At 43.8% G+C, this 102,346-nt stretch overlaps 1 protein-coding gene across 1 annotated transcript; it reads left to right on the forward strand.

Moving 5' to 3' along the window:
- Positions 1-9,689: 9,689 nt before the first annotated feature.
- Positions 9,690-81,693, forward strand: LOC135548231 (zinc finger SWIM domain-containing protein 6-like). Its single transcript, XM_064977605.1, has 14 exons — positions 9,690-10,144; positions 50,749-51,105; positions 54,489-54,637; positions 54,764-54,914; positions 63,435-63,605; positions 64,142-64,333; positions 64,474-64,620; positions 66,409-66,555; positions 71,056-71,316; positions 71,432-71,567; positions 74,111-74,268; positions 74,402-74,565; positions 78,293-78,374; positions 80,506-81,693. Exons 1-14 carry the CDS (start codon positions 9,718-9,720, stop codon positions 81,366-81,368), a joined length of 3,405 nt encoding a protein of 1,134 aa, XP_064833677.1. The 5' UTR covers positions 9,690-9,717; the 3' UTR covers positions 81,369-81,693.
- The last annotated feature ends 20,653 nt before the right edge of the window (positions 81,694-102,346 follow it).

Genomic DNA, 102,346 nt, shown 5'->3' on the forward strand with positions numbered 1-102,346 from the left:
CAGCAGCCACTCAATGTTAGTGGTGGCTGTTTAACAGTCTGATGGCCTTGAGATAGAAGCTGTTTATCAGTCTCTCGGTCCCAGCTTTGATGCACCTGTATTGACCTCGCCTTCTGGATGATAGCGGGGTGAACAGGCAGTGGCTCGGGTGGTTGTTGTCCTTGATGATCTTTATGGCCTTCCTGTAACATCGGGTGGTGTAGGTGTCCTGGAGGGCAGGTAGTTTGCCCCCGGTGATGCGTTGTGCAGACCTCACTAGCCTCTGGAGAGCCTTGCGGTTGTGGGCGGAGCAGTTGCCGTACCAGGCGGTGATACAGCCCGCCAGGATGCTCTCGATTGTGCATCTGTAGAAGTTTGTGAGTTTGTGTTCTGGGCCAGCTGAAGCTGCAGCTTAACTAGGTCTTTCCTTGCAGCACTCGACCACACAACTGGACAATAATCAAGATAAGATAAAACTAGAGCCTCCAGGACTTGCTTTGTGGAGTGTGGTGACAAAAAAGCAGAGCATCTCTTTATTACGGACAGATCTCTTCCCATCTTTACAACCATTGAATCTATATGTTTTGACCATGACAGTTTACAATCTAAGGTAACACCAAGTATTTTAGTCTTCTCAACTTGTTCAACTACCACACCATTTATTACCAGAACTTAGGGAATGATTTGTACCAAATACATTACTCATAGTTTTAGAGATGTTCAGGACCAGTTTATTACTGGCCACCAATTCCAAAATAGACTGCAAGTCTTTGTTAAGGGTTTAGTGACTTCATTAGCTGTGGTTGCTGATGCGTTTATGGTTGAATCATCAGCATACATGGACACACATGTTTTGTTTATTGCCAGTGGCAGACCATTGGTAAAAATAGAAAAGAGTAAAGAGTCTAGAGAGCTGTCCTGCGGTACACCACACTTTACATGTTTGACATTAGAGAAGCTTACATTAAAGATAACCCTTTGAGTTCTATTAGATAGATATCTCTGAATCCATGATGTGGCAGAGGATGAAAAGCCATAACACATATGTTTTTTCAACAAGAGGTTATGGTCAATAATATCAAAGACTGCACTGAAATCTAACAGCACAGCTCCCACAATCTTCTTATGATCAATTTCTTTCAACCAATCATCAGTCATCTGTGTCAGTGCAGTACATGCTGAGTCCCCTTCTCTATAAGCATGCTGAAAGTCTGTTATTAATTTGTTTACAGAGAAATAGCATTGTATTTGGTCAAACACAATTTTTTTCCAACAGTTTGCTAAGAGCTGGCAGCAAGCTTATAGATCTGCTGTTAGAACCTTAAAGGCCGCTTTACCACAAAGTAGCAGAATTACTTTGGCTTTCCTCCAGGCTAAGATTAAAGATATGACAGATAGGAGTGGCTATAGAGTCAGCTACCATCCTCAGTAGCTTTCTATCTAAGTTCTCAATGCCAGGAGGTTTATCATTATTGATCAATAACAATACTTTTTCCACCTCTCCCACACTAACATGCTGACTAGACCAGACACGTAGCGTGCGCGATCATTGCAATAAAAATGTACACATACCTTTTATTCAATCATTGCATCCACACTGCTCGCGAGCGTCTATGTAGCCAGGCGCTAAAATAGAACTTGGTGCTATTTGCGACCCTCAACGCATTGCAAGTCCTGCCTCACCCATCTCCTTATTGGTTTTTAGGAGCATATACCCATCTTCCATCTCCTCATTGGTATATTGGAGCATATACCCACGTGGGTAATTGAAAGATGAACTGAGGTCCACACTCCAGTCGGTTGCAGTAATGCACCTTAAAGTTGGTTGCCAACTGGAATATAAAGTCCAAAGAAAAAGAAGAAGCCTGATGGAAAGAGGAGAGAGTACTAGAAAGAAACTTGGTTGACCGTTTTATCTGTCGATTAATTGTCGGAGTAGAGGACCTTGTGCATTTCAGGTAAAATAACAACCCAATGTTTATATCCCAGGACAAATTAGCTAGCAACAGCAAGCTAGCTAGCTAAATTGCCAAAAATATTTAATGCTTTTCAACTTGTCCCCAAATTAATATAATTGGTTCAGATTTTGCTTTGATATTCCAACCTGCGTGTCCTGATCGCATCTGGTGTGGATGGACAAAATCAACCTGCGCTCGTGCAGTCTGGTCAGCATGTTACTTTACGAAATTCAAACTTGCAATGCTTTTCTTCATTATTGTTTTTTATGCATGAACACGATGGTTTACTGTTCATTGTTGGCATTTCCTGCCCAAGTTTGCCCACTTTGCAAATTAAGTAATCATTGAAGTAATTGGCAACATCAACTGGTTTTGTGATGAATAAGCCATCTGATTCAATAAAAGATGGAGTTGAATTTGTCTTTCTGCCCATAATTTCATTTAAAGTACTCTGAAGTTGTTTCCATCATTATTTATATCATTGATATTGGCTTCATTATACAGTTTCTTTTTTGTTGTTGTTGAGTTTAGTCACATAATTTCTCAATTTGCAGTAAGTCAGCCAGTCAGATGTGCAGCCAGACTTATTAGCCACTCTCTTTCAACCATACAGTTGTTCAATTCCTCATCAATCCATTGAGCCTCAACAGATCTAACAGTCAGTTTCTTAACAGGTGCATGTGTATCAATAATTGGAAGAAGCAATTCCATAAAGTCATCAAGTGCAATAAAAATGGATGGATGCTCCAACAGACCAACAAATATGTTTTACATTATCCACATAAGAGTCACAGCAAAATCTTTTGTATGTAAAAACACTATTTTATGCCCTGATGTTGGAACTCTGGCCTTCCTAGATGTAGCCACAATAATGTGATCACTGCATCCAATGGGTATGGATACAGGGATGCAGCTTAAGCCCCAGCCTCTTCAACATACAGTTTCTTCAGAAAGTATTCAGACCCCTAGATTTTTTCCATGTTTTGTTAGGTTACAGCCTTACTCTAAAATTGATCAAATGTTTTTTCCCCCTCATTAATCTACACACAATAACCTATTATGACAAAGAAAACATATTTTTTTTTGCTAATTTATTAAAATATCGCATTTTGGAGCAGGTTTTCATGAAGGATCTCTGTACTTTGCTACGATCATCTTTGCCTCTATTCTGACTAGTCTCCCAGTCCCTGCCGCTGAAAAACATCCCCACAGCATGATGCTACCACCACAATGCTTCACCGTAGGGATGGTGCAATGTTTCCTCCAGATGTGATGCTTGGCATTCATGACAAAGAGTTCAATCTTGGTTTCATCAGACCAGAGAGTGTTGTTAAAGAGTCTTGATGTGCCTTTTGGCAACCCCAAGCAGGCTGTCGTGTGCCTTTTACTGAGGAGTGGCTTCCGTCTGGCCACTCTACCATAAAGGCCTATTTGGTGGAGTTCTGCAGAGGTGGTTGTCCTTCTGGAAAGTTGTCCCATCTCCGCAGAAGATCTCTAGAGCTCTGTCAGAGTAACGAATTAACGAATTGGCAAGGGCACTTGAACAGTCTGCAGCACCCAGCCTCACCCTAATAGAATCTGAAGTCAAATGTCTACTGTTTGCTGATAATCTGTTGCATCTGTCCCCTAGATCTTCGGTACAGATTCTGTCAGACCTGGGCCCTGACTGTAAGTCTCAGTAAGACAAAAACAATGGTGTTCCAAAAACGGTCCGGTTGCCAGGACCACAAATATGAATTCCATCTAGACACCATTGCCCTAGAGCACAGAAAAAATTATACATACCTCGGCCTAAACATCAGTGCCACAGGTAACTTCCACAAAGCTGTAAACGATCTGAGAGGCAAGGCAAGAAGGGCCTTCTATGCCATCAAAAGGAACATAAAAATCAACATACCAATTAGGATCTGAATAAAAATACTTGAATCGGTTATAGAACCCATTGCCCTTAATGGCTGTGAGGTCTCGGGTCCGCTCACCAACCAAGAGTTCACAAAATGGGACAAACTGTCACGTTCGTTGTATACATAATAAGCGGACCAAGGCGCAACGTGAGTAGAGTTCCACATATTTATTAAAGTGAACCTTCAAAAAACAACAAAGAATAAACTAACGTGAAGTTCGTAGCGCACATAGCACTAAACCAAAATGGCACAATATCCCACAAACGCAGGTGGGAAAAGGACCACACTAAGTATGATCCCCAATTAGAGGCAACGATCATCAGCTGCCTCTAGCGTCGGTGGCGTAGCACCTGCTCAGACCGCGCATCTGACCCTGAAGCCGGGCTGAACGCTGTGCCCAGACTGGGCACCGGAGCAGAGGAATGGAGCGGGACTGGATGCCGTGCCCGGACTGGACACCGGCTCCGTACCGTTGGAAGCTCCGGACTGTGAACCGTCGCTGGAAGCTCCGGACCGTTAACCGCTGCTGGAAGCTCCGGACTGTGAACCGTCGCTGGAAGCTCCGGACCGTTGACCGCTGCTGGAAGCAAGTCAGTTAAGAACAAATTCTTATTTTCAATGATGGCCTAGGAACAGTGGGTTAACTGCCTGTTCAGGGGCAGAACGACAGATTTGTACCTTGTCAGCTCGGGGGTTTGAACTTGCAACCTTCCGGTTACTAGTCCAACAATCTAACCACTAGGCTACCCTGCCGCCCCACAAGTGATGATCCATGGCCCGGAGCCTGCAGTGATGATCCAGGGAAAGGAGCCTCCATCGACGGTCCCCAGTCCGGAGCCTCCAGCGACGGTCCCCAGTCCGGAGCCTCCAACGACGGTCCCCAGTCCGGAGTCTCCAGCGACTGTCCCCAGTCCAGAGGCTTCAGCGAGGGTTCCCAGTCCCGACGATGATCCCTGCACCAGAGGTGCCACCGAAGTGGGGGGAGCCTCAAGCGGAGCGGGGTCTGCGTCTCGCACCGGAGCCCTGACCAAGAGTTGATGCCCACCCGGACCCTCCCCTATCGGTTCAGGTTAGCGGCTGTAGTCCGCACCTTTGGGAGGGGCACTGTCACGCCCTGACCTTAGAGATCCTTATTATTCTCTATGTTTGGTTAGGTCAGGGTGTGACTCGGCTGGGAAAGTCTATGTTTTCTATTTCTTTGTTTTTGGCCGTGTGTGGTTCCCAATCAGAGGCAGCTATCTATCGTTGTCTCTGATTGGAAATCACATATAAGTTGTCATTTTCCTTTTGGGTTTTGTGGGATCTTGTTTTCTGTTTAGTGTATGTACCTGACAGAACTGTGCACTTTCGTTTTCACGTTTGTTATTTTGTTTGAGTGTTTAAAAAAATAATAATAATCATGAACACTTTCCACGCTGCGCTTTGGTCCACTCCTTTCGACGAGAGCCGTTACAACTAGAACACCCCCTAGTCACGCTCTGACCTATTGCACCATAGAGAACCCCAAGGGCTCTCTATGGTCAGGGCTTGACACACACAACAAATTGAGACTTTTTGCAGAATCGTGCAAAAGATATCCTCTGTGTACAACGTAAAACACCAAATAATGCATCCAGAGCAAAATTAGGCCGAAACCCGCTAATTATCCAAATCCATAAAAGAGACGTTAAATTCTACAACCACCCAAAACGAAGCGATTCCCACACCCTCCATAACAAAACCATCATCTACAGAGAGATGAACCTGGAGAAGAGTCCCCTAAGCAAGCTGGTCCTGGGGCTCTGTTCACAAACACAAACAGACCCCACAGAGTCCCAGGACAGCAACACAATTAGACCCAACCAAATCAGGAGAAACAAAAAGATAATTACTTAACAAATTGGAAAGATTTAACTAAAAAACTGAGCAAACTAGAATGTTTGTTGGCCATAAACAGAGAATACCTAAGCAGAATACCTGACCACTGTGTCTGGCCCAAACTTAGGGAAAGTTATGACTATGTACAGACTCAGTGAGCATATCCTTGCTATTGAGAAAGTCCCTTGTAGGCAGACCTGGCTCTCAAGAGAAGACAGGCTATGTGCACACTACCCACAAAAAGAGGTGGAAACTGAGCTGCACTTCCTAACCTCCTGCCCAATGTATGACCACATTAGAGACACACATTTCCCTTAGTTTACACGGACCCACAAAGAATTTGAAAACAAACCCAATTTTGATAAACTCCCGTATCTACTGGGTGAAATACCACACAGTGTGTCATCACAGCAGCAAGATTTGTGACCTGTTGCAACAAGAAAAGGGCAACCAGTGAAGAACAAACACCATTGAAAATACAACCAATATTTATGTTAATTTGTTTTCCCTTTTGTACTTTAACTATTTGCACATAATATGACATTTGAAATGTCTTTATTCTTTTGAAACTTTTGTGAGTAAAATGTTTACTGTAAAAAAAGAGGAACTTTATTTCACTTTTGTTTATTGTCTATTTCACTTGCTTTGGCAGTGTAAACATATGTTTCCCATGCCAATAAAGCCCTTAAATTGAATTGAGAGAGAGAGAACATGGTTTATTCAATGCGATTTCAGCCTGGTGAAAAGATACAGGGCGGAAAATAGATGATAAGAACCACATTACTATAATTAGTTATAAAATATAAATTCAGAGACTTACAATGACATGGAAATACAGAATCATATTTAAAACATGAATGGCAGTATTTCTTCTCCAGCTGCAGTATAAACTGTCATTTTGCCTGCATTTATGTGACTCATGAAAGGACCAATATTTTGCGATCAATGTTGGGTTCTATTATTTTATTTCACAAATCAATACAACTAAAGAGATTTGATTTGTGTCACTATACGTTTACAACATATACATTAGACAACACATGTGTACTGTACTGTTTGTGCATATGACGTGTGTGTGTTTGTATGTGTGTGTGTTTGCATGTATCTCTGTGTGTGTGTGTATCAGTGTATATATCTCCCCAGACCCCCGCTGCTCCTCCCAAGCTGAGAGAATAGGCTCAGTTATCCCAGAGGCTGCCTGACTGTATCTGCCTGTCACTGCATGGTGAGATGAGACAATGGAAAACATATTCAGCCACCAGGCTCATATCACTCACCCAGCGTGGAACAACTACTGTTCATTAGAATGGGGAAGCATCGGCAGGTGGTAATGTAAGTGTAAATGGATATATGCGGGAAATTGTAGCCTACGGTAGAAAGAGAAACAACTAAGTTGATCAGAGGAGAAAGAGAAACATACAAAGATATACCAGAGGTATGCCAACACCAACATTGATGATAATAACTATTGCAAAAGCATCACTATGGACCATATTGTGCCAGGTATACTTCAGTCAAATAAAATTATTTTAAGTAAGTATCAGTAAGACAGTAAAGTCAAAAAGAATGTCAAAATGGCAGATGACACAGAAAAACCGAGAGGTAGGGTCTGTAAACAAACATGGCTGCCTTTCTAACAATGAAGAAATCAAACACACTTAGCACATCAGTGGCCAGCTCAGAGGATGTTGCCAGATGCTTCATTTAAATGCTGCCAGGACTTGTCAGATCATACGGGTTTGTTTTAGCCAACGCTGCTCAGATTATTTGATCAATTACCTGATTAGGGCAGCAGTAACCTGTGGAGGTGTTTCAGAGCCACCAGCAGTAACCTGTGAAGGTGTTTCAGAGCCACCAGCAGTAACCCGTGAAGGTGTTTCAGAGCCACCAGCAGTAACCCGTGGAGGTGTTTCAGAGTCACCAGCAGTAACCCGTGGAGGTGTTTCAGAGCCACCAGCATTAACCCGTGGAGGTGTTTCAGAGCCACCAGCAGTAACCCGTGGAGGTGTTTCAGAGCCACCAGCAGTAACCCGTGAAGGTGTTTCAGAGCCACCAGCAGTAACCCGTGAAGGTGTTTCAGAGCCACCAGCAGTAACCCGTGGAGATGTTTCAGAGCCAACAGCAGTAACCCGTGGAGGTGTTTCAGAGCCACCAGCAGTAACCCGTGGAGGTGTTTTAGAGCCACCAGCAGTAACCCGTGGAGGTGTTTCAGAGCCACCAGCAGTAACCCGTGGAGGTGTTTCAGAACCACCAGCAGTAACCCGTGAAAGTGTTTCAGAGCCACCAGCAGTAACCTGTGGAGGTGTTTTAAAGCCACCAGCAGTAACCTGTGGAGGTGTTTTAGAGCCACCAGCAGTAACCCGTGGAGGTGTTTCAGAGCCACCAGCAGTAACCTGTGGAGGTGTTTCAGAGCCACCAGCAGTAACCTGTGGAGGTATTTAAGAGCCACCAGCAGTAACCTGTGGAGGTGTTTTAGAGCCACCAGCAGTAACCCGTGGAGGTGTTTCAGAGCCACCAGCAGTAACCCGTGGAGGTGTTTCAGAGCCACCAGCAGTAACCCGTGGAGGTGTTTCAGAGCCACCAGCAGTAACCCGTGGAGGTGTTTCAGAGCCACCAGCAGTAACCCGTGGTGGTGTTTCAGAGCCACCAGCAGTAACCCGTGGTGGTGTTTTAGAGGCCGAGTTGGACCCAAACACAATTATGCTCTAACACTTTTTTAAATATCAAAAAAACCACACACGCTTTCCCCCTTTTTAAATGCTTTTGCTGTATGGCTTACCATTTGGCTGAGACCCGTGTCACCAACACCTAAACAATTCAACACAACTTTATTTATCCCCTGGGGACAAAACAGGACACTTCTGCGTTTCCCCGGGCTCTCTCTCCACTCTATCGAGACATGAATCACACTGAGAAATGACCTCTTTGGCACAGTGGATTCCTGCCTGCCTTCAGGGGAGCATTGAGGCAGGGCAGTCCGTTAAGGCCCATTGACAGCAACTGGGCTGGGGGACTTGGTCTGTCTTGTTCCTGTGTAATTAATCCTCTCAAAAAGGGGAGAACATGTGACATGAGGGGATCTGTCCTAGTGTAATAACAATGTTGTGGATAGGAATAATATTCTTAAAATAACTAAAATTATGAAAATAAATCAAAGAGAATCAAATCTAAGATAGAGGGGGAACGAGCTGACTTGTCTGAATCTGTTGCAATGAATGACATTGCATTGATTGTCCAAAGATTACAGCACTCTCCATTTTAGATGCAATAATACATCACATTTTCCAATCAATTAAGCCTGCCTCCAGGCTGCAGGGTTTTACTGAACACCACTGAGACTCCCACATCAGATTAAATTAACCTCCACTCTGCATATTTCTCTCTACCCTTCTCTTTCTTTCTCTCTCTACCTTTACCCCATTTTCATGACTCTCTCTCTCCCCTCTTTTTCCTTCTCACTCCTTCTCTCTCCATGCCCACCACATTCCTTTGGAACTGTACGTCACATAGGGCGTCTCTGTATTCCAGCACGCCCGTCCCCCTCTCCCCGAGCCACGAGGCCCGGCCAACTGACAGTTACAATCACCACCCAACGGATCCAAACCCCCCCCTTTACCCCCGTTTTTCGCCCACGACTGCCTTCTCAGTCCGTCAAGAGAAATGTCAATGGTCGCCCATCATTTTCATTACAAAGCCTGTACATCCTGAAAAACATATATACAAGTTCCCCGGCACCTTCCCAACTTGTCCTGTTCAAACGAGCTGCCTCACAAAGGATTTGCCGACGTTCGGGAATTCCGCCTTTCATTCCCTTTTTAGAACCGGATAGGCCCCGCCCCTTTTCCAATTTGTCAACACAAAGGGATTTGACAACATTGTAAACGGACCGCCCACCATGCCCAAATAAGGTCCATTTGCCCATACACGGCACACAATCGATTCTCGCGTAACCTTTTCCCTTCCTTATCCAGTTTATATGGTACGTTGACTTCCGCCGTCGATGTTAAAGCAGTGCTATCATGGCGGAGCGCGTTCAGCAGCCCCCAGCCAAACGGCTCTGCTGTAGACCGGGTTATAACACGAATTGTAGACAGGGACAACGGGCCGGGGGTACGTTATGTGGCGGTTCGGGTGCGGCCCAAGGCGGGTCGAGCAAAACCCAGACCCCGGAGTCTCTGTTGGACATCTCGGCCCGGAAAGTGGCTGAGAAGTGGCCGTTTCAACGGGTAGAGGAGCGCTTCGAACGGATCCCGGAGCCCGTACAGAGACGGATCGTTTACTGGTCTTTCCCAAGGAGTGAACGGGAGATCTGCATGTATTCTTCGTTCAGTACAGGGGGAGAGGAGAGTGGAACTAGCGGGGAAAATATTGATGAGACGCGGCTGCCTTTCAGACGAGGCATCGCTCTGTTGGAGAGCGGCTGTGTGGACAACGTATTGCAAGTCGGTGAGTAGAAGGACCCAAGTGGATGAAAAATAACATTTTATTTTATTTATGGTCAAAACTAGAACACGAAACAACATAGGTTGAAATATATTACTAAAGCAGCGAGAAACGAAAAAGGAAGTGTGTTGAATTAGGTTTGAACAAAGGGGATTGAGGCGACAAAAGGGGGAGGGTTAAATCGCCGAGCTGCGTTGGCGCTATGTGTGTTGGCTATATGATGGTCCTTTTTTACAAAAATCCTAATTCTATTTTTCTATCAATATATTGGTTATTATAATACAGTTGGCTATGTCTATGTACCATAATACATGTGCTATGCGTGAAGTGATTTTTTGTTTGTTTGCTTGGTTGAAAAATAGCGTAACCATTACGGAAGTAGATGGGGGATTTAATAAATGTGACCATATACTTGACTCGCATTCTAACATGTTCATATTTTCATTTAGCCTGCCACAATTAGGCTAATAGTCTATTTTCATACTTTGAACTGAAAAAGGCGATGCTTTTCTGGGCAGTAAGTGTGTCGCGTAATACGGTTCAGGGCTGAACCTTGTCGACTGTGTTTATTTTCCGAAGTGAAAGGCATGGGGGAGGTTTTCTGGTTTAACCAGCTAGAACATAGCTCTCAGCTGAATTGACAGTTATTTCGACGTACGTGCCATCCTATTTCTTCACTAGAAATATGTAGACTAAAACGATTACAGACGATTATGTTATGCAATCAAATCATGTTATATTTGAGTAACTGAGAAATAGCCGTTTTGGTAACACAGCTTTGACCAAGGATCGTATTTTAGCCTACACAGTGCGCATATTGAACAGCCGTGAGGCATTCCCATTGAAAGCCTTGGTACTTTGTTCCCATTTTCATGTTCATTTGTCTTTTCAGCTTTCTGTCACCCTCCAAAAGGAAGGCAAACAAATGCGTATTTTTTATTTATTTTCACTGCTTGTTGGAAAGGAGTGAAAGTAATCGCGATTTAAAGCCACATTGATTTTTTTTTTAAATGGACCTTGAGATGCACCAAATTGCTGCTAATTGGGTCAAGTGTGCTTATTTCCGTCATTGTAATAATCATTAGCAGGCCTACCAAAATGTAGCCTTACATACTAATGAACGCACGGTCACGTAATTTACCCCCCTGTCGACCCTGAGATACCTGCGGGGCTCCCTCCATATTCGAACTCATATGCCACCTTTGTTGTGAGTTCATTAGAGCTCTCCATCCCCCACCTTTAGAAAACGTTCAGCGTTCTAATCCCATTACTCTGCGTGGTTAATCTGAATTGTAATACAATATGCAAAAGTAATTTTCTGCATGGCAATCCATTCCTCCCTGTCCCCTCCTCCCTCTACACGCAGTGGATCGGCTGGGCTTTGTGCCCTAGCCACAGTGCCAACAGAGCTCCAGGCTGCTGACTATCTAACACATTATACTATAGACCCAGGCCTGTGTCTTTATCTAGTCTGTAGGCAGAGCACCGTTACAGCGGGTCTGAAATGGTCACCCTTGATAAAGATGAGCAAATGACTGTATAATATAAATAATTCAAATATTGAGCTCTATTGTCTGCTCAAAATAATTTTTTTATTTTATTTTTTACTAATACAATTGCTCAGAGAAATATTTGTTGTAATATTTAGTAAAAAGTCATATTTTTATTGACTCCCCTGTTTTCAATACATTTTCAATAACACACCTTGAGAGGATAATGGTACTTGCCCTTTTTCTAAAAGAGTTGGAAAACACATCCATACAGAATCCTTCCAGATCCTTCATATCCTTCGTCTGCTCTTATGAACTGCCCTCTTTCAGCCAAAAATCCACCACCATCTTTCACAGTAGGTATGTGGCTCTTTTCTGCTTATGCATTCCAATTTCTACGCCAAACCCAACACAGGTGTGTGTGGCCAAAGAGCTCTATTTTCATCTAATCTGACCAAAGCACTGGTTCCAATCTGTGCAAAATGCCATTTTAGCGAAATATCCAGGCGTTTACATTTGTTAGATGACATGAAAATAGAGCTCTTTGGCCAATCACACCAGTGTTGGGTTTGATGTTGAAATTAGAATGCATAAGCAGAAAAGAGCCACATATCTACTGTGAAATATGGTGGTGGATCTTTGATGTTATGGGGCTATTTTGCTTCCACTGGTCCTGGGGGCTCTTGTTAAGGTCAACGACATCATGAACTTGACCTAGTAACAAGACATTTTAACCGGAGACCTGGTTGCCTCTGCCTGGAGGCTGAAAGTTGTCCACAAGTGGATTTTCCAGCAAGGCAATAACTGCCAAGCACTCATCAAAATCCACAAAAATGGTTAATTGGTCTCAACATTTTGCAATGGCCATCTCAGTCTCCAGACTGGAAACTCATTGAAAACCTGTGGTTTGAATTAAAGAGGGTCGTCCATAAGGCCAGATGGAGGATTTCAAGGGTCTGGAAGGGTTCTGTATGGAGGAATAATCTCTCCCAATGTGTTCGTCAACTCCTCAAACATTTTAGAAAAAGGCTCAGTGCCGTTCTCCTCACAAGGGGAGGTATTGAAAGGTATTGGAAACAGAGGTGTCAATCTTTTTAACCCCTACCTTTTTTTGGATAAATGTTTTTGTTTGTTGACTTGTTAAGTAAAATCTCTTTCTCTGAGAAATTGTATTAGTATACAATATAATTTCTCCCTTTGTGCATACATTATAGCTCAGTATTTAAATAATTTATTTTAGTCATTTTTGCTCATCTTTATCAAGGGTATCAATTATTTCCGACCCTGCTGCATATCCTCTAGTCTTTCTGCTCATATTGGGAAAGAAAGAAGATAAATGGTTCCTCCTCTATCAAGAGGCTCTCCTTTCTCCTTATTTTCCACAGGGTTTGCTGCCGATTTTCCAATATTTTTTTATATTTTAAATCCTGTCAGAGATGAGCATGCCTCTCTCCTTTGTGTGTGTGTAAGAGTGTGCATAGGGCTCAATCTGCATGCTAGCAATGGGGAATGACAGCAGAAAAAACCCAGGGAGGGTTTCTTGGCTGCTTGCACCACAGCCTGGAATTTCTGGAAGAATGGAGCCAAGAATTGATAAATAAAACATGCAATCTTCCCACACGTGCTTCAGCAAGAGGGGGAAGAATAGGGGAGGGGGGTTCGTTGTGAACAGACCTGGGGGAGAGGATCCGTTACAGATCTGTTTGGCACACATGCATATGTACAGTGTGGTATACAGTACACACCCTCTCGACACAGGAAGTACACATACACACACAGTATATGTGACGTGTAGGTTAACTGCCTGCTTAACAACCAAATTATTATTACCTTATTGAAGGTCAAAATCATATGATAATTTTCTTGACACACAACACGTGATGACATGGTCATAACCGTGTCATAATATGTCATAACAGCTGACATAACCTGTTTTTATAATATGTCATAACAGCTGACATAACCTGTTTTTATAATATGGTCATAACACTGACATATAGTTAGACCTGTTGTGATATATATATTGTTTTATTTTATGGCTGGTTATGACATCTACATAAGTGTCAACCTACTACATACGTGTCAACCTACCACACAAGACAAAACATTCAATTACACCGTAGCCTACGTGTCAACAGTATGTTTCTGATATATTTCTATACACAGAACCAATCAAAAGTTTGCTCACACCTACTCATTACATTTTTAAAATATATATATATTTTACTATTTTCTACATTGTAGAATAATAGTGAAGACATCAACTATGAAATAACTCATGGAGTCATGTAGTAACCAAAAAAGTGTTAAACAATTCAAAATATCTTATATATTTATTTGAGATTCTTCAAAGTGGCCACCCGTTGCCTTGAGGACAGCTTTTCTTCACTCGGTGGTCCAACTCATCCCAAAACATCTCATTTGGTTTGAGGTCGGGTGATTGTGGAGGCCAGGTCATCTGATGCAGCACTCCATCACTCTCCTTCTTGGTCAAATAGCCCTTACACAGCCTGGGTGTGTGTTGGGTCATTGTCCTGTTGAAAAACAAATGATAGTCCCATTAAGCGCAAACCAGATGGGAAGGTATATCGCTACAGAATGCTGTGGTAGCCATGCTGGTTAGGTGTGCCTTGAATTCTAAATGAATCAGACAGTCTCACCAGCAAAGCACCATCACACCACCACCTCCAAGCTTCACTGTGGGAACCAAGCATGCAGGGATCATCCGTTTACCTACTCTGCGTCTCACAAATACACAGCGGTTGTAATAAAAAATCTCAAATTTGGACTCATCAGACCAAAGGACAGATTTCCACCGGTCTAATATCCGTTACTCGTGTTTCTTGCCCCAAGCAAGTCTCTTCTTATTATTGATGTCCTTTAGTATTGGTTTCTTTGCAGCAATTCACCCACAAAAGCCTGACTCATGCAGTCTCCTCTGAACAGTTTATGTTGATGTGTCTTTTACTTGAATTCTGAAGCATTTATTTGCGTTGCAGTCTGAGGTGCAGTTAACTCTAATGATCTTATCATCTGCAGCAGAGGTAACTTGATTCCATGTGTTATTTCATAGTGTTGATGTCTTCACTATTATTCTACAATGTAGAAAATAGTACAAATAAAGAAAAACCCTTGAATGAGTAAGTGTGTCCAAACTTCTGACTGGTACTGTGTGTATAAATATATCAGAAATATACTGTTGACATGTAGGCTAATTTGAATAAATGTCAGTTTTTACTTTAGGTGTCATAATTAGTCAAAATAGCGCAATATATGTCACAGCAGGTGTAAAAATGTGTCATTACAGTGTTATGACCATGTTGTGTTTGCTGTTATGACATGGTTATGACTGTGATGACACTGGGTATTAAGTAAAGTGTTACATATCATATTCCTCAATGTTGTTTTGGATGAAAAGCATACAGTTGTTAATGTCTCTACTGAATTGTCTGTCACTGGCAGGTGTCCCAGTCTGTTTTATCCCAAGGCCAAATTAGAGGCCCTACCTATCTAGCCTGCTCAGGTCCTGCTGATTGTAAAGCTACTTATCTGATAGCCAGCTCATAGTAAACATGTCATGGACATGACTGCCTGGATGAGAGAAACACAGGGCGGGCTATGGCTAGCGCCCCTCTCTCTCACAGGGATCTATCACACACACGCAGGACGGGCTATGGCTAGCGCCCCTCTCTCTCACAGGGATCTATCACACACACGCAGGACGGGCTATGGCTAGCGCCCCTCTCTCTCACAGGGATCTATCACACACACGCAGGACGGGCTATGGCTTGCGCTCCTCTCTCTCACAGGGATCTATCACACACACACACAGGACGGGCTATGGCTAGCGCTCCTCTCTCTCACAGGGATCTATCACACACACACACACAGGATGGGCTATGGCTAGCGCTCCTCTCTCTCACAGGGATCTATCACACACACACACACAGGATGGGCTATGGCTAGCGCTCCTCTCTCTCACAGGGATCTATCACACACACGCAGGACGGGCTATGGCTTGCGCTCCTCTCTCTCACAGGGATCTATCACACACACACACAGGACGGGCTATGGCTAGCGCTCCTCTCTCTCACAGGGATCTATCACACACACACACAGGACGGGCTATGGCTAGCGCTCCTCTCTCTCACAGGGATCTATCACACACACACACACAGGATGGGCTATGGCTAGCGCTCCTCTCTCTCACAGGGATCTATCACTGCTGTTAGCGGTCTATAAACACTGACACGTTGCAGTGTGTGTGTCTTTCTGTGTGGATAAATACATGTTTCACTGTGCAAGCAGGTGCAGGCAAGGCAGAGTCCTTTTCCATTTGGGCATGTGGAATACAGAACCGTGATAAGGCAAACGTAGGAAAGTGAAGGGAAATAAATATTAGCCTTTTTTTCTAACCAATGTCTTAATACGTGCCTACGGTTGTTATTGTTATGCAATGTGTTGTCATCCTCCAATAACTGGTTATAAATGGTGTAGGCCTATTACACGTTTATAACCATGTCTTTCTATTCACAGACGTTATTAATGTAGTGTCTTATGTATCATGCATTCATTACCTCATAGTTAGACGTTAATATTCATTATCCCCTTTTATAAATGCATTATCCTGTCCTCTAGCAGCGCGTGTCGTGTCAACATTGATCCAGCTTGTAAAGCAGCTCCTAAACCCCTCCCACGGCACCCCAACGAGGTCAAGTTCAACCCCTCCCTCTCTCCTTTACCTCAGTGACCCCCCCCTTGTCTGTCTGTTTCCATCTGTCTCTGTTCTATGAGGTCAGAGTTCGTCAACACGGATCCTATTTGCTGTGAGTGTCTTATTGCTGAGACAGGACTTTGGAGGATTTGAGTGAGCTGTTATGGTGTGTGCGCGTGGATCCATGCATGCGTGTCTGCCTGTACGTGTTGTTTTGGGGGATGGGAGAGATGATATCTTTAATAATCATAACCAGAAGACAGCAAAGGTTTTACTCTCTCTACTGAGGGAAGTCGGTGTGTATTTGTGTTGACCAGAATGTAGGCTGGTGTGAACTGTCGTGCTCTCAGTCATTCACTGACCAGTATCTAGTGTTGACAGGACAGTTTGGCCATTTAACATGACATAACAGATTAATATGCTGCTAGATAAAGATGCAAGTACCCCAGTATAACCTGGGCCGTGCTGCTGCTCCAGTTTCAACTGTTCTGCCTTGTTATTATTCGACCATGCTGGTCATTTATGAACATTTGAACATTTTGGCCATGTTCTGTTATAATCTCTACCCGGCACAGCCAGAAGAGGACTGGCCACCCCACATAGCCTGGTTTCTTCCTAGGTTTTGGCCTTTCTATGGAGTTTTTCCTAACCACCGTGCTTCTACACCTGCATTGCTTGCTGTTTGGGGTTTTAGGCTGGGTTTCTGTACAGCACTTTGAGATATCAGCTGATGTACGAAGGGCTATATAAATACATTTGATTTGATGTCATGTTTGTACAACAACGTTGCCTCTGACCATATGACACTGGCCCAGGAAGGAGCATATTGTGGTTGCAACTTAATCCAGAAATGATTGGCATTAAGACTGTCTGCCATAAGATATGTGAGCGACGTAGACCCAGTCTGTCATCAGACAGGGAGCTGGGCATGTTTATTTTCTTAGTGTAAAAGCCCTAGCAGTGTTTAGTGGGCTGAGTTCATTATAACCATGCAGGCCATACACACTGCTAGTCATGCATGACAGAATAGCACACTGCCATTTTAGGCCCAGAAATGGCAGAATATGCATATCAGGGCCAAGGTCTACAGAACCTAGGCTTCACTGCCTAACTCCCTCACTGTTTCTCTGGTCCTCTGAAGAGACTTCATTCCTCTCTCTTCTCCTCGTTCTGTACTGATATGAGAGAGTTGAGCAGAGGGAAGACAGCCACGACGGCCTTCCGCCATGTTACTTTCACTTTCTTCCAACTCTTTTCAGATCATTACAGATTAAGTAGAGGACATGATGCAATGGGTTTGTGTGTCAAGTGTTTCTGGAGGCTACTTCTGTATTTAGAGCTTCTGTCACCATTATTCTGGATTTTACAGCCGTTTACCTCTATTTACAGCCGTTTACCTCCATTTACAGCCATTTACATCTATTTACAGCAATTTACCTCTATTTACAGCCATTTACCTCTATTTACAGCCATTTACAGCCATTTACCTCCATTTACAGCCATTTACCTCCATTTACAGCCATTTACCTCCATTTACAGCCATTTACCTCTATTTACAGCCATGTACCTCTATTTACAGCCATGTACCTCTATTTACAGCCGTTTACCTCTATTTACAGCCATTTACCTCTATTTACAGCCATTTACATCTATTTACAGCCATTACAGCCGTTTACCTCCATTACCTCTATTTACAGCTATTTACATTTACCTCCATTTACAGCCGTTTACCTCTATTTACAGCCGTTTACCTCTATTTACAGCCATTTGCCTCTATTTACAGCCATTTACCTCTATTTACAGCCATTTACCTCCATTTACAGCCATGTACCTCTATTTACAGCCATGTACCTCTATTTACAGCCATGTACCTCTATTTACAGCCATGTACCTCCTTTTAAAGCTATTTCTTTTTAACTTAGGCTAACTTCATTACAACATCACTGAGATTAGTGTTACTGGGGTTTTCACCATCAGAATGCAGAGTGCAGCATTGAATACTTGGCATGGGGCTGCTGTTGTAGAGACTCCAGGGGCAATGGGCTGAGGGGAGGAAGACGGTCAGTATCAAAGCCTGAGCTCTTATAGCTGGTCGCCTACTCATGTTTTAGAGACATGAAGGAGGAGGTGCGCAGGAGAGTGATAGAGCAAGTCTTCTTCCTCATTACAGGTGCATCCTGCTGGTCAGTGGTTGGAGCTGAGGGCTGTGGTCTGGTCCTGGCGTGGGGATGGCAGAGTGTCACCACACAGTCAAATCTCACCCTGCCTCAGATCAGACTCTCACACAGGGCTTTGATGTCCCTTCCTCTGCTACAAGCATTTACAACCAGACCACTGCACAGGACACTACTCCTGGCTACGTTCACTATAGTGTACCAGAAGGCCGGCGTTTTGTTCCAGACAAAGCAAGTGTAAAGGTTGCGTGAAGGACGGCAGAACAGGCCTGACATGATCTCCAGCTACCAGATGGGTGTTCGGGGTAATAATGGTAGGATAATGACACATTGTGTAATAATAACACATTCATAATCTCCATTGTCGCTCAGTAAGACCAATGTTGGCCTTTCCCCTCCTATCATCATTGTCTCAGTTAGACACACACACATTATTTATTCTATTTATATATCTATATCTATATTTACACACACCTTGACCCGTGTGCTTTGAATTGTCAGATGGTGAAGGTTCATATGTATTCTCTATAAAACATAGGGTCTGTACATATAGTACAGCCGGTTAGGGTTTACACACCAGACAATGCCTTATGGGGAGGCTGGCTAGGCTTTATAGACTCATGTCTGTTATGTGAGAGATGTGGCCCAGCCTGTTGGTGAATTCCACTGTGGTAGAGGGGGGAGTTTGATTTTGAAGTGATGATGTTGAACACGAACAATAGAGTTGTACCGAACAGAATGCAAATAGAATGTTTGTTTACTGACGCTATTGTACCACTCACTCACTGCAGTGCACGTGAAATCCCAAGGCCCTAGTAGATTTAGGCACTGATTTTAATGCTGGCTATCTCATCTGCAATCCTCAATCCAATCAATGTTCCGGCGTTCTCCTGAACGATCGCGTGCACTCACTCACTCACACTCTGTCTCTCTACTGGGCTCAATGTTGTTTATCAGTATAAAGGTGAGAGCAACTGGCGACTTTTTTCTGCCTCACATTATCCATTTTTATTGGAGCTGCAGTATGGTTAGGCAGTGAACCAAGGCAGAACTGCACCACACAGAGGGCATCATACACATTATAGCAGAGAAGTCCAGATCTGTACAGCCTACATGAATATGAAGCGTTTTTGAGATTTCAGAGTTAGTCTGACATACTTTATCAATAGGCAGAGGTGGGAATGTAAGCCTATTTAGACTTTTCTTAGTATGATGTACAGATTGGTAAATATTTCATAAGATTGTAAAATGTATTGTAGTATTGTAGTGGTTCTGCAGTAGTGGTAGTTGGAGAGGGAGGTTGAAAACTGAAGAGGTATGGTGAAGGGTGGGAAGAGGGGTATCTGTGGTAGAGGTGAAATGTTTCCTCTGGTGCCATTTCTCATGTCCCGTGTGTAAATCCTGTGTTGTTTTCCTGCTGTTATAAGTCCTGGAGTTCTGCCTGGGTATTTCTCATGTCTTGTGTGTAAATCCTGTGTAGTTTTCCTGCTGTTATAAGTCCTGGAGTTCTGCCTGGGTATTTCTCATGTCCCGTGTGTAAATCCTGTGTAGTTTTCCTGCTGTTATAAGTCCTGGAGTTCTGCCTAGGTATTTCTCATGTCTCGTGTGTAAATCCTGTTTTGTTTTCCTGTTCTAGGTCCTGGAGTTCTGCCTGGGTATTTCTCATGTCCCGTGTGTAAATCCTGTGTAGATTTCCTGTTCTAAGTCCTGGAGTTCTGCCTGGGTATTTCTCATGTCCCGAAGCATTTTGTTGGACGATGTACACCATGTATATCCCGTACATACGACTAATGAAACTTGAAACACAAACAGCCACATACCCCAATTTGGCTTTATCTTTCTTCTTATCAGCCGTACAGACCACACACACACACACACACACACACACACACACACACACACACACACACACACACACACACACACACACACACACACACACACACACACACACACACACACAGTGGCCTCCCTTAAAGGGGATGTGTCGGTAGAGGATTATTTATACCCATAGAGCTCTGATCATGTCAAAGCCTGCTGCTCCCAAAGCATCATGGGATTTCTGTTGCTCAGCGCAACAACCAACAAAACTCTGGCAGCATGGAACTATTAGGCTACGGAACCAGTCCCCTGAGCCAACAACTACCTGCCTGCCTGTAACATTCCAAACACACCATGCTTGACACTTCTAGAACATTCTAACACCCAAAACACACTGCTTTGCTACTTGCCATGTTTCCTAAATCTTCTTTTCTCCAGTGGGTCAGATAAAGGCAGCGGAGAGGCCTAGCTAGTCCAAGGGTCTTTAGAAGACGGAGAATACCTCGTCTACAGATTTGCTGTACGTGCCTTTCTTAATGAGATGTCAGACAGACCCACACATTTCCCCCACCTCTTCTCCTCGCCTATCCCATCTCTGAATAGAAATAGTGTTGGCATGTTGAGGTGCCAGAGCTCAACCTCACTGTGTGTATCTGTGCCACACTGGTTGTGCGTCACACACGTCAGGGTGTTAGCCGTTTGCTCTGCGTGTTGAGCCAGCATCCTGGGGAAGGGACAGGGATGGCCAGACAGGATGGTAGGTACTAGGTAGGCGCCCAGGGTAATACCCTGCGTTTGGACCTTGGCCTGCTCTCTGTTTTATAGAACACTTGTACTGAACCTGTAGAGAGACGTAATGGGCTGTGTGTTCTCACTGACCTTCTGAACCCCCAGTCACCTATTATCAGGCATGTGCTGCTTCCTGCTTCCTACATTCCCTCTCTCCCCTATCCAGCCCTCTCTCCCCTATCCAGCCCTCTCTCCCCTATCCAGCCCTCTCTCCCCTATCCAGCCCTCTCTCCCCTATCCAGCCCTCTCTTTCCTGTTCTCTCTCCCCTATCCAGCCCTCTCTCCCCTATCCAGCCCTCTCTTTCCTGTTCTCTCTCCCCTATCCAGCCCTCTCTCCCCTATCCAGCCCTCTCTCCCCTATCCAGCCCTCTCTCCCCTATCCAGCCCTCTCTCCCCTATCCAGCCCTCTCTCCCCTATCCAGCCCTCTCTCCCCTATCCAGCCCTCTCTCCCCTATCCAGCCCTCTCTCCCCTATCCAGCCCTCTCTCCCCTATCCAGCCCTCCCCTCTTCTCCCCTATCCAGCCCCTCTCTCCCCTATCCAGCCCTCTCTCCCCTATCCAGCCCTCTCCCTTTCCTGTTCCCCTATCCAGCCCTCTCTCCCCTATCCAGCCCTCTCTTATCCCTCTCTCCCCTATCCAGCCCCTCTTTCCTGTTCCCCTATCCAGCCCTCTTTCCTGTTTCTCTCTCCCCTATCCAGCCCTCTCTTTCCCTCTCTCCCCTATCCAGCCCTCTCTTTCCCCTCTCCCCTATCCAGCCCTCTCTTTCCCCTCTCTCCCCTATCCAGCCCCTATCCAGCCCTCTCTCCCCTATCCAGCCCTCTCTTTCCTGTTCTCTCTCTCCCCTATCCAGCCCTCTCTCCCCTATCCAGCCCTCTCTTTCCTGTTCTCTCTCCCCTATCCAGCCCTCTCTTTCCTGTTCTCTCTCTCCCCTATCCAGCCCTCTCTCCCCTATCCAGCCCTCTCTCCCCTATCCAGCCCTCTCTCCCCTATCCAGCCCTCTCTTTCCTGTTCTCTCTCCCTCTCTCCCTATCCAGCCCTCTCTTTCCCTCTCTCCCCTATCCAGCCCTCTCTTTCCTGTTCTCTCTCTCCCCTATCCAGCCCTCTCTTTCCTGTTCTCTCTCTCCCCTATCCAGCCCTCTCTCCCCTATCCAGCCCTCTCTTTCCTGTTCTCTCTCCCCTATCCAGCCCTCTCTCCCCTATCCAGCCCCCTCTTTCCTCTCTCCCTATCCAGCCCCTCTTTCTGTTCCTCTCTCCCCTATCCAGCCCTCTCTCCCCTATCCAGCCCTCTCTCCCCTATCCAGCCCTCTCTCCCCCTCTCTTTCCTGTTCTCTCTCCCCTATCCAGCCCTCTCTCCCCTATCTTTCCCCTATCCAGTTCTTTCCTGTTCTCTCCCCTATCCAGCCCTCCTCCCCTATCCAGCCCTCTCCCCTATCCAGCCCTCTCTCCCCTATCCAGCCCTCTCTCCCCTATCCAGCCCTCTCTTTCCTGTTCTCTCTCTCCCCTATCCAGCCCTCTCTCCCCTATCCAGCCCCCTTTCCTGTTCTTTCCCTATCCAGTTCTCCTGTTCCCTCTCCCCTATCCAGCCCTCTCTCCCCCTATCCAGCCCTCTCTTTCCTGTTCTCTCCAGCCCTCTCCCCTATCCAGCCCTCTCTTTCCCTCTCTCCCCTATCCAGCCCTCTCTTTCCTGTTCTCTCTCTCCCTATCCAGCCCTTTCTCTCTCCCCTATCCAGCTTTCCTGTTCTCTCCCCTATCCAGCCCTCTCTTTCCCCTCTCTCCCCTATCCAGCCCTCTCTTTCCTGTTCTCTCTCTCCCCTATCCAGCCCTCTCTTTCCTGTTTCTCTCCCCTATCCCCTATCCTGTTCTCTCTCTCCCCTATCCATCTTTCCTGTTCTCTCTCTCCCCTATCCAGCCCTCTCTTTCCTGTTCTCTCTCTCCCCTATCCAGCCCTCTCTTTCCTGTTCTCTCTCTCCCCTATCCAGCCCTCTCTTTCCTGTTCTCTCTCCCCTATCCAGCCCTCTCTTTCCTGTTCTCTCTCTCCCTATCCAGCCCTCCTTTCCTGCTCTCTCCCCTATCCACTCTTTCCTGTTCTCTCTCTCCCTATCCAGCCCTCTCTCCCTATCCATCTTTCCGTTCCCTCTCTCCCCTATCCCATATCCCGCCCTCTCTCCCCTATCAGCCCCATATCCCAGCCCTCTCTTTCCCTATCCCAGCCCTCTCTTTCCTGTTCTCTCCCCTATCCAGCCCTCTCTCCCCCAGCCCTCTCTCTCCTTCCCCTATCTCTCTTTCCTGTTCTCTCTCTCCCTATCCAGCCCTCTTTCCTCTCTCCCCTATCCTCTCTCCCCTATCCAGCCCTCTCTCCTGTTCTCTTCCCATATCTCCTGCCCTCTCTCTCCTGTTCTCTCTCTCCCTATCCAGCCCTCCCTCCTTCCCTATAGCCCCTCTTCCCTCCCGCCCTCTCTCCCCTCTCTTCCCTATCCCGCTCTCTTCCCATATCCCGCTCTCTTCCCATATCCCGCTCTCTTCCCTATCCCGCTCTCTTCCCATATCCCGCTCTCTTCCCATATCCCGCTCTCTTCCCTATCCCGCTCTCTTCCCTATCCCGCTCTCTTCCCATATCCCGCTCTCTTCCCATATCCCGCTCTCTTCCCATATCCCGCTCTCTTCCATATCCCGCTCTCTTCCCATATCCCGCTCTCTTCCCATATCCCGCTCTCTTCCCATATCCCGCTCTCTTCCCTATCCCGCTCTCTTCCCTATCCCGCTCTCTTCCCTATCCCATATCCCGCTCTCTTCCCATATCCCTCTCTTCCCATATCCCGCTTCTTCCCATATCCCGCTCTCTTCCCATATCCCGCTCTCTTCCCATATCCCGCTCTCTTCCCATATCCCGCTCTCTTCCCTATCCCGCTCTCTTCCCTATCCCGCTCTCTTCCCTATCCCGCTCTCTTCCCTATCCCGCTCTCTCCCCTATCCCGCTCTCTTCCCTATCCCGCTCTCTTCCATATCCCGCTCTCTTCCCATATCCCGCTCTCTTCCCATATCCCGCTCTCTTCCCTATCCCGCTCTCTTCCCTCTCTTCCCATATCCCGCTCTCTTCCCATATCCCGCTCTCTTCCCTATCCCGCTCTCTTCCCTCTCTTCCCTATCCCGCTCTCTTCCCTATCCCATATCCCGCTCTCTTCCCATATCCCGCTTCTATCTTCCCTATCCCGCTCTCTTCCCTATCCCGCTCTCTTCCCTATCCCGCTCTCTTCCCATATCCCGCTCTCTTCCCATATATCCCCGCTCTCTTCCCTATCCCCGCTTCCCTATATCCCGCTCTCTTCCCTATCCCGCTCTTCCCATATCCCGCTCTCTTCCCATATCCCGCTCTCTTCCCTATCCCGCTCTTCCCTATCTCCCCTATCCCGCTCTCTTCCCATATCCCGTCTCTTCCCTATCCCGCTCTCTTCCCTATCTCTCTTCCCTATCCCGCTCTTCCCTATCCCCATTCCCATATCGCTCTCTTCCCTATCCTCTCTTCCCATATCCCGCTCTCTTCCCATATCCCGCTCTCTTCCCATATCTCTTCCCTATCCCGCTCTCTTCCCTATCCCGCTCTCTTCCCTATCTCCTTCCCTATCCCGCTCTCTTCCCCCGCTCTCTTCCCATATCCCGCTCTCTTCCCATATCCTGCTCTCCCATATCCCGCTTTCTCTCTCCCATATCTCTCTTCCCTATCCCGCTCTCCCGTTCTCTCTCTCCCCTATCCCGCTCTCTCTCCTATCCCGTTCTTCTCTCCCTCTCTCCTCTCTCTCCCCTATCCTGCTCTCTCTCTCCTGTTCTCTCTCCCCTCTCTCTCCCCCTATCCCCTATCCGCTCTCTCCCCTCTCCCGCTCTCTCTCCTCGCTCTCTCCCCTATCCTGTTCTCTCTCCCGCTCTCTCTCCTCGCTCTCTCCCCTATCCTGCTCTCTCCCCTATCCTGCTCTCTCTCTCCTGTTCTCTCTCCCGCTCTCTCTCCTCCGCCTCTCTCTCCCGCTCTCTCCCCTCTCTCCCCCCTCTCCTCGCTCTCTCCCCTATCCTGCTCTCTCTCTCCTGTTCTCTCTCCCACTCTCTCCTCTCTCTCCCACTCTCTCTCCCCTATCCTGCGCTCTCTCTCTCCCCTATCCCGCTCTCTCCCCTATCCTAAGCTCTCCCATATCCCGCTCTCTCCTGTTCTCTCTCCCGCTCTCTCCTCTCTCTCCCACTCTCTCTCCCCTATTCTGCTCTCTCTCTCTCATGTTCTCTCTCCTGCTCTCTCTCCTGTTCTCTCTCTCCCCTATCCTGCCCTCTCTCTCTCTCCTGCCCTCTCTCTCTCCCCTATCCCGCTCTCTCTCCTGCCCTCTCTCTCTCCCCTATCCTGCTCTCTCTCCTGCCCTCTCTCTCTCCCCTATCCCGCTCTCTCTCCTGCCCTCTCTCTCTCCCCTATCCTGCTCTCTCTCCTGCCCTCTCTCTCTCCCCTATCCCGCTCTCTCCCCTATCCTAATCTCTCCCATATCCCGCTCTCTCCTGTTCTCTCTCCCGCTCTCTCTCCTGTTCTCTCTCCTATCCTGCTCTCTCTCCTATCCTGCTCTCTCTCCTGTTCTCTCTCTCTCTCCCTCTCCCCTATCCTGCTCTCTCCTGTTCTCTCCCCCCTCTCTGTGTCTGACTAATGACGGACAAATTAGAGATTAGGGGCTTTAGTGGGCCCCTCTGGTTACCATAGCAGCCAGACTACTAACACACACACCCCCTCTGGGTTCTACACAGGCTCACACATGCCCTACCTGGCTTTCATGTGTGCTTTATGTGAACGCGTACTCTGTGTGTGTGATGGCCAAATTCAACGAAACAAACTAAGCAGAGAAAACCAGACCAGCCTGAAGGGAAACTGGTTCACTGGTACATGGTGAGGGGGAGGGAAATGGAGAGTAGGGGAAAGTTCAGAGAGTCAGGGAGGGGCAAGCAGAGGGGCAAGCGTATCAGTAGGTGTGTGTGCTGAGTAAAGCAGCGAGTTGCTGCTGATTTTACAGAACAGACAAGCAGGGCTGCAGCCTATGGCCCTGACAAACACACACAGTTGAAGCGGTTATTCTTAGTCACACTCAAAAGCCACAGAGGATTTCCACGTCTGCTGTGTGTTAAGTCATCTAACTAACTGGCAGTTATTGTTCCACTGAACATTACTGTACATGAACTCCCTCAGTTATCAGTAACGCCCACCCTCACACTAAGACTCAACTTCACACACACACACACACACCAGCAGTCTGAGTCACAGAAGGAGTGTTACTACCTCTCTCTGTCTTGTACCATGGCATAAGGTGTGTGTGTGTGTGTGTGTGTGTGTGATGTTTGTGGGTAAGAGTGTGTCATTGCCATAAATCAGTTACTCATTAATTTCCTGCTCTGTAAGTTAGGGTTGGGGGTTTCTGCTACACCAGTCAGAACCAGGAAGTTGGTGTAATGTTGGACAAAGAGGAGGAAGAGGCTAGACCCTAACCCTGAAGCATGTGTGAGCTTGCATGGTAGAAGTACGTGATGGGGCAAGGGAAAGGTGCTGTCTCAACTGGTAGGTGGAAGGAGACATCGTGCTGCCCTCGTCACGTACACTGGGATGGATTCTCCAGGCTGGTTATGTGCAACTGTTGGAGTTGAAACGTTAAAGATCATGTGGGTGACCCCCCCCCCCCAAATGCAGCTCAGCAGGTGTGTGTGTGTTTTGTGTGTTACTCTTTTTAAACATTAGGACGGAACCAGAGGTTATGGACGGTAACACACACCTCTCTGCAGCTGGCCATTATAACAGCTGACCAAACTTGGCTCACTGGAAGTCTGCTCTGCTGTGAGAGGCTGTGGGAGCTCCATCATGTTCCACAGCTCAACACTGGAGGGGTTTAGCAAGCACATATCTGTAATAGAACCCAGAGCTGCATCCTTTTCCCATATCCCTCTCTTTGTCTCCTCTCTCTTTGTCTCCTCTCTCTCTGTCTCCTCTCTCTGTCTCCTCTCAATTCAATTAAACTCAAGGGCTTTATTGGCATGGGAAACATGTGTTAACATTGCCAAAGCAAGTGAGGTAGATAATATATAAAGTGAAATAAACAATAAAAATTAACAGTAAACATTACACATACAGAAGTTTCAAAACAATAAAGACATTACAAATGTCATATATATATTGTACATTGTTAAAACACTATATATGTATGTATATATGTATGTGTATATATATATGTATGTATATATGTATGTATGTATATATATATGTATGTATGTATATATACATACATATATATATATATATATATATATATATATATATATATATATATATATTGTACATTGTTAAAACACTATATATATGTATGTATATGTATATATGTATGTGTGTATGTATATATATATGTATGTATATATGTATGTATATATACATATATATGTATATATACATACATACATACATACATATATATATATATAGTGTTTTAACAATGTGTGTGTATATATATATATATATATATATATGACATTTGTAATGTCTTTATTGTTTTGAAACTTCTGTATGTGTAATGTTTACTGTTAATTGTTATTGTTTATTTCACTTTATATATTATCTACCTCACTTGCTTTGGCAATGTTAACACATGTTTCCCATGCCAATAAAGCCCTTGAGTTTAATTGAATTGAATTGAGAAGGGAAATATGGGAAATAGGGAAATATGTCTCTCTAATATGGTCATACATTTTGGGCAGGAGGTTAGGAAGTGCAGCTCAGTTTCCACCTCATTTTGTGGGCAGTGAGCACATAGCGTGTCTTCTCTTGAGAGCCATGTCTGCCTACGGCGGCCTTTCTCAATAGCAAGGCTATGCTCGCTAAGTCTGTACATAGTCAAAGCTTTCCTTAATTTTGGGTCAGTCACAGTGGTCAGGTATTCTGCCGCTGTGTACTCTCTGTGTAGGGCCAAATTGCATTCTAGTTTGCTCTGTTTTTTTGTTAATTCTTTCCAATGTGTCAAGTAAATATATTTTTGTTTTCTCATGATTTGGTTGGGTCTAATTGTGCTGCTGTCCTGGGGCTCTGTAGGGTGTGTTTGTGTTTGTGAACAGAGCCCCAGGACCAGCTTGCTTAGGGGACTCTTCTCCAGGTTCATCTCTCTGTAGGTGATGGCTTTGTTATGGAAAGTTTGGGAATCGCTTCCTTTTAGGTGGTTATAGAATTTAACGACTCTTTTCTGGATTTTGATAATTAGTGGGTATCGGCCTAATTCTGCTCTGCATGCATTATTTGGTGTTCTACGTTGTACACTGAGGATATTTTTGCAGAATTCTGCGTGCAGAGTCTCAATTTGGTGTTTGTCCCATTTTGTGAAGTCTTGGTTGGTGAGCGGACCCCAGACCTCACAACCATAAAGGGCAATGGGCTCTATGACTGATTCAAGTATTTTTAGCCAAATCCTAATTGGTATGTTGAAATTTGTTCCTTTTGATGGCATAGAATGCCCTTCTTGCCTTGTCTCTCAGATCGTTCACAGCTTTGTGGAAGTTACCTGTGGCCCTGATGTTTAGGCCAAGGTATGTATAGTTTTTGTGTGCTCTAGGGCAACAGTGTCTAGATAGAATTTGTGGTCCTGGTGACTGGACCTTTTTTGGAACACCATTATTTTGGTGTTCCTGAGATTTACTGTCAGGGCCCAGGTCTGACAGAATCTGTGCTAGGTGCTGCTGTAGGCCCTCCTTGGCTGGTGACAGAAGCACCAGATCATCAGCATACAGCAGACATTTGACTTCGGATTCTAGTAGGGTGAGGCCGGGTGCTGCAGACTTTTCTAGTGCCCGCGCCAATTCGTTGATATATATGTTGAAGAGGGTGGGGCTTAAGCTGCATCCCTGTCTCACCCCACGACCCTGTGTGAAGAAATTTGTTTTTTTGCCGATTTTAACCACACTAGTTGTGTGTGTACATGGATTTTATAATGTCGTATGTTTTACCCCCAACACCACTTTCCATCAGTTTGTATAGCAGACCCTCATGCCAAATTGAGTCGAAGGCTTTTTTTAAATCAACAAAGCATGAGAAGACTTTGCCTTTGTTTTGGTTTGTTTGGTTGTCAATTAGGGTGTGCAGGGTGAATACATGGTCTGTTGTACGGTAATGTGGTAAAAAGCCAATTTGACATTTGCTCAGTACATTGTTTTCACTGAGGAAATGTACGAGTCTGCTGTTAATGATAATGCAGAGGACTTCCCCAAGGTTACTGTTGACGCATATTCCACGGTAGTTATTGGGGTCTATTTTGTCTCCACTTTTGTGGATTGGGGTGATCAGTTCTTGGTTCCAAATATTGGGGAAGATGCCAGAGCTAAGGATGATGTTAACGAGTTTTAGTATAGCCAATTGCAATTTGTTGTCTGTATATTTGATCATTTCATTGAGGATACCATCAACACCACAGGCCTTTTTGGGTTGGAGGGTTTTTATTTTGTCCTGTAACTCATTCAATGTAATTGGAGAATCCAGTGGGTTCTGGAAGTCTTTAATAGTTGATTCTAAGACCTGTATTTGATCATGTATATATTTTTGCTCTTTATTCTTTGTTATAGAGCCAAAAAAATTGGGAAGTGGTTTACCCATACATCTCCATTTTGGATAGATACTTCTTTGTGTTGTTGTTTGTTTAGTGTTTTCCAATTTTCACAGAAGTGGTTAGTCTATGGATTCTTCAATTACATTGAGCTGATTTCTGACATGCTGTTCCTTCTTTTTCCGTAGCGTATTTCTGTATTGTTTTAGTGATTCACCATAGTGAAGGCGTAGACTCAGGTTTTCCTAATCTCTGTTTTTGGTTGGACAGGTTTCTCAATTTCTTTCTTAGATTTTTGCATTCTTCATCAAACCATTTGTCATTGTTGTTAATTTTCTTCGGTTTTCTATTTGAGATTTTTAGATTTGATAGGGAAGCTGAGAGGTCAAATATACTGTTGAGATTTTCTACTGCCAAGTTTACAACTTCACTATTACAGGTACACACATAGCTCATCTCTTGGCAGTAGTACTGTAGACTACTTTATCACTGACCTCAACCCAGAGTCTCTCAGAGCGTTCAGTCAGCCCACTGACACCCCTATCAGACTACCTCTCTCTCTCTCTCTCTCTCTCTCTGTCTCTCTGTCTCTGTCCTCTCTCTCTGTCTCTCTGTCGTCTCTCTCTGTCGCTCTCTCTCTGTCGCTCTCTCTCTGTCTCTCTCTCTCTCTCTCTCTGTCTCTCTGTCTCTCTGTCTTATCTCTCTGTCTCTGTCTTCTCTCTCTGTCTCTCTGTCTCTCTCTGTCTCTCTCTGTCTCCTCTCTCTCTCTCTCTCTCTGTCTCTCTGTCTTATCTCTCTGTCTCTGTCTTCTCTCTCTGTCTCTCTCTGTCTCTCTCTCTCTCTCTCTCTGTCTCCTCTCTCAGTCTTCTCTCTCTCTCTCTCCTCTGTGTCTCTCTCTGTGTCTCCCACCTTTATGTAATTCCTTCATTTTCAGTAATGAATGGTGTCTATCCTTGTTGAGTAAATGTTTCCCAGCCTCATGGAAACCTCCTGGCTGTGTAGCACAGTTTGGTCACACTGTTGTTCTGAGGTGCCATTCATCTGTTATAGTTTGAAACTGTGTAGCTAGTTTAGTTTCTTTAACTTGCTCCCTCTGCCAACACCAGCAGAATGGATCTTTTGTCTGGAGTTGTTTATCCGAGTGGTGGGAACGAGAGACCTTTGGGAAAGATAACTATTTGTGCTCCCAGCAGTGTGTGTGTGTGTGTGAGGCTAAAGAAATGATTTGGGACAGTATACGTCAGGGAACGCTACTGAAATGAAAAAGAAAACAAATGTAATGCCAGCCATTTTTATTTTCCCTCCTCCACCTGATACTCTGACAGTTTAATTTTTCAGCAGGTCTTTGTTTCCAGGAGTTGGACTGGTAATCAGTGCAGTCAGTGTGTGACAGATCTGGGTTACAGTGTAGTGCTGTTCTTAGAAGAGGGAATGTGTTAGTTAGCTGTGGATCATAATGAACTTTTCATCTCTCCTCCTTACCCTCTCTGTCCTTCTCTGTGTACTATGCTTGTCTGTGCGTCCCCTCTCACTTAAAAGCAGCCAGATTCACTCTTTCTGTACTGGCTGTAAAATCTGTTCACCCCTTTCCGTCTGTCCCTCTCTCCCTCCCATAAGTGTCTTTTTAAACGCCACCCCCTTCCCTCTGTTTTCAGTGAGCACAGGAAAGGGGTGATTGCTGTTTGCAATGCAGTGATTGCTCTGAATACTTCAACTGAAATACAAGATGTAGAAAAATAGAGGAGGAGAAGAATATCAAAAACTGGTAAAACAAGAAAGAAACTAAATAAGTAGAAGTGCTCCAATGCATGGTACATGTTTGTGTATTGGTGGATCAGTGCGTGTGACTGTGTGTCACTGTTGGAGGCCATAAACAGAGAAAAAGAGAGCGGCCTACACCAGCTAACTTACCGCGTGACGGCACACACACACCGGTCCCTTTTGTGGCCAGTGAAATGGACGCCATAAAAAACACAGCTACAATAGTGTCCAGTCTGAGTTGCCAGACTCTTTACACCTCCTCCACTGTTGTTAAGGACCTTTCTTTCTCTCCTTTTTCCAAGGTCTCTCTCCTTTTCCGAGGTGGTTTTAAACCATTTCTGTGTGGGTTTGAGTCTCTTGTTGTATAGGGTGTCTCTCCTCCTTTTTCCTGAGGTCAATTCATGTTGTTTTCAGACAGAGCTGCAGGGTGTCTGGTTGGAAAGAATCTCTTCCTCTGAGGTATACAGTCTGCTACTGGCTTTAGTGGTGTAAAGGAAAACCTATACATTGAAGTTCAAGAAGAAATTATCCTTATAGTTTGTTTTTCTAAGTCAGTTAAGAACAAATTCTAATTTTCAATGAATACTTAGGAACAGTGGGTTAACTGCCTGTTCAGGGGCAGAATGACAGATTTGTACCGTGTCAGCTCGGGGATTTGAACTTGCAACCTTCCGGTTACTAGTCCAACCACTAGGCTACCCTGCTTATTGAATAGGCCAATGAATTGTAGTCAGTAACGCCTTACATTTACATTTGAGTCATTTAGCAGACACTCTTATCCAGAGCCACTGACAGTAGTGAGTGTATATATTTTTGTACTGATCTCTGGGGGAATCGAACCCACAACCCTGGCGTTGCAAGTGCCATGCTTTACCAACTGAGCCACATGGGAACCTCTTACAGTGTGGAAATGGCCAAATTGAAATGTTTCTAACAGAAGAACTATACAAATCATATCCATGACCGCGATAGCAATTAAAAGAGAACACTTTGGACATTATGGGGAAATGATCAGACCACAACAGGTCACCTGACACAAGAATGAATCCAAACATTACACTGTTGATTTGATATGCATTTTACATTTACTGTACTTTTCACAGCATGTATTGATAATGAAATCTGAGAATACTCTGGAAACATTCAGGAACATGATAAGAATATTTGGAGTAGGTGCAAGATGAGGGGGAAACTATTAGAAGGGACTGAGTGTGAGATCTAACTGGTGTCTCCAAGTGGTCACACACTTCTTCCAACTGTCTACGTCATGTTACTGCACATTTATGACTCAAGGAAAGAGCCTTCAATGATTTGTTTGAGCTCTTAGCTTTGCCATTGAGGAACTGAAACAAACACACTTGTAGTTTTTGGTTTGAGCTTTTAGCTTTGCCATTGAGGAACTGAAACAAACACACTTGTATTTTTTTTGTTTGGAACACAGCCTTGTGTCCCCAGAATCACACAATTACTGTTGCTGTTTACGCAATCCAAAAAAGTTCCATTATAAATCGCAATCTGTGTCAGGTGGGCATCATTTGAAAGCTTTATTCTACTGCCAATGTGGAGATCATAAACTGGAAATGTGAAGTGCACGTTTAGACTCGTGGGTGTGGTTTGCTTGTATGACATCAACGCCATATTTATTATACTCCTCAACATCAGATCTGTCTGTTTGAACTACTGGCACACAGCTCAGACACCCATGTATACCCTACAAGACATGCCACGAGGTCTCTTCACAGTCCAGAACAGACTATGCGAGGCACACAGTACTACATGGAGCCATGACGACATGGAACTCTATTCCATATCAAGTAACTGACGCAAGCAGTAAAATTACATTTAAAAAACAGATTAAAAGACACTATGGAACAGCGGGGACTGTGAAGCAACACTAACATTGGCACATACACACACACACACACACACACACACACACAGGATAACATACACACTATACATACACATGGATTTTGTACTGTAGATGTGTGGTAGTGGTGGAGTCGGGGCCTGAGGGCACACAGTGTATTGTGAAATCTGTGAATGCATTGTAGTGTTTTAAAATGATATAAACTGCCTTCATTTTGCTGGACCCCAGGAAGAGTAGCTGCTGCTTTGGCAGGAACTAATGGGGATCCATAATAAATACAAATCTCATCTTTCAGAACACACCGACTCATGATTTAAAGCATTGTTCTCACTCCGACAACAACAAATGTGCAAAAGTGGCCCAATTAGCTGGAGGGATGGGGGCATCTTCTTGTGGTGCGCGGTCCTCAAGTTCAGAATGACTGTCAGTCAAAACCAATAGCACTGTATAGCGCAGAACCTGAGCTCTGACATAACGTATAGCATGTTACTGTACAGCCACTGCATTAAGCACGCATCAATGACAAAATCTGCCTTTTTCATAGCGTATAAGGGATGACAAAAGCGCTGAGTTGAAAGGTTTAACTTGTCAGTTCATGCACCTTGGTTTTACTGCACCACACATAGCGACAGCAGCAGTGTTGTCAGATATAACCTTCTGTTAATTGGTGAGTGTGTGTTGGTACAGTGAGGAGACGCTCTGAGGAGACGTCTTCAGAGGGACACAGATTGGCCTACTTTACGCAAATCCTCATCGACCCAATTCAGAGCTTTGTGGAGCATCCTCCTCCACACACACACAGACCCTCGCCCCCCACAAGACACCCTGTTCCCCCCCTCATGCACTCCCTCTCACACCCTCCCCACACCTCTTGTTGTTGTCTACAGAGCATGCTCTATTCCTATTGGCTGTGTGGCAGAGGTAAGGAATGGGAGGGTAGCTAGCCATTGTCTAATAACTACACAGTTAAAGGCGGTCTTTGTCACAGTGCTGTGAGAACCAGAATGGCCCCTCTAGCCAGCCGTCTCGACGGGCAACCAACTGGACAGCCTCTGGCATGACAGGGTCCTTACAGACAGCCCCATAGGGTGCCACTGCTCTCTCACAGGCCATGATGGGCTGACCCTTGTTATGCCCCACTAAAAGCCCTTCTCAGTTTTCCATTTACTGGACCTATAGTTAATCATCCATTGACTCCATTGTATGTGGAGTGATAACATTGATTCCTCTAATTCAGAGCAGAAGCGCAGATATTGAGATGAGTGAGATGCAAGCCTTCGCTCTCACACAGCATGTGCACGGGTTCGCTTTATGCTCTTCCAGGGTGGTAGTCATGGGACCAAAACAGAGAAGTTGAGCCTCACGCTTCAATGCTCTTAGTTGTTGCGGAAATTGACCCACTATGCTGATTACTTTCTGAATCTACGTCATATCACAGTCTACCCTTTAAAATGGTAGTCTAGTTGCTGTGGTAGGCAGTTAAGGGTTAATGCATCTCTAGATAGTGTGTATGTGTATATAGTCTGTAGTGGTAGTTGAGGGTTAAGTCTGGTTGCCGTGCACTGCTAGGCAGTATTATGTTCTGTAATGGTAGTTAGTATTTTTTTGTATTTTATTAGGATCCCCATTAGCTGTTGCAATAGCAGAGGCTACTCTCCTGGGGCCGGATTCACAAAACCTTAACAACCTCTTAAGGATCCGCCCCTTTTTTTAAATTTTCGCCTGAAATGACCCAAATCTAACAGCTCAGGTCCCGAAGCAAGGATATGCATATTCTTGGTACCATTTGAATGGAAACACTTTGAAATTTGTGAAAATGTGAAAGGAATGTAGGAGAATATAACACAATAAATCTGGTAAAAGATAATACAAAGAAAAAAACAACCGTTCCCTTTATTTTATTTTGTATCATCTTTGAAATACAAGCAATGTATGTGAAACGTTTTAGACTGATCAAACTATTGCATTTCTGTTCAAAGTTTTGTATCACGACTGGCCAAATATGCCTAATTTGTTTATTAATAACTTTCTATGTTCAAAATTGTGCACTTGTTTTTGCACTCCTCAAACAATAGCATGGTATTATTTCACTGTAATAGCTACTGTAAATTGGACACTGCAGTTAGATTAACAAGAATTTAAGCTTTCTGCCAATATCAGATATGTCTATGTCCTGGGAAATGTTCTTGTTACTTACAACCTCATGCTAATCGCATTAACCTACGTTAGTTCAACCGTCCCGTGGAAGGGACAATGACCCCGAAGAAGTTTTAAGAAGACATTTCTTCTTAACTGCCATTTTTCCTTAAATATAGACATAAGAAGAAAGTTAAGCAAAGTTGCTATTCCTCAATAAAGTTCTTGGAAAAGTTCTTAAGGGTTTTCCTAATTTTTTTAATTTATTTCACCTTTATGTAACCAGGTAGGCTAGTTGAGAACAAGTTCTCATTTACAACTGCGACCTGGCCAAGTTTCTTCCTAAGAAAAAATTTAAGAATAAATGTGATTCTTGAAAATAATGCTTTAACTTTAGACAGCTAAACTCTTGTCTTGAGATAAATTAATACTTTTGTAACCATGAATATTTTATTGCGCTACAGACACAGTTGGCTACCGGATATTTAAATACAGCAAAAATACAAATTATACACGCATTATCTAGCTAGCTAGTAATTAACAATATATTACAATATTCTAGAAGTGTTAAACAGCTAGTGCTATCTCGTCAATTTGCAAAGAAGAACTTGGCTGAGTTAGCTATTGTTGGCTATAATGCCTTTACATGTTAGCTAGTTAACGTAGCTAACTAACTTACTGGTCTCTCAGCTCCCTTCTTAGCAGCCGACTTGATGTCGAACCACTTTTTTTTTTATGGCGTCACTGTCCCTTGCCATACCCCCGACGGCAGAGACAGACTTGGCCACTCTCGCCCAGCCTTTCTTTTTGGTCTCTGCAGTGACCCCGCATCAAGTCTCCCCAACATCAACCTTTTCCTGGCTGTTATTTCCTCCACCATGACTTCAATCTCTTTTTATATATTTTTTGATTTTGATATCGCTAGTCAGATGCTTATAATGAAATAACCCCCCAAAATGTTTACCTTCCCTGTCACAGGTTTATTTATTGGTTTCAAGCACGTCACTAATGTCAATGCCACATAAGAAGATATTTACAAATTCCTAAGAGCATTTTGAGGAATTACATTTATGAACACTTATGAACTTCCTATTTTTTTCCTTAAGAAACTTCTTACGTTTTTTTAATAAGTAATGTTTCGTGAATCCGAATCATGACATAATACAGAACATTAATAGATGAGCTCAAGGACAGAACAACATAAAACATTTTTTTTAAAGGCACACGTAAGCTACATATCAATGAATACACACAAACTGTCTAGGTCAAATAGGGGAGGCGCTGTGCCACGAGGTGTTGCTTTATCTGTTTTTTGAAACCAGGTTTGATGTTCACTTGAGCAATATGAGATGGTAGGAAGTTCCATGCAATAATGGCTCTATATAATACTGTACACTTTCTTGACTTTGTTCTGGATTTGGGGACTGAAAAGACCCCTGGTGGCATGTCTGGTGGGTGTGTGTGTTAGAACTGTGTGTTGACCATACAAACAATTTGGGATTTTCAACACATCAATGTTTCTTATGAAAAGAAGTGTTGCAGTCAGTCTCTCCTCAACTCTTAGCAAAGAGAGACTGGCATGCCAAGTATTAATATCAGCCCTCTGATTACAAATCAAAATCAAATCACGTTTTATTGGTCACATACACGTGTTTAGTAGATGTTATTGCGGGTGGAGCGAAATGCTTGTGCTTCTACCTCCGACAGTGCAGTAATGACTAAGAAGAAATATCTAACAGTTCCACAACATATACAGTTGAAGTTGGAAGTTTATATACACCTTGGCTAAATACATTTAAACTCAGTTTTTCACAATTCCTGACATTTAATCATAGTAAATATTCCCTGTCTTTAGGTCCGTTAGGATCACCACTTTATTTTAAGAATGTGAAATGTCAGAATAATAGTGGGGAGAATGATTTATTTAAGCTTTTATTTCTTTCATCACATTCCCAGTGGGTCCGAAGTTTACATACAGTCAATTAGTATTTTGTAGCATTGCTTTTAAATTGTTTAACTTGGGTCAAATGTTTTGGGTAGCCTTCCACAAGCTTCCCACAATACATTTTGTGAATATTTGGCCCATTCCTCCTGACAGAGCTGGTGTAACTGAGTCAGGTTTGTAGGCCTCCTTGCTCGCACATGCTTTTTCAGTTCTGCACACATTTTCTATAGGATTGAGGTCAGGCCTTTGTGATGGCCACTCCAATACCTTGACTTTATTGTCCTTAAGCAATTTTTCCAGAACTTTGTAAGTATGCTTGGGGTCATTGTCCATTTGGAATAGCCATTTGTGACCAAGCCTGAACTTCCTGACTGATGTCTTGAGATGTTGCTTAATATATCCACATAATTTTCCATCCTCATGATGCCATCTATTTTGTGAAGTGCACCAGTCCCTCCTGCAGCAAAGCACCCTCAAAACTTCTTCTTCTTCCTTGTTGAGCGGCCTTTCAAGGTAATGTTGATATAGGACTTGTTTTACTGTGGATATAGATACTTCTGTACCTGTTTCCTCCAGCATCTTCACACAGTCCTTTGCAGTTGTTCTGGGAAACTCATAGTGGAGTTTGGAGAGTGACTGTTTGAGGTTGTGGACAGGTGTCTTTTTATACTGATAACAATTTGTATGGTCTCTTATACACTATTTCAGGCCCAACTGTTGGAACTTTGGCATTCATGGGTATAGCCACAATATTGGGATCACTGCACCCAATGGGTATGGCTTTAGAACAAAGTTTTACATTATTAGTTAAAAAAATGTGATCGATACATGTGGATGATCTTGTTCCTGTAGTTTTTGTAACCACCATGGTAGGTTGATTAATAACCTGAACCAGATTACAGGCACTGGTTACAGTGAGAATCTTCCTCTTGATTGGACAGCTTGATGAAAACCAGTCAATATTCAGGTCCCCAAGAAAGTAGACATCTATTTACATCACATACACTATCAAGTATTTCACACATATTATTTAGATACTGACTGTTAGCACTTGGTGCCTATAGCAACACCCCAAAAGAAAAGGCTTTAGATGAGGCAGGTGAACCTGCAACCACAACACTTCAATAACACTTGACATAAGATCTTCTCTAAGCATTACAGGGATAAGGTTCTGAAAATACACACACACACACACGTGCGCAGCAACACCTCCCCATATGTATTGCTCTCTCTTTTATGGATGTAATATCCTTGTATTGCTAGTGCTGTAAGATCAAATGCAGTAGCAAGTTATTGATTTCATGAACCTTATTTCTAAGGCTACATATATTAATATGGGCTGTTTTCAGCCCTTTCCTGGATAGCTTATCAGAGATAGACATGATACTGAAAAGAGCAAACCAAGCAAGAGAAGAAAAATATATACATTCAGCAGTCCATTAATCAATTGGGGTGTGTGTGTGTGTGTGTGTGCGTGCGTGCGCGTGTGTGTGTGTGTGTGTGTGTGTGTGTGTGTGTGTGTGTGTGTGTGTGTGTGTGTGTGTGTGTGTGTGTGTGTGTGTGTGTGTGTGTGTGTGTGTGTGTGTGTGTGTGTGTGTGTGTGTGCGCGCGCGCGCGCGCTGTGGGGAAGAAGCTACAAACCCATAGGCTTGGCGCTCTCATCCCTTCCAGGCTTATGGGAGGGAGGGTGGACAATGAGCCTGTCATAGCAGATGTAAGTAATGTCCCCACGCGCTCTGGCAGCTTTCATGACTGGGATCAGTTCTTTCCTCTTCTGGCGCACAGCTTCAGGATCCTCCTCAATCACCCTGTGGTCCATCTTCAATTTTTCAGAGATAATTTCCCCCACTTTGTCCTCAGACTCCGTCCAGGTCTCACGTTGAGATTCTGCAATTCCTTCCACAAACGTGTTGTTCCGCCTTGATTGTCTCTTGAGATAACAATGCCGGATAAATCAGACTTCATGGATTCACACACAACTGATGTCCTCTCTCAATGACTTACAGATTGTTGTCCTCTTGCCGTTCTCCTGTTTCAACTCATCGAGCTGACCCTGGGAGAATGGCATACTGTTCTCCGGGTCCTGGACCTCTTTGGTCAGGTCGTCCATTATTTTATTAGTTGAATCTACCAGTATTTGGAAAAAACACTTGAAGCTATTTTCTTGTTGTTGTAACAACTGCTTGTAGAACTCTTTTGTTCTTTTAAAATAATAATAATAATAAATCCCATTTAGCAGACGCTTTTGTCCAAAGCGACTTACAAGTCGGCTGGGGCCACTAATTTTACATATGGGGGCCCCATCAGCGGGAATCGAACCCACGACGCTTGGCGTTGCAAGTACAATATGTGCCATGTAAGAAAGCTAACGTTTAAATTCCTTGCTCAGAACATGAGAACATATGAAAGCTGGTGGTTCCTTTTAACATGAGTCTTCAATATTCTCAGGTAAGAAGTTTTAAGTTGTAGTTATTATAGGAATAATATGACTATTTCTCTCTATACAATTTGTATTTCATATACCTTTGATGTTCTTATAGGCACTTTAGTATTGCCAGTGTAATAGTATAGCTTCCAACCCTCTTCTCGCTCCTACCTGGGCTCGAACCCGGAACACATTGACAACAGCCACCCTCGAAGCAGCGTTACCCATGCAGAGCAAGGGGAACAACTATTCCAAGTCTCAGAGTGAGTGACGTTTGAAACGCTATTAGCGCACACCCCGTTAACTCGCTAGCCATTTCACATCGGTTACACCAGCCTAATCTCGAGAGTTGATAGCGTTGAAGTCATAAACAGCGCAATGCTTGAAGCACAGCGACGAGCTTCTGGCAAAACGCAGGAAAGTGCTGTTTGAATGAATGCTTGATTGAGCCTGCTGGTGCCTACCATCGCTCAGTCAGACTGCTTTATCAAATCATAGCCTTAATTATAACATAACACACAAATACGAGCCTTAGGTCATTAATATGGTCAAATCTGGAAACTATCATCTCGAAAACAAAACGTTTATTCTTTCAGTGAAATGTCCGTATTTTATCTAACGGGTGGCATCCATAAGTCTAAATATTCCTGTTACATTGCACAACCTTCAGTGTTATGTCACAATTACGTAAAATTCTGGCACATTAGTTCGCAAAGAGCCAGGCGGCCCAAATTGTTGCATATACAGTGGGGAGAACAAATATTTGATAACCTGCAAAATCGGCAGTGTTTCCTACTTACAAAGCATGTAGAGGTCTGTCATTTTTATCATAGGTACACTTCAACTGAGATAGATGGAATTTAAAAGAAAAATCACATTGTATGATTTTTAAATAATTAATTTGCATTTTATTGCCACTGTACCCTCCCCCACTGTACCCCGACTCTGCGGGCAATGAACGCAAGAGAAGTGACACAATTTCACCTGGTTAATATTGCCTGCTAACCTGGATTTCTTTTAGCTAAATATGCAGGTTTAAAAATATATACTTCTGTGTATTGATTTTAAGAAAGGCATTGGTGTCTATGGTTAGGTACACGTTGGAGCAAAGCCAGTCCTTTTTGCAAATGCGCACTGCATCGATTATATGCAACGCAGGACACGCTAGATAAACTAGTAATATCATCAACCATGTGTAGTTATAACTAGTGATTATGATTGTTTTTTATAAGATAAGTTTAATGCTAGCTAGCAACTTACCTTGGCTTCTTACTGCATTAGCGTAACAGGCAGGTTCTTCATGAGGCAGGTGGTTAGAGCGTTGGACTAGTTTTTACATTTTATTTTTATTTCACCTTTATTTAACCAGGTAGGCTAGTTGAGAACAAGTTCTCATTTACAACTGCGACCTGGCCAATATAAAGCATAGCAGTGTGAACAGACAGCAACACATGGAGTAAACAACAAACAAGTCAATAACACAGTAGAACATTTTTTAATAAAAAGAGTCTATATACATTGTGTGCAAAAGGCATGAGGAGGTAGGCGAATAATTACAATTTAGCAGATTAACACGAGAGTGATAAATGATCAGATGGTCATGTACAGGTAGAGATACTGGTGTGCAAAAGAGCAGAAAAGTAAATAAATAAAAACAGTATGGGGATGAGGTAGGTAAATTGGGTGGGCTATTTACCGATGTACTATGTACAGCTGTAGCGATCGGTTAGCTGCTCAGATATCAGATGTTTAAAGTTGGTGAGGGAGATAAAGTCTCCAACTTCAGCGATTTTTGCAATTCGTTAACCGTAAGGTTGCAAGATTGAATTCCCGAGCTGACAAGGTAAAAATCTGTCGTTCTGCCCCTGAACAAGGCAGTTAACTCACCGTTCCTAGGCCGTCATTGAAAATAAGAACGTGTTCTTAACTGACTTGCCTAGTTAAATAAAGGTGCAAAAAAATAAATTGGCAAAATTGGCATCCAAAAATATTGATTTCCGATTGTTATGAAAACTTGAAATCGGCCCTAATTAATCTAAACTATTTCGTATTATCTGATGATGTATCACTTATCACTATACTTACATTTGTATCACTATACTTCCGGCGCCGACAGAGATGGCCGCCTCGCTTCGCGTTCCTAGGAAACTATGCAGTTTTTTTTTTACATGTTATTTCTTACATTGGTACCCCAGGTCATCTTAGGTTTCATTACATACAGTCGAGAAGAACTACGGAATATAAGAGCAGCGTCAACTCACCATCAGTACGACCAAGAATATGACTTTTTGCGAAGCGGATCCTGTGTTCTGCCTTTCACCCAGGACAACGGAATTGATCCCAGCCGGCGACCCAAAAACGACTTCGTAAAAGGGGGAAACGAGCGGTCTTCTGGTCAGACTCCGGAGACGGGCACATCGTGCACCACTCCCTAGCATTCTTCTCGCCAATGTCCAGTCTCTTGACAACAAGGTTGATGAAATCCGAGCAAGGGTAGCATTCCAGAGGGACATCAGCGACTGTAACATTCTTTGCTTCACGGAAACATGGCTCACTGGAGAGACGCTATCGGAGTCGGTGCAGCCAGCTGGTTTCTCCACGCATCGCGCCAACAGAAACAAACATCTTTCTGGTAAGAAGAGGGGCGGGGGCGTATGCTTCATGGTTAACGAGACATGGTGTAGCCACAACAACATACAGGAACTCAAATCCTTCTGTTCACCTGATTTAGAATTCCTCACAATCAAATGTCGACCGCATTATCTACCAAGGGAATTCTCTTCGATTATAATCACAGCCGTATCTATTCCCCCCAAGCAGACACATCGATGGCTCTGAACGAACTTTATTTGACTCTTTGCAAACTGGAATCCATATATCCTGATGCTGCATTCATTGTAGCTGGGGATTTTAACAAGGCTAATCTGAAAACAAGACTCCCTAAATTGTATCAGCATATCGATTGCGCAACCTGGACAGGAAAAACCTTGGATCATTGCTATTCTAACTTCCGTGACGCATATAAGGCCCTGCCCCGCTCTCCTTCCGGAAAAGCTGACCACGACTCCATTTTGTTGATCACTGCCTACAGACAGAAACTAAAACAAGAAGCTCCCGCGCTGAGGTCTGTTCAACGCTGGTCCGACCAAGCTGATTCCACACTCCAAGACTGCTTCCATCACGTGGAGTGGGATATGTTTCGTATTGCATCAAACAACATTGACGAATACGCTGATTCGGTGAGCGAGTTCATTAGAACGTGCGTTTAAGATGTCATTCCCATAGCAACGATTAAAACATTCCCAAACCAGAAACAGTGGAATGATGGCAGCATTTGCGTGAAACTGAAAGCGCGAACCACTGCTTTTAATCAGGGCAAGGTGACCGGAAACATGACCGAATACAAACAGTGTAGCTATTCCCTCCGCAAGGCAATCAAACAAGCTAAGCGTCAGTATAGAGACAAAGTAGAATCTCATTTCAACGGCTCGGACACAAGAGGTACTCTCCTTCACTGCAGCCGACGTGAGGAAAACATTTAAACGTGTCAACCCTCGCAAGGCTGCAGGCCCAGACGGCATCCCCGCCGCGCCCTCGGAGCATGCGCAGACCAGCTGGCAGGTGTGTTTACGGACATATTCAATCAATCCCTATCCCAGTCTGTTGTTCCCAAATGCTTCAAGAGGGCCACCATTGTTCCTGTTCCCAAGAAAGCTAAGGTAACTGAGCTAAACGACTACCGCCCCGTAGCACTCACTTCCGTCATCATGAAGTGCTTTGAGAGACTAGTCAAGGACCATATCACCTCCACCCTACCTGACACCCTAGACCCACTCCAATTTGCTTACCGCCCAAATAGGTCCACAGACGATGCAATCTCAACCACACTGCACACTGCCCTAACCCATCTGGACAAGAGGAATACCTATGTGAGAATGCTGTTCATCGACTACAGCTCGGCATTTAACACCATAGTACCCTCCTGGGTCTCGACCCCGCCCTGTGCAACTGGGTACTGGACTTCCTGACGGGCCGCCCCCAGGTGGTGAGGATAGGCAACAACATCTCCACCCCGCTGATCCTCAACAGTGGCGCCCCACAAGGGTGCGTTCTGAGCCCTCTCCTGTACTCCCTGTTCACCCACGACTGTGTGGCCTGTTCACCCCGCTATCATCCAGAAGGCGAGGTCAGTACAGGTGCATCAAAGCTGGGACCGAGAGACAGAAGCTGTTTTTCAATCTCAAGGCCATCAGACTGTTAAACAGCCACCACTAACATTGAGTAGCTGCTGCCAACACACTGACTCAACTCCAGCCACTTTAATAATGGGAATTGATGGGAAATTTATGTAAAATATATCACTAGCCACTTTAAACAATGCTACCTAATATAATGTTTACATACCCTACATTATTCATCTCATATGTATACGTATATACTGTACTCTATAACATCTACTGCATCTTTATGTAATACATGTATCACTAGCCACTTTGTTTACATACTCATCTCATATGTATATACTGTACTCAATACCATCTACTGTATCTTGCCTATGCCGCTCTGTACCATCACTCATTCATATATCTTTATGTACATATTCTTTATCCCCTTACACTTGTGTCTATAAGGTAGTAGTTTTGGAATTGTTAGCTAGATTACTTGTTGGTTATTACTGCATTGTGGGAACTAGAAGCACAAGCATTTCGCTACACTCGCATTAACATCTGCTAACCATGTGTATGTGACAAATAAAATTTGATTTGATTTAATGGCAACATTGAATGTCCACCAAAAGACCTTTGCACATGAAAAATATGATGAAAACACTTGGATATCCCTGTATGTCACCCAACACCACCACAATGTTTGAGAGAGGTTGGTGTTGTTGAAAATTTAGTTTTTATTGTGAACAATAACTTTTAGGCATATCCAGTGTAATTACCACATTCAGACACATTAGAGCGTTTGAAAGGACACTTGAATGTACACTGGATTCCCCATAACACCAGCACGATGTTTGAGTGTGTTTGATATGTAGAAATGGTGTTTTTATAATGAACAAATACATTTAGGGATTGCAGATATGTACAGTTGAAGTCTGAAGTTTACATAAACTGAGTTTAAATATATTTGGCTAAGGTGTTTCACAATTCTTGACATTTTAATCCTAGTAAAAATTCCCTCTTAGGTCAGTTAAAATCACCACTTTATTTTAAGAATGTGAAATGTCAGAATAATAGAGTGATTTTTATTTAAGCTTTTCTTTCATCACAATCCCTGTGGGTCAGAAGTTTACATACACTCAATTAGTATTAGGTAGCATTGTTTAACTTGGGTCAAACGTTTCGGTAGCCTTACATAAGCTTCCAACAATAAGTTGGGTGGATTTTGGCCCATTCCTCCTGACAGAGCTGGTGTAACTGAGTCAGGTTTGTAGGCCTCCTTGCTCGCATATGCTTTTTCAGTCCTGCTCACATATTTTCTATGGGATTGAGGTCAGGGCTTTGTGATGGCCAATCCAATACCTTGACTTTGTTGTCCTTAAGCCATTTTGCCACAAATTTTGAAGTATGCTTGGGGTCATTGTCCATTTGGAAGACCCATTTGCTACCAAGCTTTAACTTCCTGACTGTTGTCTTGCGATGTTGCTTCAATATATCCACATAATTGTCCTGCCTCATGATGCCATCTATTTTGTGAAGTTCACCAGTAGCTCCTGCAGCAAAAAAAACACAACATGATGCTGCCACCCTGTGCTTCACAGTTGGGATGGTGTTCTTCGGCTTGCACGCCTCCCCCTTTTCCACCAAACATAATTATGGTCATTATGGCCAAACAGTTCTATTTTTGTTTCATCAGACCAGAGGACATTTCTCCAAAAAGTATGATCTTTGTCCCCATGTGCAGTTGCGAATTGTGATTCGGTGAATTATAAGTGAAATAATCCAACAATTGTTGGAAAAATTACTTGTGTCATGCACAAATTAGATGTCCTAACCGACTTGCCTAAACTATAGTTTATTAACAAGAAATTTGTGGAGTGGTCGAAAAACAAGTTAATGACTCCAACCTAAGTGTATGTAAACTTCCGACTTCAACTGTAATAGCACTGGATATATCTAATTTACAGACATTATGCCACTTTGGAGAAGTTTAGGGACACTTGGAAACATCCCGAGACCACACCTGACACCGTTTACTAAAACATCTGCCCATTTCTAAACTCAGCAAAAGAAAGAGACGTCCATTTTTCAGGACCCTGTCTTTGAAAGAGAATTCATACAAATAACTTCACAGATCTTTATTGTAAAGGGTTTAAACACTGTTTCCCATACTTGTTCATTGAACCATAAACAATGAATGAACATGCACCTGTGGAACGGTCGTTAAGACACTAACAGCTTACAGACGGTAAGCAATTAAAGTCATAGTTATGAAAACTTAAGACACTAAAAAGGCCTTTCTACTGACTCTGAAAAACACCAAAGAAAGATGCCCAGGGTCCCTGCTTATCTGTGTGAACGTGCCTTGGTCATGCTGCAAGGAGGCATGAGGACTGCAGATCTAGCAAGGGCAATGAATTGCAATATCCGTACTGTGTAAGACAGCTTACAAGGGAGACAGGACGGACAGCTGATTGTCCTCGCAGTGGTAGAACACGTATAATAACAACTGCACAGGATCAGTACATCCGAACATCACACCTGCAGGACAGGTACAGGAAGGCAACAACTGCCCCATTTACACCAGGAATACACAATCCCTCCATCAGTGCTCAGACTGTCCGCAATAGGCTGAGAGAGGCTGGACTGAGGGCTTGTAGGCCTGTTGTAAGGCAGGTCCAGACATCACTGGCAACAACGTTGCCTATGGACACAAAACCCACCGTCGCAGGACCAGACAGGACTGGCAACAAGTGCTCTTCACTGATGAGTCGCGGTTTTGTCTCACCAGGGGTGATGGTCGGATTCGTGCTTATCGTCGATTGAATGAGCGTTACACCGAGGCCTGTACTCTGGATCGATTTGGAGGTGGAGGGTCCATCATGGTCTGAGGCGGTGTGTCACAGCATCGTCGTACTGAGCTTGTTGTCATTGCAGGCAATCTCAACACTGCGTTACAGGGAAGACATCTCCCTCGTGGTAAGGCTCAGATGACTGACAATGACACCAGCCATACCTCTGTGCGGTGCAAGACAGGAATGTCAGTATTCTGCCATGAGCCCGGATCGCAATCCCATTGAGCACGTCTGGGACCTGTTGGATCGGAGGGTAAGGGCTAGGGACATTCCCCCCAGAAATGTCCGGGAACTTGCAGGTGTCTTGGTGGAAGAGTGGAGTAACATCTCACAGAAAGAACTGGCAAATCTGGTGCTGTCCATGAGCAGATGCACTGCAGTACTTAATGCAGCTGTTGGCCACACCAGATACTTTTACTTTTGACCCCCTGTTCAGGGACACATTATTCCATTTCTGTTAGTCACATGTCTGTGGAACTTGTTCAGTTTGTCTCAGTTGTTGAATCTTGTTATGTTCTTACAAATATTTACATATGGCAAGTTTGCTGAAAATATACACAGTCGACAGTGAGAGGACGTTTCTTTTTTTGCTGAGTTTAGTTAGGTGTATCAATCCCATTTTTATTTTCTGATGTTGTTCACATGTTGTGGAAACCATCTGATGTGTTTCCAGCTCTGGGCTTCAATAATTCACTTTTAACTTGTCAGTTAAAGATTTCTTTCAAAATAAAAAAAACAAAGAGTTGTTTTGTGTGTGCTTGATCTTGTGTTTTCTGAACTATGCAACCCCTATCTATCTTCTGATCATTTTCTCATCGTCTCCCATACCATCTTTCCAAATATACCACGTTTTGAAAAGTCAGAATCTTGCAATTACACATGAATAGCATTTACTTTTGGGTATGTCTATTTAGGCAGCAATCTCAATTTTGCTATTACATCTAAGAGGTTAAGGGTTAAGTCTGGTAGCCGCTCAGCGCTTGGCAGTATTATGTTCTGTAGTGGTAGTTAAGGGTTGTCTCGTTGTTTTGGTAAGTAAGTAAGGGTTAAGTCTGATTGTCGTGCAGCGCTAAGCAGTATTATGCAAGCTACAGAGCAGAAGAGGGGAAGTGCATTACAGAATGCTGAGCTCAGGGCTCTGGCACGTCGCCAAATATCTCTTCTCACACTCAGCTGAGGGCTTTCCAAGCTTCCCACCAGCCCAGCGGTCTCCTCCCCTGTTTTGGAATTCTCTCTGCCTCTCCCTTCTCTTTCTCCCTCCTCCCTCTCTCTCTCCCTTCCTCTTCTCTGACGTCAGTAGTTCAGCTGTGGGCCATGCATGACCCGGGTTGGGCCATATAAAACAGGGGAGTGCCCTCAGTGTTAGTGTGTGTGCGAACTAGTACAAGCAACTGCCAACCGGGGGATGTACTTACGCAAGCGTGTGTGTGTAAAAGGTGATCCCCTGTGTCGTTGTCAGCTGACTGCTAGGAAGGAAATGGAGGAGTAACAGGAGGGGGTTCTCCCTCTTTCTCTCTCCTCTCGTCTACCTCTGTCTCTTTGCTCGCTGCTCTCTTTGTCACTCACGTTCTCTCTCCCCCGTCTTCTGTTAGTCATGTCTGAGTGTGAGTTTCCTGTATTCTGATTGAGCAAAAGCCTGTTGCGAAGCGAAACGTGTGTGTGTGTATGCTGTCTCCCAAACCTCCCCTGTGACAGTTATTGAATTGTTATAAAATCAATCTCAGACCAAAGGACTATTTGTCCCCTGCTTATTAATAAGCACTGATTTTAGGATCAGCGTAGCCAGATCCAGGCCTTACGTCAACCCTTAAAAGATTTAGGGCAAAGTTGACCTTTGACCCACACTCTAGGACATCTGAGGCTTTCAGACTAAGCTATGGATGTTCGGTCTTATCATTTTGTATGGGCAGTGTATGTAGACACCACTGCTTCAAATTAGTGGATTTGGCTATTTCATCCACACCGTTTCTGACAGGTGTATAAAATCGAGTACACAGCCATTAATCTCCATAGACAAACATTGGCAGTAGAATGGCCTTACTTTCAACGTGGCACCGTCATAGGATGCCACCTTTCCAACAAGTCAGTTCGTCAAGTTTCTGCCCTGTTAGAGCTGCCCCGATCCACTAAGTGCTGTTATTGTGAAGTGGAATTGTCTAGGAGCAATAACAGCTCAGCCACGAAGTGGTAGGCCACACAAGCTCACAGAACGGGACAGCTGAAGCGTGTAGCGCGTAAAAAAACAACTCACTACCGAGTTCCAAATTGTCTCTGAAAGCAAGATCAGCACACGAACAGTTAGTTGGGAGCTTCATGAAATGGGTTTCCGTGGCCAAGCAGCTGCACACAAGCCTAAGATCACCAAATGCAATACCAAGTGTTGACTGGAGTGGCGTGAAGCTCGCCGCCATTGGACTCTGGAGTGGTGGAAACGTGTTCTCTGGAGTGATGATTCACACTTCACCACCTGGCAGTCTGAAGGACGAACCTGGGATTGGCGGATGCCAGGAGAACGCTACCCGCACGAATGCATATTGCCAACTGTAAAGTTTGGTGGGGGAGGAATAATGGTTTGGGGCTATTTTTCATGGTTCAGGCTAGGCCCCTTAGTGCCAGTGAAGGGGAATCTCAACTCTACATCAAACAATGACATTCTAGACGATTCTGTGCTTCCAACTTTCTGGCCCAACTTTGGGGAAGGTCCTTTCCTGTTTCAATAAAGCAATGCCCCCGTGCACAAAGCGAGGTCCATACTGGAATGGTTTGTCGTGATCGGTGTGGAATAACTTGACTGGCCCACACAGACCCCTGACCTCAACCCCATCAAACACCTTTGGGATTAATTGGAACGCTGACAGCGAGCCAGGCCTAATCGCCCAACATCAGTGCCCGACCTCACTAATGCTCTTGTGGCTGAACGGAAGCAAGTCCCTGCAGCAATGTTCCAGCATCTAGTGGAAAGCCTTCCCAGAAGAGTGGAGGCTGTTATAGCAGAAAAGGGGGGACCAACTCCATATTAATGCCCATAATAATGTTTGACAAGCAGGTGTCCATATACTCCTGGTCATGTTGTGTAGATACACCATTTCAGCCCATCAATATCAGGCTCACAGAGGATTCTTCGTAGACAGTCAGGAAAAGTAGCAATGTGATACATTAGCATATCATAGTGGGGAGAGCCTGATCCAGAGCTTCCAGTACTGGGTAGTAGAACCTCTCCTCCTGGTGTCTGTGTGTGTACTTTGAGAAAGCCCCAAATAAAATGGATACCTTTGTTTGGACTTCCCCTTTCTCCTCAAGCCAAAAGACTGCTAAATAGTTAGCCGGGTAGCTATTTCGGGGACTGGGTAGTGCAGTGCCAGAGGTGTCCCTACAGACCCGGGCTTGATCCCGGGCTGTATCTCCAATGAGTGACCTCTTAGCCAGAGAATGTCAGGTTTATAGAAAATAGGTGTGGGTGGGGGGGGATTATGAGTGCGTGAGTGACAGCTGAGCTCTACTGCATTAGGAGGGCATCACTTGTCACACCGAGGGACTCTAGAGATCATCAGTTTGACCTTTTCCCCAGAGAGAGAGAGACTAGAGCGATGTTCCCCTCTCTTCGCTTCAGGGACTGCTCTTTCTCTTCCCCCCCTTACCATTATAATCTGACTAGTAGCTAGCTGGTACAGTGGATCTACTGCACTTATAGGATGCTGAGCCACACACCCACAGGTTAATGACAACAACATGAATGCCATTGGGGTGTTCAAATATTCCGAACATGACTTTGTTACGCACTTCTGTGTAAAACTATTAGGCTACATGAATACAATTTGATTGACTACTTGATTGATTGACTGACTGATCGTCTAATGGTTCTCCTCTTTTATTTCTCAGGGTTCCACCTCAGCGGAACGGTAACAGAACCGGCCACGCCGTCGGAATCCGAGCTCGTCTGCAGCGTGAGTGTCAGCTTCGACCGCTGCAAGATCACCGCGGTCACGTGCAGCTGTGGCAATAAGGACATCTTCTACTGCGCGCACGTGGTAGCGCTGGCCCTGTACCGCGTACGGAAGCCCGAGCAGGTCAAACTGCACCTGCCCATCTCAGAGACACTGTTCCAGATGAACAGAGACCAGCTGCAGAAGTTTGTCCAGTACCTGATAACAGTACACCACACGGAGGTGCTGCCCACTGCTCAGAAACTAGCTGATGAGATTCTGTCAACAAACTCTGAGATCAACCAGGTCCATGGTGAGTGGGGTTGTGTGTGTGTGTGTGTGTGTGTGTTTTTCTGGAATAGATTTCCCCCTGGCTGATATAATTGGCTGGCTCCAGTGAATCCCTACCGGATATGATTGGCTGACTCCAGTGAATCCCTACCGGATATGATTGGCTGACTCCAGTGAATCCCTACCGGATATGATTGGCTGGCTCCAGTGAATCCCTACCGGATATGATTGGCTGGCTCCAGTGAATCCCTACCGGATATGATTGGCTGACTCCAGTGAATCCCTACCGGATATGATTGGCTGACTCCAGTGAATCCCTACCGGATATGATTGCAAACTAGACTTTCATTGAAATGAAGCTGCAGCAATGTGGTGCTTTCAGAGCAGGGCAGGGAAGAGAAAAAGAAAGATGTAAAAGTAACAGAAAAATTACCTAAGTTAGACAGGTGCTGCCGATTTAACACTGCAATCGTCAAGGCAGAGATCATGTACACTATGTGGACACCTGCTCGTTGAACATCATGGGCATTAATATGGATTTGCCCCCCCCCCCCCCGTTGCTGCAATAACAGCTTGCACTCTTCTGGGAAGGCTTTCCACTAGATGTTAGAACATTGCTGCAGGGACTTGCTTCCATTCCGCCACAAGCATTAGTGAGGTCGGGCACTGATGTTGGGTGATTAGGCCTGGCTCGCAGTCCGAGATACAAATCATCCCAAGGTGTTTGATGGGGTTGAGGTCAGGGCACTGATGTTGGGTGATTAGGCCTGGCTCGCAGTCCGAGATACAAATCATCCCAAGGTGTTTGATGGGGTTGAGGTCAGGGCACTGATGTTGGGTGATTAGGCCTGGCTCGCAGTCCGAGATACAAATCATCCCAAGGTGTTTGATGGGGTTGAGGTCAGGGCACTGATGTTGGGTGATTAGGTTTCCGAGATGTTTGATGGGGTTGAGGTCAGGGCACTGATGTTGGGGGATTAGGCCTGGCTCGCAGTCCGAGATCCAAAGCATCCCAAGGTGTTTGATGGGGTTGAGGTCAGGGCACTGATGTTGGGTGATTAGGCCTGGCTCGCAGTCCGAGATACAAATCATCCCAAGGTGTTTGATGGGGTTGAGGTCAGGGCACTGATGTTGGGTGATTAGGCCTGGCTCATCCCAAAGCATCCCAAGGTGTTTGATGGGGTTGAGGTCAGGGCACTGATGTTGGGGGATTAGGCCTGGCTCGCAGTCCGAGATTCAAAGCATCCCAAGGTGTTTGATGGGGTTGAGGTCAGGGTACTGATGTTGGGTGATTAGGCCTGGCTCGCAGTCCGAGATACAAAGCATCCCAAGGTGTTTGATGGGGTTGAGGTCGGGCACTGATGTTGGGTGATTAGGCCTGGCTCGCAGTCCGAGATCCAAAGCATCCCAAGGTGTTTGATGGGGTTGAGGTCAGGGCACTGATGTTGGGGGATTAGGCCTGGCTCGCAGTCCGAGATGTTTGATGGGGTTGAGGTCGGGCACTGATGTTGGGTGATTAGGCCTGGCTCGCAGTCCGAGATGTTTGATGGGGTTGAGGTCAGGGCACTGATGTTGGGGGATTAGGCCTGGCTCGCAGTCCGAGATCCAAAGCATCCCAAGGTGTTTGATGGGGTTGAGGTCAGGGCACTGATGTTGGGTGATTAGGCCTGGCTCGCAGTCCGAGATGTTTGATGGGGTTGAGGTCAGGGCACTGATGTTGGGGGATTAGGCCTGGCTCGCAGTCCGAGATCCAAAGCATCCCAATGTGTTTGATGGGGTTGAGGTCAAGGCACTGATGTTGGGGGATTAGGCCTGGCTCGCAGTCCGAGATCCAAATCATCCCAAGGTGTTTGATGGGGTTGAGGTCAGGGCACTGATGTTGGGTGATTAGGCCTGGCTCGCAGTCCGAGATCCAAATCATCCCAAGGTGTTTGATGGGGTTGAGGTCAGGGCACTGATGTTGGGTGATTAGGCCTGGCTCGCAGTCCGAGATACAAATCATCCCAAGGTGTTTGATGGGGTTGAGGTCGGGGCTCTGTGCAGGCTAATCAATCAAGTTCAGGAACGGGCCTTCCCCAAACTGTTGCCACAAAGTTGGAAGCACAGAATTGTCTAGAATGCCAGACCAGTATTCCTCCTCCACCAAACTTTACAGTTGGCAATATGCATTCGGGCAGGTAGCGTTCTCCTGGCATCCGCCAAACCCAGATTTGTCCGTCGGACTGCCAGATGATTAAGCACGATTCATCACTCCAGAGAACGCGTTTCCACTGCTCCAGAATCAAATGGCGGCGAGCTTTACACCACTCCAGCTGACTCTTTGTATTACGCATAGTGATCATAGGCTTGTGTGGCTGCTCGGCCATGGAAACTCATTCCATGTAGCTCCCGACAAACAGTTCTTGCACTGACATTGTTTCCAGAGGCAGTTTGGAATTTGGTAGTGGGTGTAGCAGCCAAGGACAGACGATTTTGACCCCCTTCAGCACTCGGTGATCCCGTTCTGTGAGCTTACTTCTACACCACTAACATCACATCCTTTTGTATTTATAGTCCTGGGTAGCTCAGTTCGTAGAGCATGGCGCTTGCAACGCCAGAGTTGTGGGTTCGATTTCCACGGGGGAATTCCCCAAAGTATGAAAACTCACTACTTTAAGGCGCTTGTCTGCTAAATTACTAAAATGTTAATGTAAATATATAGTTTATGTGTAGCCCATGTATCTGATGCTGTCTGGACTCTTTTTGGCAAGACAGCATCAGATACATGACCTACATATAGTAAGACAGAGGTGCACTGTTTTGCTGGCTTGGATTCTTTCTCTGGTGAGATGGTTTCAGCCACACACAAGGACCGACATCACTTGGAAGAACTAGGTGCTGAAGAGAATACACATGCACACATATGAGTGTTGTTGTGAGCCAGGTTAAAGTTGGCGGCTGCCCATTGCACTGTTCTGGATGCTGGAATTGTTTCGGATGAACGTGCGAATGTAACCTACTTTTTGAAGTGAATTGTTTGACATTCTGATAAAGACATGACTGGTTGTGTTCATGGCACATTAAAAGAGGGGGGTGGGGCTCAGACTGGCCTCTGCCTGGGGCCTTCAAATCACCTCCCTGTCCATATGAGCAACACTAATGTAGTGTGTGTGTGTGTGTGTGTGTGTGTGTGTGTGTGTGTGTGTGTGTGTGTGTGTGTGTGTGTGTGTGTGTGTGTGTGTGTGTGTGTGTGTGTGTGTGTGTGTGTGTGTGTGATGATACTTTACTTAAGCTGGTGTCATATGAGGTCTATTTTCATCTTGCTTGGTTTTTGTTTGTGTCTGAGAGAGCCCAATGGAAAATCATTCAATCTAAATAATGAGCTGTGTGTGTGATACTAACCTCTCTTTGTGTCCATGTGTGTAGGGGCCCCAGACCCCACGGCAGGGGCCAGTGTGGATGATGAGAACTGTTGGCACCTGGATGAGGAGCAGGTCCAGGAGCAGGTGAAACTCTTTCTCTCACAGGGAGGATACCACGGCTCTGGGAAACAACTCAACCTGCTGTTCAGCAAGGTAACATATACAAAACACACACACACACACACACACACACACACACACACACACACACAGCCCTTGTCTCTTTGCTGAACTCTCTCCCTCCCGCTCTCTCCCCCTCTCCCTCCCTCTCTCCTCTAGGTGAGAGAGATGTTGAAGATGCGTGACTCCAATGGTGCCAGGATGTTAACGCTGATCACAGAACAGTTTATGGGCGACCCTCGTCTGGCACTGTGGAGACAACAGGGAACCACCATGACCGACAAATACAGACAGCTGTGGGATGAGCTAGGTAAGAGGCAAGGCACACACACACGCACACACACACACACACACAAAGGACCGACATCACTTGGAAGAACTAGGTGCTGAAGAGAATACACATGCACACACATGAGTGTTGTGAGCCTGGTTAATGTTTGATTTTGTGTGTTAGTCAGTGGTGTTAGACCTACAGTGCCTTAATTAAGAATACACCTTCACTTACTCCACATTTAGTTGTGTTACAGCCTGAATTCAAGTGATTTAAAAAATAAATTACAATTTTTTAAAAATTGCACTCATCTACACACACTACCTAATGACAAAGTGAAAACATGTTCATAGAAATTAGTGCGCGTTTCTTGAAAATTAAATGCAGAAATATCTAATTTACATATAGTAAGTATACACACCCCTGAGTCAATACCCTGTAGAAGCACCTTTGGCGGCGATTACAGCAGTGAGTCATCTTGGGTATGTCTGTATCAGCATTGCTGGGTTCTACTAAGCTAACATATGGAATTGTTTTAAGATTGTCATACCAGGGATACATTAGCTATTTGATTTAGAGTTTTTACCCCTTTAGGTATAAAAAAAGATATATATACATACAATTATTTGATGAAACATTGAATTTGGCCCTACTGCTATTGCCCCATAGAAACTCATTGAATAACAGTTCATATTGAGATGTGTCTGTTACTTGAACTCCGTGAAGTATTAATTTGGGCTCCAATCTGAGGTGCAGTTAAGCTGTCTAACCCCTCGCCAACAGCCAATGAAATTGCAGGGCGCCAAATACAAATAAACAGAAATCTCATAAATCTAATTTCTCAAACATACAAGTATTAGGCACCATTTTAAAGATACAATTCTCGTTAATCCAGCCACTGTGTCTGATTTCAAAAATTCTTTACAGCGAAAGCTCCACCAACGATTATATTAGGTCACCACCAACTCACAGAAAAACCCAGCCATTTTTCCAGCCAAAGAGAGGAGTCACAAAAAGCACAAACAGAGATAAAATTAATCACTAACCTTTGATGATCTTCATCAGATGACACTCATAGGACTTCATGTTACACAATACGTTTTGTTTTGTTCGATAAAGTGCATATTTATATCAAAAAATCAAATTTTACAATGGCACGTTACGTTCAGTAGTTCTAAAACCTGCGGTGATTGTGCAGAGAGCCACATGAATTCACAGAAATAAAAATGTTAGTGTTATGCATGGAACTTTAGATACACTTCTCCTTAATGTAACCGCTGTGTCAGATTTCAAAAAACTTTACAGAAAAAGCATAATCTGAGAACGGCAGAGAAATATCCGCCATGTTGGGTAGTCAACATTATTTATAAATAGCGTTATAAATATTAACTTACCTTTGATGATCTTCATCAGAATGCACTCCCAGGAATCGCAGTTCCACAATAAATGCATTTTTTGTTCGATAATGTCCATTTATGTCCAATAGCTTCTTTTGTTAGGGCGTTTGATAAACAAATCCAAAAGTGCGACCTGGTCCAGTCGGACGAAACGTTCAAAAATTTATATTACATGTCGAAGAAACTTGTCAAACTAAGTATAGAATCAATCTTTAGGATGTTTTTATCATAAAAGTTCAATAATGTTCCAACCGGAGAATTCCATTATCTGTAGAAAAGCCATGAGAGAGCTACCTCTCTCGTGACCGCGCGTCATAAGGCTGTGGCACTGCCAGACCACTGACTCAAAGAGCTCTGGGCTATCTTCAGACTAGTCTTGTGAGGCTTGTGGGTGTACTAGAGCAAAACAATTTTAATGTGGCGCCCAAACTGTTCGGGCACTACAGACGCAGATCGGCGGTACCGACTTCAGACGCGTCCCGTGACGCCATTGGAAGACTTGGGGGATTGAGACGCAGCCCATGCAAAATAAATGACATCTCTAGTTGAACCTCTCTAGGGTGTGGCCAACATCCAGTGAGATTGCAGAGCACCAAATTCAAGTACAGAAATACTCATTATAAAAATTCAGAAAATATACAACTACTTTACATTGTTTTAAAGATGAACTTCTTGTGAATCCAACCACGGTGCCAGATTTAAAAAATGCAGACAAATCCTTACAAACAGTAACCAGTCAAGTAGAAGAGTTTACACAAGTCATAAATAGAGATAAAATTAATCACTTACCTTTGATGATCTTCATATGTTTGCACTCGGAAAACATTTATTTATCCAATAAATGTTCCTTTTGTTCAATAAAGTCTCTTTATATCCGAAAACGCGAACAAAATTGAGATTTTCTTCAGTAATCCACAGGCTCAAACGCAGTCACAACAGGCAGACAAAAAATCCAAATTGTATCCGTAAAGTTCATAGAAACATGTCAAATGATGTTTATATTGAATCCTCTGGTTGTTTTTAGCCTAAATAATTGATAATATTTAAACCGGGCAATAACGTTGTCAATATAAAAGGTAAACAAGAAAGGCACTCTCTGGGTCGTGCGCATGAAAAAGCTCTGTGACACGGCAGGGCCCACTCATTCAGACTGCTCTTACTCCCTCACTTTTCAGAATACAAGCCTGAAACCATTTCTAAAGACTGACATCTAGTGGAAGGCATAGGAACTGCAATTTGAGTCCTAAGTCAATGGATACTGTAATGGCATTGAATTGAAAACTACAACAACAACAAAAAATCCTACTTCCTGAATGGATTTTTCTCACGTTTTTGCCTGCCAAATAAGTTCTGTTATACATTATTTTAACAGTTTTGGAAACTTTAGAGTTTTCTATTCAAATCTACTAATTATATGCATCCAAAATTCCAAATGCTGCCCCCCACCCTAGAGAAGTTAAACATATGGATTTTAATGGGGATGTTTTTATTATACTATTTAGATTTCCACGGAGGCGCGGACCTTGACTCTAGGGGGTGAAGTTGGATGGGGAGCGGTGGTGAACAGCAAGCTTAGTCTTTCCACAGATTTTTCAATGGGATTCAAGTCTGGGCTTTGGCTGGGCCACTCAATGACTTTCACATTCTAGTTCTGAAGACATTCCAGCATTGCTTTTGCTGCATGCTTGGGGTCATTGCCCTGTTGGAACGTAAATCTTTGCACCAGTCTAAGGTTGTTTGCACTCTGAAGCAGGTTCTCATCAAGGATTTGCCTGTATTTGGCTCCATCCATTGTTCCCTCTATCCGTACCAGTCTCCCAGTCCCTGCCGCTGATAAGCATCCCCATAGCATGATGGTGTGATGAGCTGTGCCTGGTTTTCTCCAGACATAGCACTTTGGTTTCAGGCCAAAGAGTTACATTTTCATCTCATCAGACCACAGAATCTTTTGCCTGAGTCTTTCATGTGCCTTTTTATAAACTCCAGGTGTGCTGTCATGTGCCTTTTTTATAAACTCCAGGTGTGCTGTCATGTGCATTTTTATAAACTACAGGTGTGCTGTCATGTGCCTTTTTATAAACTACATGTGTGCTGTCATGTGCCTTTTTATAAACTACAGGTGTGCTGTCATGTGCCTTTTTATCGTGTTCACGCTACACATTCCCCAAGGGCATCCCCCCCACCCCCTCAACTCAAAAAGTGGCGCACAGAATGCAAAAATATTCTTAGAAATATTTAACCTCCACACATTAACAAGTCCAATAGCTCAAATGAAAGATACAGTGCCTTGCGAAAGTATTCGGCCCCCTTGAACTTTGCGACCTTTTGCCACATTTCAGGCTTCAAACATAAAGATATAAGACTTTATTTTTTTATGAAGAATCATCATTAGTCATTTAGGTCAACATTGGATCATTCAGAGATCCTCACTGAACTTCTGGAGAGAGTTTGCTGCACTGAAAGTAAAGGGGCTGAATAATTTTGCACGCCCAATTTTTCAGTTTTTGATTTGTTAAAAAAGTTTGAAATATCCAATAAATGTCGTTCCACTTCATGATTGTGTCCCACTTGTTGTTGATTCTTCACAAAAAAATAAAGTTTTATATCTTTATGTTTGAAGCCTGAAATGTGGCAAAAGGTCGCAAAGTTCAAGGGGGCCGAATACTTTCGCAAGGCACTGTAAACACCTTGTTCATCTACCCAGCGAGTCAGATTTCAAAAATGTTTTACGGCGAAAACATAGCACATATGTATTTCAAACCACCACAAAGACAGACGATATGTAGCCATTTTGTCGAAAAAAAGATGCAATCACAAACGCAGGATTAAAAGAAAAATAATTCACTAACCTTTTGAAAATCTTCATCAGATGACAGTAATAGGACATGTTACACAGTACATTTGTTTTTTTCAATAATATGCAATTTATATCCATAAATCTCCGTTTACATTGACGCCATGTTCAGAAAATGCTAAAAAATGTCCAGAGAAATTATAGATAGCTCCGCCAGATAACGCCAGATAACAGCAATACACATCATAAACTTTGACTAAATATACATGTTCTACATATAGTTCGAAAGATACACTGCTTCTTAATGCAATCGCTTTGTCACATATTTTTAACATTACGGAAATCTTTCACTATTCAATAATCTGAGACGGCGCTCAGACATAAGCAATATTTCTCCGCTATGTTGGAGTCAACAGAAACACAAAATTACAACATAAATATTCCCTTACCTTTGATGGTCTTCGATCAGAATGTAGTGGAAGGAGTCATACTTACCCAATACATTGTTTGGTTTCAAGTCGTGTGTCTTTGTATTAGCATATACTACAAGTTCTAGCTGAAATGCATCCAGAATGACTAAACTGGTCAAACTAAGTGCAGAATCAAGCTTTTAGGATGTTATTAACGTACAAAACAATTGGCGATTCAACCGGACAAAAGCAATTCCTCTCAGACAATCTGGAACGGAGGAATGACTGTGTACAATTCGCGCCCGAACGCGCATCTATTTTCTCGCGACACCCACTATTTTGCCTGCCAAAGGGTCAAAGCTCGTGCGATTTGCATAATTAAACGCTCTACTGATAGAAGACATCTCGCGGAAGACATAGAAACTGTTCCCATATCCATAGCTGGTTGGGAAGGGTGGGGGCGATGACGTCAAAGTTGGTCCAACTTTCTGAATGAGAAAACTAGTTTGGGAGATTGGCTGCCCTGTGAGTTCTGCTATACATACAGACATAATTCAAACGGTTTTAGAAGCTTTAGAGTGTTTTCTATTCAATAATTATTATTATATGCATATATTAGCAATTTTGGACAGATTTTTTTTCAGTTTACTATGGGCACGCAATTCATCCAAAGGGGACAGTATTGTCCCGAGCCTTAACCTCTTGAAACTCCCCATCCCGGATCCGGGATTGTGACTAAGCCTCAGGCTCATTAGCATAACGCAACGTTAACGATTTCTGAAAATCGCAAATAAAATTAAAATAATGCGTTTGCTCTCAAGCTTAGCCTTTTCTTAACAACACTGTCATCTCAGATTTTCAAAATATGCTTTTGAACCATAGAAATTGACTAATTTGTGTAAGAGTATGCAAAGCTAGCATAGCATTTTGTGTAGCATGTAGCACGCAACATTTTCACAAAAGCCAGATAACCAAATAAATAAAATCATTTACCTTTGAAGAGCTTCTGATGTTTTCAATGAGGAGACTCCCAGCCACATACCAAATGCGCAGTGTTTCCTGAAAGCGTCTGTGTGTAGGAGAAATCGTTCCGTTTTCTACATTGCGCCTGGCTACCGAAACGAACCGAAAATGCAGTCACCTACAACGTGAAACTTTTTCCGGATTAACTACATAATATCGACCGAAACATGGCAAACGTTGTTTGGAATCAATCCTCAAGGTGTTTTTTCACATATCTCTTCATTGACATGCAGTTCGTGGAAGCTTGCTTCTCTCTGTGCCCCATGGAAAAATACTGGCAGGTGACTTTTGCGCACCAATTTCGGCGCAGGACACCGGGCGGACACGTGGTAAATGTGGTCTCTTATGGTCAATCTTCCAACGATCTGCCTACAAATACGTCACAATGCTGCAGACACCTTGGGGAAACGACAGAAAGGGCAGACTTACTCCTCTCGCGTTCACAGCCATATAAGGAGACCATGGAAAACAGAGCCTCAAAAATCCTTGTCATTTCCTGGATGCCATCTCATCTTGGTTTTGCCTGAAGCTCACGTTAAAGGGCACGCACAGAGAAGATATTTGTATTTCTGGACACGTCAGAGTGTTTTCTTTCGAACAGTAGCAATTATATGCATAGTCGAGCATCTTTTTGTGACAAAATATCTTGTTTAAAACGGGAACGTTTTTCTTCCAAAAATGAAATAGCGCCACCATAAGTGTAAGAGGTTAACAGGATTTATAAACTCCAGGTGTGCTGTCATGTGCCTTTTTATAAACTACAGGTGTGCTGTCATGTGCCTTTTTATAAATTACAGGTGTGCTGTCATGTGCCTTTTTTTATAAACTACAGGTGTGCTGTCGTGCCTTTTTTATAAACTACAGGTGTGCTGTCGTGCCTTTTTATAAACTACAGGTGTGCTGTCATGTGCCTTTTTTTATAAACTACAGGTGTGCTGTCGTGCCTTTTTTTATAAACTACAGGTGTGCTGTCATGTGCCTTTTTTTATAAACTACAGGTGTGCTGTCATGTGCCTTTTTATAAACTACAGGTGTGCTGTCATGTGCCTTTTTATAAACTACAGGTGTGCTGTCATGTGCCTTTATTATAAACTACAGGTGTGCTGTCATGTGCCTTTATTATAAACTACAGGTGTGCTGTCGTGCCTTTTTCTCAGATATGTAATCCGTCTGGCCACTCTCCCATAAAGGCCAGATTGGTGTGCTGCAGAGATGGTTGTTCTCCCATCTCAGCCAGTTAACTTTTTAGTTCTGTCAGTGGTCATTGGGTGCAAGAAAATCTAAACATTTTCCCACTTTGTCATTTCGGGTTATTGTGTGTAGATGGTGAGAAAAAAATTGCCTGAAGGCACTATCTCTCTGCACATTGTGATATGACGACTGATTGCATGATGGGTAGTGTTTGGCTTGTATCAGGAGTGTATTGTCAGTCTGTTATGTATTTGTAGGGTGTGAGCTAGGTGTTTTGTGAAATATGCTTTTTACAACCTAAAATGTGTTCTGATATTGTGAGCTGGGTATTTCGCTCTCTCTCTTTCTGTCTCCCTCTATTTTTCCTTCTTTCTCTCTTTCCCTCTTTTGACAGATGAATTGATGAATTGTGGGCTGAATGTTCAAATTAGACCCATCCATGGAAATAAAGGGGGATGGGAGGGGGGGGTGAAGTGATGGCTTGTGTTTGTGTCTGTGCATGTGTGTGTCAGGAGATAAATCCATCTTGCTGAGCCCAATATTGTTTTAATGAATGTGTGTGTTGGATCATTTGGAGTCTGAGACGCTGGTTCTCATCTGGCTTAGGTTGGTGAGGAGGGAGAAATAGAAGCCATGATTTCTCACTGCGGACGTGTGTGTGGGTGCCAGCCAGCTGAAGGAGACCACTGGATGTACAGTGTTGAATGTGTTTCTGTAGTCCCTCTCGCTTCCTTTCCTCTTGTCATAATGAACCACAGCTGAAGTAGCTGTGCGTGAACACTGAACTGCACACTGTCCATATTCACGATAAGCAGGAAGGCTTTAGGAATTATTCCTTGTTAGTGTCTAATCGGGGGAGAGTCTAGATAGACCCTAGTCTAGTAACCAGATCCAGTAGAACTTAGCCCTAGCCTCGTAACGACATCCAATAGTAACCTGCCCAAGCAACATCCCATAACCACAACCCTGTTGTCATGGTAGTTGGTTGTTGGAAGTATATTATTTATCCCCCCTTTCTGTCTCTGTTTTGGTTTCTTTCTCTCTTTCTGTTCTAAGGGTAGTTCATCCCTTATTTCTGGATCATTTCAATGCATCATCATGCTTTTAATGTTTTGGAGATTCCTCCTGCTTGATGGATGCACATTCTCCTCTTCCCTTTGTCTTCTTTCCTTCTCTCCCTTTCTGCAATCTTGCCTCCTCTTCATTCTTTCTCTTACATTTCTTCACTCCCGACTTTTCCTTCCCATCTCATCCACTCTGTTTTCTCCCCTCTCCTCTCTCTTCTTTCTGTTGTCCTTGATGCCGCGCAGACAGAGGATAAAGTGACTCCTCCCCCCCTTCCTTCCCACCTTCCTATCTCATCCCCCTCTCCTGTTCTTTAGCTTCACCTCTCACTCCTCGTGTCTCATTCTGTCATCTGTCCTCTTTTTCTGTTCATTTCTCATAATAGTCACTGTTTTTTCATACTTATTTTTGATGCCTTCGGTTTACTCTCTAAATCTCTATTCTTTCCTCTGCCTCTATCCTTCCCTCCCTCCCTTCATCCATAACCCATCCCCTTTTCAGCTCATGCTTCAGGTAATCAAAGTGTGTGTGTGTGGCAGGCATGTAGGCATGTGTTTATTGAAAAGATAAATGCAAGGTCCAAAACCTTTTAATGGTATCTAGTGTTCCCTTTTCATAGAATGAAATGACATGATTCAAGGATGAATAATAATGACAGAAACATCCTTTGTGTGTGCAGGTACCCTGTGGATGTGTATTGTGCTGAACCCCCACTGTAAGTCGGAGCAGAAGTGTGTGTGGCTGAGACAGCTTAGACGGTGGAACAGCATCGATGTGTGTCCATGGGAGGACGGAAACCATGGCAACGAACTACCCAACCTCACACATGCACTACCGCACGGCAACCCAGGTGAGAAAACGCACACGTAGACAGACAAACATGCACACATCTCACACACACCTGACCAACACACTGCCTCAGGGTGCCCCTGCCACCCAGGTGGGACAACCACACTGAGCGTGTGCGAGAAAAGCCTCCTCCTTTTAATCATGTTCTCTCTGTCGATCCCTCGCTCGGTCTCCATGTCTCTTTTAATCAACTCTCTCCATCTCTCCATCTCTCCATGTCTCTGCCCTGTTCTTATTCGTTTCTCTGTCTGATGGAATAAGCCCAATAACCCAAGCTGGGTCTTATAGCTACAGCTGCCCCTGTCCCAGTCTGAGCTAAATTAGAGAAAATACCCTTTAAAAATGTATCTGAGGCTTCTGAGTAGGAACAGTGCAGTGAATGAGCATTTCACCCAGGAAGCTTTAGCTTTAGGTGGCTGATCAAAGCAATGTTTTTTAATGAATATTTTCACATTGTTCTCTTCTCACATTGTCCTCTTCTTTCACTCCTCTTTTCTACCCACCCTCACCCCTCTCCCTAATCGCCCTCTCTCCCAGACTTGTCGTCTCGTCCTCATAGGACAGTGTTTACGAGGGCCATTGAGGCCTGCGACCTGCACTGGCAGGACACACATCTGCAGCGCGTCATCACACATGACCTCTGCACACACACACACACACACTGTCCCCACGACAACCACGGCAGTGGAGGGGCACTGTTTGACGCCCGCGGATGGCCCCTCTGGCATGGTGAGTGTGTATTTGTGTTGACAATGACGAAAGGAGGGGAGGGATTTAGAAGGCAATTTTGGGGATTTTTTGTTTTATTTAGTTGAAGTAGCTTTGGTTTTGGTAGTCTATTGAAATCCCCCCTCCCATCCCTCTTGCAGAGCACGTCCCAACAGCGTGTGCGAGGGTTGACGCGCTGCGGTCACATGGTTATCCCAGGGAAGCCTTGCGATTGGCCATTGCTATTGTCAACACACTCAAACGGCAGCAACAGAAACAACTACAGCTCCTCCGCAACCACAAAAAAGGTCAGTTCTTCATCGTTTCATTTCTACTGTTTCACTAAAGGACGGCCTCACTCTCACTCCTGTCTTTGTTTGTACCTGTATGTTAACCATATAATACCAGTGTACTAACTGTAGGGACAGTATATAAACTGTAATGTCAATGTACTAACAGTGTATTAGCTGTGTATAAACCATGTAATAATAGTGTACCGCACCTGCTGTCTCGAACTCTGAATGATCGGCTATGAAAAGTCAACTGACATTTAATAATGAGGTACTGACCTGTTGCACCCTCTACAACCACTGTGATTATTATTATCTGACCCTGCACGTCATCTATGAACGTTTGAACATCTTGGCCATTTTCTGTTATAATCTCCACCCGGCGCAGCCAGAAGAGGACTGGCCACCCCTCAGAGCCTGGTTCCTCTCTAGGTTTCTTCCTAGGTTCTTGCCTTTTTAGGGAGTTTTTCCTAGCCACTGTGCTTCTACACCTGCGTTGCTTGCTGTTTGGGGTTTTAGGCTGGGTTCCTGTACAGCACTTTGTGACATCGGCTGACGTAAAAAGGGCTTTATAAATACATTTGGTTGTATTAACTGTGGTAATAGTTAATAGTGTATTAACTGTAACTTGAGTAATAACAGTGTAAACAGAGTAATAACAGTGTATTAGCTGTGTAAATAGGGTAATACCAGTGTATTACCTGTGTAACTAGGGTAATAACAGTGTATTACCTGTGTAACTAGGGTAATAACAGTGTATTAACTGTCTAACTAGGGTAATAACATTGTATTACCTGTCTAACTAGGGTAATAACATTGTATTACCTGTGTAACTAGGGTAATAACAGTGTATTACCTGTGTAACTAGGGTAATAACAGTGTATTACCTGTGTAACTAGGGTAATAGCAGTGTATTACCTGTGTAACTAGGGTAATAGCAGTGTATTACCTGTGTAACTAGGGTAATAGCAGTGTATTACCTGTGTAACTAGGGTAATAGCAGTGTATTACCTGTGTAACTAGGGTAATAGCAGTGTATTACCTGTGTAACTAGGGTAATAGCAGTGTATTACCTGTGTAACTAGGGTAATAGCAGTGTATTACCTGCGTAACTAGGGTAATAGCAGTGTATTACCTGCGTAACTAGGGTAATAGCAGTGTATTAACTGCGTAACTAGGGTAATAGCAGTGTATTACCTGTGTAACTAGGGTAATAACAGTGTATTAACCGTAACTAGAGTAATACGTGTATTAACTGTGTAACTAGAGTATTGACTGTGTAACTAGAGTATTAACTGTGTAACTAGAGTAATACTTGTGACTGCATAACTAGAGTAATGCGTGTGACTGCGTAACTAGAGTAATGACTGTGTAACTTGAGTATTGTGTGTATTGACTGTAACTAGCGTATTAACCGTAACTAGAGTAGTACGTGTATTAACTGTGTAACTAGAGTACTACGTGTATTAACTGTGTAACTAGGGTAATATGTGTATTAACTGTGTAACTAGGGTAATACGTGTATTAACTGTGTAACTAGGGTAATACGTGTATTAACTGTGTAACTAGGGTAATACGTGTATTAACTGTGTAACTAGGGTAATACGTGTATTAACTGTGTAACTAGGGTAATACGTGTATTAACTGTGTAACTAGGGTAATACGTGTATTAACTGTGTAACTAGGGTAATACGTGTATTAACTGTGTAACTAGGGTAATACGTGTGTTAACTGTGTAACTAGGGTAATACGTGTGTTAACTGTGTAACTAGGGTAATAACAGTATGTGGTCTGTGTCCTCTCCAGAGCTGCTCCATAAAGGCATGACGTCAGTCACTAACATGGAGGGCTGGGTGGGCCACCCCTTGGACCCTATTGGCACTCTGTTCAGCACCCTACTGGACACGGGACGGGGAGACGAGGAGGGGGGCAACGCCTTCCTAGACTTCTCAGGTACACGTAGGCCCACACTTTCTCACTCTCTTTCCTTCATATTTAATGCATTGTAATTCGACAGTTTTTATTCTGATCCATCTCTTATTCATGAGCTGTGATTGGAGGATGGCTGAGGAAGAAATTAGTGATGTCATCAGTGATGATTGGGTGTGATTGGTTCTGTCAGACGGGTCCTAGTGTTCCTGTTCTTCTAGGCCAGACACTGTGTGTGTGTGTCATTAAATAGTACCAGCAAAACACCAGTCTCAACGTCAACAGTGAAGAGGCGACTCCTGGATGCTGGCCTTCTAGGCAGAGTTGCAAAGAAAAAGCCATATCTCAGACTGGCCAATAAAAATAAAAGATTAAGATGGGCAAAAAGAACAGATACTGGACAGAGGAACTCTGCCAAGAAGGCCAGCATCCCGGAGTCGCCTCTTCACTGTTGACGTTGAGACTGGAGTTTTGCGGGTACTATTTAATGAAGCTGCCAGTTGAGGACTTGTGAGGCGTCTGTTTCTCAAACTAGACACTTTAATTCACTTGTCCTCTTGCTCAGTTGTGCACCCGGGGCCTCTCACTCCTCTTTCTTTTCGAGTTAGAGCCAGTTTGCACTATTCTGTGAAGGGAGTAGTACACAGCGTTGGTCAAGATCTTCAGTTTCTTGGCAATTTCTCACATGGATTAGCCTTAATTTCTCAGAACAAGAATAGATTGAGTTTCAGAAGAAAGTTCTTTGTTTCTGGCCATTTTGAGCCTGTAATCGAACCCACAAATGCTGATGCTCCAAATACTCAACTAATCTAAAAAAGGCCAGTTTTATTGCTTCTTTAATCCGAACAGCAGTTTTCAGCTGTGCTAACATAATTGCAAAAGGGTTTTCTAATGATCAATTAGCCTTTTAAAATTATAAAGTTGGGTTAGCTAACACAACGTGCCATTGGAACACAAGAGTGATGGTTGCTGATAATGGGCCTCTGTATGCCTATGTAGATCTCCCGTTTCCAGCTACAATAGTCATTTACAACATTAACAATGTCTACACTGTATTTCTGATAAATATTATGTTATTTTAATGGACAAAAATGCGCTTTTCTTTCACAAACGAGGACATTTCTAAGTGACCTACACTTCTGAATGGTAGTGTTCAGTATATACACATACACACACACACACACACACCCACAGTATCAGTCAAAAGTTTGGACATAACTACTCATTCCAGGGTTTTTCCTTATTTGTACTATTTTCTACATTGTAGAATAATAGAGAAGACATCGAAACTATGCAATAACACATATAGAAAAGTAAAGCACCCCAAACCATCACACCGCCTCCTCCATGCTTCACAGTGGGAACCACACATGCTGAGATCATCGGTTCACCTACTCTGCGTCTCACAAAGACACGGCAGTTGGAACCTAAAATCTCAAATTTGGAATCATCAGACCAAGGACAGATTTCCACCGGTCTAATGTCCATTGCTCGTGTTTCTTGGCCCAAGCAAGTCTCTTCTTATTATTGGTGTCCGTGCTTCTACACCTGCATTGCCTGCTGTTTGGGGTTTTAGGCTGGGTTTCAGTACAGCACTTTGTGACATCAGCTGATGTAAGATGGGCTTTATAAATACATTTGATTTGACAGTACTGGTTTCTTTGCAGCAATTTGTCCATGAAGTCCTGATTCAACCAGTCTCCTCTGAACAGTTGATGTTGAGATGTGTCTGTTACTTGAACTCTGTGAAGCATTTATTTGGGCTGCAATTTCTGAGGCTGGTAACTCTAATGAACTTACCCTCTGCAGCAGAGGAAACTCTGGGTCTTCTTTTCCTGTGCCGGTCCTCATGTGAGCCAGTTTCATCATAGCGCTTGATGGTTTTTGCGACTGAACTTGAAGAAACTTTCAAAGTTCTTGACATTTTCCGAATTGGCTGACCTTCATGCCTGAAAGTAATGATGTACTGTTGTTTCTCTTTGCTTATTTGAACTGTTCTTGCTATAATATGGACTTAGCCCTATTTGGTAAAAGACCATCTTCTGTATATCACCCCTACCTTGTCACAACACGAGGTGTGTGTATACAGTGGGGCAAAAAAGTATTTAGTCAGCCACCAATTGTGCAAGTTCTCCCACTTAAAAAGATGAGAGGCCTTTCATCATAGGTACACTTCAACTATGACAGACAAAATGAGGGGGGAAAAAACAACAGAAAATCACATCACCTGTTTGAACTTGTTATCAGTATAAAAGACACCTGTCCACAACCTCAAACAGTCACACTCCAAACTCTAATATGACCAAGACCAAAGAGCTGTCAAAGGACACCTGAAACAAGCACATCAAACATAGATCATTGTGAAGCCCTAAGAGACTTTGGCCTTGGTTGAAATAAGTCATTTTGGTGCAGACTGTAGACTATATCCCTATCTGGTGTGTTGTTGCTGGGGGTAAAACTAGCACCTGGACACCCAGTAGCTCTGCATCACTGAAATGGTATGTTGTAGTGTTCTGGGACAGCGCAGAGCTAATTTCATAATAATGGAGGTGACTGTATTGTAGGTTATTATAGTTTTGTGTTTTTATTTCTATTCGTTTTTAAGGTTTTATTTGAAATTCAGTTTAGTTTTAGTTTGTTTTCAGATCCACTTTCTTCGTGTTTTTTAAGTTTTATAAAAAATGTATTTAGTTTTTATATTATTTCGTTTTTATGTTAGTGACAGAAAGAAGCCTATCCAATAAACTGTTTGGGTGGGGGGGGGGGCAGTAATGTATAAGGTGATGGGTCAGGTCATAGGTTAGGTTTAAAGGTATACTCAGTGAGATGACGTAGATACATGAAGTAAACAGTAGTAGTGGGTCAAAAACCAGGAGCGTTGAAGCTAAACTTCTTCACTGTTTTGGTCCAATAGCTACCAGGTTGTAGTAGCGTGAAGCTAAACTTCTTCACTGTTTTGGTCCAATAGTTACCAGGTTGTAGCAGCGTGAAGCTAAACTTCTTCACCGTTTTGGTCCAATAGCAACCAGGTTGTAGCAGCGTGAAGCGCACGGGTGCATATGCGCAGATACTCGGCCTTGCATTGTGCTAATCTCAAAAGACGTGTTGGAGCAGATCACTTTTGTCAAGTCGGTGCCTTTTTAAAGTGGGGGAAAAAATTGTCAGACGTCGACTGCATGAACTTTACAAAAATGATGTGGTCTAAGGTGAAGTTTTGACTTCAGTCGATTGCAAGTTTTTGCAGTTGCTCCTCACAGACTTCATCCTGCAGCCATCGCTTTCGGAGGCTCTATTGTCAACTAATCATTAGGGTGTTTTTGTTTGACCCACACGAACGTGACCAAACCCATGACTGAAACAGGAACTCATTTTCCTTAATTTATGTGTACAGTGGATATATACAAATAAATATGATTTGAGGCTCTCTAACCGATTCTGCAAGGTGTACATACATAATCATATTATGTTTTCAGTTTGTGATATGGGTGTGGGACATTATGAAGAAAACCTTTTTATAAACAGTGGCAACACCGCCATGTTGATCTGAGCCTTGCTGTTAGAAAACCACATTAGTGTCCGACTGTTGCAGAGTCACCTCCCCCGACTCCACTCCTTGACCTTTGTCTACAGTTGGGTTCTTTAGACTTGCCACTCCAATGTGCCCAATCTCTGCGGGGCTGCTCGTTATCTCGATGAGTCTATCTGTAAATTATAAAGTCAATCTCAATGTGCCCCGCCAGATTCAGAAGCTTGAAAACCCTATTAGAAAAAAAGCTTGACAGCCCCATTAGATTTTTGCCTCTCAAGCTAAAACGGAACATAATTCAGGAGGGTTTTATTTATTTTCGAGTCAAAGATAATAGTAGTGTTTTTTTTTATTTTAAAAAATTACAGATTTGTTCATTATTTATATTTCAGTTGAGTTTCAGTTTTAATTTACTATAATAACCTTGCTGTATTGAATCTGACAGATTGATCCACAACCTTGCTGTATTGAATCTGACAGATTGATCCACAACCTTGCTGTATTGAATCTGACAGATTGATCCACAACCTTGCTGTATTGAATCTGACAGATTGATCCAACTGTATTGAATCTGACAGATTGCTGTATTGAATCTGACAGATTGATCCACAACCTTGCTGTATTGAATCTGACAGATTGAATCTGTATTGACAGATTGATCCACAACCTTGCTGTATTGAATCTGACAGATTGATCCACAACCTTGCTGTATTGAATCTGACAGATTGATCCACAACCTTGCTGTATTGAATCTGACAGATTGATCCACAACCTTGCTGTATTGAATCTGACAGATTGATCCACAACCTTGCTGTATTGAATCTGACAGATTGATCCACAACCTTGCTGTATTGAATCTGACAGATTGACTGCTGTATTGATCTTTGGTGACATTTCAAAGACGTGCTGTTTTTTTATTGTGGTTTCTATTAGATTTTATTTGTGCTGTTTTTTATGTGGTTTCTTATGTTCTTTTGTTTTTTTCTTTCTTTCTACAGGCTCTGTGAGTTCAGCCAAAAGGTTGGAGCCCCACCTCTTCCCAGCACAACACTTCCTGGACGATGGCCAATCGTTCGTAGCACTGGCTGTAGAGACGGCTCTGATTGGCTTAGGGCAGCAGAGGGTGATGCCTGACGGCCTATACGCCCAGGAGAAGGTGTGTCGCAACGAAGAGCAGCTATTGGCCAAGCTCCAGGAAGTGGAACTGAACGATGCCCTGGTCAAGATCTTCCGCAAGCAAGCAGTCTTCCTGCTAGAGGGTGAGGGGGAGACACACACACACACACACACACACACACACACACACCCTCTCTCTCTACCTCTCTCTCTACTTCTCTACCTCTACTCCCTAACCCTGTATTCGGTCTCCTGTAGCTGGTCCATACAGTGGTCTAGGAGAGTTGCTCTACAGAGAGAGTGTTCCCATGCATACTTTCGCCAAGTATCTCTTCACCTCCCTACTACCTCACGACGCTGAACTGGCGTACAAAATTGCACTGAGAGCCATGAGGTGAGTACAAAACGCACACACAAACCTGTATCAGAAAATAACACTTCAGTTGAAAAAGGAGCTCAGGCTCATTTGAGTCTCAAATTCTGTGTGTGTCTGTGACGAGACAGGAAGCTATCCTTGTTAAAGAATTAAACAGTGAAAATGGTTGAATAATAGTTTTATTTATATATCAACTCAGCAAAAAAGAAACGTCCCTTTTTCAGGACTCTTGTCTTTCAAAGATAATTTGTAAAAATCCAAATATCTTCACAGATCTTCATTGTAAAGGGTTTAAACACTGTGTCCCATGCTTGTTCAAAGAACTATAAACAATTAATGAACATGCAACGGTCATTAGGACACTAACAGCTTACAGACGCTAGGCAATTAAGGTCACAGTGTCTGCTCATCTGCGTGAACGTGCCTTATGCGTGCTGCAAGGAGGTATGAGGACTGCAGATGTGGCCAGGGCAATAAATTGCAATGTCCATACTGTGAGATGCCTAAAGCAGCACTACAGGGAGACAGGACAGGCAGCTGATTGTCCTCACAGTGGCAGACCACGTGTAACAATACATGCACATCGTCGGTACATCCGAACATCACACCTGCGGGACAGGTACAGGAATGGCAACAACAACTGCCCGAGTTACACCAGGGACGCACAATCCCTCCATCAGTGCTCAGACTGTCCTCAATAGGCTGAGAGAGGCTTGATTGAGGGCTTGTAGGCCTGTTGTAAGGCAGGTCCTCACCAGACATCACCGGCAACAATGTCGCCTATGGGCACAAACCCACCGTCGCTGGACCAGACAGGACTGGCAACAAGTGCTCTTCACTGACGACTCACGGTTTTGTCTCACCAGGGGGGGGTGGAGGTGGAGGATCCGTCCTGGTCTGGGGCGTTGTCATAGCATCGTCGGACTGAGCTTGTTGTCATTGCAAGCAATCTCAACGCTGTGCGTTACAGGGAAGACATCCTCCTACCTCATGTGGCATCCTTCCTGCAGGCTCATCCTGACATGACCCTTCACATTGACAATGCCACCAGCCATACTGCTCATTCTGTGTGTGATTTCCTGCAAGACAGGAATGTCAGTGTTCTGCCATGGCCAGCGAAGAGCCCAGATTTCAATCCCATTGAGCACTTCTGGGACCTGTTGGATCGGAGGGTGAGGGCTAGGGACATTCCCCACAGAAATGTCCGGGAACTTGCAGGTGCCTTGATGGAAGAGTGGGGTAGCATCTCACAGCAAAAACTGGCAAATCTGGTGCAGTCCATGAGGAGGCGATGCACTGCAGTACTTAATGCAGCTGGTGTCCACACCAGATACTGGCTGTTACTTTTGATTTAGACCCCCTGTTTGTTCAGTGGCACGTTATTCCATTTCTGTTAGTCACATGTCTGTGGAACTTGTTCAGTGTATGTCTCAGTTGTTGAATCTTATGTTCATTCAAATATTTACACACGTTAAGTTTGCTGAAAATAAACGCAGTTGACAGTGAGAGGACAATTATTTTTTTGCTGTGTGTGTGTGTGTGTGTGTGTGTGTGTGTGTGTGTGTGTGTGTGTGTGTGTGTGTGTGTGTGTGTGTGTGTGTGTGTGTGTGTGTGTGTGTGTGTGTATATATTGATATACACTGAGTGTAGAAAACATTAAATACACTTTCCTAGTATTGAGTTGCACCCTCTCATTTTGCCCTCAGAACAGCCTCAATTCATTGGGGCATGGACTCTACAAGGTGTCGAAGCGTTCCACAGGGATTCTGGCCCATATTTTCTCAAGTGCTTCCTACAGTTGTGTCAAGCTGGCTGGATGTCCTTTAGGTTGTGGACCATTCTTGATGCACACGGGAAACTGTTGAGTGTGTAAAACCCAGCAGCGTTGCAGTTCTTGACACAAACTGGTGTGCCTGGCACGTTCTACCATACCTTGTTCAAAGGCACTTAAATCTTTTGTCTAGCCCATAAATCTTTTTGTCTAGCCCATAAATCTTTTTGTCTAGCCCATAACTCTTTTTGTCTAGCCCATAACTCTTTTTGTCTAGCCCGTAAATCTTTTTGTCTAGCCTATTTACCATTTGAATGGCACATACACAATCCATGTCTCAAAGCATACAAATCCTTGTTTAACATGTCTCCTCCCTTTCCCCTTCACTGTGGATTTAACAGGTGGCATCAGTAATCCACCTTTCACCTGGTCAGTCTGTCATGGAAAGGGCAGGTGTCCATAATGTTTTGTACACTATTTTATGACGTGGGGTTTCATTTGGGTGTCTTTCTACATTTACAACTTTATTTAATTTTGCCCATGTTAAACTCCTCTGAATTGTATTATATTTAAATCTTTATTTTCAACCATACAGTCTAGAATCAGCATCAGATATAGCAAGTGGTATGAAGACTTTCTATTTCTGACCTCTGCTTTAACAGAAGCACTGAATCTTGCAGAGAGACCGGGATTTCCCATGAGCCTTAGAAGACCCCTTAAAGGCCCATGCATCCATATTAGAGGCAAAACAGTTATATTAAACATCAGTGTATTAAATGTGTGTCTTTAGGTTACCGGTCCTGGAAACCACGGCTCCATCAGGTGATCTATCCAGACCTCACCATATAGTATCTATGGTCCCTAACCGCTACCCTCGCTGGTTCACTCTGTCTCACATAGAGTCACAACAATGTGAACTGGCCTCCACCATGCTTACCGCAGCCAAAGGTATGTACACAAACAAATGTACTATATATACAAACACACACACTGTACAAACAGAAAAATACACACATGCTCAGATAATGTTTACTATCTTTTCTGCAAATAGGTGGTTTTATATTGGGTTTTTGTCTCTCAGGCGATGGGCGTAAGTTAGAAACGGTGTTAGAGTCCATCCAGAAGAACATCCACTCCTCGTCTCACATCTTCAAACTGGCTCAGGATGCCTTCAAGATCGCTACTCTGATGGACAGCCTGCCAGACCTCACACTGCTTAAAGTCTCACTGGAGCTGGGCCTTCAGGTAACATATACACTACCGGTCAAACATTTTAGCCACCCCCATTTTCCTAGTTCTTATAGACATTTAAGCAGTTCAAGTCCAGTGAATAACCTGAACTGGTACAAAGGTAAACGGTAAACTGCCAGAGGTTTAATAAAAGTTTAGGTTACCAAAAACTGATAAATAATGTACATTTCACAGTTATTTAAAAAGGCCTTTTTCAGGGAACAAGTAATGGGTGAACAACTTACAGCTGGTCTGCAGTGATGGAAGTAAATTAAGCCTTGAAGGTTGATGCTAACAATTCCTACATGTGTCCCAACTTTTGTTGATTACTTACAAGCCCTCTGTCTGTATTAAAGCGGTGTTGGAACAGACTGTTACTACACCCTCTTAAGCATTATTTTGAAAGTATTGTACTACAGGAAGTAGTATATTGCTATCATAATGGTGAGAAAAAGGCAATTAACAAAGGAAGACAGACCATTATAATCCTTAAAAGTGTAGGTCTTTCCTTTCGAGAAATTGCAAAGAAAGCCAAGGTGTCAGTGAGTACAGTTTACTACACCATCAAAAGGCACCTGAAACTCTGACAAGAAGAGGTCTGGCAGATCCAAAGCCACAACAGAATCAGAAGACACGTTTCTTCGAGTCAACAGCTTGGGTGATAGGCGATTCGCAGGACAACATCTTCAAGCACAGCTTAACACTGGTCGAGGTAATCAAGTCTCAGTTTCAACTGTGAAGAGAGGACTTCGAGCTGAATGTTTGACAAGTCAAGTGGCAGTAAGAAAGCCATTGCTAAATATGAAAAAGAGTCTTGACTGGGCCATGAAGTACTGCCAGTGGACTACTGAAGACTGGAAGAAGTTCTTATGGACTGATGAATCAAAATGTGAAATCTTCAGTTCATCACGCAGGGTTTTTGTATGCCATTGAGTAGACGAAAGGATGGTTCCTCAGTGTGTGACACCAACTGCCAAACATGGAGGAGGAAGCGTGATGGTCTGGGGCTCTTTTGCTGGATCCAGAGTTGGTGACTTGCAGAGTGAGTGGCTCCCTGAACCAATACGGATACCACAGCATTTAGGCAGCACCTTGCAATACCCTCTGATGTACGTCTAGTTGGTCAGGGATTCATCCCACAGCAAGATAATGACCCAGAACATACCTCCAGGCTATGTCAGAACTACCTTAGAAGAAAAGAACAAGACGGTAGTCTTCAAATCATGGAATGGCCAGCACAGTCTCCAGACTTAGACCCCATCCAGCTGGTTTGGGATGAACTGTGCAGAAGGATGAAAGTAAAGCAACCTACAAGTGCAACACATTTGTGGGAACTTCGGAAACAGTGTTGGGAAGGAATTTCCAAACAATAATTGATTTCCATTGTAGAAAGAATGTGTTTGGCTGTATGTCTGCAGAAGGTGGCTACTTTGAGTCAAAAGTGTAGATTGCATTCTGTTAAACAAAACGATTACATTATTTTTTTGTTTACTTGTTCTATGCTTTAATTTGAGTACGTTAAGACATTACACTGTGTCAATTTTCATAAAAAAATGTAGGTGTTCTAAAACTTTTGACCGGTAGTGTACACAGACGGACAGACGGTTGGTCGGTCAGTCAGTCGAAGTCTGCATACACCGTAGCCAAATACATTTAAACTCAGTTTTTCACAATTCCTGACATTTAATCCTAGTACAAATTCCCTGTTTTAGGTCAGTTAGGATCACCACTTTATTTTAAGAATGTGAAATGTCTGAATAATAGTAGAGTGATTTATTTCAGCTTTTATTTCTTTCATTGCATTCCCAGTGGGTCAGAAGTTTACATGCACTCAATTAGTATTTGGTAGCATTGCCTTTAAATTGTTTAACTTGGGTCAAACGTTTTGGGTAGCCTTCCACAAGCTTCACCACAATAAGTTGGTGAAATAAGCTAGTGTAACGGAGTCCGGTTTGTAGACCTCCTTGCTCGCACATGCTTTTTCAGTTTTGCCCACAGATTTTCTATAGGATTCAGGTCAGGGCTTTGTGATGGCCACTCCAATACCTTGACTTTGTTGTCCTTAAGCCATTTTGGAAGTACGCTTGGAGTCATTGTCCATTTCGAAGACCCATTTACGACCAAGCTTTGTCTTGAGATGTTGCTTAATATATCCACATAATATCCCTTCCTCATGATGCCATCTGTTTTGTAAAGTGCACCAGTCCCTCCTGCAGCAAAGCACCTCCACAACATGATGCTGCCACTCCTGTGCTTCACGGTTGGGATGATGTTCTTCGGCTTGCAAGCCTCCCCCCTTTTCCTCAACATAACGATGGTCATTATGGCCGAACAGTTCTGTTTTTGTTTCATCAAACCAGAGGACATTTCTCCAAAAAGTATGATCTTTGTCTCGATGTGCAGTTGCAAAACGTAGTCTAGCTTTTTTATGGAGGTTTTTGAGCAGTTGCTGAGGGGCCTTTCAGGTTATGTCGTTCATTTTTACTCTGGATATAGATACTTTGTGCCTGTTTCCTACAGCATCTTCACAAGGTCCTTTGCTGTTCTGAGATTTGCACTTTTTGCACCGAAGTACGTTCATCTCTAGGAGACAGAACGCATCTCCTTCCAGAGCGGTATGACGTCTGCATGGTCCCATGGTGTTTATACTTGCGTACTATTGTTTGTACTGATGAATGTGGTACCTTCAGGCGTTTTGAAATTGCTCCAAGGATGAAACAGACTTGTGGAGGACTACAATTTTTTTCTGAGGTCTTGGCTGATTTCTTTTGATTTTCCTATGATGTCAAGCAAAGATGCACTGAGTTTGAAGGTAGGCCTTAAAATACATCCACAGGTACACCTCCAATTGACTCAAATTATGTCAATTAGCTTATCAGAAGCTTCTAAAGCCATGACATCATTTTCTGGAATTTTCCAAGCTGTTTAAATGCACAGTCTACTTAGTGTATGTAATCTTCTGACCCACTGGAATTGTGATGCAGTGAAATAATCTGTCTGTAAACAATTGTTGGAAAAATTACCTGTCATGCACAAAGTATATGTCCTAACCGTCTTGCCAAAACTATAGTTTGTTAACAAGAAATTTGTGAAGTGGTTGTCTGGTGACGTCTGGTGAGGACCTGCCTTACAACAGGCCTACAAACCCTTAGTCCAGCCTCTCTCAGCCTATTGCGAACAGTCTGAGCACTGATGGAGGGATTGTGCGTTCCTGGTGTAACTCGGGCAGTTGTTGCCATTCTGTACCTGTCCCGCAGGTGTGATGTTCGGATGTACCGATCCTGCGCAGGTGTTGTTGTACGTGGTCTGCCACTGCGAGGACGATCAGCTGTCCGTCCTGTCTCTCTGTAGCGCTGTCTTAGGCGTCTCACAGTATGGACATTGCAATTTATTGGCTTTCTTTTGGTGCTTTTCAGAGTCAGTAGAAAGGCCTCTTTAGTGTCGTGTAAGTTTTCATAACTGTGACCTTAATTGCCTACCATCTGTAAGTTGTTAGTGTTTTGACGACCGTTCCACAGGTGCATGTTCATTAATTGTTTTATGCATGGGAAAGTGTTTAAACCCTTTGCAATGAAGATCTGTGAAGTTATTTGTTTTTGTTTTACGAATTATCTTTGAAAGACAGGGTCCTGAAAAGGGACATTTATAATTTTTTGGGTGGGTTTATGTTATATATATATATATATACGCAAGCAAATAAACACACCTCCCTAACCTGTACCTGTTCCTTTCTCCCCTGAAGGTGATGAGAATGACTCTGTCCACATTGAACTGGAGGAGGAGAGAGATGGTACGGTGGCTGGTCACCTGTGCCACAGAAGTTGGTGAGTTACTATTCTAATGCTGTTTTCCAGTGTGTGTGGCTGCAGAACAAAAGTATGCTGTTGTTGAATGGGTTCCCATTTCCAATGTGCATAATGTCAGCTGTGGAGTCAACTGTGGAAAACTGGTGAAACAGCTGATTGGCTGCTTTTTAGACAATTGAGAAGTAAATGGACCGGAGGTATAAAGAAGGCAAAATCTAGGTATTTTCTTGATGCTATGACAGAGTCTGCTGGTGATCCCGCTGAATTCTGGAAAACTGTTAACTCACTTAAACCAGGAAACTCCTTGACTTCCCTGCTGAAGCAAATTACAGTGGAATCTGGGATCATCGGTGACCAAACTGAAATTTGTGATGTTTTTAATAAGCATTTTATTTCTGCTGCTTTTCATTTTGAAAGAAAACATGGCCAACATGATCCTGACCGGTCTATAGCAGATAGTGCAGATAAGACCTCATCATCTGTGACGTTTTGAAAATTAAAAACCGGCTTACTGTTTTCCACATCATCTGAAGGCCGAGGGACTTATCTGAACTATCTGCTATAGATTCTATGAAATCATTAGGCGCTGACAATCTGGATCCATATTTACTCAAGTGTGCGGCACCTATTATTTCTGGTGTAGTGACGCATATCTTTAATCAAGCATTTGTCATAGGAAAGATTCCTAAATCTTGGAAATCAGCTTTTGTTTTACCACCCTCAAGGGAGGCGATGGTAGTGAATTGGATAATTATCGGCCCATCTCTAAGCTCTCCTGTTTGGCTAAAATTCTAGAGTCATTAGTGAAAAGGCAACTACAATCTTTTTAACTGTTAACAATACTCTTTCTAGTAATCAATCTGGCTTCAGACCTAAACACAGTACTATTACGGCCACTGTACGTGTTGTAAATGATATTACTAATGCCCTAGATAATAGAAAGTACTGTGCCGCCTTGTTCATAGATTTATCTAAAGCTTTTGACACTGTAGACCATGCGATACTTTTGGGTAAGCTGTCGTCAATAGGACTGGGATTGGATGCCTGTCGTTGGTTTCATGATTATGTAAAGGATAGAAGTCAGGCTGTTAGAGTCGACGGCATTCAGTCGGAGCCATTGGAGTTGGTTAAAGGGGTCCCACAAGGTTCTATACTTGGTCCATTACTGTTCACTCTCTACATAAACAGTATTGGTGATGAGATAAGAAAGTGTCAAATTCGTTTATATGCTGATGACACTGCATGTTCTCTATCGCTTCAACGGCTGACCAAGCGTTGTCATTATTGGAGACAGATTTTAAGATATTACAAGGGTCTTTTATACAGCTGAAACATTTTATGATTTTTAATATGTTCAAAAAGTTGGTTGAAAATACACTTGCACTTACGAGCTTAGATGGTTCTCGAATGAATCAGGTCTCTGCATATAAATACTTAGGGATATGGTTGGATGATAAACTGTCTTTTAAAATGCATATTGACTAACTTTGCAAATGGCTAAAAATCAAGCTAGGCTTCCTCTATAGAAACAGGACATGTTTGTCCTCTACAAATAGAAGACAAATTGTGCTCTTGTGTTTGTCTATAAAGCACTTCTGAATAAACTACCTTCTTATTTATCATCACTAATATTAGAATTATAATTCGTTAAACCAGGTCTCAAGCATGGATAACACTTGAGGCCCATGTGATTTCCACAGAGTTGCAGAGTTGGGTATGGCTGCCTTTTCCTGTTACGCTCCTTGCCAATGGAATAGCCTGCAGACTAAACTTAAACTTGAGACTCTTGTCCCCCTGTCGCCCATTTTATATATTTATTGTAGGATTTTTATTTGTGTATTGCTTGTTACTGTTTCGGTAATGCAAGGTCTTGTGCTGTTAGGGGAATAACCTGTGTGTAAATGTAATCTGTTGCTGTATTTTTTTGTGTTATCTGTGATCGTTTTGTTTGTCTTGTGTAGTTTCTTAATCATTGTACCTAAACTGTATGTGTAAACATGTATACGCAGGGCCCAGCTGTAAAAGAAACCTTGGTCTCAGTCTGTGTTCCTTGTTGAAATAAAGGTATTAAAAAAATTAAAAGCTGTGGTGCGTGTAGAACATATTTCCATGACCTAACCAGCGTCTCCTCTGCTCTCCACTGCTGTAGGTGTGTATGCGTTGGACAGCATCATGCAGAGTTGGTTCACCCTGTTCACCCCGACCGAGGCTACCAGCATCGTGGCCACCACCGTCATGTCCAACACCACCATCGTCCGGCTGCACCTGGACTGTCACCAGCAGGAAAACCTGGCCTCCTCCGCCCGAACACTGGCCCTGCAGTGTGCCATGAAGGACCCCCAGAACTGTTCCCTCTCTGCCCTCACCCTCTGTGAGAAGGACCACATCGCCTTCGAGACGGCCTACCAGATCGTTCTGGACGCGGCCGTCACGGGGATGAGCTACACACAGCTCTTTACGATAGCCAGGTACATGGAGCACAGAGGATATCCCATGAGGGCTTACAAGCTGGCCACGCTAGCCATGGCCCACCTTAACCTCAGCTACAACCAGGACACCCACCCGGCTATCAATGACGTGCTGTGGGCCTGTGCTCTGAGTCACTCTCTGGGGAAGAACGAGCTGGCTGCTGTCATTCCCCTGGTGGTGAAGAGCGTGAAGTGCGCCACTGTGCTGTCAGACATTTTGAGACGGTGCACGTTGACCACGCCGGGCATGGTGGCGCTGCACAGCCGTAGGAACTCTGGGAAGCTGATGTCGCTGGACAAGGCGCCGCTCAGGCAACTGCTGGATGCCACCATCGGAGCCTACATCAACACCACGCACTCTCGCCTCACGCACATCAGCCCGCGCCACTACAGCGAGTTTATAGAGTTCCTCAGTAAGGCCAGAGAGACGTTCCTCATGGCCCAGGACGGACACATCCAGTTTACCCAGTTCATAGACAACCTTAAACAGATCTACAAGGGCAAGAAGAAACTCATGATGCTCGTACGGGAGAGGTTCGGTTGACGAAGACTAAACTTAAAAACTATTGTGATTGGTCGATGGATGTATGGAGATTGAGAGCGATCACGCCCCCTTTTACTTGATTCTGCATTTGTATCCCTTTTAACTTAAAAAGTGACGGAAAAAGTGAAAGAAAAACCTGAAAACAACAAAAGGCCACATCGGTATTAATGTGTATAGACCCTATTTAGTTCACAAGCAAACAAAAAAGAAAATTGTCATGTTGCGGAAGTGTGTGTGTGTGTGTGTGTCCCTTTATGTATAAAGACAGTGTGAAAGAGTGTAAGAGAGAGAACTAAAGAGAAAAATAAAATCTTTTTACACTGAGTATATGTTGTCCAGTGGCGAGATGTCCACATAGCACTCCTGTCCCCCTCTGTTAAATGCTCACAGCTCAGAGACAATGAGACAAACAAGGCTTAAAACCAAACAAAGCAACTCCATCAGACGTGACCAGTACCTCGTACGGACCCAGCTTTATTCCCCCCTTATCCTTAGCCCTTCCTCACCCCTCCTTCCCCCACTCAGTGTAGTCTGTGTGTGTTAACAGTTAAATAACAACACAAACAGTTCACTATCCAGTTCAGTCCACAATTTCTTGTTTTATTTCTCTATAGTAAGAGGGATCACCAACTCCAGGCTGACTGTCTGCTGTGGCTTTAGTAACAGAGATCACCAACTCCAGGCTGACTGTCTGCTGTGGCTTTAGTAACAGGGATCACCAACTCCAGGCTGACTGTCTGCTGTGGCTTTAGTAACAGAGATCCAGGCTGACTGTCTGCTGTGGCTTTAGTAACAGGGATCACCAACTCCAGGCTGACTGTCTGCTGTGGCTTTAGTAACAGGGATCACCAACTCCAGGCTGACTGTCTGCTGTGGCTTTAGTAACAGAGATCACCAACTCCAGGCTGACTGTCTGCTGTGGCTTTAGTAACAGAGATCACCAACTCCAGGCTGACTGTCTGCTGTGGCTTTAGTAACAGAGATCACCAACTCCAGGCTGACTGTCTGCTGTGGCTTTAGTAACAGGATCACCAACTCCAGGCTGACTGTCTGCTGTGGCTTTAGTAACAGAGATCACCAACTCCAGGCTGACTGTCTGCTGTGGCTTTAGTAACAGAGATCACCAACTCCAGGCTGACTGTCTGCTGTGGCTTTAGTAACAGAGATCACCAACTCCAGGCTGACTGTCTGCTGTGGCTTTAGTAACAGAGATCAACCAACTCCAGGCTGACTGTCTGCTGTGGCTTTAGTAACAGAGGATCACCAACTCCCAGGCTGACTGTCTGCTGTGGCTTTAGTAACTGAGAGATCACCAACTCCAGGCTGACTGTCTGCTGTGGCTTTAGTAACAGGGATCACCAACTCCAGGCTGACTGTCTGCTGTGGCTTTAGATAACAGGGATCACCAACTCCAGGCTGACTGTCTGCTGTGGCTTTAGTAACAGGGATCACCAACTCCAGGCTGACTGTCTGCTGTGGCTTTACTAACAGAGATCACCAACTCCAGGCTGACTGTCTGCTGTGGCTTTAGTAACAGAGATCACCAACTCCAGGCTGACTGTCTGCTGTGGCTTTAGTAACTCCAGGGATCTGCTGTGGCTTTAGTAACAGAGAACTCCAGGCTGACTGTCTGCTGTGGCTTTAGTAACAGGGATCACCAACTCCAGGCTGACTGTCTGCTGTGGCTTTAGTAACAGGGATCACCAACTCCAGGGCTGTCTGCTGTGGCTTTAGTAACAGGGATCACCAACTCCAGGCTGACTGTCTGCTGTGGCTTTAGTAACAGGGATCACCAACTCCAGGCTGACTGTCTGCTGTGGCTTTTAGTAACAGGGATCACCAACTCCAGGCTGACTGTCTGTGGCTTTTAACAGAGATCACCAACTCCAGAGATCACCAACTCCAGGCTGACTGTCTGCTAACAGAGATTGGCTTTAGTAACAGAGATCACCAACTCCAGGCTGACTGTCTGCTGTGGCTTTAGTAACAGGGATCACCAACTCCAGGCTGACTGTCTGCTGTGGCTTTAGTAACAGGGATCACCAACTCCAGGCTGACTGTCTGCTGTGGCTTTAGTAACAGGGATCACCAACTCCAGGCTGACTGTCTGCTGTGGCTTTAGTAACAGGGATCACCAACTCCAGGCTGGCTGTGGCTTTAGTAACAGGGATCACCAACTCCAGGCTGACTGTCTGCTGTGGCTTTAGTAACAGGGATCACCAACTCCAGGCTGACTGTCTGCTGTGGCTTTAGTAACAGGGATCACCAACTCCAGGGCTGTCTGCTGTGGCTTTACTTTAGTAACAGAGATCACCAACTCCAGGCTGACTGTCTGCTGTGGCTTTAGTAACAGGGATCAGGCTGGCTGTGGCAACAGGGATCCAGGCTGACTGTCTGCTGTGGCTTTAGTAACAGGGATCACCAACTCCAGGCTGACTGTCTGCTGTGGCTTTAGTAACTGTCTGCTGTGGCTTTACTAACAGAGATCACCAACTCCAGGCTGACTGTCTGCTGTGGCTTTAGTAACAGAGATCACCAACTCCAGGCTGACTGTCTGCTGTGGCTTTAGTAACAGGGATCACCAACTCCAGGCTGACTGTCTGCTGTGGCTTTAGTAACAGAGATGATCAACTCCAGGCTGACTGTCTGCTGTGGCTTTAGTAACAGAGATGATCAACTCCAGGCTGACTGTCTGCTGTGGCTTTAGTAACAGGGATCACCAACTCCAGGCTGGCTGTGGCTTTAATAACAGGGATCACCAACTCCAGGCTGACTGTCTGCTGTGGCTTTAGTAACAGAGATCACCAACTCCAGGCTGACTGTCTGCTGTGGCTTTAGTAACAGGGATCACCAACTCCAGGCTGACTGTCTGCTGTGGCTTTTAGTAACTCCAGGGATCACAGGGATCAACTCCAGGCTGTCTGCTGTGGCTTTAGTAACAGGGATCACCAACTCCAGGCTGGATGTGGCTTTAATAACAGAGATCACCAACTCCAGGCTGACTGTCTGCTGTGGCTTTAGTAACAGAGCTCATCAACTCCAGGCTGACTGTCTGCTGTGGCTTTAGTAACAGGGATCACCAACTCCAGGATGACTGTCTGCTGTGGCTTTACTAACAGAGATCACCAACTCCAGGCTGACTGTCTGCTGTGGCTTTAGTAACAGAGCTTTAGTAACAGAGATCAACCAACAGAGATCACCAACCAGGCTGACTGTCTGCTGTGGCTTTACTGTCTGCTGTGGCTTTAGTAACAGGCTGATCACCAACTCCAGGTTGACTGTCTGCTGTGGCTTTAGTAACAGAGATCACCAACTCCAGGCTGACTGTCTGCTGTGGCTTTAGTAACAGAGATCACCAACTGCAGGCTGACTGTCTGCTGTGGCTTTAGTAACAGAGATCACCAACTCCAGGCTGACTGTCTGCTGTGGCTTTAGTAACAGAGATCACCAACTCCAGGCTGACTGTCTGCTGTGGCTTTGCTGTGTTGTTTACCCTGATGCTTTAGACACGTGCAGAAACACACACACACACACACACACACACACACGCATAGAAACGCATAGTAACGGACACACTCAGAAACTCATGCAGTTGCAGAAACAACCTGTAAACACACACTTGCAGAAAAACACAATTATACTGTCATAGTGCTTGCGCTTGTGGAAACTTAGCAACTGTCAACATACATTCTCAGGGATTTCTCAACAAAAAAAGCAAAGGAAAATAAAAACGAGAGAATGAGAGCATTTTATTGTACTGTATATATAATAGTATATGTCTGAATATTGAAAACAAATGTATACGTTAACTAATTTATTAAATCATATTCTATGTAATGCAAAATACTTGAAGCTGCAGTACCATGGTTTTTATAACCAAAACATATCAGAAGGACTTTTAAAACGCGTCGCGTTGCGTCATCAGGGGCCAGGACAAAGGTCAAAGGTTAGGGGTCATCTCAGTAGGACTGTTAGCTGGGCGACCCCAGAGAGACAGACAGACTGACATCCACTGGACTGCTTGACAGGAACCGGCTGTTTGCATAAAAGGACATGGATGTTGTATTTAGTATGGACCAGCAGAATATACTCATCCTCCAGTTGAACACAGTTGTATTGGGCACCGTGGTATAAGAGGAGAGAAAGAGAGAGAAACTGCCCAGGAGCCCGATCAGTAATGCCTTAGCATTACAAATGGAGAACTCCGGCCCAGTGCCTACGAAGCCGTGAAAAAAATCCCTGACTCATTACTAATAATTAGCATAGTAATACGCTGTGGTGAAATTTGGTTTGTTCACGCATCATGTCTCCTTCCACAGTGTTCAATTCACAAAAAATCATCTACATTTATGTGCAGAACAACCAATTAAAACATGTACTTGCCTCTACAACGAACCCACAACACGCCTCTACAACGAACCCACAACACGCCTCTTCTGTCAACTCCTTGACTTTGTGCAGGACAGAAAGTTGCTATGTTGGTCTTGACTGTTCAATTTCGTTTTGTTACGCTTTTTTATATGTTTCTCCTTTTTTAACTTTTTAGTCATCTCTCTAGAATTATTCAATGAGAACAGCCTTCTTTCTTGCCTTGTCTTAACGCTTTAAAACAACCAAACGGGAGTTCTGACTACCAAACTTTGTTCATTGAAATGAAAAAGCCAACCAACTTTGGTTACAACTTTTAGTGTCTTTCATTTTTAGCTGAATTGTTCTGTGTTCTGTGCTTTAAAAAGCCCTTTTCTGTTTGTTTTTGGGTGCAGAAACATTGTCTAGTGTCTCTTGTCCCCTCCTCCCCTAGAGGTTTGTCCATAGGTCCTTTGTCCAAAGACAAATATCATTCATGTTCCTTTTTATTTATTATGATAGGTAAACGATTGTACTTCTTCAACCGTGTCAACATTGCTCATGTGTTAAAATTCAGATTTGATACACCAATATCAATTTATTTATGTAACTAAATCACTGTTTTTTAAACTTGTTAATGATTGAACTTTTTTGTTTTAATTAAAATTTGTTTTTTGAGAGGAGATCTTGTGTAGTGTTTATTTTTGAAGGTTCCTAGTTCTGCTATTTTACACACTGCGTCATCAGTGGGAAAAGGAGAAACACTGTTTTCCTTTCTTTCATCCCAGAATGTAAGTGAGTGAAACGCTGGACCTCTCCTGGGAAATGATGAATCCACTGAGAGTAGTAGTAGAAAGGATGTCAAGGGTTTTTCCTGCTCATTTGTTTCCTCAACACTATTAGTGTTTGCTGTATTTGGGGAGTATTCCAAGTGTTGTGTTCTTTATCACTCCTCATAATCCATGATGTTTCTAATAGAGATGTAAACATTCCACTCCAGGTGATTCTGTGGAATTCAAAAGTAGTATTTCCCCTAGATTTCTTTGGTGATACAGGCTGGACGCTTTAGTTTACTTGGTTAGATGACAATAGGAATATTCCTTCCTCTTCCTGTCTTTTATCGTTAACAGCATCCAGGGGGGCTGTTGAGGGTACAGGAAGTTTGAGTTGGAACCACAAAGGGAGGGGGATGAAGGAACAGGAACAGACCCAATTACTCCAAACAAAATTAAATCTAACTTTATTTGTCAGATGCGCCGAATACAACAAGTGTAGACCTTACCATGAAATGCTTACTTACTGACTCGGTACCCCCTGTATATTACCTTTTTATTGTTGTTACTTTTTTATAATGTTTTATTTTGGTTTATTTGGTAAATATTTTCTTAACTCTTCTTGAACTGTTGGTTAAGGGCAGTTCAAGAAGAGTTAAGAAAATATTTACCAAATAAACTAAAATAAAAAAAGTATAAAAAAGTAACAACAATAAAAAGGTAATATACAGGGGTACCGGTACCGAGTCAGTGTGCGGGGGTACAGGTTAGAGGTCATTTGTACATGTAGGTAGGGGTGAAGTGACTATGCATAGATAATAAACAGCGAGTAGCAGCAGTGTAAAAAACAAATGGAGGGGGGGGGGGGGGTCAATGTAATAGACCGGTGGCCATTTGATTAATTGTTCAGCAGTCTTGTGGCTTGTCTTATTGTTAACAATGTTTTGACCCCCTCGCCCCAGTAGTCGTTCCATTCAAATCAATCACCACTGTCTGGATTTACTACCTGTGAAGTGTTTTGTATGTATCAGTACTGGCCACAGTAAATCCCCAAGCTAACAATGAGCTCAACTAAACAGGAACCAGTTAAAAACGTTGGGGTTGAGATTAGGCCTACATATCTCCGCCTTCCTATGTATTTGGGAGAGCAAGATAAGACTGACCTCTTGTCCCTGAAAGGGAACGGTCTGCACCTGACTAGTTAGGACCAGAGTCAGGACGGCACTGTCCCCTGTCAGGACTCTAAACATGCACTTTTATATACATTTACTCCAAGTTGTAGTGTTCCCTGTCTGTTTGGGTTTGTAGTCTCCCCCCTTCTCAGAAGGTGTTAGAGAAACTGAGACTGGGGGGTTTCATGATAAATGAGCGTTACACACACACACACACACACACTTTGAATCATATAGATGTATCTCTACATCTTCATTGTTTGTGGTTTTAGGCTGGGTTTATGGATAAGCACTGTGTGACATGCTGATGTAAAAGGGCTTTTAAATACATTTTATTTTATTTACAGTATCCCTGTCAGTGAGTGTATCTCCTGTATAAATAGCCAGGCAGTGGGGAGTTTCTGTAAACTGGCACCAGAGATCAGCTGGGACACACACACACATCCTGGCTGAACCAGACCATGACCCCATTCCTGTTCTCATTCCCGGGAATGCCACATGGTTCCAAGTCCATCTGGGACAGCAATGTTCTTTCTCTGCATCTGTCTTTCTCTCTCTCCAGATTTCTGTTATCTCATTAACTCTGGAAGAACAAACTGTTACAGCCTTGATCAGACAGAAGTTTGTGTTTATAGCTGAGGTAATATCACCTCAGTACTGGTAACTATAGCTGAGGTAATATCACCTCTCAGTACTGGCAACTATAGCTGCGGTAATATCACCTCTCAGTACTGGCAACTATAGCTGAGGTAATATCACCTCAGTACTGGCAACTATAGCTGAGGTAATATCACCTCAGTACTGGAAACTATAGCTGAGGTAATATCACCTCAGTACTGGAAACTATAGCTGAGGTAATATCACCCTCAGTACTGGCAACTATAGCTGAGGTAATATCACCTCAGTACTGGCAACTATAGGAGGTAATATCACCTCTCAGTACTGGCAACTATAGCTGAGGTAATATCACCTCTCAGTACTGGCAACTATAGCTGAGGTAATATCACCTCTCAGTACTGGCAACTATAGCTGAGGTAATATCACCTCAGTACTGGAAACTATAGCTGAGGTAATATCACCTCAGTACTGGAAAGTACTGGTACTGGAAACTATAGCTGAGGTAATATCACCTCAGTACTGGCAACTATAGCTGAGGTAATATCACCTCAGTACTGGCAACTATAGCTGAGGTAATATCACCTCAGTACTGGCAACTATAGCTGAGGTAATATCACCTCAGTACTGGCAACTATAGCTGAGGTAATATCACCTCAGTACTGGCAACTATAGCTGAGGTAATATCACCTCTCAGTACTGGCAACTATAGCTGAGGTAATATCACCTCTCAGTACTGGCAACTATAGCTGAGGTAATATCACCTCTCAGTACTGGAAACTATAGCTGAGGTAATATCACCTCTCAGTACTGGTAACTATAGCTGAGGTAATATCACCTCTCAGTACTGGCAACTATAGCTGAGGTAATATCACCTCTCAGTACTGGCAACTATAGCTGAGGTAATATCACCTCAGTACTGGCAACTATAGCTGAGGTAATATCACCTCTCAGTACTGGCAACTATAGCTGAGGTAATATCACCTCTCAGTACTGGCAACTATAGCTGAGGTAATATCACCTCTCAGTACTGGCAACTATAGCTGAGGTAATATCACCTCTCAGTACTGGAAACTATAGCTGAGGTAATATCACCTCTCAGTACTGGCAACTATAGCTGAGGTAATATCACCTCAGTACTGGCAACTATAGCTGAGGTAATATCACCTCTCAGTAGGCAACTATAGCTGAGGTAATATCACCTCTCAGTACTGGCAACTATAGCTGAGGTAATATCACCTCTCAGTACTGGCAACTATAGCTGAGGTAATATCACCTCAGTACTGGCAACTATAGCTGAGGTAATATCACCTCTCAGTACTGGCAACTATAGCTGAGGTAATATCACCTCTCAGTACTGGCAACTATAGCTGAGGTAATATCACCTCTCAGTACTGGCAACTATAGCTGAGGTAATATCACCTCTCAGTACTGGCAACTATAGCTGAGGTAATATCACCTCTCAGTACTGGCAACTATAGCTGAGGTAATATCACCTCTCAGTATCACCTCTCAGTACTGGCAACTATAGCTGAGGTAATACCTCTCAGCAAGGTAATATCACCTCTCAGTACTGGCAACTATAGCTGAGGTAATATCACCTCTCAGTACTGGCAACTATAGCTGAGGTAATATCACCTCTCAGTACTGGCAACTATAGCTGAGGTAATATCACCTCTCAGTACTGGCAACTATAGCTGAGGTAATATCACCTCTCAGTACTGGCAATTAATCTACTGTTTCTCCATCTATTCCTGGGGGATCCTGAGGGTGCACACATTTCTGATCCAGCACTAACTCATCTCATTAAATTGGTTCAATTCCTGTGTCTGCCGTCACACCCATCAGTCACTTCCCATCCTGTCTCTCATGGTGATGCGTCTCCTTCCTGCTACAGAAACAGCTGGTCAGAGAGGTAAGGAGAGAGGAGCTTTGATCTGTCTGTCAAGGGTCAACTTTATCCTACTCCTTTACATCACCACAGAGACTGTCCAGACTCCAGAGGAAGGAGACTCCGTATCCATTTCAGTCTAACGACCACTGCACTAGTGGATGTCTGCATTCCACTTCCTCTCTGGACAGGAAATGACCCATTGTAAAAGTCTGGTGTTGATAGACACGGTTTGTTTTGTGATTTGTTTCACGGCAGTGCTTTGATACTTTATCAGGAGACAGCCAGCCCCTAAATACAACATTCTAGAATGAGGTGGAGAGCCGTTTAGCAAAGGTGGAATGGAGCCCCTACTGTGAGACTGCTACTGCCATTACTGGAGCTGTGCTGCTTGTTCAGACTTTTGAGTATGATTCTATTCTATTGTGCAACGTGGCTGTGGAATATTTTCTTCTTTTAACATTCCCTCTCAACTAAGCAATTCTCTGATCATGACAGTTCTAAGGCATTCTCTGATCATTGCAGTTCTAAGGCATTCTCTGATCATGACAGTTCTTAGGCATTCTCTGATCATGACAGTTCTAAGGCATTCTCTGATCATGACAGTTCTAAGGCATTCTCTGATCATTGCAGTTCTAAGGCATTCTCTGATCATGACAGTTCTAAGGCATTATCTGATCATGTCAGATCTGAGGCATTCTCTGATCATGTCAGATCTATGGCATTCTCTGATCATTGCAGTTCTAAGGCATTCTCTGATCATTGCAGTTCTAAGGCATTCTCTGATCATGACAGTTCTAAGGCATTATCTGATCATGTCAGATCTGAGGCATTCTCTGATCATGTCAGATCTATGGCATTCTCTGATCATTGCAGTTCTAAGGCATTCTCTGATCATTTCAGTTCTAAGGCATTCTCTGATCATTGCAGTTCTAAGGCATTCTCTGATCATGTCAGATCTAAGGCATTCTCTGATCATGTCAGATCTAAGGCATTCTCTGATCATGTCAGATCTAAGGCATTCTCTGATCATTGCAGATCTAAGGCATTCTCTGATCATGTCAGATCTAAGGCATTCTCTGATCATTTCAGTTCTAAGACATTCTCTGATCATTTCAGTTCTAAGACATTCTCTGATCATTTCAGTTCTAAGGCATTCTCTGATCATTTCAGTTCTAAGGCATTCTCTGATCATTGCAGTTCTAAGGCATTCTCTGATCATGTCAGATCTGAGGCATTCTCTGATCATGTCAGATCTAAGGCATTCTCTGATCATGTCAGATCTAAGGCATTCTCTGATCATTGCAGTTCTAAGGCATTCTCTGATCATGTCAGATCTGAGGCATTCTCTGATCATGACAGTTCTAAGGCATTCTCTGATCATGTCAGATCTAAGGCATTCTCTGATCATGACAGTTCTAAGGCATTCTCTGATCATGACAGTTCTAAGGCATTCTCTGATCATGACAGTTCTAAGGCATTCTCTGATCATGTCAGATCTAAGGCATTCTCTGATCATGTCAGATCTAAGGCATTCTCTGATCATGTCAGATCTAAGGCATTCTCTGATCATGTCAGATCTAAGGCATTCTCTGATCATTGCAGATCTAAGGCATTCTCTGATCATTGCAGTTCTAAGGCATTCTCTGATCATGTCAGATCTAAGGCATTCTCTGATCATGTCAGATCTAAGGCATTCTCTGATCATTTCAGTTCTAAGACATTCTCTGATCATTGCAGTTCTAAGGCATTCTCTGATCATTGCAGTTCTAAGGCATTCTCTGATCATGTCAGATCTGAGGCATTCTCTGATCATGTCAGATCTAAGGCATTCTCTGATCATGTCAGATCTAAGGCATTCTCTGATCATGACAGTTCTAAGGCATTCTCTGATCATGTCAGATCTGAGGCATTCTCTGATCATGACAGTTCTAAGGCATTCTCTGATCATGTCAGATCTAAGGCATTCTCTGATCATTTCAGTTCTAAGGCATTCTCTGATCATTTCAGTTCTAAGGCATTCTCTGATCATTGCAGTTCTAAGGCATTCTCTGATCATGTCAGATCTGAGGCATTCTCTGATCATGTCAGATCTAAGGCATTCTCTGATCATGACAGTTCTAAGGCATTCTCTGATCATGACAGTTCTAAGGCATTCTCTGATCATGACAGTTCTAAGGCATTCTCTGATCATGTCAGATCTAAGGCATTCTCTGATCATGTCAGATCTAAGGCATTCTCTGATCATGTCAGATCTAAGGCATTCTCTGATCATGTCAGATCTAAGGCATTCTCTGATCATTGCAGATCTAAGGCATTCTCTGATCATTGCAGTTCTAAGGCATTCTCTGATCATGTCAGATCTAAGGCATTCTCTGATCATGTCAGATCTAAGGCATTCTCTGATCATTTCAGTTCTAAGACATTCTCTGATCATTGCAGTTCTAAGGCATTCTCTGATCATTGCAGTTCTAAGGCATTCTCTGATCATGTCAGATCTGAGGCATTCTCTGATCATGTCAGATCTAAGGCATTCTCTGATCATGTCAGATCTAAGGCATTCTCTGATCATGACAGTTCTAAGGCATTCTCTGATCATGTCAGATCTGAGGCATTCTCTGATCATGACAGTTCTAAGGCATTCTCTGATCATGTCAGATCTAAGGCATTCTCTGATCATTTCAGTTCTAAGGCATTCTCTGATCATTTCAGTTCTAAGGCATTCTCTGATCATTGCAGTTCTAAGGCATTCTCTGATCATGTCAGATCTGAGGCATTCTCTGATCATGTCAGATCTAAGGCATTCTCTGATCATGTCAGATCTAAGGCATTCTCTGATCATGTCAGATCTAAGGCATTCTCTGATCATGACAGTTCTAAGGCATTCTCTGATCATGACAGTTCTAAGGCATTCTCTGATCATGACAGTTCTAAGGCATTCTCTGATCATGACAGTTCTAAGGCATTCTCTGATCATGACAGTTCTAAGGCATTCTCTGATCATGTCAGATCTAAGGCATTCTCTGATCATGTCAGATCTAAGGCATTCTCTGATCATGTCAGATCTAAGGCATTCTCTGATCATGTCAGATCTAAGGCATTCTCTGATCATGTCAGATCTAAGGCATTCTCTGATCATGTCAGATCTAAGGCATTCTCTGATCATGTCAGATCTAAGGCATTCTCTGATCATGTCAGATCTAAGGATACTGCAGGTAGGAAAGAAGCCGTTCTAATCATACGTATACAACCAGGAGCTGAGAGCAATTTTACCTGCCAGCAAAAAGCAGCATAACCATTTTTCAGAAGTGTTCAGAAGTGTGAATGTGTGATCTTTCTTTTGTAATTTAAAATTGATTTACTTTTTCTCAGCTGGCTTGACCCCAATGTTTTGTTTTGATTTGATGTTTTGATTTGATCTGTTATTCCCTTACCCCTCACCTCCATTTTCTAAAGCAATATTGTCCAATCGATGCACTCGCTTTAGAGACTGGCTACTGTTTGTGATTCCTCTGTGCGTGTAAAAAGGATCTGCGTTTGATTTCAGCTAACACAAACAAGCCTTGTGAATTCTACATTTGAATGCTTGTGTGGACAGTGGAGCTCCTTCTGTTCCTGCCGTAGTTTAACTTCCACATTTCCCCTCGTACAACAACAACACGTCCTCCTCTCTAATCAATGTGTCGCTTATCTCACAATGTCTCCATGTCTTCTATGGACAGATTTGAGCTTGCTCTATTCATTCATTTCTAAGAGTTCTTGTCATGGTACAGAAGAATGGTCACACTGTCAAAATCAGTTGCTGGTTAGGTGTGGAATTCTAGAGATATATGTCCTAGAAGTCAAATGTCCGCAGATATTTCCCACTGACTTTCATGTCTTAATTACACAAAGTTTTAATTGGTTTAGTTTTAGTACATAATTGTAGTTATCCCTCCATCCCGCTCTACCTGGGGGGGATTAGACTGCATCCATCATGCTCAGGTCGTTGGAATACGTCATATCCTGATAATCTGATTTTGGCTGTAAATGAACACCACGCCTATCCTCAGTACCATCATTATCTGGCTTGAGATCGACATTGGCCTTAACTACAGATCTAGGGTCAGATTCTCTCACCTACATCTAACCTTAACCATTAGGTAAATGATTAAACATCTGACCCTGGAGCAATGGTGAGGCAGTCTACAGTACCTACTGCTGTTTGGTGTGAATGTATTGAATAGAGAGAGATGTAATGTTTCAGCAGCCTTCCTCATAATACATGTCAGAGCTGGAAGCGACGCGGTGTGTGGTACAATGCTGTGTTATTTCTTTATCGAAACACACACACACACACACACACACACACACACACACACCACACACACCACACACACACACACACACACACACACACACACACACACACACACACACACACACACACACACACACATCCACCATGAGACACAGTATTTAAACAAAGAGTGAACAGGGAATTCAGGAGGGGAATGAGCACGCACACCTGATGGGCCCCCATGTTGAGGATCAGTGTGGCAGATGTGTTGTTACCTACCCTTACCACCTGGGGGCAGCCCATCAGGAAGTCCAGGATCCAGTTGCAGAGGGAGGGGTTAAGTCCCAGTGTCCTTAGCTTGGTGATGAGCTATGGTGTTGAACGCTGAGCTGTAGTCAATGAATAGCATTCTCACATAGGTGTTTCTTTTGCCCAGGTGTGAAAGGGCAGTGTGGAGTGCAATAGAGATTGTATCATCTGTGGACCTGTTGGGGCTTTCTGGGATAATGGTGTTGATGTGAACCATGACCTGCCTTTCAAAGCACTTCATGGCTACAGATGTGAGAGCTATGGGTTGGTAATCATTTAAACAAGTTGCCTTAGTGATCATGTGCACAGGGACTATGGTGGTCTGCTTAAAACATGTTGGTATTACAGACTCAGACAGGGAGAGGTTGAAAATGTCAGTGAAGACACTTGCCAGTTGGTCAGCGCATGCTCGGACTACACATCCTGGTAATCCGTCTGGCCTTGTGAATGTTGACCTGTTCAAAGGTTTAACGTATATGAAGTTGGCCCCGAAGAACATGGCTCATGTTTTACATTCTTCCAACCAATTGTGCTATTTTGTTATATTGTGTACATAATGTTGCTTGCTTATGTCTCTTATGACCGAAAAGAACTTCTGGACATCAAAAAATTACTCACTGCGGACTGGAAGAAACGTTTTCCTTTAATGAGTCCTGCTAGTCCGACAAGAAGGATATTCTGCTTTCACTGGAACAGGCCCAGATCCACGCCTTTCATGTGAAGAAAAGACGCAGGAAAAGGGGCCGAAGTTCAGGCATCCTTCTGAAAATCCGGAGGCGAGCGAGTAAACTCCCACTGCTTTCCATTCTTCTCTCTAACGTGCAATAATTTGACAATAAAATGGATGATCTACGATTAAGATTATCCTGCCAATGGGACATTAAAAACTGTAACATCTTATGTTTAAGATGTGGCTTAAACGAGATGTGGTTGAACGAAGACACAGACAACATAGAGCTAGCCGGATTTTCCATGCACTGGCAGAACAGAGACGCTACCTCTGGTAAGACGAGGGGTGGGTGTTTGTGTCTTTTTGTTTGCTAACAGCTGGTGAGCAATGTCTAATATTAAAGAAGTCTCGAGGTATTTCTCACCTGAGGTAGTGCGTCTACATCTTATTATAAGGTACTCTATCTACCAAGTGAGTTCTCATCTGTATTATTCGAAACCGTCTATTTAAGCCCCCAAAACGAAGCTGGCTCTAAGACCGCTCTCAACCAACTCCATAAGGCCATAAGCAAAGAAGAAAATGCTCACCCAGAAGTGGTGTTCCTAGTGGCCGGGGACTTTAATGCAGGCAAACTTAAATCAGTTTTACCACATTTTTACCAGCATGTCACATGTGCAATCAGGGAAAAAACTCTCAGACCACCTTTACTCCACACAGAGATGCATACAAAGCTCTCCCCTGCCCTCCATTTGTCAAATCTGATCATAATTCTATCCTCGTGATTCCTGCTTACAAGCAAAAACTAAAGCAGGAAGTACCAGGGACTCGCTCAATACGGAAGTGGTCAGATGACGCGGCTGCTACACTACAGGACTGTTTTGCTAGCACAGACTGGAATATGTTCCGGGATTCATCCAATGGCATTGAGGAGTATACCACCTCAGTCATCTGCTTCATAAATAAGTGCATCGATGACGTCGTCCCCACAGTGACTGTACATACATATCACAACCAGAAGCCATGGATTACAGGCAACATCCGCATCGAGCTAAAGGCTAGAGCTTCTGCTTTCAAGGAGCAGGAGACCAATCCGGACGCTTATAAGATATCCTGCCATGCCCTCAGACGAACCATCACACAAGAAAAGCATCAATACAGGATCAAGATTGACGCTCGTCAGATGTGGCAGGGCTTGAAAACTATTATGGACTACAAAGGGAAACCCAGACATGAGCTGCCCAGTTACACCGAGCCTGTCAGATGAGCTAAATGCCTTTTATGCTCGCTTTGAGGCAAGCAATACTGAAGCATGCACGAGAGCACCAGCTGTTCTGGATGACTGTGTGATAACACTCTCCATAGCCGATGTGAACAAAACCTTTAAACAGGTCAACATTCACAAAGCCGCGGAGCCAGATGGATTACCAGGACATGTACTCAAAGCATGTGCGGACCAACTGTCAAGTGTCTTCACTGACATTTTCCACCTCTCCCTGACCGAGTCTGTAATACCTACATGTTTCAAGCAGACCACCATAGTCCCTGTGCCCAAGGAAGTAAAGGTAACCTGCCTAAATGATTATCGCCCCGTGGCACTCACGTCGGTAGCCATGAAGTGCTTTGAAGGCTGGTCATGGCTGGTCAACAGCATCCTCCCGGACACCCTAGACCCACTCCAATTCGCATACCGCCCAAACAGATGGCTAGGTTTCCTTTTAAGCCTTCACTTAGATCTAGATTAATTCTAATCGTCCTTCTGGAAATCAGACTTTTTCAATCTAGACTAGGGCAAATCGGAGACTATTTTCAACCATTTCAGTTTCAGCTAGTCCAGTTTAAATGTGCAATTTAGTCTAGGATTAGGCGTAATATGTGTTGGCGAAATCGCCCCGTAGGGTCCAGCTTCTGTGGCATTTAACAGACCAACCCTTCTTCTTTTGTCTCTGTGATACTTATTACATTATATCAGTTAGAGCATCTGGCCAGTAACTGAAAGGTCACTGGTTCGAATACCCTCGCCGAGATGGTGAAAAATCTTTCGATGAGCCTTTGAGCAAGACACTTATCCTAATTTGTTCCAGGGGTGCCGTACTAATATGGCTGACACTGTTAAGCAACACATTTCACTGCACCTATCTGGTGAATGTGACAATAAAACTACCAAAATACATCTACCTGTTGGGCCACCATAAACCAAAACAGCTTTAAAAAAGATTCTACAAATACCTGGATCTCAATTAGAGGGATGCAACACCATTCTTCCACAAGAATTTCCATAATTTTTTTTTTTTTTTACCGCGATGGAAAACACTGTCTCAGGCGCCGCTCCAGAATCTCCAATAAGTGTTCAGTTGGGTTGAGATCTGGAGACTGAGACGGCCATGGAATATAGTTTACACGTTTTCATGCTCATCAAACCATTCAGTGACCACTTGTGTTCTATGGATGGGAACAATGTCATCCTATGAGGCATGGCCATGGTAGCCAAAATAATGGCTACTAGGGTATGTTAGTAGGTGCCATGCACACCGGTTTGTGTCAAGGACTGCAATGCTGCTGGGCTTTTCATGCTCAACAGTTTCCTGTGTGTATCAAGAATGGTCCAACACCCAAAGGACATCCAGCCAACTTGATACAACTGTGGGAAGCATTGCAGTCAACATGGCCCAGCATCCCTGTGGAACGCTTTCAACACCTTGTAGAGTCCATTCCCTGAATGAAATTGAGGCTTTTCTGAGGGCAAAAGGGGATGCAACTCAATGACCGGAAGGTGTTCCTAATGTTTGGTGTACTCAATGTACTGTATATATTGTCTCTTTGGTAATTGTATAATATCACAGTAGATCCATCCTGTAGCAGATCCTCACCCACAGATAGAGAACAGAGTCTTCAAACAGCATTGTTTAGGACGCTTTAAGGTAGCTGACACTACTCAGGGCTGGGGGAAATAAAGGGCATCTGATGGTAAATTCAAAGGGTTGTACAAAGGAGAAACTGTATTGTGTGTTTTGAGGAGGTTTCGGGTTGATGAGACTCGCTCCTCACAGGATTAAAGAACGCAAAGGGGAATAGAGAGAGTCACACACACGCGCACACACCTGAAAGGGTGTCCTTGGGAGATAGGCCTACCTAATCCCTGCTCCTCCTCTGGGTTGGGGGGATAGCCATGAATTAACATACCATCTCAGGCACACACACACACTCACACTCTCTCACACACACAGTGTCCTATATAGGAAATAGAGTGCCATAGTGTCCTATATAGGGAATAGGGTGCCATTTTGGATGCAGTTCAAGTAATGTATCTCAAGAACCCATGTAACACACCCATCGACCTGCAATCTGGAATGTCATCTCACCCCAAGCTCCTCAAAAGGCTTCAAAGCAGACCTCAAATCTCTTATCCCTCAGATAGCATCCTCTTCCCAAAGATGGAGAAAGACAGACGTCTACACAAAGAAAAGTTTTTAGCAGTTCGGTTGATTGAATATGACTTGAAAGGGGAAAAACAGGTTTCAAGCAAAAAAGCTTCAAGCTTAAAAGTTTCAAAGATTTTAAAACATGTCAATCTTTCCTATCCATCCTGAACCTTTCCACAGATCTGCTGTTAACCCAGCAGGCGAGTATCACTCTGCCACATCCTTAACATCCACCAGTATCTCACACAGTGTAGCCTATCACGCCATTCGTGACCTTTTTCTTAAAGATGAATCGCCCCATCACTCTCTTTTTCTTGTCATTTTTCTTTCTCATCACTCTCATCTGAACCAACAGGGCTCGAAGGGATGGTGTCACTGTCATGTTCATTAGGGGGTCCTTGGCCTCTAAAGTCAGAAACCTTCTATTTCACATTTAAAAATGGAATCTAAAATATCACATGTTGGAACAGTGCTGTCAATAAAGTTTTCATAAATGTCACTTTTAAAGAAATAGGCAACAGCAAATATTTTATTTTTGAAAAGGTCTTTAAAAGCAAAACTATTTTGTGTTTTTAGAGGCATAGATTGAGGCCAGCTATGAAAGTCCTTCATAAAGATGCTCCTTTGTCTCAGTAGCACTGCTAAGTAATGGCAGTCAGCTCTTTCTCTTGAAATATCTCCCCCTTTTTCTTTCAATTGCACTTGCGATAATGAATATGAATTATCTTTGATGGTAGAAAGGTTAGTGCTATCTGGGATCCTTGGGACAACCCTACCCTAAACCCTAACCGTAACTCCTACCCTTACCTTAACCATAACCCTCCCCTAACCTAACCCTTAATTATTTTACATTTCATATTAAATGGGGTAACGTTGGGACGTCCCAAGGATTCCGGATAGCATGAATGGACCATGGTGGAAAAGTGTCTTCAACCAAAATAGCTTCCTATCAGTGTACCACAGTGGAACACTAATGACAGTCCAATCAGAATCCCAACTGGGGGTGAGGCAGGAAACTCTCCTCTGCGGTTACCTAGCAACAGAGAGGGCCTCCCAGAGTGTTGATGGGTGTTGACAAGGTGTGGGGGTGATTGTGGTGTACCTTCTGCTGCTGCCTCCTCAAGAGTGCTAAATATCCTCCTCCTCCTTCATAGGCACTGATCTTAGAGAACGTGATGGGTTAAAGCAACAGTAGTAATCATTTGGTGGGTGCTTATATTTGTCCTATTTCACATGGGGAAAGTATTTTTTGCATATCCCAACCCCCTTGGAGACACCCTCGGAGAGTGGGGTCACGGCCAGGGTCAACCCTGGAGCAAATAAGTGAAATACAATATGGTGGAGACAGGAGGCCTATCTAGTTTAGTAACCTAGGTGAGATACAATATGGTGGAGACATGAGGCCTATTTAGTTTAGTAGTGTCATGACTTTTGGCCTGGGGGTAGGTTTATGACAGTCCTAAATACCTCGTCCCCCCTTTTTCCTCTCTCTACCCTACTGATGTTACATTTGCAAAACCCTTGGTTAACATAGAGATTCTGGGGGCATCAGAAGGTGGGGGGAAATTAACTATATTCCTGTAATCCGACCAACGGAACATATGCGGTGGTACTTAATGAATATGATGTCAGTTCGGTTGTCATCTGAGACATTCTCATCAATGATAAGATAGCATAAACTCTACAGTGGAAAGTCTACACATCCGAGTTATCGGATTCACATGGAATTGTTGTTCAATTTAAATGTTTGAATATGACATTATTTGTGATGGGATGAAATGTGATTTTAGCTTCTAAAATGTGAAATTTGGGTTTTCATAAGATAGGGCTCTGCTCAATCAGTGGCCCGCCCCTGTAAATTGACATTGGCTATAAAACTTTTCAAACACGCCCTCCTCTCACTTCCTATATAAAGCCTTGACGACAATGTCACCTCCTGTTCCGATGAGGTAGGATGACGGTCCTATGTCAGAATGGTTCAGATAATAACTACAGAACGAAGTGAACATCAACATGCGCTTTGGTTGCGAAGGGTATGAACTTTGAACTCTTATTCACGACAGAAGTGATACCTCCTAGCCGTTGAGTTAGCGACCGCAGCTGCAAACGCAGGTTAGGAAGGAACAGACAGAGTATCCCTTCTACCAAAGTTACTACAACGTATCCAAATGACCACCAGAGGCCTATCTAGTTTAGTAGCCTAGGTGAGATACAATATGGTGGAGACCAGAGGCCTATCTAGGTTAGTAACCTAGGTGAGATACAGCCTTTTATTTATATTTTATTTGTGATGTATTGCCTCAAAGACACAAAGGACTTTCAAATTGATTGTACTGTCTGAGCTTTATCTGAAACCCTTTCCCTCTTTTGGTTTTCAATTCATGAAATATAATTATACTACTAACAAATGAGGCAATCCACTTAACAAACTGTGATTTATTTTTCTATTCCACTCTCCTGCCTCTCTCTCATCCCTATCTCTCTCTCATCCCCATCTCTCTCTCATCCCCATCTCTCTCTCATCCCCATCTCTCTCTCTCTCATCCCCATCTCTCTCTTATCCCCATCTCTCTCATCCCATCTCTCTCTCTCTCTCTCTCTCTCTCATCCCCATCTCTCTCGTATCCCCATATCTCTCTCATCCCCATCTCTCTCTCATCCCCATCTCTCTCTCATCCCATCTCTCTCTCATCCCATCTCTCTCTCTCTCTCATCCCATCTCTCTCGTATCCCCATATCTCTCTCATCCCATCTCTCTCGTATCCCCATATCTCTCTCATCCCCATCTCTCTCTCATATCCCCATCCCATCTCTCTCTTATCCCCATCCCATCTCTCTCGTATTATCCCCATCCCATCTCTCTCGTATCCCCATCCCCATCCCCATCTCTCTCTCATCCCCATCTCTCTCTCATCCCATCTCTCTCTCTCTCATCCCATCTCTCTCTCTCTTATCCCCATATCTCTCTCATTCCCATCTCTCTCTCTCTCTCTCTCTCTCTCTCTCTCATCTCTCTTTATCCCATATCTCTCTCTTTTATCCCCTTATCTCTATCATCCCATCTCTCTCTCTCTCTCTCTCTCTCTCTCTCATCCCCATCTCTCTCTCTCTTATCCCCATCTATATCCCCATCTATCTCTCTCTCTCATCCCCATCTCTCTCTCTCTTATCCCCATCTATATCTCTCTCCTCTATCTCTCTCTCCCCCATCTCTTTCTCTCTCTCTCTCCCCCATCTCTCTCTCTCTCATCTCTCTCTCTCATCCCCATCTCTCTCTCATCCCCAGTGTATTCCAGTGAAAGCCTGTTGAATCCCTCACTTTTATTGTTATTTATGGTGAAGGGTTTATAATTAAATACTTATCCCCATCTAATACCTTTTATGCCGGGTTCTCATCCCCATGCCTTCTTATCCCCAAATCTCTCCAGTCCCATGATTTCTGATCCTCATTCATCCATTTCTCATCCCCAGTCATCCCCAGTGTATTCCAGTGAAAGCCTGTT

Source organism: Oncorhynchus masou, chromosome 11 (genome assembly GCF_036934945.1).
Source record: "Oncorhynchus masou masou isolate Uvic2021 chromosome 11, UVic_Omas_1.1, whole genome shotgun sequence".
NCBI lineage: Eukaryota > Metazoa > Chordata > Actinopteri > Salmoniformes > Salmonidae > Oncorhynchus > Oncorhynchus masou.

What these genes read in the sequence shown, in the direction of transcription:
- LOC135548231 (XM_064977605.1), top strand. Translation starts at nt 9,718, where the DNA reads ATGGCGGAGCGCGTTCAGCAGCCCCCAGCCAAACGGCTCTGCTGTAGA. An exon ending in GGACAACGTATTGCAAGTCG is followed by an intron (nt 10,145 to 50,748) that starts GTGAGTAGAAGG and finishes TTTATTTCTCAG; the next exon opens with GGTTCCACCTCAGCGGAACG. An exon ending in ACTACCGCACGGCAACCCAG is followed by an intron (nt 63,606 to 64,141) that starts GTGAGAAAACGC and finishes CCTCTCTCCCAG; the next exon opens with ACTTGTCGTCTCGTCCTCAT.